At 45.5% G+C, this 122185-nt stretch overlaps 5 protein-coding genes and 1 long non-coding RNA gene across 10 annotated transcripts; all 6 read right to left on the minus strand.

The window, feature by feature from the left end:
• Positions 1-24925: 24925 nt before the first annotated feature.
• LOC125347555 (proline-rich protein 23A-like) lies at positions 24926-26427 on the minus strand. Its single transcript, XM_048340573.1, has 3 exons — positions 26361-26427; positions 25797-25885; positions 24926-25753 (listed from the first exon to the last, which is right to left on the minus strand). Exons 1-3 carry the CDS (start codon positions 26425-26427, stop codon positions 24926-24928), a joined length of 984 nt encoding a protein of 327 aa, XP_048196530.1.
• Positions 26428-27949: 1522 nt separating this feature from the next.
• On the minus strand, positions 27950-28720 carry LOC125347556 (proline-rich protein 23A-like). Its single transcript, XM_048340574.1, has one exon. The coding sequence runs from the start codon at positions 28718-28720 to the stop codon at positions 27950-27952; it is 771 nt and encodes a 256-aa protein (XP_048196531.1).
• A 6231-nt stretch (positions 28721-34951) lies between these two features.
• Positions 34952-38674, minus strand: LOC125347835. The gene is made up of 3 exons (XR_007210269.1): positions 38190-38674; positions 37872-37987; positions 34952-35074 (listed from the first exon to the last, which is right to left on the minus strand). It is a non-coding gene; the product is annotated as an uncharacterized LOC125347835 (long non-coding RNA).
• Positions 38675-46056: 7382 nt separating this feature from the next.
• On the minus strand, positions 46057-62949 carry LOC125348118 (putative methyltransferase-like protein 21E). Of its 2 annotated transcripts, XM_048341108.1 has the most exons (5): positions 62733-62949; positions 61778-61856; positions 53528-53694; positions 52777-52894; positions 46057-46826 (listed from the first exon to the last, which is right to left on the minus strand). In XM_048341108.1, the coding sequence occupies exons 2-5, from the start codon at positions 61797-61799 to the stop codon at positions 46423-46425; spliced, it is 711 nt and encodes a 236-aa protein (XP_048197065.1). In that variant the 5' UTR covers positions 61800-61856; positions 62733-62949; the 3' UTR covers positions 46057-46422. The 2 variants fall into 2 exon arrangements, with proteins under 2 accessions (XP_048197065.1, XP_048197064.1); XM_048341107.1 differs by lacking the exon at positions 62733-62949 and having other exon boundaries at positions 61778-62207.
• A 3255-nt stretch (positions 62950-66204) lies between these two features.
• Ercc5 (ERCC excision repair 5, endonuclease) lies at positions 66205-93713 on the minus strand. The gene is made up of 16 exons (XM_048341110.1): positions 93689-93713; positions 93550-93644; positions 88868-89043; positions 86290-86405; positions 85822-85908; positions 84304-84364; positions 83154-83297; positions 80243-80450; positions 78893-79927; positions 76920-77158; positions 76488-76607; positions 76145-76358; positions 74618-74762; positions 70710-70910; positions 70011-70095; positions 66205-67692 (listed from the first exon to the last, which is right to left on the minus strand). Exons 2-16 carry the CDS (start codon positions 93635-93637, stop codon positions 67084-67086), a joined length of 3528 nt encoding a protein of 1175 aa, XP_048197067.1. The 5' UTR covers positions 93638-93644; positions 93689-93713; the 3' UTR covers positions 66205-67083.
• Positions 93714-96952: 3239 nt separating this feature from the next.
• On the minus strand, positions 96953-120733 carry Bivm (basic, immunoglobulin-like variable motif containing). 4 transcript variants are annotated; one of them, XM_048341112.1, is made up of 11 exons: positions 120717-120733; positions 120234-120380; positions 115586-116183; positions 114429-114555; positions 113344-113439; positions 112475-112579; positions 111894-111988; positions 104419-104551; positions 102917-103003; positions 101161-101257; positions 96953-98610 (listed from the first exon to the last, which is right to left on the minus strand). In XM_048341112.1, exons 3-11 carry the CDS (start codon positions 116061-116063, stop codon positions 98317-98319), a joined length of 1512 nt encoding a protein of 503 aa, XP_048197069.1. In that variant the 5' UTR covers positions 116064-116183; positions 120234-120380; positions 120717-120733; the 3' UTR covers positions 96953-98316. The 4 variants fall into 4 exon arrangements, with proteins under 4 accessions (XP_048197069.1, XP_048197070.1, XP_048197068.1 ...); XM_048341113.1 differs by lacking the exons at positions 120234-120380; positions 120717-120733 and having other exon boundaries at positions 102917-103000; positions 115586-116410; XM_048341111.1 differs by lacking the exons at positions 120234-120380; positions 120717-120733 and having other exon boundaries at positions 115586-116408.
• Between the last annotated feature and the right edge of the window lie 1452 nt (positions 120734-122185).

Raw genomic sequence — 122185 nt, forward strand, 5'->3', positions numbered from 1 at the left:
CAGAAAATGACCACACTCCAAGAAAAGGTGAAGCTTCAGGGAAGATTACTCCAGGAACTAATGGACAAAGACAAGAGATATAATCTGCGTATAATTGGAATAGAAGAAGGAGCCGAATATCAGAGCAGAGGGCTTAATCATGTTCTCAATAAAGTTATTGCAGAAAACTTCCCCAATCTCACAGGGGACCCCATCCAGGTAACCGAAGCCTATAGGACACCTGGCAGGCCAGACCCCAGGAAAACCACCCCAAGGCACATAATATTCAAGACTACAGACCTCAAGATTAAAGAGCAAATTCTGAATTCAGCCAAAGCGAAGAAGGAAACTTTTTTCAATGGGAAGAGGATTCGAATAACATCCGACTTATCCACACAAACTTACCAAGCTCGAAGTGAGTGGAAGAACACCATCCAAGTACTTCAGAATAACAATTTACAACCTCGGATCAAATATCCAGCGAAACTGGAGTTCACATTCGAAGGGAGAACCAGATCTTTCCACACCAAAGAGGAGCTAAAGGAGTATGTGAATAAAAAACCAGCCCTACAGCGAATATTAAGAGGGGAAGCCCACCCAACAGAGATCGTAAAAGACACACAGACAGATTCAGAAAGAAACTTCAATAGCCAAAGTCCAGCAGAAACACAAGCTCACTAAAGACAAGAAGAAAAAAAAAAAAAAAACAACAGGAAAAAACAGCCCAACAAGAAAATGGAAGGAGAAAAAACACCCTTATCCTTGATCTCTTTAAATATAAATGGCTTAAACTCCCCGATCAAGAGGAGCAGACTGGCAGAATGGATCCGCAAGCAAAAAGTTGACATCTGTTGTCTACAAGAGACCCACCTTACAGCAAGGGACAAAAACAGGCTTCGAATGAAAGGATGGAGCAAGATCTACCAAGCAAATGCACCCACCAAAACGGCAGGTGTAGCCATCCTGATCTCAGACAAGCTGGATTTCTCTTTAAAGTCCACTCAAAAAGACAAAGAAGGACACTACATATTGATACAAGGAAAAATCCAGAATCAAGACATCACGGTGATAAATGTATACTCACCGAACAAAAGAGGCCCGACATATGTCAAGCAAATTCTCACAGAATTACAGAGCAAGATAGATGCAAACACAATCATAGTGGGTGACTTTAATACTCCTCTCTCTCCAAGAGACAGATCCAACACCCAGAGGATTAGTAAGGGAGCTGAGGACCTAAATAACACCATTGCCCAAATGGATCTAACAGACCTATATAGAACCTTCCACCCTACAGAGACCCAATACACCTTCTTTTCAGCAGCCCATGGATCATATTCCAAAATAGACCACGTCATAGCCCACACAAAGAACCTCAGCAAATACAAAAGAATTGACATCATCCCATGTATTATATCTGATCACAGTGGATTAAAGGTAACCCTCAACAACAAAGGATACCACAGAGCCTATACACACTCTTGGAGGCTAAACCCCACGCTGCTATCCAACACTTGGGCCACAGATCAAATTAAAGATGAAATCAACGAATTCATAAGCCACAATGACAAAGAAAACACATCACAAAGAAACCTATGGGACACAGCTAAGGCAGTACTGAGGGGCAAGATCATTGCACTCAGTACCCACATTAAAAGAATGGAAGCAGAGCAGGTGAATACCCTCACGATGAAACTAAAACAACTGGAGAAACAAGAAATGACAGAATCTAAAATGACTAGGAGGGGAGAGATTACAAAGATTAAAGAAGAGATAAATCTGATTGAAAATAGAAAGACCATTCAACAAATAAATAAGACTAAAAGCTGGTTCTTTGAGAAAATAAACAAAATTGACAGACCCCTTGCAAGACTCACAAAAAAAAGAAGAGAAGAGACTCATATTCGTAAAATCAGGGACTCCACAGGAAAAATTACAACAAATACACACGATATTCAAACAATCATAAGGAGCTATTTCCAAAACCTCTACTCAACAAAAAACAATAATTTTACAGAAATGGATCAATTCTTAGAGAAGTACAAACTGCCCAAACTGAACCAAGAAGAAATAAATCAACTAAATAAACCAATAACTTACGGTGAGATACAGGAGGTAATCAAGAACCTCCCTACTAAGAAAAGCCCAGGCCCAGATGGATTCACCAATGAATTCTACAAAACCTTTAGTGAGGAGCTAATTCCAATACTCCTCAAACTCTTCCGCGAAATAGAAACGGAGGGAAAAATCCCGAACTCATTCTACGAAGCTAATATCATACTCATCCCCAAACCAGGCAAAGATCCAACAAAAAAAGAGAACTACAGACCAATATCACTAATGAACACAGATGCAAAGCTCCTCAATAAAATATTAGCTAACAGGATCCAGAAAGTGATCAAGAATATCATACATCATGACCAAGTAGGCTTCATCCCTCAGTCACAAGGATGGTTCAACATCCGTAAATCAATCAATGTAATTCACCACATAAACAGAACTAAAATCAAGAATCACATTGTTATCTCAGTCGATGCCCAAAAAGCCTTTGACAAAATACAACATCCATACCTATTAAAAGCTTTGGAGAGAACAGGAATAGATGGAACATTCCTCAAAACAATAAAAGCCATATACAACAGACCAACTGCTAATATCATATTAAATGGAGAGAAACTTAAATCATTCCCCCTAAACACAGGAACAAGACAAGGATGCCCACTCTCCCCACTTCTGTTCAACATAGTACTGGAATCCCTAGCCATAGCAATAAGGCAAGAGGAGGACATCAAAGGGATCCACATCGGCAAGGAAGAAATCAAGTTATCCCTATTCGCAGACGACATGATCTTATATCTCAAGGACCCAAAAAACTCAGTACCCAAACTCCTACATCTAATAAACCAATTTGGCAAAGTAGCAGGATACAAAATCAACCCACAAAAGTCAGCAGCTTTTCTGTACACCAGCAATAGACAAACAGAAAAGGAAATTATGGAAACGATTCCATTTACAGTAGCCAAAAAAAGAATAAAGTACCTAGGGATCAACTTAACCAAGGACGTGACGGACCTATTCAATGAAAACTACAAAAATCTAATAAGGGAAATCAAAGAAGACACAAGGAGATGGAAAGACCTCCCATGCTCATGGGTAGGCAGAATCAATATAGTGAAAATGGCCATACTGCCCAAATTGTTATACAAATTCAATGCAATACCTATCAAAATCCCAGCCACATTCTTCACTGAAATAGAGAAACCAATCCATAAATTCATATGGAACAGCAAAAAACCTAGAATAGCCAAAGCAATTCTAGGCAAAAAACATAGTGCAGGAGGTATCACCATACCAGACTTCAAGCTCTACTACAAGGCCATCATAACAAAAACAGCATGGTATTGGTATAAAAACAGATCGGAAGACCAGTGGATTAGAATTGAAGACCCAGAAATAAAACCGCACTCTTACAGCCAACTGATATTCGACAAAGGAGCTAAAGACATACAATGGAATAAACATAGCCTCTTCAACTACTGGTGCTGGGAGAACTGGGCAGCCATATGCAGAAAACTCAAAGTAGACCCAAGCCTATCACCATGCACCAAGATCAACTCAAAATGGATCAAGGACCTCAACATCAGACCTGAATCCTTGAAACTACTGAAGGACAGAGTAGGAAAGACACTAGAACTTATAGGCACAGGAAGGAACTTCCTGAATAGAGTCCCAGGCGCACAACAAATAGGGGAAAGACTCAACAAATGGGACTACTACAAATTAAAAAGTTTCTGCACAGCTAAGGTCATAGCCACCAAAATAGAAAGACAGCCAACGATATGGGAAAGGATATTTACCAGCACAGCAACAGACAAAGGCCTGATATCTGTCATCTACAGAGAACTCAAAAAACTAAGCCCCTCCAAGCCCAATAAACCTATTAGGAAATGGGCAAAAGAGCTAAAGAGAGACTTCACAAGAGAAGATATAAAAATGGCAAAGAAACACATGAGGAAATGCTCAACATCCCTGCTAGTAAAGGAAATGCAAATAAAAACAACCCTGAGATACCACCTCACCCCAGTTAGAATGGCCTATACTCTGAACTCAGGAAACAACAAATGCTGGAGGGGCTGTGGGGAAAGAGGAACCCTTCTCCATTGTTGGTGGGAGTGCAAATTAGTACAGCCACTTTGGAGATCAGTATGGAGGTTTCTCAAAAAGCTCAATATAGACCTACCCTATGACCCAGCCATACCACTCCTAGGCATCTATCCTAAACAGCAAAACCCAAGATATCAAAAGGACATTTGTACTTCCATGTTTATCGCAGCACAATTCACAATAGCCAAAATTTGGAAACAACCCAGATGCCCCTCCACAGATGAATGGATCCAAAAAATATGGTACTTATACACAATGGAATACTACATAGCGATTAGGAATGGTGAAATATTGTTATTTGCAGGGAAATGGTCAGAACTCGAACAAATAATGTTGAGTGAGACAAGCCTAGAACACAGAAAACAAAGGGGCATGATCTCCCTGATATATGACTGTTAACAAAGGGAGATGGAGAGACAGTAGAGACCAAGTCTGTGAACACTGTATATGTGCTTGATACATTGTATACTGCATATGGGTCTACCTGACCTAGACAAGGGATGGGAAAACAGGTTGTAAGATATCACAAGAAATGTACACAATGCCCTACTATGTAACTGCACCCTCTTTGCACAGCACCTTGTAAAAAAAAAAAAAATTTATGTTCAATTGATAATAAAAAAAAAATTTAAAAAAAAAAAAAAAAAAAAAATAATAGCAAAGTTTAAAACCAACTATCCATGGCAACCTCATTTTTTATTATATTTTTATCCCACTTTTCAAGTTACTTTTAAGATGTCGCCTCATCAAAATTCACTAGAGCCAGGCACTGGTGACTCATGCCTGTAATCCCAGCTACCCAGGAGGCTGAGAACTGAAGAACACAGTTCAAAGTCAGCTCACCCGCACAAAAGTCTGTAAACTCTTACCTTCAATTAACCACCAAAAAGCCAGAAGTAGAGCCATGGCTCAAATGGTAGAGCGCCAGCCTTGTACACAAAAGCTCAGGGACAGAGCCCAGGCCCTGAGTTCAAGCCTAAGGACCAACAAAAAATTTTTTGTCTTTTCTTTTTGTGTGTGTGTGGGGGGGGGGGGGTAAACTGGGGATCGAACCCAGGATGTTGCCACTGAGCTACATCCCAGCCCCCCCAAAAAAAATTAAAAATTAAAGAGCAAAAATAAAAAAGAATCTCACTAGAATCCACAAGTAAACACTTAAAATAACCAAGAAAGACAAAAAATATATATAATGCTGCTCAAATAGCACTTAGCAAGTGGAAAAGATTAAAATTCAAATCTTTTCAGCCAAGAAAACTTTTTTGACAGGCCAGATCCAAACGTTCCTACAAAAAAAAAGTTTTCAGTCGATTATTTATTTATTCCCTTCATTTTCTTTCAAACTACAGCTCACACTGCCAGTGCACATCTGAAAGGACAAATTCACTTTATTTCAATCACTTCTAAAACCATCCTAAGAGACAACACAAATGCACATCACATACAAAAAAAAAAAAGTCTGGAGACTTTTCTAAGTCAATACCCAACTCTCCCCCATTTTCTGAGCACCATTTGTTGCTGTTTGACCTAAAACGTCTTGGATATAAATGAACAATTCCATGTGCTGGTTCTACTTAGACAACATTTTCCAGACCAGTAGTTTATTTGACCCCAAATATTTATTTCCTTTCCTTTTCTTGCAACTATTAAGAAATTTCACTTCCCAATGTAATAAAACAAAAATCTGCAACATATTAAATGTGCATGAATTAATCGCCTCAGATGTACTTCAGTGCACTGACTGCAAGAATTCTTTAAAACTCGAAAAACTGTGTTACAATATCCACTTGGCTAATAAACCGATTTTGTGACATTTTCTTATCCTCAGTTTGCATGTGAAGTTAATACATCTATTTTGTCAAATATAAAAACCAGGCTGACTAAAGACTATTGTATAATTTTTTATGATTATAGGAATACACTGTTCTTCTACTTTGCCAAAACTATTACAGGTTATTGCAGAAGTCATAACAAGAAACAAATTGTTACAGTAACTTTTAACTCTTTAGTATCTTCGTCCCCAATGGAAATATCAATATAGTGTGTCCATCAGGACATGACGGTGTGTGTAGTCGGCATAATACTTATGAATATGCTCTCAATGTAATGCTCTGGATATTTGTTTTGATTTTGACTTTTAGATTTTTTGTCTGATGTCCATAAAAACATGTCTCTTTTTAAAAAAAAAAAAAAAAAAGAAATCCAGAACAGTTTTATGCCCTTCTAGTGCTCCATCCGTATTTTGAAAGTTGTAGTGCAGAACAGGTTCTCGCAGTAAGGAAAGCTGTTTTAACAGATGCGCTGACCCGGGAGAATGAGCAGGTCAAGTTCGATGGCAGAGGCCCAGTGCGTGAAGGGTGGTCAACTTCTGTTAACGTCTACGGGGGGGTTTTCACTAGGGGAAGCAAAGGGACTTGGCTGCACAATTGCCACCCAGAATTGTCAGGCACCGAGGGCCTAGTGAGCCAAATCCTAGATTCCGTCCAAGGAAACGAAAATCAATCTGAAAGCTGCCCCAAGCAGAGAGTGGTCAAGTGAGAGGTGGATTCGGGGGGTTGGAGGCGTGGCTCAATGGGCAGAGCCCTAACCTAGGAGCAAAAGCCAGGAGGTACCAATCTGAGTCCTAGCCTCAGACTAAAAGACAGTGAGAGAGACAGAGGTATAAAGACAAGGAACTTGTGCTTGGGCCTGCTGGAAGGAAGCAATGTGAGAAGACAGGACAACTGTCCTACTGGAGAAGTGACTAGGCCAGTGTTTTGTGAACACAGAGGAGACCAGCACCCCACGATTGGGGAATAAGTAGAAATCTCGATGCTCGAAGAAATGAGACAATGCATCCGAATCTGCCTGTGCACAGATTGTCGGGGGCAAAGGGAGTGCGTTGGAAGAATGCACATTCCTGCTCTTGGCTTTTGATTTGTTTTTTTCTCCTTGAAGAGCTGAATGATTCTGGGGAGCCCCTGCAGGCCTGGCTTGGATGCTCAGCCGGGGCACACAGGAGTGTGGGGGGAAAGGGAGACCCGTGCCTGTGGTGAATGGCAGCAGACGCTATAACCCGTGGCCTCTGGGGCTGACTGCTGGTGTTCACATCCTGCTGTGCCCTTTCCGAAGCCTGTGGCCTTCGGCACGTGGCACACTCATCTGTGAAACAGGAGGAGCCACCCTGTCTCCCTAGACCCATCGTGAGGATTTAGAGGAGTTCATTATTGAGAAGGTGTTCCGCACTCACCTGGCAGAATAAGCATTTTCTGAAGTCTTTGGTAAAGGAAATATTTGTGGAGACAATTCAACATGGGAGCTTTACAAGAACACCTGCTCTGGATTCCCGGCTTGAGGGAGGGATGTGTTTAACGAAAAAGGTGCACCAAGGATCACTGAGCGCTCCGGCTATAGATCTTAATCCAATCACTGGCTCCAAGAAAGCAGCCAGCCTGGATTCCAGCCCCATGGAAGAGCTCACAGGGCTCGCCCTGAAGGTGCTACATGTCTGGCTTCCGGACAGAAATGAGTCTGCTTGTTTGCTTAAGTTGGAAGTTACAAACAAAACCAGCAGATGAATGGGGCCAGCGGGGCTCCCTGATCATCTCTTGTCTGTCAGAAAAGCAATCTTTTCTCTTGATCGATTCTTCACAAAGAAATACAAGGTTATGAAGAGTCTTTTTTTTAATTCCCATGGCCCAGATATCTTTGGGGAAACTGCATCAGAACTGCTGTGTTATGCAGACAGACTGCATATAAAATAAATTGATGTGTAAATATAAATATGTACACATATGGATAAATAAAAAATGAACTATTCTACTCTTATAATTGCAGCAACAATCACCTAAATAGATCGCTAAAATGTTTACAGTGATACACTCAGTTATACTACTCTCCAATTTAAACAATAGTGACACCAGAGTCATCTAAACTCATTTATACAACTAGAAAGACCAAGTCATGTCAGGCAACATACTGGCTAAATTCTTGGACATTTTTACTACAAACTACTGACTTCCACCCAACTAAGAAATAAATTCTATCAGTTTACAGTGGAATAAATATGTGGATATATGTATGTAATGCAAAATGCTGGCTTATAATTTCAGCAATCCTAATCAATAATACATCAGGATTCAAGTTGATTAAAAATTATTTACTGCAGTTAATAACTTTAGGGGGAAAAATCTCCTTCAAATGTTTACAGTCTACATACAAAATGTACATTTCTGTAAAACACAAATGAGTTTCAATATCTCCACGGCACCATCATTCCTAACTAAATACAACTTTGCCTACAGGAGTTAAGAAAATCTATGTAAACTGTAATTTGTGCTAGATGGAAATTGTGAGCCTGTTACCTTCATAGGTGACTTCTGGGGAAAAAAAAAAAAAGAATGCATCCTAAAAATGTTTCACTTAATGAAATAATAAATTTCCCTATGAACAAAAAGAAGCGAATGAAGTCAGGAAAAGGAGCCGGGGGGAATACTTTCTAAAGAGAGTAACAAAAGGTTTCTGATGTCACAAATTATATGACCTTTCAAACACAACTCAGCTCCCTCATGGGAAGTTCTAAAAGGTTTGGTTTAAATTTTTTAGAAGTTAGTTCGTTTCATGTAAGCATCACTACCTATGCCAAATGATCCATTAAGGGGCATTCCATTATAGTTTAAAGAGTTCTGAGTTAAACACACACAGTGCCACGGCCTGAGATGCTAGGAAAACACACAGCTCAATTTCCGTGTGATGTCACTCTGCGAGATGCTATCACTCACAGAACATTTGCTGAATTAAAGCGAGCATTGATACAATGCCCTGGAACTTTCCAGAGTACTTGCACGTGCCTTTACCCACTCGACCAAAGTCCATTTGCCCTCACACTGTAGAAAGCGAATCCATTCCCATCGTTCACCTGTGACCCATGAGGGCCACATCGGCAGAGAGAGGGTGCTACACCGCCCAGCTCCGCACACCCACTGCCGGACAGACGCACACAAGCTCATGTCAGAGTTCACGTTGCATCTTTGAACTTTCTTCAGGACGTTTGACCATCACATCGATCCATGTTTCTTGGAGCATAGCCCCCAATAACATTATTATTATTATCATCATCATCTTTAAATAGTTGTGATTTCAGTTCAGCATCTCAGTCTGTGAGTACAATGCATCCTCGTTAACCCCCGCGCCTCCCAATCCCACCTAACCCCTCCATTTTCCTAGTTCCCTTGAATATTATGGCTGCATTCACCTCTCCTCTTTCTACTGGTCTACACTCGCCCCCTAGCCTCCCTACGATGACCACGACACACGTCACCTGGTATTCATGGTGGTACACTGTAAATTAGTCAACCAAAGGGGTCTTACCCCATTGGAACCCTCCCCTTCCTCCACCATGCTTTCATGAGTATGGCTGTGTCCATATGCATATGTGTGTGTTTACACACACAGTTATGACTTAAGCCTAACTTCCACATGAGAGAAAATGCGCATCCTTTGTCTCTCTGAAACTGACTTACTTCATGTTGTAACATGATGGGGGTTTTTTTCCAGATCCATCCATTTCCCTGCAAATGACATAACAGTCTTCCTCACGAATGAGTACATTTCCATTTCTCACACGCACACACACACACATGCACACACGTATGTATATGTATGTAACTTGAGTAACCTCTGCCTTGAGTCTTTCCCTGCTGAGCAGTCCTGGAATTCTAACCCCAGACGCTGCCCGCGTGTATCTTCCCTGGTGCTCTTGTGCGTGTTAACTAGCCAGCTTCTGTCTACACTCAGGAGCCCCCCCAAACCCCTCCACGCCCCGGATCGCAGAGGTTGGATCTGCGGGTCACTGAGAATGTCCTCCAGCCCCCAGGGCGCGCCAGGAGCTTAGTCCAGCCCCACGGAGGGGGGTCACCCACCCTTGGTGTCTCCTGGGGAGGGGGGTCACGCACCCTGCACCCTTCGTGTCTCCTGGGGAGCGGGAGGTAGGCACCCCCTCCCCCCCCCCGACAGAAAGGCCGGCTAGGCTGGGGTCTGTCCATCCGTCAGACAGCCCGTCGGAAGTCCTGAAGCGCACGTGGCGTGGTGAAAGCCACACGCCAGGCCAGGCCCACGCTTTGGGCGGGCTCTCCTCGCAGCCAGCGGGGAAAGCTGAGAAGTGGGGAGAGCCAGCGTTCCCCCAAAACACCCCTCCCCTGCCCGGACCCAGGGAGGAAATCCCAGCAGGATTCAAACAGAAAACTTTGTTCCCCAACCCTCAGCACCCTCACTTCCTGTCCGTCCACTGCAAGTCTACCGGGGCGCTGGGCCCCTCCAGGTCCTTGGCTCACGGAGGAAGTCGGGCCAGATAAGGACGCGCCTTTCCCTTGAATGGAGCTGCAGTCTCCCCAGCTGATAAGACCTTGAGGCCCAATAAACCTTTATCCGGTACTGCTCCAACTCGGAACACCTGAATTACCTTGGATAAGAAGCTCCCAACTCCTTATCAAAGCCACCTTTCACGCTGTGTGCTCTTCAGGCTCCCTCCTGCCTTACAGAATGTCTCTCCCACCTGCCTGTCAAGGATGGGGTCGGAGAGGTGCCACTGCCAGGCCCCAGCCTTGGAGCTGCACCCCACGGCCCTTCCACCCGGCCCAGCTCGGCTCTTGCCTGCTTCCATTGCTCACGTAGCCTGACCCCCTTTCCTAGCACCGACACTGTCCCCTAAGAAAGTTGGGGAGCGATCAGAGCCAAGTGGGGTGTGCAACACATTACCAGCAGCGGGAGAAATGAGCCACCAAGGCAAAGCGGATCCTGGTTTCTGTTCCCACATCACAGGAAAAGACCTACTGGCTTCCCTGTGGCAAAGGAAAGCGATTTACTGATCATGCCCCGGGGCATCTTGTGGTAGTCAGACAAAGGTCAGCAGAGTAATCTTAAAATGGTTCGGTATTAGGTGCGAAGGCCTACATTCATAGTCATTATTTACCAGGCAAATAAAGAGGCAGGATGCCAAAGAGATTTCTCCTTCACTGTCTTCATCAAAGTAATTGAAATTGGGTCACTAAAGAGAAGCTCCCAAGGCTGGCTCCTAAAGACTCATGACCAAATTCAGGTCACCGTTTCCTTCCTACGATACCAATGTGGAATCTTTGTATCCGCATCTGATTTATGAAATATTCGCATTTGAAATGAAAACGGGAGAAGGTGGAGACTGGGGAAAGTGCTAATGCATTGTAATTGCTAACAGCCTGGATCCACAGGATCATCATTCTATTCAGCTACCTATAGGAAATGCGGCCACACACAAAGAAAACTTCCAGAAGTGGAGCCGACCTAATGTTGTACAAATACCAGTGCCTTGCGAAAGATCTGGGTCTCTTCTATTATGAAACATTCATTAAGCACATTTTATATATCAAAGCCTTACTAAAGTTCAAAAGAATTGTTTGGTTTTTAATTTTATTTTATTGAGAGAAACAATTCAATTTCTCAGATGAGTGTGAGAATCACAGAAGGCTCTGGAAACACACAAGAACGGTCCCCGATTAAATGATGTCAGGGGGCCAGGAAAGAAAAACTTCTGGAAGGAAGCACCTGCGGGGCGGAAGCCGGGTAGTAATCGGGGGGCCCGAGCATGGGCTGGGCACCTGCCGCCGGTGCAAAGCGCGCCTCCAAGATGGAAGTGAGGTGTTGGGGAGGCTCGGCTCACCTCCTGCCTGAGGGGGAGAAGATTCAAAGGAGCAAGTGCTGTCAGGGAAGCAGAGGCGGCAAGGCTGCATCACGAGGGAACACGAGCCATCCTGAGGATCTTGGCTTTTACCCGGAAAGCCAGAGGAAACCATGAAGGTTTAAGAGAGAATGGATGATGATTTTGTAGCACACACAGGCACACATACACACACGCATGCACACACGCACGCACACGCACACCGCACAGAGCATCCTGGTGTCAGAGCCAAGGAAAGCCAGAGTGCCTGCAGAAAACTTTTAGGAAACAGCCTACAAAGGCCCCCACAGCAGCACGCACCCCACCTTTCTTTCCAGTCCCCTATGACGCTTTTCCTTGTTCTCCTGCTCCAGCCCTACAGGCTGCTGCTGTCAGAACCTGTGTCGTGGCTGCTCCCTCTGCTGGGAAGTTCTTCTGGCTATCTCGTGCTGGCTAACTGGCCCACGGTTCCTCCTGCCTGCCGTGGCCTTCCTCACGCCATCTCTCCCTCCAGAGTCCCATGTCTGAGGCCCAGCGCCCTCGCCCAGGGCCCCCACGACCTGCACGGCATGCAACGGTTCACACAGGACACTTGGGAAACGTTCTCATGATGGCTGTTCTTCTGACACTAGAATGCGAAGTCGGTGGGGGGGGGGGGGGGTTCTGCGGTTTCCTTCCTTGGCTCCGGTGCTGAGAAGCATGGTGCACCCCGCACAGACGTTCCATACCCATCTGGAGAGGCAATAGGAGTGACTAGAGATGGACGATGGTGGCACAGTTTCCTTGGCACTAATACCCAGGCCTTATGCAGAAAGCAAATTTAAATCCACGGAGCGAGGTGCCAGGAGGCCAGAGTGGACCACGGTGGGTATTCCAGACAGGGTACCATCAATCCGAACCTGTCCTTCCGGCCAGGACTGCTGTGAAAATCACAACAGCAATTCGTGAGCTCGGGGGCGGGGGGGGGCTTAAGAAAGGTAGCTCTTATTTGTAGCTGATTTGTGGTTGGAGGTCGGCGTTAAGGAGCAAGCATCTTCCCCTAGGACCCACTGGAAACATGAGCTTTTCCCCACACCACAGCCCTAATCCGTGCATGGCCAACAGTGCACAGTAAACACGGCCGCTTCAGCCCAAGTCCCTCAGTACTGCGGATGGACCAGCTCTGGTGGGACAAGCCCAGGGAGCCCCCGTTCAGCCTCCTCTATGAAGCGAACTCGGAACTCAGAACTTCCCACCTGTGCAAACTCATCCTGGCTCCTTTAGTGCTCAGCACTGCTATCCACCAGACTTCAGCTATTCTTTGGCTTTAGCGATTCTTCCCTGTCTCCCCTAGGTGCATCGTTAGTGAATAGCAAATCACATCCCCTGAGCTCTTCTCTGTGCATCCATGACACTGTTTTTGGTGTCGTTTCTCTTCATCTCTTGCAAACACAATGGCAGAATCCTCCTAAATGTCTTTCCTTTATACTGGGTGCCGTTTTTCTAAAAGTAAATTAATTCAGGATTTTATTGTTATTGTTAAATCCACTATAGTCTTGCCCCAATCTTTACTTTGTCTACTAATTGCTAAGAGAGTTGTGCTAGAAGCTTACCACAGTAGTACGGGATTTGTCAGTTTGACTTTGTAACTAAGTCAGTTGTTTAAAGATAAGCTGTGTTAGTAAATGATTACAAAATTAGGATTATTGTATTGTTACATTTTCCTCGAGAATAATTCTTTTTTATCATAATATAGTAATCATTTTGATATTTATGTGTAGCTAGATATAGTTACAATAGCCTAACTAGATAGATAAATATAGATAAATAGATACCTCAATATAGTTATATATATATAGTTATATAGTTAGATATACATAGTTAGCTATATAGTTAGTATTTTTCTTTGGTTTGTACTTAGCTGGTATACCTTTCAATCATTTCATACACATGTCATTGTAAACTACATGTAGCTAGCTTGGTATTTATTTTACCCTTTTGACTATTAGTAATTTTTAATCTATTCTGAGAATTTATGGATAACAAGTAAATTTTTTTTTACATTATTTGTTTCTTTATTGTCAAAGTGATGTACAGAGGGGTTATAGTTTCATATGTAAGGCAATGTGTACATTTCTTATCCAACTTGTTACCTCCTCCCTCATTTTCCCCCGCCTTCCACCTTTCCCATTTTCCTTCCCCCCAACAAGAACAAATTTAATGCAATCATATTTACTGTACATACTTCTACCATCTTAGCTTATGTGTTCTTTCATTCTTTCTTCACATCTTTTTCCCCTGTCTCCCTTCTTTTGTTTTCATCAAATCCTATCCACTCTTTTCCTTGTCTCTACCTTTTTGGAAGCTATAAGTCCTATTTTGATTGTTATCATCAAAAAGACATGGTAAGATATAAAGGAATAATATTTGTAAATTGCTATGGGTAAATAAATGGTTCACAAAAATCCTATACCCTGTGAATTCTATTTCAGGAGGCAAGATAACAGAAAGATATTTAGAGATAAACAACGATTAAGTTTATTTACCACCAACAAAAAGGATTAAAAGCATCAGTGAAGAAGACACTTCAGAAAGTCCTGTTCCTGTTTTGACAAGCTGATCCCATTTGGGGTTGCGCAAAAGTTAGGCAATAGCTGAGGATGAAGTTCAATGGAGTGGTGCAGGCTTAGCAAGAGCAAGGCCCTGCAGATGATAGATCGATAGATAGATAGATAGATAGATAGATAGATAGATAGATAGATAGATAGATAGATATAGAAGAGAGGGAGATAGAAGAGAAGGAGGAGAAAGAAAGCTAGGAAAGGGAGAGGAAGAGAAAGAAGGAAGGGAAGGAAATTGTGGCCATTTTTTGATCAGGAAATGAGTGAGCCTGTGGGGAGTCCCTGTGTTGAACATTCGATTTCTTCCTCTTCATCTCCAGTGGTGGTGAGTTGAGAGCTGAAGGGCCAGGTCTGACCTTGGCAAAGCTGTTCCTGAGAGCACCCAGATGTGGAACAACTCCCGGACCGGCCTTGAGTGAGCATGCGTTGCCCAGGAAACACAGGGGCTGCATGCTGGGGACTCACGTCATCCTAGCTACTTGGGAAGCTGAGGTCTGAGGATCGAGATTTGAAGCCAGCCTGGGCAGGAAAGTCCCTGAGAGTCTTATTTCCAATGAGCCACCAAAAAGCCAGAGCGGAGCTGTGACTCAAGTGGTAGAGCCCATCCTTGAGCACAACAACAGCTCACCAGCTCAGAGACAGCACCCAGGCTCTGGGGGGAGAGGTGGGAGGGGTGCCAAGGGGGCGAGGGAAGGCGGGAGGGAGGCAAGCTAACTGGAGTACAGGAGGTGAAACCGGTTAGAGCCCTGGATGCCACTGCCCGGGGAGGAAATCTGACGTTTGCTTCACTTGTGCTCTGAGGTCGTTGCAGAGGTGAGCAAGGTAATGTGGCCATATGGAAAATGGTATGTAGGCTCCCCAAAAATAAAGTAAGATAGGATCCAGGATCCTAAGGCATTTGTGATACAGTGATACAATGATGGAACTGGAGATTCACATGTGAAGTGGTCTAGGCCACACACAGAAAGACAAACTATACTGCATATGAAATACACAGAAAGACTAAATATGCTGCATATGAAATCTAACAGGGTTGATCTCACAGACACTGAGAACAGAACAGAACAGATCAAAATAGAATAGAACCGAATAGAATAGGAGAACGAGGTGTAAAACAGTTCACGCACAGGCTTGGAGTAACTGTTCTGGTTCGTTACTACACACTGGGGTGGCTACGGGAAACAACAATCGCTGTATTATTTTTCAAAGCTAGAGGAAAGGATTTTGTCTATCTCACCATGGAGCAATGGTGGATGTTGGCTACGTTTAACCTGAGTCACACATTACACAGTATTGCCATGTACCAAAACATCCCATAGAACCTCCATTCATTTGTTGTGCTATGACATCCATACCAGTTCAGAATAAATTAGCACTTAATAATAAATTGGATGAGACACATGTCTTGTCTGAGGGGAATAAGATTTAAGAAGCAGGAGGACACAGAGAGGGAATGGTGGGTGACTAGCATCATAATACTCCATTCTTGCCCATAAAAATGGGACTAAGAAATATGAAAGGGATGGGTGGGGGTGGGGACAGCTCGGGGTGACATTGATGAAGGTCATTGTGTACGTCATCGGCATGTCAAACAGAAACCCCTTCTCTACAGTTACTTAAAGAAAAACAATTAAACTAAAAACATGTCAGATGGGTTGATGAATGCTAGATAGGTCTTTGGGAAACTGCTGTGTTGCTGGGCCACCACCTCTGGCTACAGCCACTGTCACAGCAGAAGTGCTGGTCTTAGGGCCCCATCTGGTGGCTATCAGAGGAACTGTCTATTCTTCTACAGGGAAAACTAACCTGCATTGTTTCCAAAGGTCATTCTCTAATCCAGTTCTTCCAAAGGATGCCTCAAAAAGCATCCGTTATGTCATTTGCTTGTTTCCTCTTTGTTTGCAAAACTATGAACGCAATCAACCTTATAAGCAAAAGTCTACCTAATTCTAACGGACGGGGTTATTCCCTGTGAGTGAACTTTACTGTTGGTCACAACAGGTTTCATGGAAAAAATAGTATGACGTTATCCTTCCCTTTGAAACTATGTTGAAACACTTCTAGAACATAACAAGGGTAAAACTAAAGGTAATTTATGATGTTACTTTCCTGGAAATTTCGGAGGTCCAGTTCCTATGTGTATTTTTAGCTCATTATATGGTCCTAAATGCGTGACCATCGCACTTGGAATAGCTGGGGAGGGCTGCAAGAGGTTTAGGATTTTTTTTTTCCTTAGTAGTCATCAACCAAACCATGAGGCTTTGCTTTAAGTGGAAAGCAACTGGCACTTGACAATGGTTAGAAGCTACTCTGCCTACTTTGGATATGTGTACAGAAAATGAACTGCCTTTCCTGAGATGATGGTCAAAGAAGACGACGCTCAGCCTTTGCTTTGCTAATGCCGATCAGCTGTTTCTATTCCCTGTAAAAATCTGTCTCCAAGGCCCCCAAGTCTCCCCTTGCAATAAGGGAGCTGGTGTACAACAGCCAGGGGACGTGCTCTCTGCTGGTCTTTTCCCATCTATCAAATCAAAAGGTCTAAAAATCAGTGCTCACCCACTCAACTTCGTTCAGGTAACTTGGGCGCATTGCAGCAGGCCTGTGAAAAAATGTGTTTGGGCATAAAGATGTCCACTGCTCTGCTAGGCAGGACGGCAGCAGTGAATTCCTATCCCATGTGCAATTAAGGTGCCTCTTACTTGGGGTGTACTTTTGAACACGTTCGCTTCAAAGTGAGATCCAGAGATGCATTGGCAAATTCCTCTTGTTAGGAAAATTAAAGTGGGGTGTTTTTTTTTCCAGTAGCTCCCGTGGACTCTAACGAGACAGGCCTGTGCTCTTAGTGAGGATGAACTATTTTCCAGCCCGGTTGTGTGGCTGTCGTCTCCCAACCTGCCTCCGCTCCAGGGCAGTACACAACAGGAAATGAGTTAGGGGTCTCAGCCCTCTTCTTAGCAGAGTCTTCTCACAGAATCTCTCACTACCATTGGTACCAATTAGCACTAATTGGAAGCCTGGACGCCCATAGAACTGCAGGGTCAGTGGCAGAACGAACAGGCAGAATGAATTAGCCTTTTGCCTCTGGAAGTGAACTTATTGGTTCTGTGTGAGGCTGCTCTGTTCGTGCTGTTCCAGAGGGGCTGCCGAGGTAGATTAAGGAGGAATTTATTCTCTGAGGCTGTCAAACAAGACGGAGGAAGGTCAGTTCACTGAGTGGGCAACCCAAAGTAGCTGAGTTATGAGCACAGAGCAGCCGTAAATAGGCCTCACGTTTCACCCCCACATTACCTCACCCTTCCTATCTCCGTCTCCCACTTTCAGTGTCTCCCTGTAATATTATAAATCCAATCAAAGCCAGCTTGCTGTCAGCATTTTTATCTCCCTTGCCTTGGAGCACACACCGTTCATCCTCATCTGCTCTGCAAACCCAGTCACCCGTGGCTTCAAAGAGAAGTGCCATTTGTCTTCTGTTTCTCCCTAAGTTCTTCCCACTTGCGTCACACGAGACAAGGGAGTTAGCGTGAAAACACATGGAATAAGGCATGGGCAAACTTCTGCCTTTGCAGAATTATTAATTCGGTGAAGTGCCCTTGTGTTTGTAATTCTCACATCTTTGCCATAGCTACCTTAAGTCAATGGATGGAAAAAAAATCCTGAGGGAATTATCAGGGAACAATTCATAATCTTTTTCTGCTACAAGTAGCCACCCGGCGGCCTGGCATAGCTTGCAGACAACAGACGGCGGAGGAATGCTGGCACCCAGCCACCTCTAAGACTCACATCGTTCAGATGCCAGCACTTTCCTGAAGGATGAGTAGAGAGGAATCAGAAAGGAGTGGGCATTTGATTAGCAAACTCTCAACAAATGCTAGATCATTTCAGGAATATCAAGTAGGGCCCTTCTGTCTTCCTGTGAAGAGCAGGAAGTTTAAAACTGAACAAAAGCCATTCTCTTTCCACCTTGCATCATGTAGGAACTAGCTTTTGTCTGGGTATTTAAGCATCCCTTTGGGAGAAGAGAACCTAGAAATGGTTGGTCTACAAATAATTGGGCTCTGCAAGGCTGCTTTGACCTACACATCAGCCACAAGGGACCTAATTGGACCATTTATAGCTAGATCAATATGTCAGTTGGCCCTGCCCTTACCTCATCCAAGTTTTTGTTGGCATTGAAAGATTAGCCCCGAAACAAGACTTCCAGAAAAGCAGAGTGGCTGCAGGTAGTGGAGGGAGACAAATCTGTTTCCTTTTGTCTCCAAGGCAAGTGGAAAAAGAATCAAGCCTGCCATCCTTTGAGTCCCAATTGCTAGTCAAACACCTAAAAAACAAAAAAAAAATGACTGAACCACTGCTTGTTACATAAAAGAATAGGTAGGTGCCCGATGGATACACAAAGGCTAAGAAAACAGTAAATCATAGAGAACTGATGGAATCTGCGCAATTCTGCCAAAAGGATGCTCCGTGCTAAAGCCCAAATTGAAGGGTCTGGAGCAAAACGGAAAATGCATATGATTAGCAAGAGAAGTGACATTCATTTATTCAGCTGACAGGCATTTATTGACATGCTTGGCACACAGACCCTATACTAGGCTTGAGCACAAAGACAAGAAACATTGACTCTGACCCAACAAGAGTTTGTGATAGCCAGACACCAGTGACTCCAGCCTGCAATACTAATCACTCACAAAGCTGAGAGCAGAAGGATCATGGTTCAAGATCAGCCACAGTAGAAAAGCTCAGGAGACCTTATCTCAAAAATAGCCAGCCAAAAGTAGGGCTGGAGAGGAGGCTTGAGTGAGATGCCACTAAAGTATGAGGTCATGAGTTCGCACATCACTACTACCAAAAACAACAGTTTGGGTTCCGTCAAAGCTTCGAGATCAGAACAAAGCCAGCACTAAGAAAGGCCTGCTCCAGGTTACCTGGTGAGGCTGAGCAGAGAGACTCCGTCTGAGCTGGATACCAACAGAGCACTAAAGGAAAGAGGCCTTGAGAGCAGACAGAACAAGCAAGATGCAGTCATGGAGGAGCACAGAGGTGAAGAGACAACAACTGAGCAGCAGAGCCAAAGAGAAAAATATGAGGGAACACGGCTCAAGGAGAGAGAGAAAAAAATGATGGGGCTGAGAAGGACTGAGTAAGACAGGATGACGAACAGGTAAAGTGAGACTTAAACTAAGATATTACTGTGCAAGGTAATATAGGCTGTGGAATGGGATGAGGGAAGGGCAGGAAACCATTTTCAGAACTATTTCTGGGGGCTGCCATTTCTGAAGGGAGCACCGAATGCTATTACTACTGAAACTGTTTGTGTCCACCTTCCTACTACGAGATGGAAAGTATTTCCCAGAGGAACTCTCCATACAAAGGAAAACAGGTGTTCATTTACTAAAGAACTTATAGATAATTATCTCAAAACACTAGAGAAAAGATATTTACTGAGGAATATCTTGGTAGTCTATGTAAACGCTTCACCAGTTAATCTAGAAATAAAAGCCCTAGAGATATTAAAAAAAAAAAACTAAAATGAGATCTTTATTGGACAGAAACTTATCCAATGGAAAAATGGACTACATAAATATATGAGTCTTGCACGCCCGCAGCACGGAGGTGAAGCTCAGCCAGCTGTGCTATGCATACTGCACAGGAATGAGCTATCTATATATGCCCAGCTCTGGCTGAGGCTCCGCCCACAGGCGGGGCTACATTCACTCCCAGCCTCTAGGAATGCCTTACAGCTGGGCAGGGTGGGGCCAGCTGTGGGGGATGTGAGAGGTTAGGAGGCTAACCCTTGCTCTGCCAGGCATGCATACATCCACCTAGGTGACAGAGAGATAGATAGAAAGATAGATAGCCTGGTGCCAAAGATGCCCCCCAATCACAGCCCAATCAGGAGTTCAAATCACAGGACACCGACAAAGAAGAGATAGTCCTTAGGAATACCTCTACCCATAGAAGCAAACCCAGAAGTGTAGACACTGACAAAATTCCAAACAGTTCCGTGTAGTCCATGCCTACAACAAATGTCCCTCTGTCTTAAGACAACTGTAAACTGTCTCTTTCACACGCACTTATGTACATTTGTCTGTGTTGTGATCATCTGTTTTCATACTCTGCTCTAATACATCAGCACTCTAGGGTAGGTCTTGAGTTCAATACCCAGCGTTGGCCCAGGACCATGGGAACACAGGAAAAATGGATATTATCTGGCAATATCCAGTAGAGCGGCAGAATTCGCCTAAGATCATACACTACAAAGGAAATGAGGGTGTGGAAGGGGATGAGGGTGGAGTAGGGACCTATTTCCGATGAGGGCATGGGATGGGATTAGGGAAAGCCAGGAGACGATTTCCTGTGCTGCCATCTCTGCAGGGAGGCCCCAAGGTCATTCCTACTGAAACTGTGTGTTTGTGTCCTCCTTCCTACTACCAGATTGAATATATTTCTCAGGGAAAATCCCCAATACAAAGGAAAACAAGGTCCACTGGGTTCAAATGGTGTTTGTTTATTAATGAACTTATAAGAAAACATCTCAAAATCCCGAGGGAAATCGTCTTTATAGAGGAAATTTTAGGTTGTCTATGGTAAAGCAATATCTAATCTACACGGAAAACACAGAGATATTTAATGAAACTAAAATGGCATATTTCCTGGACAAAAACTTGTCCCATGGCAAAAGGGCTACATCAATTTAGGAGTCTTGGTTCACAAGTACAGTTCAGAGTTGGGTGAGAAAGTCTTATGCCTGTACCCGCTCGGTACTCAGGATCCTGGAATAGGACGAGGATGGTTTCAGGAGGAGTGGTAAAGTCAGGAGTCTCTTGTCTCCAAGTAATCCCTGAAAGGCCAGAGATGGAGCTGTGTTCCAAGTGGAAGAGAAGTAGCCTTGAACAAAGAGGTCAGGGAAACCAGCCGGACCTTGAGTTCAATCTTCAAGACTGGCACACACAGAAACATACAAGGAGTCAATCCTGACTTCTCTTGACAATCCTTGTCCACCAATGTGCACCATCGTGCACCAATGTGCACCGAGCAAAGAGTCAGGAGTGTGGGTCATGTGATGGAGATGTCAACCGAAGATCCACTAGTGACTTCAGGCAAAAGTTCACCATGTGTGGAGGCAGCTCATCCATCCTTCTTTTTCTGTTTCCTCTTCCACCGGGCACTTCGGGCTTTTAGAATTTACATGGTGCTGAGGATGCAAACCGGGGCTTCAGGCATGCCAGGCAACCACTCTACCACTAAGCCCTATTCACAACCCACCTTTTTTGTGTTGGTGGGTTTCTGATTGATTTCTGTTCACTTTCTTGCCAGTCCTGTGGTTTGGAATCTGGGCCTCAGCACTGTCCCAGGCTTCTTTCTGCACAGGGCTAGAACCCTACCACTTGAGTCCCAGGGCCACTACTGGCTCTTTCTGATTATGGGGTGCTAAGGAATAGAACCCAGGGCTTCACCCATAGATAGGCAAGCAAACAACCGCTAAGCCCCATTCCCAGCAGTTTTTTTTGTTTGTTTGTTTTTTCTTTTGTTTTGTTTTTTTTTTTTTTTTTTTTTGCAGAAGTGGGGCTTGGGCTCTGGGCCTGAGCACTGCCCCTGGCTGCTGTTGTGCTAAAGGCTAGCACTCTACCGCTTGAGCCTCAGGGCCACTTGTCCTTTTGCCTGATAATGCGGGGCTGTGGAATGGAAGTCAGGGCTTCTCGCGTGCCTGGCAAGCACTCCATCGCTAGGCCGCCAGGCCCCATGGTCAGGCCGGCTCAGGCGTCTGGGAACAGGCGTCTGCGGCTGCGGCACGGGAGGTCCCTAGGGCGCCGGGGGCTCAGCTGCGGACTGCAGGTGGGACTAGGAAAGCGAGGCAGAGGCTGCAGCGGGGAGTCCGGGACTGAGCCCGACAGCCGGAAATCCTCCATGATCTCGATGGCCTCGGCGTGGCCACCATTATGTCACCATTTCTCTTTCGCACACACTTATGTATTTTTGTCTGTGTTGTGATCATCTGTTTTCATAGCCTGTTCAAATAGGTCTGTGCTCTAGGGAAGGTCTTGAGTTCAGTGCCCAGCATTGGCTCAGGACCTCAGGAACACCTCGGGAAAAATGGATATTATCTGGCAATATCCAGTAGAGCGACAGAATTCACCTAAGATCATACTCTGCTAAGGAAATTAGGGTATGGTAGGGGATGAGGGTGGGGTTGGGGCCTATTTCCAATTAGGGTGTGGGACGGGATTAAGGAAGGGCAGGAAACTATTTCTGGTGCCGCCATATCAGCAGGGAGGCCCCAAGGCCATTCCTACTGAAACTGTGTGTTTGTGTCCTCCTTCCTACCACCAGACTGAATGTATTTCCCAGGGAAAATCCCCAATACAAAGGGAAACAAGGTCCACTCGGTCCAAATGGTGTTCGTTTATTAATGAACTTATAGGAAACCATCTCAAAATCACGAGGGAAAAGATCTTTACTGAGACGCAGCACTGGTGTGGAGTTCAGTTGGCTGTGCTCTGCCTACTGCACTGGGCTGAGCTCTCTATATATGCCCAGGCTCTGGCTGAGGCCACGCCCACAGGCGGGGCTACATGCAACCTTGACCTCTAGGAATGCCTTTCAGCTTGCCTGGTTGGGGCCAGCATTGCGTTGGGGTCCTGAGAGTTTGGGAGGCTGACCCTTGCTCTGCCATGCATGTACACATCCAAAGGGAGTGTGTAGCCTAGGTGACAGATAGATGGATAGATAGATAGATAGATAGATAGATAGATAGATAGATAGATAGATAGATAGACAGCCTTTGGCCAATCCCAGGACACAAAGAACAGGTAGTCCATAGGAATACCTCTTCCCATAGAAGCAAAACCCAGAAGTGTAGATACTGACAACATTCCAGAGTTCCGTGTAGTCCATGCCTACAGCAAATGTCCCTGTGTCTTAACACACCCGTAAACCTAGAAATTCTGTCTGTCACTGTCTCTCTTTCCAACCACTTATCTATTTTTGTCTGTGTTGTGATCCTCTGTTTTCAAAGCCTGCTCGAATAGGTCTGTGCCCTAGGGAAGGTCTTGAGTTCAATGACCAGCATTGGCTCGGGACCTCAGGAACACCTCGGGAAAAATGGATATTATCTGGCAATATCCAGTAGAGTGGCAGAATTCACCTAAGATCATACTCTGCTGAGGAAATTACGGTGTGGAAGGGGATGAGGGTGGGGTAGGGACCTATTTCCCATTAGGGTGTGGTATGGGATTAGGGAAGGGCAGGAGACTATTTCCGGTGCTGCCATCTCTGCAGGGAGGCCTCAAGGCCATTCCTACTGAAACTGTGTGTTTGTGTCCTCCTTCCTACCACCAGACTGAATGTATTTACCAGGGAAAATCCCCAATACAAAGGGAAACAAGGTCCACTCGGTCCAAATGGTGTTCGTTTATTAAGGAACTTATAGGAAACCATTTCAAAATCGTGAGGGAAAAGATCTTTATTGAGAAAATTCTAGGTGGTCTACGGTAGTGCTTCAATATGTAATATAGACATAAAACACAGAGAGATATTTAACCAAACTAAGATGGCATATTTACTGGACAAAAACTGTGCCATGGCAAATGGGCTACATCAGTTTAGGAGTCTTGGTTCACAAGTACAGTTCAGAGTTGGGTGGGCAAGTCTTATGCCTGTACCCCTCGGTACTCAGGATCCTGGGACAGGACTATGCTGGTTTCAGGAAGAGTGGTAATGTTAGGAGACACTTGTTTCCAAGGAGGGAATCCCTGAAAGTCCTGAGATGGAGCTGTGGTCCAATTGGAAGAGAAGTATCCTTGATCAAATAGGTCAGGCAAACGAGCCAGACCTTGAGTTCAGTCTTCAAGACTGGCACACACAGAAACACACAAGGAGTCAATCCTGACTTCTCTTGACAATCCTTGTCCACCAATGTGCACCGAGCAAAGAGTCAGGAGTGTGGGTCATGTGATGGAGATGTCCACTGAAGATCCACTAGTGACTTCAGGCAAAAGTTCACCATGTGTGGAGGCAGCTCATCCATCCTTCTTTTTCTGTTTCCTCTTCCACCGGGCACTTCGGGCTTTTAGAAATTACATGGTGCTGAGGATGCAAACCGGGGCTTCAGGCATGCCAGGCAACCAGTCTACCACTAAGCCCTATTCACACCCCACCTTTTTTGCTTTGGTGGGTTTTTTATTAGTTTCTGTTCACTTTTCTGGCCAGTGCTCTGGTTTGGACTCTGGGCCTGAGCGCTGTTCCCGGCGTCTTTCTGCACAGGGCTAGCACCCTACCACTTGAGCCCCAGGGCCACTACGGCCGGGCTCTTTCTGATTATGGGGGTCCTAAGGCATAGAACATAGGCCTTCATGCATGCAAGCACTCCGCCCCTATTAACAGGAGTCTTTTTTTTTTTTTTTTTTTTTTTTTGCAGAGGTGGGGCTTGGAATCTGGGCCTGGGCACTGTCCTGGACTGCAGTTGTGCTCAAGGCTAGCACTCCCCCGCTAGGCCGCCAGGCCCCGTGGTCAGCCCCGCTCAGTCATCTGGGAACAGGCGTCTGCGGCTGCGGCACGGGAGGTCCCTAGGGCGCCGGGGGCTCAGCTGCGGACTGCAGGTGGGACTAGGAAAGCGAGGCAGAGGCTGCAGCGGGGAGTCCGGGACGGAGCCCGACAGCCGGAAATCCTCCATGATCTCGATGGCCTCGGCGTGGCCACCGTCCGCAGGGGCGCTGAGCTCGACGGGCCCCCGCTGGGGTCTGGACCACGAGATCTCCATGAAGTCGGGGTGGGAGTCGGGGGCGCCGCGGGCGTCCTCCGGGACGGGGAGCTCGGGGCCCGCCTCGCAGCACACCTCCTCCCAGATGCTGATGTCCTCCCACATGGCGTCCCTCCGCACCTTGAGCAGCAGGCCGCGGGCTCGGTCGCCCCGCTGCGCCGCGTGCGGATCCAGGCGGACCACGAGGTCGTCGGGGACCAGGAAGAGCGTCTGGTGCGGGAGGTTCACCGTGAGCAGGGCGGCGGGCCTGGGCTCCAGCAGCACATCCGCGTGGCTCAGGGGCAGCTTGAGGGCGCAGCCGGGGGCCAGGCTCACCAGGCACGTGAAGCCGCTCTGGGCTTCGGCTTCCGCGGGCCCCTCGCCTGGGCTCCGGGGCCCCTCGGGCGCAGCTTCCGGGCTGGCGACAGGTCCGGGCTGGTCCAGTCGCAGGCGCTTGGGACTGCTGGGTCCGCCCTGGGCTTCTGCGCAAAGACCCGAGCAGGGGCTGGGGCTGCGAGGACGGATGCCCATCTTGCTCCCGCTGGCCATCGGGGTGACTTTCCGACCTGGCTGGGGTCCCGAGGACGCAGGGGGCCGGAGGCTGAGGTCCTGCGGATCCGGGTCGTCGGTGGCAGAGGTCAGTTCCACCTACCTGGCTGGTCAGGGAGTTCCCGAGGACGCGGGAGGCTGGATCGGTCTGGACTGCTGAGGCGGGGAGGCCAGGGGAGGCGGGCAGGCGGGCTGGGTGTGCAGGGGTCTTGACCAGATGAGCGGCTCGCTTGCAGCACTGGCGTGGAGCTCAGCTGGCTGTGCTCTGCCGGCTGCACAGGCCTGAGCTCTCTATATATGCCCAGCCTCTGGCTGAGGCTCCGCCCACAGGTGGGGGGCTACATGCCCCCTGGGTCTCTGGGAATGCCTTTCAGCTGGCCTGGGTGGGGCAAGAGAGCCCTGCCTTGGGGGACCTGAGAGTTTGGGAGGCTGACCCTTGCTCTGTCATGCATGCACATATCCAAAGGGATTGTGTGGCCTAGGCCATAGATATATAGATAGATTTGATAGTTAGATAGATAGATAGATACATAGATACATAGATACATAGATACATAGATACATAGATACATAGATAGACTTGTGCCAAAGCTGCCCCAAATCAACACACAGGCCAGGATTTCAAATCCCCGCACATGGAAAAAGAACAGATAGTCCATAGGAATACCTCTTAGCATAGAAGTAAACCCAGAAGTGTAGACACTGACAAAATTCCAGAGTTCCGTGTAGTCCATGATTACAGCAAAGGTCCCTGTGTCTTAACCCACCCGTAAACCTTGAAATACTCTCGGTCACTGTCTGTCTTTCACGCACACTTATTTATTTTTGTCAGTGTTGTGATCATCTGTTTTCATAGCCTGCTCTAATAGGTCTGCGCTCTAGGGAAGGTCGTGAGTTCAATTCCCACCATTGACCTGGGCTCTCAAGAACACAGGAAAAATGGATATTATCTGGCAATATCCAGTAGAGTGGCAGAATTCACCTAAGATCATACTCTGCTAAGGAAATTAGGGTGTGGTACGGGATGAGGGTGGTGTTGGGGCCTATTTCCAATTAGGGTGTGGGATGGGATTCGGGAAGAGCAGGAGACTATTTCTGGTGCTGCCATTTCTGCAGGGAGGCCCCAAGGCCATTCCTACTGAAACTGTGTTGGTGTCCTCCTTCCTACCACAAGACTGAAGGTATTTCCCAGGAAAAATCCCCAATACAAAAGGAAACAAGGTCCACTAGGTCAAATCGTGTTAGTTTATTAATGAACTTATACAAAACCATCTCAATATCATGAGGGAAAAGATCTTTATTGAGAAAATTCTAGGTTGTCTACGGTAATGCTTCAATATGTAATATAGACATAAAACACAGAGAAATATTTAACGAAACTAAGATGGCATATTTAGTGGACAAAATCTTGTGCCATGGCAAATGGGCTACATCAGTTTAGGAGTCTTGGTTCACAAGTACAGTTCAGAGTTGGGTGGGCAAGTCTTATGCCTGTACCGCCTCCGTACTCAGGATCCTGGGACAGGAATATGCTGGTTTCAGGAAGAGTTGTAATGTCAGGAGACTCTTGTTTCCAAGGAATCCCTGAAAGGCCAGAGATGGAGCTGTGGTCCAAGTGGAAGAGAAGTATCCTTGAGCAAATAGGTCCGGGAAACGAGCCAGACCTTGAGTTCAGTCTTCAAGACTGGCACACACAGAAACACACAAGGAGTCAATCCTGACTTCTTTTGACGATCCTTGTCCACCAATGTGCACCATCGTGCACCAATGTGCACCGAGCAAAGAGTCAGGAGTGTGGGTCATGTGATGGAGATGTCCACCGAAGATCCACTAGTGACTTCAGGCAAAAGTTCACCATGTGTGGAGGCAGCTCATCCATCCTTCTTTCTGTTTCCTCTTCCAACTGGCACCTCGGGCTTTCAGAGTTTACATGGTGCTGAGGATGCAAACCCGGGGCTTCATGCATGCCTGGCAACTACTCTACCACTAAGCCCTATTCACAACCCACCTTTTTTGCTCTGGTGGGTTTCTGATTGGTTTCTGTTCACTTTCTTGGCCAGTCCTGTGGTTTGGACTCTGGGCCTGAGCACTGTCCCTGGCTGCGCTTGTGGTCAAGGCTAGCACTCTACCGCTTGAGCCTCAAGGCCACTTGTGGCTTTGCCTGATTATGCGGGGCTATGGAATGACAGTCAGGGCTTCTCGCGTGCCTGGCAAGCACTCCATCGCTAGGCCGCCAGGCCCCATGGTCAGGCCGGCTCAGGCGTCTGGGAACAGGCGTCTGCGGCTGCGGCACGGGAGGTCCCTAGGGCGCCGGGGGCTCAGCTGCGGACTGCAGGTGGGACTAGGAAAGCGAGGCAGAGGCTGCAGCGGGGAGTCCGGGACTGAGCCCGACAGCCGGAAATCCTCCATGATCTCGATGGCCTCGGCGTGGCCACCGTCCGCAGGGGCGCTGAGCTCGACGGGCCCCCGCTGGGGTCTGGACCACGAGATCTCCATGAAGTCGGGGTGGGAGTCGGGGGCGCCGCGGGCGTCCTCCGGGACGGGGAGCTCGGGGCCCGCCTCGCAGCACACCTCCTCCCGGATGCTGATGTCCTCCCACACGGCGTCCCTCCGCACCTTGAGCAGCAGGCCGCGGGCTCGGTCGCCCCGCTGCGCCGCGTGCGGATCCAGGCGGACCACGAGGTCGTCGGGGACCAGGAAGAGCGTCTGGTGCGGGAGGTTCACCGTGAGCAGGGCGGCGGGCCTGGGCTCCAGCCGCACATCCGCGTGGCTCAGGGGCAGCTTGAGGGCGCAGCCGGGGGCCAGGCTCACCAGGCACGTGAAGCCGCTCTGGGCTTCGGCTTCCGCGGGCCCCTCGCCTGGGCTCCGGGGCCCCTCGGGCTCCGCTTCCGGGCTGGCGACAGGTCCGGGCTGGTCCAGTCGCGGGCGCTTGGGACTGCTGGGTCCCCCGCCCTGGGCTTCTGCGCAAAGACCAGAGCAGGGGCTGGGGCTGCGAGGACGGATGCCCATCTTGCTCCCGCTGGCCATCGGGGTGACTTTCCGACCTGGCTGGGGTCCCGAGGACGCAGGGGGCTGGAGGCTGAGGTCCTGGGGATCCGGGTCGTCGGTGGCAGAGGTCAGTTCCACCTACTTGGCTGATCAGGGAGTTCCCGAGGACGCGGGAGGCTGGATCGGCCTGGACTGCTGAGGCGGGGAGGCCAGGGGAGGCGGGCAGGCGGGCTGGGTGTGCAGGGGTCTTGACCAGATGAGCGGCTCGCTTGCAGCACTGGCGTGGAGCTCAGCTGGCTGTGCTCTGCCGGCTGCACAGGCCTGAGCTCTCTATATATGCCCAGGCTCTGGCGAGGAAACGCCCACAGGAGGGGCTACATGCACCCAGGGTCTCTAGGAATGCCTTTCAGCTGGGCTGGGTGGGGCCAGCCCTGCCTTGGGGGACCTGAGAGTTTGGGAGGCTGACCCTTGCTCTGCCCTACATGCACACATCCAAAGGATGTGTATGGTCTAGGAGATAGATAGATAGATAGATAGATAGATAGATAGATAGATAGATAGATAGATAGATAGATAGATAGATAGATAGATAGATAGATGGATGGATGGATGGATGGATGGATGGATGGATGGATGGATGGATGGATGGATGGATGGATGGATGGACAGATAGACAGTCTTGTGCCAATCCCAGGACGCCGACAAGGAAGCAATAGTCCATAGGAATACCTTTTCGCAAAGAAGCAAAACCAGAAGTGTAGACACTGACAAAATTCCCAACAGTTCCGCGTAGTACATGCCTACAGCAAATGTCCCTCTGTCTTAACACACCTGTAAACCTTGAAATTCTGTCACTGTTTCTCTTTTGCACACACTTATGTATTTTTGTCTGTGTTGTGATCATCTGTTTTCATAGCCTGTTCAAATAGGTCTGTGCTCTAGGGAAGGTCTTGAGTTCAGTGCCCAGCATTGACCCAGGACCTCGAGAACACAGGAAAAATGGATATTATCTGGCAATATCCAGTAGAGTGACAGAATTCACCTACGATCATACTTTGCTAAGGAAATTAGGGTGTGGAAGGGGATGAGGGTGGGGTAGGGACCTATTTCTGATGAGGGTGTGGGATGGGATTAGGGAAGGCCAGGAGACTATTTCCAGTGCTGCCTTCTCTGCAGCAAGGTCCCAAGGCCATTCCTACTGAAACTGTATGTTTGTGTCCTCCTTCCTACCCCCAGGCTGATTGTATTTCCCAGGGAAACTCCCCAATACAAAGGAAAACAAGGTCCACTTGGTTCAAATAGTGTTCATTTATTAATGAACTTATAGAAAACCATCTCACAATCACGAGGGAAAAGATCTTTATTGAGGAAATTCTAGGTTGTCTACGGTAATGCTTCAATATCTAATCTAGACGGAAAACACAGAGAGATATTTAACAAAACTAAAAAGGCATATTTACTGGACAAAATCTTGTGCTATGGCAAACGGGCTACATCAATTTCGGAGTCTTGGTTCACAAGTACAGTTCAGAGTTGGGTGGGCAAGTCTTATTCCTATAACCCCTCGTTACTCAGGATCCTGGGCTAGGACTATGGTGGTTTCAGGAGGAGTGGTAAAGTCAGGAGTCTCTTGTCTCCAAGGAATCCCTCAAAGGCCAGAGATGGAGCCGTGTTCCAAGTGGGAAAGAAGTAGCTTTGAGCAGAGAGCCAGAACTTCAGTTCAATCTTCAAGACTGGCACACACAAACACAAGGAGTCGATCCTGACTTCTTTTGATGATCCTTGTGCACCAATGTGCACAAATGCCAGGGATGTGAATCTAGTCTTACAGTTTTTCTTGTCCCTGCTGTCTTCCAACTTTGATCCTCAGGTCTCAACCTCCTGAGTAGCTACGATTACAGGAGCCTCATCACCTCAGCTACACAAGCATGTTTTTTCCTCTATTACCAAATAGCAATAAGAGGTGTCTAGAGCCCGAGGAAATGGGAAGTGGGGGAAAGGGGGTCTAAGCCAAAAGCCCTGATCTCCCATTTCTAGCACCCTCCCCACACACACTCCCAAACTAAACCCAAATCAAATAAAGAGGGATTGGCCCAATTTCATGTCTCGAGTTCAGGGAAAAAGAAGTTGATGGGGACCTCAAGTCCTCCTTCGGGACCAAGCTCATAAAAGCTGTAGAAACCTCTGGGTCACCTGGACCTGGGCCATCTTCCAGGCCCAGATATGGGGAGGGGGACCGTGCACTCTGACCTCGTTTTTTATTTTGAATGTCTCAGTGGATATCTTACAGTGCAAGCATTCCAATGGCATGGTGAGGGGCAGTTCAAGTTTATAGCCCAACCCTAAGTCACCCTGCTTCCAGAAGCTTCCCCGGCCCCCACCCCACTCCACTCCTGTTTATTATTAATAAGCAGCACACCACCCAGGAGAAGAACTTCAGTAAAAAGTAGAGCAACTGAGTCAAACCCCACCCACATTTCTCTCCCCTTGCTTATTCCCTTTCTGCTCCTCTGTATCATATGTAATCACTTTTTCTATAGTTTGGTCAAAATAAAATTTTACATAAGTGAAAATATAAAATAAGATTCCGAACACACTTAGAAGCATTTGCATGTGTCTTCAGTGGATAAACAGAACTTTCTTTCTAACCCAGTAACAAATATGGAAACCTTGAAAGTGAGATAGCCCCAAAGAGCAGGAGAATTCATCTTTCAATTGCTGTTAAAGGAAAGAAAAACAAGAGAGATTACCCAATTCAGAGTCAGTCTCTCTCCTAACGAAGAACAAACTTCCACCTGTGTGGAGGCATTAGCCAGCATGGAGAAGTATTTTTATGGAGGATACTTTTTTTTTCAGGCTATTGGCCATTTTTATTTGACACTATTTAGAATTGTGAAAAACAAATAAATGTAAGGTTTACTATGTGTCTGTTCCCATTTTGATAGAGGACTTGAGACAATTTAGAACAAGATGCTATAGTAAGGTAATCTAGCAAGAAGTCTCAATTCCTCTCTGAAAAGTTAAAGTTGAAAAATGTCTCTCTTTACATTTCAAGGATGAAAGACTTTCCCCAGACACACCTTGGGGTGCAGCTGGGATTGAAGCTGTACTTTGGGATGACGGTCCCATGCGTAGAACATTAGGCACTGACGTGGGGAGCACAGCCCATGGCCCTTGGAGCTATCAGCGGCCTCCCCAGCCCCAAGTTCATGAGCAGAATCAGGCCCCACACATGGTGAACTGACACATGGTGAACTGACACACGGTGAACCCACACACGATGATCCCACAGAGGGCAAACCCAAACTATCTCCCAGTAGAAACGCTCCCAGTTGCCTTGACGAAGACTCCTCCACCGTTTTCCTCAACATTTAGCAAGTCTCTGAAGCACTTAAATAAACCAGAAAACAGAGCCCTAAGAACCTAATATAATATCATTCTGCTAACCTGGGAAAGCAGAGCAGAGCAATTTACTTTTTAGTCTTTATAAAAGAAAAAAAATGAGAAGGATAACATTTTTTGCACCAGTGTTGGAGTTCATTCACATTTCAATCGTGAAATATAAACAAAGCTAGGATATTCAGGTCAAATAAAAAAGTGGACATAAATATGGCAGCACTGAAGGTGAGGATGGCTGCCATCTGTAATGTGCTGTTTGGAGGCGATTAGTCTGTTTTGAAAGAAAGCTCCCTGGGCTGAGGTTTAGCTTGTCATATAGGATTTGAATAGCAAACACAGGCACTGCAGGAGAAAGAAATAGAGAGAAAAAGAGAGAGAAGAGGAGGGAAGCAAGGAAGGGAGGGAGAAGGGAAGGCAAGAGGGAGAGAGAGAAGGAGGGAGGGAAGGAGGAAGGGAGATCCAAAGTGAGTTAATTACTATGCCCTAACTTGAGCTTCCTGAAGAAAATATGTGTGGTTTTAAGAAAACATTGAATATGCCTTGTGAATTCCCTAAATGAATCTACCTACAGTGAACGTAAATTATCAATGCAACATATAAAGCTTCTGTCCCTTTTGACCCTGGGCTGGGAGCCAGGCTTAAGCAGTTACTCAGAACTTGCCAGCCCCTGTGGATGACAAGTGAAGAGCCAGGGTGGGATTAACTTCCACAGTAACCAAAAGAGAAATACTGGACTCTGAACTCACAAAGCAAATAGCTCTTGAGCACCAAGGGCAGGGACTTCCACAGGAAATCTCACACATTCTACCTTGGGATGACTTAGAGAGGTGTGCCATCATGATTTAATACTACCTTTCCCATGGACAAACTAATGGCAGGGTCCTGGAGTGGGGGATAAAATCGCTCCTCGGTTCCTCCGGCATCTGTGATGTAGCTGTATCCCAACCCATGCTTGCCTACTAAGCATCTCCAAAGAAAGCTTCCTGACCCAGTCAGACTCCTCACCTCCGGAGCGCAGCTCCCACAGATTAAAAGGCACTATTGAATCCTTGGAATACGTCCAACGCGGGTCATCAAGATTGTAAAAGAGGGCTGGGAATATGGCCTAGTGGCAAGAGTGCTTGCCTCGTATACATGAAGCCAGGCGTTCGATTCCTCAGCACCACATATACAGAAAATGGCCAGAGGGGCTGGGGATATAGCCTAGTGGCAAGAGTGCCTGCCTCGGATACACGAGGCCCTAGGTTCGATTCCCCAGCACCACATATACAGAAAACGGCCAGAAGCGGCGCTGTGGCTCAAGTGGCAGAGTGCTAGCCTTGAGCAAAAAGAAGCCAGGGACAGTGCTCAGACCCTGAGTCCAAGGCCCAGGACTGGCCAAAAAAAAAAAAAAAGATTCTAAAAGAAATGCTAAATGGCAAATGACTGAAAAAGAATTGGAGATGTTTCACCCCTAAGGAAGAGGAGCAGACTATCTTATCCTCTTCAACGTTCTAGAAAGTTTGTTCTGTACGGGAAAGGCTTTCTGTGGTGTAGCAGGAAATATGTTCTGGTTTGAATACACTGCTTTGGTAGAGGCAGGAGATCCTTTCCTCAAGGAATCCCTCTTATTCACTGTGTCAAAATCCTTGTGGATGAAATAAAGATTGGACTCCTGGTCCCGAAGACAGCTTTAAATAGCACTTTCCTAATACCTAATATATTTGAGTAACTCAAGCATACTTTTAAAAATGTGCAGAGGATGCTGAATCATTTCTGGAGCCAAGAGTTTCTCCGAAAGCAATGTCATAAACCCCAAGTCTCAGGCTGACTGCCAGGAGACTGGGTCACAACTAAAACCCCAAAAGCATGAACTTCAATGTGAAACTTCGGGTTCAAATTCTTCTTTTAGCATTTGCAGCCTTTTGTGACCTAATCAAGCCACTTAACCTCACTCGGCTCTAATTTCCTCATCAGTAAAATTGGGGATTTTACCTCCTATGTATGTGTCCCACAAGATTGTTGTGCAGATTAAGTGAGATCACGAACACAATTGCTCAGCAAAGTCACTCGTGGGAAGAAATGCCTGAACATATAAGGCCTTAGACAACTCATTGTGCCCTGGGACACCTGCACCTGAGAATCGAAGGTGACTTGTCCTGCACAGCTTAAGTGTTTTCCTTGTATACCCTGCACACACACACACACACACACACACACACACACACACACACACACACACTATTGGGTGGGGACAGTTTTATGTGCATCTTCCCTAAATATGTCTGAACGCGCACTCACACACACCCTTGTCTTACATATTTTATCTAGAGATAATTGTAGATTGTAGTTGTAAGAAAAAATACAAAGTGAGCCAGGCACTGGTAGCTCACACCTCTAATCCTAGCTACCCGGGAGGCTGAGATCTCAGGATCAAGGTTCCAAGCCAGACCAGGCAGGAAAATCTGTGAGACTCTTATTTCCAATGAACCACCAGGAAACTGAGGTGGCACTGTGGCTCAATGTGGTAGAGAACTAGCCCTGAGGGGGGAAAAAAAAAGTCAAGAAGAGCACCCAGGAGTTCTCAAGTTCAAGCCCCATAAGGGACAAAAAAAAAATACAAAGTGATCTCTCACAGCCTTTACTTTTTCTGTAACTATGTTTTCATGATGCGAGGTCTTTTGCCCTCCATCCAATTTATTGATGCTGACAACAAGAATAAAAGTCACTGCAGTGACTTGGCCGTGAAGGCTTGGGGAGCAAGTGCTCCCCTGAAGTCACTCAGTTTCTCCCTGAAGCTTGGCACACTTTTGCCCCTGTGGAGTCTTCCGTTCTAACTAGCACCTGGTCGACCAGTGAGCTATACACAGCCACCCAGGGAAGCTGAATGATGGTGGTATAGCACAGCACCTGGGGCAAAAAGAGACAGTTTGTGTTTAACATAGTAATGTTCCAATTTCTATTGATTATATCAATTAACATTCCGGTGATGGGGTGAGGCAAATATTTTCTTTCCTGAAAAAAAAAAAAAAAAAACAATTACTGTGAATCAACTAAGCTCCAGGGAAATTGTATCTTAAGAAGGAGCTGAGTTTCATTTCAATACAGTCGGAATCTTTCATGTGGAAAATTCTCTCTTTAGCAATTACATGCAAAGAGAAAACTTGGAATTCATAAGTGATTCCAAAAGTCACCAACCATACACAATGAAGTTAGAGCTAACGGGGGAAAGTCTGGACGTGATTCATTCCTACACAGAACTAGTATTTCCCTGAAAATGGTCACTCAAGAGAATCATTTGGGAGTGTGTGTGTGTGTGTGTGTGTGTGTGTGTGTGTACACACACATATACATACATATGTATACATATTATACATCAAAACGCACCCATTTCAACTCATCCCGGTTATTGTTTAACAGGTTAATATGTGCCCAAGGAAATAGCATTTCTAGAAAGCTCTGGGAAGTTTTTCACTGACAACACAGACTGCGAACCCACAGCTCTGGCTAGCATTTTTCAGTGTGATACCTGCATGATTGTCAGGTTAGGAAAGGTGAGCTCCGCTCTTCCGTCCACCTCCACAACTTCCTCACTTCCTAATGTCAAAGTTCTATTCTACTGACCAGGTGCCACTGGCTGACACCTGCAGAGGCTGGGCTGCAGAGGATCACTATCAGAGGCCAGCCCAGGAAGAAAAGTTCACCAGACCCCTTCTGAGTGCACACCTGTCATTCCAAGCTACCATGATGATGATGAACTCAAGTTTTCAAATTACTTTGTGGAGATTATCCGTTGACATAATCAAGACACCATTTCATAGAAGACTACCACACTTATGGTCGAAAAGGAGGACGGTCTTGGTGACAACCATCTTCTAGCTCACTCAGCAGGTGGTGAAGGTCGGTAGACATAGGATGGCTTGCTAGGTACCCGCCTGCAGTCATGAAATCAAGAAGGCCTCTAGGTTGAGGCTCTCCCTCTCCCACCCCAGCCCTGACAAGTAGCTTTCCGCACCACAGATGCTGCGCCTCGTGCTGCCACTCCCCATGCCCACCGGACCCTTCCCTGTGCAGACAATATATAGGTTGACAATCAAGTATCTGCCCCTGGGAGCAGTGACACTTCTTTTTTGTTAAAAGCCTGTCTAACGGTGGAGCTATTATACACTGTAACAATCAAATTCAACATCAGCCCTGTCTGTTTTTGAGTAGCTTACAAGTGTTACATAGTCAGTCCCCAAGCTAGAATTTCAAGAAATAACAACCCCTCTCCGGTCTCCGCTGTAAAATAATTTCTGCAAGATTAGTCTCGTCTACTGTTTACTTCAAAGACTGCATGGAGTGCTGGACACGGAAGGTACACGCTCGTGAAAGAACATGCACTGAAAGGAAAAAATTGGCCTGTATCATGGAATGAGGGATAATGTGATCTTCAATGACTTTGAGAAGGGAGAATCTAGAGGTCTATGGGGGCCACCAGGAAAGTGTTCATTCCTGAAAGAAACGTGCATCCTTTAGCCGTGGGATATTTTCAGTGGGTGGCTCATTCTAAAGCTGTAGCTCATCAGAGAGAGGGGATTAGATGAGAGTCAATAGAATTCAGGACTCATTGGCTCCATTTTGTGAGAAGATTTCCCAGGCTGGAGTTATGCACTGAAGGTTGCAGTGTGACGAGGGAGAAGGGAAGACCTCAGCGTGTAGCACCAATCTGTAGCCCCAGTGTCACCTGGGAATTGGACAGCAATGCTCATCTACAGGCCCAGACCGCATACGACGACATAGAAATTCTGAACTGGAGGCACAACAACTCGGGTTTTTTGTTTGTTTTATGCTTGATTTTTTAAATGTTCATTAGCATAAATTGATTTCACAAAGGCGTTCCTCTGTGATATTTACACCTTGCACATAATATTCTTTGATTAAATCTATGTTGCTGGGTATTTTTTTTTTTAACTACCATCCCTTTCACAGGAACTCCAGGTGGTTCTGAGGTTTAACTCTTTCAAGGTTGGGGACCACTGGATCTAAATTTTAATTTTAAGAAATTTAAATATAACTAGATATTTTCTCTCAGGGTATAAAGATGAGGAGCTTCTCCCCATCCCAGCAGAGTCTCTAATTTGCCACGTCAGTCCATTTTGTTGTCACTTTCTTCCTCCCTCCCTCCATCCCTCTATCTCCCTCTCCCTCTCTTCGCACTTTATCTCTTTCTCTAACACCACACACACACACACACACACACACACACACACACACACACAGTTAAACACCTGTATAATGTTCAAAGCACTGAAAACCAGTCTTTGTTTTTCCTTGTCTTGAGGTAATTCATTTCTCATCACACGGAGGTGAACAATAGAACTTAAAACAATTAAGAAACAGAGCACCACTTATTTGTCACCTTATGCCGTGGTGTATTTGTTCTTTACTGACTTGGGTGTGTTTGCATATAATCTGTCACAATTCCATTCGCTGATTTCAATCCCTTCCTCCACCTGTACTTGTTTATTCAGAGGGAAAGGTTCCTTAGGCAGGTGACTGGGGCCTCCCTGTGGCAAAGCTCTGTCATTTCCAACACCGGTTTCATTCTGGGAGTTTGGGTATGCAAATCCTTATATTTTCACCTAATTGATATTGTAAAATAAAACCAAAGCAAGAATCGTATCAAGATCGATTGCATTCGCCTGCAAGCTGATTTCCCCAGATGTTGGCATTGACCTCTTTATTAATCAAACTCCAAATGCTGGACTTGCCCCACAGAGTCTGAGAGCAGCAGGCTGCTGGCCAGCTTGGAAATCAACCACGATTTTACACAACAGAAGGACGATTAGCCTGTCCTTCCATCCTGGCCTGGCGGGAGTGACTGCCCAGGGTAGCCACTTCCTATCAGATGCCTAAGCACACCATCTCTTCCAACTCTAGAACCTTCTCTGGCTTTCCACCCAGAAGCAATTGGCACCACCCTATACTGGACCTCATACAACCACCTTCTCTGACATCATGGAAGCCTCCAGCAACCTTTTCCTGCCTCCACTCCTACTTGCCACCTGTCTGAGTGCTTCCACCAGGCAGGGAGGCCTGCTCAGCAATATTCACCTCCTGGAAGCCCAGAGCCTGTCACTGGATCAACCTGACGCTGGTGGGCGCCAGGGGCCATTTCTATTTAGGCAAGCATGTTGCTGCCAAAGGCTCCAGTCTCCTGCAGAGAGCCCCTCCGCCCTCCTCTTTGACCTTCTGAGCCAATGTCTGCCCTAGCCCAGCCTTGAGAAGCTGCCAGAAGGTGTTTTCCAGAAACTGGTGGCCTCAACTCACCCCTGGGTTTGACTCTGCTGAGGCTGTTCGAATCACTGCCTAGTAACCGACCTACAAACAGCAGCATGGTCCGCAGGCCTGGTCACAAACATATCAGATGATATGCTAAAGGGCAGCCCCACCCTCTTGGCTTCCTCTGAAGAAAGGTCGTCCCAGGACACCTCCTTCCCCGCCTTTCCTCCTGAGCCGTCTTTCGCCAGGACCAGCTAAGGCTTCACCTCTGTTTCGCGGAGGGCCTTCTTTGTTTCCCTCACTGGCTGCTTTAAGATCATCCTAAATCTTTAAACTAACGAGTTCAATATGCGTCCAATATCCCATGCAAATAAGAACATGTCTTTAAGCTGGGCAGGGCGGCTCACACCTGTTATCCTAGCTACTCAGAAAGCTCAGTCCTGCAGGCTCCAAGTTGAAGTCAGCCAGGGCAGGGAAATTAGTGAAACTCTTGTCTCCAATTAACCACCGAAAAGCTGGAGGTGGAATCATGATTCAAGTGGTAGAGTACTTGCCATGACCAAAAGGAACACACACACACACACACTTCAGAGACAGAGGCCAGGCCCTGAGTTCAAGCCCCCAACATCAGTATTTGTGCCTTTGCAAGGTTTTCACATATTTCAGAAGTCATGCCCTTCAAGAGATGACAGGGCATCTATCCTTCCAGGTAAATCTACGTGGGATAATTTGAGCTCAGAAGGCAAGCAAACTCATTCATCTGCAGTTCCCAATGAAGTGGAATAAGATTCGAGCTTAGGATTTTTCCTGGAACTCAAGGACAATATCCACAGACTGCAGAGGTCAGCGCTGCCAGCTCAGTGACCACACACGTGTGACCTTGGAGAAGCCACGACCTCCCTCCAGCCTCAGTATCCTCACAAGTCAATTGGGCTCATGCCCACAGGGCCCTGGGGACAGCCAGTCAGGGGCTGCCCGGGAAATCCCTACCGCAGACACGAAAGCAGCACGGGTTCCATTACAGGCAGTTGTTATTCAGCAAGAGATAGCAGAAGCTACAATTTTCCCAGTGAGCATCTCGACTAGTTCACACTCCACCGCCTCTAAAGCAGTCACACATGCCATTCCTTCTCTCCCGGATCGTCTCCTCTCTCCTCTCTGTCCTCCTCCTCTCCCTCCTTTGCACAGCTGACTATGGGCACTGTCCACAGCTTCCACTGCCCAACTTTCGCACCCCAGGCGTCGGCCCCTCCATCCCTGCCCGTTTGCACTGAATGGGTGGCCTCTCAGAGGAAGGGCCCTGGCTCCCTGGTTCCCAGCTGGATCTGCAGCCGCAGTTTGTTCCAAGAAAGAGTGACAGCCTTGTGAAGAAACGCCCACACCTAAGGAAAGGGGAAAGTAGCTGCGTTTGTTCGTTCTGGTTGCATTCTTGAAGCGATCCCCTTGAAGGCCTTGAGCTGTTTCTTAAAAATAATAATAAATAAATCTGTTCCCATAGGCACTCAAGTACTTCATCCTCACCCTCTAAAATGCTCTGAAGATATTCTTCAATTCCTCTCTCCAATACATGGTCCTAAGATGTGTTTAGCACTCTTCACATCCTTCTAATTCTTCCCCTGACTGGCTATTAGTCGCAGAGATCCTAAGAAAAGAGAATATCCTTGGTACAAGAGTGTTAATAATTTACTAGTTGCAGAATGTACTTTTACCCTGAACACCAGGTGGGTAGAAACATTACTCATGTTTTTTAATCTAAAATTTTCTTACATTTTTATGGCCTGTCCTTTGGGCTTATTTATGACGCTTTATGACAAAGAGACAACCTTTGCCATTATGATTTACACTCTACCAACAAAGGCACAGAAAGAGATAAGAAACCCAAATTAAATCATAGCACTAGATAAGAGAATCTAAATTAAATCATCTCTCTCTCTCTCACACACACGCACACACACACCGAGTGAAAATAAAGGGCTTGCTCATAATTTAAATGAAAGCAAAGAAGAGAATGAATATTAATAGAATGTGGATTTTAAAAAATAAAGAAAAATTCAAAACCCAAACTACAAAGTCTAATATTTAGCAGTTATCTGATTTTCAAAGACTTGTGTCATGCATCTGTGACACCATGAAATAATAGATATTAAGTTATTTCCAGACTTTTCTGCTTGTGCATTTGTTTGAAAAGCCAAACAATAAATTTTTGATAGGTAAAGTATTATTGGTTAGCAGAAGATACCCAGTATTCTTCTTTTGTTTCCTGTTAATGGTACTCATCACAAATATGCTCTAGACATCCATCTTCATTCTTAATGAACCTTTAAAATTCCTTGATGGTGTTGATTGCAAAACGCGCCTAACTCAAAGGAAGGCAATTGCCTTAAAACAAAGAGGCTGAGAGAAATAAGAAAAACCCCTGCCTTTGAACTTGAAAACCAAAAGCACTGTTTATAATAGAGGCCAAGGTTTACTTCAACAGAATAAGCAGCCAACCTTATATGCCCAGAAATCTACACCACAGCTAGACACCATAGAGTAAATGCCAATGCACAGGCCTCCCTAATATTGAAGGTAACATAACTTCAGAACTAATTGATGCCAATCTAAGATGCCCTGTTCCATTAATACCACCACATAATTATGCAGAGAGCAAATACTGACGTTGGACTTGCAGGTGTTATGCTAGACTTGATTTCAACACAAACTGAAATGACAAAACATGGGCATGGATGTCCCTTGGGAGTCACTTCCAGGCTCCATTCAGAAGACATAAAGAACTGGGCTCACCAGCACAACAATGTTCATCGCAGCACCATTTGTCATAGCTAGAATTTGGAACCAACCCAGCTGCCCCTCAGTAGACGAATGGATCAGGAAAATGTGGTAAATATACACAATGGAGTTTTATGCCTCTATGAGAAAGAATGACATTGCCCCATTTGTAAGGAAATGGGAGGACTTGGAAAAAATTTTACTAAGTGAAGTGAGCCAGACCCAAAGAAACATGGACTCTATGGTCTCCCTCATAGGGAATAATTAGGTTTAGGCTAGTCACAGCAGAGGATCACAAGAGCCCAATAGCTATACCCTATGAACACAAAAGATGATGCTAAGTGAAATGAACTCCATGTTATGGAAACGACTGTTATATCACTGTTGTAATTGCTTTCAACATGCCATGTGAAATCGTAGCTTCTATTATTAATGATCCTCTTGTATGCCCTTCCTGTGGTTGTACCTTCACTATCTCTGTATCTTATCTGAGTACATTGGAAACTGTGTATACAGGTATTAGAAGTAGGAAACTGTAAGGGAATACCAAAATCAAGAGACACAGGGTAAAAAAGACAAACAATTACAAAAGCAATACTTGCAAAACTGTTTAGTGTAAATCTACTGAACAACTCATGGAGGAAAAGGGAAAAGGGAGGGGGGAAGGGGCAATGAGGGACGAGGTAACAAACAGTACACGAAATGTATCCAATGCCTAACGTATGAAACTGTAACCACTCTGTATATCAGTTTGACAATAAAAAAAAAAAAAGAACTGGGCTCACATGCACCCAACAAGAAATGTGTATCGTCTTTAAATTTGCTATTTCTGGAGCCTTCCACACTTTTTTGCAAGTGCATTTTTGCAAAATACCGATTTTATTTCTGATTAGTACTTTACAATTTGGGTTAAACATGTACATATCTGACCATTTTTATTTCTTCCATATATACATATATTTTTTTTCCATGGAAGCCAAATTAAAATGAAGAAGTACTTTACAGTAATTTTTGCTCCATCTTACCAACAAGGTTACTTGACTGCTTTACTGATGTTAATCCTTTTATATCTAGAACCCAAGATTCCTGGCTCACTTTCAAGTTAGAATATGCAAATCTTATGCCAAAATCTTCTTCAGATAGACATGTTTCATTTCCAAAGAATATTGGCAATTCATCTACTTATATTCAAATGGTGCTGCTTAAAATCATGTAGCTGTGGTTGTTAAAGGTGAGACATTCTCAGAGAACACTAACTTTCTGGAATTTGAGTCTTTAAAGAAAAACGGAACATCCCATTTTATTGTTTCCTAGTAGATTTCTTTCCACAATGATGAGTTTACATTATTGGCTCTAATTTGGTTGCACTATTGATCGTTAGGAGGCTACCCAATACCCCGTATTCCTCATCCAAAATATAGAAAATGGATATGAAACCGAAAAATGTAGGGTTTTTTTTCTAGTAACGTTGGTATAAGAAACATATATTGTCAAATTCTAAAACAGGGATTTCAGTGCCGTACTTCATTTCCTAAAGTCAGTTGATACAGACTGGGAGACCTAAATTTCCTGATAACCTGCATGCCATTTTAAGCTACAGTGAATCACTCACTGGTTGATTTGCTTTCTAAGGAGCAATAACCACTCTGTGCTAACCTCTATTAAAACCTTCACCATCAGTCTGTGCTTTCTGTGGGAAGCCCAGCTAGTTACTGCAAGAATTGGACCAAGGTTCTTAATAAGGTAGTCTAACTTGTCAACACCAGATACAAAGGGGTAAAAGTTCACCGTATGATTCCCTGGGATTGAAGTTAGCAAATCCATCCCTACCCATAAAAAGAAGAAATTGTAAAATAGAAAAGGCCTACTCAAATTACATATTTTTGAAACTGCATTATTGAAAATTAAACCTAGAAGAGTATGGAGAAGCTTCAGTGAAAAGATGAAAGAGTAGACAAGCACACAGAATGAAGTGAGGCCGGAGAGGCCTGGTGTAGGGGGAAGGGGGGGGGTGTGAAAATTCACAAGTGGATGCTATAAACAGAATTAAACAATGGCTATGGGACTTTATGCTTGACAATGTGACAGGGGAGAGAGAGAAACACTAAAGAACCATATGGTCTGTTTGATTCCAGCACTGTCTTTGAAAGGACATGTTATCTAGTCTACCTAAAAATAACTTCACCATGGCGCCCAAACTGCTGTTCTAGCAAGGGGTCCATTTTATTTACTTGTTACCCCCATGGTCCTTACTGCTGTACCCATAAAATGCAGGCCACTAGGTGCCTCTAAGGCAAACTTCTGGAAACTTGGAACTCAGCTGACGGATTCTAACGCTACTGCGGTATTAAATGCCTAGTTTTCAGAGCCAAAAGATTCTGGTGGAAGTAGAGAAGGGAAAGAACCTCAAAAGGCAATTATCATCTATACATGTGTCTCAAATCCCATGAGTGTCAAAGTGCGCTCTTCGCCTTCCGCTGTTGTCCTCTGCCTGGGTGGCTGCCACACACACACACACACACACACACACACACACACACACACACACACACCCCCCACTCCGTACGTGCCAGTCAGTCTCAGGACATCATCCCTAGTGGTCCTTACAGTATGGTTGTTTCCATCCCCCACTTGACACCCCGGAGGACTGTTCTCCAGTGGGGGAGAAGCCGAAGTTCTTTCAGGAGCCTGCGCGGTGGTCGTCGTGGGCATCGCAGTGTGCCGCCCAAGCCTCCTTCCGGGTGACGCATCCCCCGTGCTGGCCGCGAGGGCCAGCCGGCACCCAGCCCGCAGCTGTCGCCCTCCGCAGGAAGGGCCTGGGCTGGACGGTCACCTCATCCAAGGCCATAGGGCTTCCCGGGACAGCCTATCCCAAGCCCCGACCACGGGGGGTCACTAAGGTCCAGCTGCTGCCCGCAGCGAGGGCGCGCGCGCGTGTACACACACACACACACACACACACACACACACACACACACACCCCACACAAGCTCCCACGAGGGCAGGAGACGGAGGCTGGGCCAGGGTTGCAGCTAGATCTCAGCCTCTGGCCTATTTTCCTTATACTCCTTGGCACAGGTCTCCATCCCGGTGGCACTGCCCAGCAAATGACCACGCATGTCCTATCCCATCCCAGAGCCTGTTTCCAGGGAGCCCATGGCACCACACAGGCCCCCATGAGCTGCTCCCCTGCAGCTGGCCAACTAAAGATCTCGCCCCTCTCCCTGCTCAGCCCATCAAGCGCACGGCCTGCGAGGTGTCCTCGCCCCGCCTGCCTCTACCTGGGGGGCCCTGCAGGACGCCTTGCTTGCCTGGAGCACAACACACACACACACACACACACACACACACACACACACACACACACCTCCTGCCTTGCCCTTCCCTCCTTCTCTCCTGCCCTACCCTCCTTCTGTTCCCTCCCCTCTGCTCCGATGCCACCTCTGGTGGGAGGAGCCTACCCTGGGGACACCCAGGTAGGAAGTAAGAGGACACTTGTAAGGAGGAACAATTCTGGGTCTTGCAAACGCAGTTGATTTCTCTTGCTGAGCGTAGCTGTGCGGGGCCCGTGGGCCTCGCTCCCGGCCTGCGGGGCAGGGATAATCACACCACTGCCCTTCTCACAAGAGCTGGAGGGATTCAGTAACGGCGGAGGTAACCAGCTGTGGAAAGTACGAAGCTCCGTGGAAGTCTAAGGAAGAAGTCACTCGCCCTAAAACGTGCACTGCAGTGTATCTCCACCCCGGCTGACAGGCCAGGGTCCCCCGAAAAAAACCGCAGCTGCGCTCCATGCTGAGTGACAAATCCCCACCGGCACAGTGACGGCCTTGCTGGGGACACCACAGAGGAAGCGTGACCCAACCCAGTCCTGATTCTGCCTCCCTTTGCATTGTCCTCCATTACTTCAGACTTTCTGCTGCTCTCTGAGGTCTATATGTTCATCAGATGAGCTTTAAACTTTAAGCCAGCCATGTGTCTGCTTATTTGAGATTAAAAGCCTAAATGGCTCAATATATCTTCAACCCAAAGTTTTTAATGTTTATTTCTGATTCTGTGAAACAAATGTGCTTTATCTGCCTTAAAAATAGAACAAGAAGGCTGGGAATATGGCCCAGTGATAAGAGTACTTGCCTCGCATACATGAAGCCCTGGGTTCGATTCCTCAGCACCACATACATAGAAAAGGCCAGAAGGGGCGCTATGGCTCAAGTGGCAGAGTGCTAGCCTTGAGGGGGAAAAAAGCCAAGGACAGTGCTCAGGCCCTGAGTTCAAGGCACATGACTGGCAAAAATAAAAATAAAAAATAAAACAAGAAGGGCTGTGATGTAACTCAGTGGCAAAGTGCTTGCCTAGCAAGTGCAGTGCCCTGGGTTCAATCCTTAGTACTAACGAAGAAAAGAGAACGAAAGAGAGAAGATAAAGAGAAAGAGAGGAGGAAGAGAGATGAGAGAAAGAGTGAAAGAAAAAGAAAGAATGAGAGAAAGGAGGAGGAGTAGGAAAGGAAGGAAGGAGGGAGGGAGGGAGGGAGGGAGGAAGGAAGGAAGGAAGGAAGGAAGGAAGGAAGGAAGGAAGGAAGGAAGGAAGGAAGGAAGGAAGGAAGTCCTTCAGAAGCTCCAATACTCTTATGCTGTCTCCACGTGTTTCATGTGGTAGAAGGAAATGCCGTGCCCACAATCTCATATCCCACCCTTAGCTGATTGGTGAATCAACTACGCTTCTGCCTCTAGAGGCCTCCCCAATCAAACAGAGGTGACACCACGGATGAGCGGGCACCAGTGGAAAACCACAAAGGTCTAACGGTAATCATTCCACTAGGTATCAGTCTTTTCAGATTTATTTGTGGGTCCCACCACAGCCAATGTATTTATTTCTAAAGAGAGAATGAGATACGCTAAGGTATAAAAGAATTAACAACAATATCCATTTAAGAGATAGCATCAACAAGTTATAATTTTGCAATTATAAACTAAAAGTATTTATTTCAAGTAATAACACACAGTGCTACAGGAGGGTGAGGAGAGCAATGGCCATGTTGTGGGACTTACAGCAAGCTCCCGTTCCCGCCAGCAGCCCTGAGTGCCAATGGAGAGAGATACTGAGCACGTCCCACAATCCAGCAGGCACACCTATTCTATATGGGGAAATCTTTGTCTAGGGTAAGTCAAATTTAAGAAGCAATAGTATATTGGCATAGCGGGTAGAGTGTGTGTGTTTGGATATGTAAGTATTTACTGTTAGGAAAGTCAAGGGTCCATCAGATTAGTCAGTTTTCGTTCAAATACCAGTCTATTAGAAACTGCCCTCGTGTTCCCATGTCTTTGAGGATATTAAGCACTCCTTCGATTTTTCTTCATAGCTTTGTACAATTTAATATTCAGACTAGGGAAACTGGAAATCTCCTCCAAATCAAACAGCTCCTTAAATTTATCAACAAATTTGTTTTCTCTCTCCAACCTGAACTTCATGGCCCAGAGGACAATGGTGGTCTCTCTGCACAGATGGTCAAAGGTCACCAGGAGTTCCTCCAGGAAAGGGTGAGCGTAGACAACGTCGGCAGCCAGAACATAGTCAAAATGATTAGAAGACCGGGGAAAGTTCTCGTGCAAAGCTACACCCCAGGAGAGTTCTTTCACCTGAGGCAGATGCTTGCATTTCATTTTGGTGTTTCGAGAAATATTATAGTGCAGGTTCCCGAGTAATTCAGGCAAGTCTGTGGCGGTCACACGAGCCCCTGGAAAGCAAAGGTTGGGAGAAAAGTAACTCTCCTGGAACTAGGTTAAACAATTATGTTCCAGAGGCACTCTGCATGTTACACAAAAGAAAGGAGGACAGCCTGGACCTTCAGAAAAAGTCATCTCTTTCATAACGGATGCTAAGACAGAAAGAAAGAAGGAAAGGAAGGAAGGCGAGAAGGGAGAGAGGGAGGGAAGGAGGGAGAGAGGGAGGAAAAGAAGAATGGAGGAAGGGATACGGAGAGGTGGAAGGAAAGAATAGAAAGAAAGGGAGAAGATAAAGAATGAGAGAGCAAGAAAAGGAGGGAGGGAGGAGAGAGGAAGGGCGGGAGGAAAAGGAAAGGAGGTTTGGAAGTAAAATTGTCCTAAATAATTATTGCAAAGTGAGAAAAGGAGAATTGTGGCTACCAAAATGTTTAATTGCCATTCCAGCTTCTTTGTAGGTTTTTTGTAACAGTTTCCAGCAGGCCCACAGAGAAGCACAGGTGATTCCTACAAGTTTGTCAAGATTTAATACTGGCCCTTAATAAGTTCCAGGTAAGAGCATGCTTAAAAACTACTTCTGTGTGGACCACCTTGTTGCTTCTAATTGGAGTAAAGTGGCCTCTTGTAAGACTCACTGATCTGAAATCTGCGGTTCGAAGCCAGCCTGGGCAGAGAAAGGTCCCTGTGAGAGACTTGTCTCTAAGCAGCCAGCAGAGTGCTGGGAACAGAGTTGTGTGGAGCTCAAAGTGGTAGGGTGCTAGTCTTGAGCTGGAGAGCTGGGGGACAGCACTCAGGCCCTAAGTCCAAGTCCAGTAGAAAGTCACTCCTGGGACAAAAGTGATGGAGCATCCAGAGGCAGTAAGCCACTGCTTTGATGGCAGAGATGGTGTCAGATCCTAGAGTCACTCCTGTTTGGCCTTTCAAAAGTTAATCAAAGCTGGGAAGTCCTAGAAGCATAGTTCATAAGCATGCCTTTCCAATGCCCATGTCTGTCTACGGGGCAGGAACTTGCCAGTCATCTGTGATAGTGGTTAGTAAGGGTACGTTTGTCAAATGAGAGGATAGTTTAAAATCTCAACCCCCTGCATCTACTCAAAGCTCTGACCGGCAGTGAGAATTTTAAGCTGATACATCTGTTCAGGAAAGAAAGCTTGTAGACCTGAGATTGTGTCCTTATTGAGATCTGTTAAAAGCCTGCAAAGGTAATTTTTTTAGGTCATCAGAGATCAGTTCCCCAGCCAGTCAGGAAAAAGCTTTTACAAACTAGAATGTTAAAAGGCGCAAATTTGTAAACCTGAAGTCACCCATCTGGGCTTCATATTTTTAATATGGGCAAGCATTGGCTGTTGGATGTACGTAAAGTGACTGTGCTAAAATCCCTGTGCCTAAGTCAGCCAGACAAGTCAGAGTTCCTGAGAACAGCAGGCTTTTGCCGGCTGTGGATACCTGGGTTTGCTGAGGTGGTCAAGCTTCTATATGAACAGAGGTATTGACTCTAGTAGACCCAGGGCCACGAGCTTTGCCTCCTGTGCCCCAGTATTCCCAAGAAGGCTTGGAGTGGATAAAGAAAATTCCCATGGCCCACAAAACCCCGAACAGAGAAGGAAACAAGGACTGGTGGAAAACTTGTGAAGGGAAACTTATCTTGCCACAAGGGCTGGGTAAGGGGATCCTTAAGAGAATCCACCGAGCTTCTCACATGGGAACCCGAAAAATGCAGGACTTGCTCCAACACTCCAAAGTGAAAATTAGACAAGGAGACCAACTTATTGAAGATATTGTTAAAAATTGCAAGGTCTGTCAGCTCACCAATGCCCCCAATCAACAAGTTATTAAAGGAACTCGCCTCCTTGGGGATAGGATAGGCCAGGCGTGTATTGGGAAGTAGATTTCACAGAAATTAAACCTGGAAAATTTGGATACAAATATTTGCTAGTTTTTGTAGACACCTTTTCAGGATGGGTTGAAGCCTATCCAACAAAGCATGAGACCGCGAATGTAGTAGCTAAGAAGATCCTGGAAGAAATCCTACCCAGGTATGGCTTCCCATCCACCACTGGGTCGGACAATGGACCGGCCTTCGTCTCAAAAGTAAGTCAGGGAATAGCCGCTGCACTGGGGACGGATTGGAAATTGCATTGTGCTTATAGACCCCAGAGTTCAGGACAGGTAGAGAGAATGAATCAGACTCTAAAAGAGACCCTAACTAAATTGGCCTTAGAGACTGGCGCAGACTGGGTGTCACTCCTTCCTTTTGCTCTGCTTAGAGGAAGAAATTCTCCCTATCAGCCTGGCTTTACTCCTTTTGAAATAATGTACGGGTACCCCCCGCCCATTATCCCTAGCCTTCAGATTGAATTGCTTGCTGATTTGGATGATGCTGAATTTTTGTGTAAACTTGATTATTTGCAGCTCGTGCACAAGAATATGTGGCCCCAACTTAAGGCATTATATGATTCTGCTTCTGTCCCTACCCCCCATTTATTCAGACCAGGGGATTGGGTGTTCGTCCAGAGGCATAACCCCAAATCCTTAGAACCACGGTGGAAGGGACCCTACGTAGTACTACTGACTACTCCCACTGCCCTCAAGGTAGATGGCATCGCCACTTGGGTCCATTGCTCCCACACCAGGCCAGCTGACCCCTTTGCCCTGGACGATGACTACCGTGGTGGAACATGGGAGGTCTCTAAGCACCCGACTCAGCCGCTTCGCCTTCGCCTCAAGAAAAGAAAGTTAGACTGAATATTGTTATAATTTTCTTTTTGCCTTCTTTCCTTGCTACCCTGGCTAATGTTGACGTTAACCCTCACCAGCCTTTCCAATTACTTTGGCAGCTCACTCCAAAGTAGGGTGACCCCCTTATTTTAGCAACTAAGGAAGCCCCCTTAAGAACCTGGTGGCCAGACTTATTTATGTGATCTGGCCACAAGCAACTGGGATGTGCCAGATCACTTGGACCCGAACCTGAATAAGCGACTTCCCGAGTGTGATGAGAGGAGTCCTGTCCAGTGTGATGTGTGCAGTCCCTTGGTAAAGTAGACTAAGGTTATAGGCTCCTGGCTAGGTAAGGTCAACGCCCCTGAGTCAGCCTGAAGAAGTTACAGAAGATGGATGATCTTCACCCATCAGCCCCCCTTTAAAACCGAGGGTCCAGAGTTGTTTTTGGGAAGATGAGGCAGGATAAACTAGAGGCATGCAAAACAGAGGTACAGAGACTGTACTTGTGAGAAATGGTGACAGGCCCTTTGGTTACTACTTTGGGCCCTATTGGCCCATGCCTTATCCCTATATCCTCCCCTAGACATGCAAGCCATTGAAATGGACAGAATGGAGCCATGATTGGCTCCCAAGGTACCAAAGAAAAAAAGGGGAAATGAAGTGCCAGACTTTGAAGTCAGGCCCCACTTTACCACCCAAACCCCACTTTACCACGTGAACCTGAGATAAGTAGGCCTTGTGAGCAGACCCAGGGCAAGCTTATTAGGGCCCAGCTGGTCAAGAACTCTAACCGTTGGGAATGCTTAACTCTCACCACCCCTAGAATGCCTCGAGCCCTGAGCCAATCAGATTTGTACCTGTGTCCTAATCTTGCTTGCTTGAACACCTGATGGCTGTAACTTTTGTTTTTTGCCTTTATAAGCCCTGTGCAATCGCAGCTCAGGGTTCCCTCCTAACCTCCGCTGTGTCGGTGGGTAGGACAAGGCCCAAGTTGCAGCTCGCTTGAATAAAGCCTTGCCTTGCTTTTGCATTTCAGAAAAAAAAAAAAAGAGGAAAGGAGGGAGGAAAAGAGGGAGGGAGGGAGGGAGGGAGGGAGGGAGGGAAAGAGGGAGGGAGGGAAGAGGGGACCACTCTTCATGGTACTTTTGCACACCACTATACTTTCTGTTCTCCTGGCCTTTTGTCTCATTTTTCTTGTTATTGGTGGTGGTGGTGGTGGTAGTGATATTTTCTATTTATGTACTTACTATAAGGAGAAAAATAACTGAGAGAGAACTTCTAAATATTTAGTTACCTCATTAGGATAATCCAAAGTCACTTTCCTATAAATTTTTGAGCCTCAGTCATATGGGAACAAATGTTTATGGAGCACTGGGCATCCTCTAGTTGAACAGCAAGTGCTCACAGAATATTCTTCAATGAGCTACATGGTGACATCATGGCATCCATGTTTTTCCCAAACGTAACTTCATCATAAGTGTGCATTTTCCCATCTAGGTATATTTTTAAATTTTTGCCACACGTGTGTAGTGGTGATAAAGCCAAAGGTCATAACTGCAAGACAGAACACTTAGATGAAGAGGGTGCAAATCATAGGCACAGTGGTCATTTTCAGGCAGAAATTTGGCAGGAGAAAGTTCATAGAAATGTGGTCTGTGAAGTGAACTTCAAGCAGTAGCAATGCCTGGAAATAACCTGTAAATAAAGCTAATCAGCCAATCTCACAACACCCAACAAGCGCATGCCAGAACAAATCAGAACCCATCCTTCAGGTATATGTCAAATTTCTCTTAATATTTCTTGCCGTGATATTAAAGGGGAAAGTAAATAGTATGTCATTGTTAGAAGCCTATAAATGTGAACCATTAAATTCTAATGTAAAAGGAGCTATCATTTTCAACAAATCTTTTTTTTTAAATCCCACAATAAGGAGTACACCAAGATCAAACTAAGTATGAATTCTCCAACTATTAAATTTAAGGCCGTTGCATCTAGAGAGGTAAACATTACCACTTTTAGAATACTGGCCAAACAAAAATTTTCCACTATTTAATGTTTGTTTCAAGTTAGACAAATACACCAAAGGAATCAATTCTTCTGAAATGAATAAATGACTTCCCAAAACATAAATTCTGTTTCTGGACTAAAAGGCATATGTGTACTTTAAGGAGGACCTTAAGGGTCTTATTTTTCCAGTGTTTAGAAAGTTGTAAATTGCTAAATCTTGAATTCCTCTCAAGATTTCAGAGTGGCAGGTGTGTACTTCTGAAGATTAAAGAAATCAAGACAGATTTGGTTAGCACATATCAGAGAAGGCAGCTAAATGAAGAAAATGGAATAGATAATCACAACAAAGAAAGATTGGACTGAAATAGGCTCCAAGATTCATAGAGACCACAATACACTTAGCGAGAAAAGAGGATGGTAAAAGTACTAGGGATCGTAGAGAAAAAATGGAAAATGAGCTGAGAAAATACATCCAAGGACAAGCACTTAAGATTAGAAGCAGATGAGTGGTTTTCATGTAATTTCCTCCCTATGCTACCAGATTATTTTTTAATTAGGAATGTAGCACTACAGAGCTGGGAGCAGATGACTCACCCTAAATACTCAGGAGGCTAAGATATGAGGTTCACAGTTCAAAGCCAGCCCAAGCAGGAATGTCCATTAGACTCTTATCTCCAGTTAACTACCCAAAACAAAAACAAACAAACAAAAACCCACAAAAGTATAGTTGTGGCTCAAATGGTAGAGTAGTAGCCTTGAACACAAAAGCTCAAGGACAGCACCCAGGCCCTAAGTTCAAGCTCCAGGACCTGTATCAAAAAAGGAGGACCAAATCCAGAAGGAATCTACAGAACACTGAAATAGACCTAAAATCTAAAGTACATCGGAATCAGCAACTATTGACTGTCTAAGTCCAGTATTTCTATTTAACTATTGACTGTCTAAGTTCAATATTTCACACATATCTTCTAGCATTCTAGATGCTTAAATTCATCTTCCAATCAGTATATTTCAGATAAGATGTGTGACTCCATGGGGGGGAAAAAAACACCATTTGCATAGAAAATTCTGGAAAGAAATCAAGGAAGAGATGTTTAACACTGGTTAGCAGCTTCTTGACAAGCCCATTTATGTAACTAAGAAGTTGCAAATAAGCCCAGGCCAATAAAGTGACTAATGATACTTGATCATTACATTCTCTGACTACCCCCCACTGCATCTAAAACACCTACTTACCAAGTAAACTTGCCACGATGGAAACCAGTCCTGTTCCAGCTCCAATTTCAATCACATTCTTGTCAACCATATTATACTGCCTTGCATTCTTTTCCAGGAAATAGCACAAAACAAGAGCCTATGAAATGTTTAAAAAAGAGAGAGAGAGAGCTGTTTGACAGCAAGAAATAACAGAAAATTAAATCTTGATAGATAAATCAATAAATACACCATGATCATGATGCATATGTATGTACATGTTGAGTATGGGTGTTTTTGTAGGTGTTCATATACATTATCAGAGAAATGACCACCAGAAATGCATCTTCTCATAGGTTCAATATTTTGTATTTGGATAGAAAAAAATCCTTGGGGTTTGTGGAGAGGAAAGACATAAATAACTAAGAATATACCGTCCAGTGGCTTAAGCTTAATTACCATTAAAGAAAGCAACCTCTATAGTACTGGTCATTTCCAAGTCAAATCTGAGGGTGGTTGTTTTTTTTTGGGGGGGGGCATAGTTACTATATGCCCTTCGTGGGGCCACTGGTAAAGAAGTAAAGGCTTAACTCATTAAAAAAAAATAACCAAAGAGTAAGCATTTTTATTTATCCTACAAGCCTGATTAAATAGAAGTAACTGGTGGAACCCATTTCAAAATTTTAGTGTTACTGAGGTCACAGAGCTCTAGAAGGCAACTTCTCATTCCAAGTACAATACAACAATGAACTTTAAAACTGACTAGAAAACAATTGGAAAGTAGGAATTATACCGATGGCCAAACAACAGCACCGTAACAATCCGTGGCTTCTGTGATCCGAATCTCATGCCCCACGAAATGAAAGCCTTCCCAGGAAACAGTGGTCACCACAGCAGGAATAAACCATCTGGCCATGATCTCTCCGACCACTCGCTGCTCATCACGCTCTTCCCTCGCCTCTGGAAAGAACAAGCTAGTGATTGTGTTTGTAAGTCCTTAAAACGTGATGGAAAAAGCAACATCTCTTAGTCTAAGTTACTTATGAATATTTTACTGAGGGCAGATGAAATAAAACTCTTCAAAATGTCTCACAAATAAGCCTACTGGGATGTCAACATCAGATTTCTATTGAAGCTGATATTATCACTAGCCTTCTCAACCATACTAAATGAATAGGGGATAGGACAGAGGAGAAGTGGGGTGGGGTGGGGCAGTTTGTCTAGACACTTAGGGTCCAGACAGAACCAAGTATGCCCCAGATGGCTTCCAGCTGAGCTACATTCCACAGGAAAGGTCTTGCCTAAAACCCCATGCTCCCACTACCACAAATACTGACCCTCTACAGACAGATGGAGAAAACAGAGAGGTGGAAATCAGGAGATATTTTTCATCAAGATCCGTCCTTTCCAATAAATGTTACTATATTTCTTAAATGATTGCAAGCATTCGCATTCAGGATGAGCTCCGGGAACCAAGTAATATTGGAAATACATTTTTGTGAACTTTAACTTTCATTTCACTATATGCACTTAGCTTGCTGAGACTGCAGGAGTGGGGTGGCAAAGTTTGCTGTGGACATTCTGCAGGGAACAGTAGGGAACATTAATTGCTTCCTTGACCTTTAACTGAGTATGTCCTCTCTGGTCTCTTTGCCTACTCCCTGGAAATGTAGCACTGCTTTGACACGTCACCTAGCGTACCAGGGATTAATAGATGTTAGAGTACACCATATCCCAGGAGCATCTCCTAAAGTTCCAGTCTTCAGTATAAAAAACTTGTCAGCAAATATTTACTGGAACAATCTGATATCTCTGATGTGGCACAGTCCCCAAAGGACAGTTGCTACAGTGCTGCTGCTGCTGCCGCTACTAACAAGTAGATGAAAGCAAGTGATCTGACTCTGTCTACCAAAATAAAACTAGTCATTTCTTTGTGATAATGTCTACATCTTTGCATTCATGAGGAAAGGAGAATCGATTTGCATACTTTTTACACATGGACTATAATTTTTAGCTGGGTGTTGGTGGCTCACACCTGCAATTCTAGCTACTCAGGAGGCTGAGATGTGAGGATCATGGTTCAAATCCAGCCCAGTCAGGAAAAGCTGTCAGACTCTAATTAACCACAAAATGCAGGAAGTGGCGCTGTGCTCAAGGGGTAGAGTGCTAGCCTTGAGCACAAAAAACTCAGGGACTGCACCTAGGCTAAAAGTTCAGGCCAAAGGACTGGCAAACAACCACACAATAATAATGTATTTTTATATACATATGAGGTTGTTATAAATGAAAACTATATATACTTCCAAGATAAAGAATTTTCAAGGTGATTTTATGAAACAACCATAACTGCTATTAATTACTATATAATCTATTTACACTCTACATATACATGATTAAATATGGTAATTCAAATCTAATAATATACCTAGAATGATCCTGTATCATACAGAAAAGATTATCTGGTTGCATAAAGTTAATTAATATTTTATAATAGTGCTCTCTATGTATTTATGTATGTTATGCATGTATGTATCTATGTTTTTATGTGTATGTTACAGGCATTCCATAAGAGAGTTGCCATAATTTATAGTATGTAATCAAGTCCTACTGAATGTAGATGCTGAAAACAACTTGGCTCAGGGAGAAGGCAAGAGGGTAGAGTAGGAGTATCCTCTCTGACGACATTAATGAGAAGAATAACAATGGAAAGCTACCTTCTGAAGAGAAAGAGGAAGGGCATTGAACACCACGAAGGACGCATCAGGTCATTTGCCACGCATGGAGGAATAGAAAGACAACAGAGAGAAGTAGAACATCAGCTCACCGTGGGAACGGAGAGCAAAATACAACCTCAGATGGAGGAATAGAAAGACAACAGAGAGAAGTAGAACATCAGCTCACCGTGGGAACGGAGAGCAAAATACAACCTCAGATGGTCCTGGCAACAGACTGGCAATTTTACTAGTAGGGCTAAGTCCACGCTTCCTGCAGGCCTGAAACCTGAGAGTGTTGGTTCCTGCGTAGGGGCCTAGATTGAGAAGGAAGACATTCTGCTATTCCCCTTGTCTCGCTAAGCAAGCATCAGTGAGGTGTCGTCTTGAGAGGAGACGGAGCTACTCAGGGGACTTGAAAACAGCCAACAATCATGGGTCAGTGCCTTGGGATGCCTGTGTCTTCCAAGTACAACATACAGACAGCCGTACGTGTGGGTAAGGTCAGAGGTAGACCTTGAGCCATGAGAACAGTAGGGAACTGGGACGGGGAAAGCTACTCTGGCTGGTGGTGCCATGTTCCGTGGTAAGAAGTGAGCCTCAAGAGCTGGAGGATGACTGCAGAAACCAAGCACTGAGCCCGTGGCTCCACCTCTGGCACTGAGAGCAGAACTTGCACCCCGCAGAGCTCTGTAAACCACATGACTTCCGCCCAAACTTCTGCAGAGTAGGCAACTGTAGTCATTATTTAATTAAATCAAAAGACATGTTTAATAGTACTGGTGAGAGATATAATGCCATCCATAGCAAGGCTAATGACAAAAAAAAAAATCTCCTAATTGGAATATAATGGAAAGTGCGGCTGTGGTGGTAGAGTGGAGGGATCTATGTTCCAAACATAATTTAGAGAGAATATGTTCCCCAAAGTGCATGATTAGCTGTTTATTGATATGGGATTGAATGTTGAAATGATTAATGCACTAACAGTACTTGGCTTTTGAATAAGATCTGAAGAGGAATCCATCACACATATGATCCAATATATATTTCTGGAGAATTTTTCTGCATACATTCTCTCTTTTTCTAGCATTGAGGCCCAAGACAAATAAATAAAACTGGGTAATATGACACAAAATGTCCCTGGCTCCCTGAGCGAAAAGCAGAAAACTCCTGATATTTATACCTTTAAACAACTAACTGCTGCTTATTCTGATGTTCCAATACTGTTTTATCCATTTAATATTGGAAAATAAATATTGAAAGATCATAGTGAAACCATCATTGAGATATAGAATTACAATGATGTTACTATCTTGAGTTTATATATGTACTTTGATGCATTTTTCACATAAGAAAAGAACCCTAACACAATCTGTGTTACTAATCTTTGCTAAGATTGGTTTTAAAATCTACCAGGTACTCTGAAAAAAGAGAATGAAGTGAAAATTAGCAAGATTCTCTCACATTACAAAGATAATTTTCTTGGGGCTGGGGATATGGCCTAGTGGCAAGAGTGCCTACCTCAGATACACGAGGCCCTAGGTTCGATTCCCCAGCACCACATATACAGAAAACGGCCAGAAGCGGCGCTGTGGCTCAAGTGGCAGAGTGCTAGCCTTGAGCAGGAAGAAGCCAGGGACAGTGCTCAGGCCCTGAGTCCAAGGCCCAGGACTGGCAAAAAAAAAAAAAAAAGATAATTTTCTTGAGGAAAATTTAACAGTACATTGACCATAGTGATGGATTACAGCAAACCTTCACAAATAGAAGCTCTGTCTATATTTTTCTCTTTCATAACTTTAAGGTCAGTAAGAACAATAGTAAGTGAAAGGGTCAAAGCACAGAAATACACCAAATAGGAAGAAGAAAGAAAACATTGATTCTTTAATAGCTATGACAGCTGAATTCAAGCTTCCATTTGAACAATGTCATGAAACTTATCAAAGTAAAAACCACTCTACTAAGTGAAAGAGACTGTCATTCAACTGAACCTTTTCTTCAAAGTCAAATGTCATGTGCTTTTCAGAAATACACACGGATTTTTAAAAAAAAACAGATGTTAAAGGCAGTTTTTGTATATGAGGCAAGCACTCTTGCCACTAGGCCATATTCCCAGCCCTAAAGGCAGTTTTTGGATTAGTAAATGGTCACAGGATAACACTTGTGAGCAACTCAGCAATGTCAAGATCTTGGACCTTGTGTTGAAATGAATTCCTGAGAAGATTCCACGGATACTTTCTGTCTGTTGGTCTGCTTAGTTTCAGAAATGTACAGAGTCTGCAACCAACTAAGGAGACCCAACAATCTTATAGTTTATGTCTTTACAGATGAAAGAAAACTCATCTTTTTCTGGGACTGCTCAGGATGTAGGTAGAAAATTAAAAGTAGGTGAAATTAGTTGTACTCAAAGTTTAGTACTTGAGTCCACGGTTACCGATGGCAGTGAAGCTTGGTAAGTGCTGGAGAAGCAGCATGGGTCCCCTGAGTCGTGAGAAGTATCAAGGAGACACTTGCACTAGCGCGTGCTTTCACTGCGGAACGTCACCCTGAGGAAGGGGGCAGAATCAGACAGACGTAGAGCCATGATTTTTTTTTTTCTTCTGTAAGGTGAAGAAGAGCTGGTAGTGATATTGGAACAGGGTGGAAATGATGAGCGGTGACATTTAAGAAGTGCTCTGGCATCAGGAGCCAAAGACCTGAGATGTTAGAAGCTAGTTCAAAAGATGCGACGAAGGTCTAGAGAAAGGGTGACGATGAAGGAGGGCACCAAGCGTGGAGGAGCCACGCTGCCGCTGTGTGCTCCGGAAGGGTGGCCGGCCTGCCCGACGGACAGTCATGGGCATTCAAATCCAAGCCCGAGCTCTGAAGACATCGGAGGCAGACTGCGAGTTCTTTTTTAATATAACGTGGAAACTCGGGGTTGGGAATATGGCCTAGTGGTAGAGCACTCGCCTCGTATACATGAAGCCCTGGGTTCAATTCCCTAGCACCACATATACAGAAAATGGCCAGAAGCGGCGCTGTGGCTCAAGTGGCAGAGTTCTAGCCTTGAGCAAAAAGAAGCCAGGGACAGTGCTCAGACCCTGAGTCCAAGGCCCAGGACTGGCAAAAAAAAAAAAAAAAAAATGTGGAAACTCGGTTTTATTGAGTATACACACTTACTCAGATCAGTTATTAAATGCTTTAAATGTGTTGATGAATGATGCTCACATTATGTGCTACTAAAATATTGCTTCGGATGTCGTCTGATAGGTTGCTTAACCAGTGATAGAATTACTTAAACATTCTTATTATATTGTGAAGGCGATATTATTCATAAACCACAGTACCTATCTGCCCAACACTGTAGAGATTGATGGGAACCCTTCTGAGAGACAGCCGTGAGAGTATTACATCAGGTCCTACAGGAAGCCAACTGAGTGGTGACCAGAAATACCACAGCGTCACGAATGAGCAGCCAATAGACATACATTAATTACATCTAATGCCTTCATTCACTCATTTATTGAGCACCTGGCCATTCAGCTATGAAGTCAGACCAATGTGGAATTGCTATGACAGAGGCTTAATTGGATAACTGGAAGATAGAAAGTCCCACATCTCAGAGAGTTCACTAAAGTACTGCCTGAGCCTTTGTGATTATTGGCTTGCCAGCCAAATAAGGTAAGCAAGACATGTCAGCTATAAGAACGGTATGCACAAGAGCCTGCTGAGAAACTCTTGAGAATTAGAATAGAGAATAAGTGCGGGTAGTAGCCACACGACATAAAACACTTCAAGCCACACTAAGAAGTCTCGATGAAAGAGTGAGGCACTGAAGAATTCAAACAAAAGACAAGCATGGGAAGCTTTGAGTTTAAAAAACAAACAAACATGCAAACTGCAGTGTGGAAAAAATATCTAGAAAGTTCAAAGAACATTAGTTTGGAGAAGACAGACAAAGGCAGCTCAGAGCACACAAGAGAAGAAATAATGAAGACCAAAAAATCAAAGAAAACAGAAGGAGGTCTCTGGAGATTTGTTAAGCAAGTAACGCAGGATGTAAGGGAAAGGAGGAGGTGGAAAGGAGTGTAGGTTTCTGAGTAGCCAGGGCTAGGATAGATGGAGGAAAGGCCTTCTTGACTAATGCTTATCTGTGGCATGACATGCAGGTCACGGAGCTGTACTGCTGACTGCAATCTTTCTGCAAGAACAGCTGCACAACAGTGCCAACTGCGGTACCTCCAACTGCCGGCGAAAGCCACTACCCAACCCACAGGGGCCACTCCTCGGCGCTCAGCCTGTGTGCGGGCACTCCCAATCAGCCTGAGATGCGGTTAGACCCACGTTGCAGCTGGAGGTCCTGCCCTCCCCGTCTGTCCATCTCCCTCCCCTCCCTCATGTTATAATCTCAATGTCCCCACAAACATTTACACAAAGAAATTCTTTCCATGTCGATGCCCTTCTGGCGTTATTTCTAGAAGGACCTAAACTGGCACAAGGTGGCATGTACAATGTCAAATAGGCAGCTGGAGCGACAGACTTGGAACTGTTGTGCACAGTAGTACTGAACTGGGGGCAGTGGGGGCCTCAGAGTTACGATTTTATAACACTCTGCTACTTGGTGCTCCTAGGTAGAGAGGAGCTCTTAGCCATGGACAAGAAACACAGCTTATTTGGCATATGTGGATGAGGTTTTAGACCATTTTGATTATCGTGTAACATTAGAAATATGGAAGAATTCTTAGCACTCACCCTAGTCCTAGTTTGAATGTGTATATAAATGACATCTTACAATTCTCAGACCTTCACGACAGCGTTGAAATACAAGAACTGAACTCTGATCACTGCAGCCTTTCCAAGCACAAGATACTAAGTATAAAAGAGTGAACGCAGATCAAATCAACCTCCCTCCGTACTGGAGAGAACTAAGTGTTCCTCCTCTACTTGCCCGACCCTTGCCAAGAAAAAGCCACTTCCAAGGACGCACACTTAATCCCCTTCATACCAGGCTTTATTTGGCCAATAGATGGCGATGGGGTATGTGTGTTCATGTTGCAAAATATTTTAATCCTGGTCTGTCTCAGTCTTACCTTAAAGTTTAAATTCCTTTGTCATTTTCCAAATTGTCAACCAAAGTTGAAATCAAGAGTTGTTACTCATGGCTTTGATAGTGACATAATTTTATTCAAAAATCACCTAGAAATTGTGTCTTCGTTCAAATGATCTAAATGGCTGGATTCTCTACATGATTACAACTTAAATGTTTAGGTTTGCAAGAATCACTACAGTAGAACTGTTGGTGTGGAAGCCAACTCTGGGCAAGCGCCCAACTCGGTCTGCCAGAAGCCATGGTTACCTAGGTAGAAGCCACCTGGTAATGCCAAAACAAGACAAAAAAAAAAAAAAAGGAATATAATTCTTAGAAAACATCTACTGTCTGCACAGATGAGAAAGAAAAGCCAAGATAATTTTATTAAAACTACTAATGTGTGGCAATTCTAATCAATCTCAGGAATATGGACACTTGTATCTCAGTTAAGAAATTTCTTCTTATTTCACAATCAGACAGAGTCACATTTCATTTGTAAGATGGGTTGATCAAAACTACTAATGCTGGGCTGGGAATATGGCCTAGTGGTAGAGTGCTTGCCTCGCATACATGAAGCCCTGGGTTCGATTCCTCAGCACCACATATGTAGGAAAAGCCAGATGTGGTACTGTGGTTCAAGTGGTAGAGTGTCAGCATTGAGCAAAAAGAAGCCAGGGACAGTGCTCAGACCCTGAGTGCAAGCCCCAGGAGTGGCAAAAAATAAGCAAAAAAAAAAAAAAATACTAATGCTGGACGTAGAATTCAGACAAATTCTTTTTATATCTACAGGTCTAACTGCATTATGTATTTCCTTCTAATTAGTAGTCAGGAAGATGGAATGTAAGCATGTTACAGGTATTTTTTTATAGACTAAATTCATTCATCCAATAATTTGTAAAAATGTTTAGCTTTTAAATAACTGATTTAATCTCTCTTATCTGAAATGTCTTAAAAAATCACAATAATATGCTTAGTGTACAGCATTTTTTAAAAAGTTATTCCATTTTGACAGATCAGAGAAAAACTCTAAATACTTAGTGCATCTGTACGTTTAATTTATTGTCTGCCAAAATTTCCCTATCCTGTGAGTGTGCAGTAAATTATCTTAGTAGGTTGGAGATATTTTCAGGTGTGGAAGCACAAGACATAATACGCAATCCATAAAAGCCCTATCTCCCTTCAAGACTTCAAAGAACACTGCAAATGTAAGATTGGATAGTCTATTGTTTGCCTTCGGGTTATATGAAGAAACAAAGTCATTTACCTCCTTGGACTTCTGGATCCATCAAGTGATGACTTCACAGATGACTCAATGTAGGTGACTTCTTTGTCATTCTCAAATGCTAGACAAATAATTTATGAAAACATCAAATGGCAATGATTACTCGGTAATGCACATGATGTATATTTACAACTATACAATAGAATCTAGCTCCAAATATGGCTGAGAAAAATATATTAAAAGCATCACATGTTAACATAGTATGACTTTTAAAAGATCATACAACCCCATTCTAGTGCAAGTCAAAATTAGAGCAAAGACTTCAGAAACCCTAAAAGCTACTGGAGAAAGAGAAACGCTCATCAGCCAGAACCTCAGCTGTCATAAAGACAGGCATCATCACCACGTCAGCAAGATTACAAATTAACATTGAGAGAAAAGTTTTACCCTGAGTAGTGATATCACTAGTATTCGTGTATAAAGCAGTCCGGCAGTGGATACAAAGCTCCTGTCAACGCAACATTCACACATCTACAACCTCAAACAGCTCACCCCCCATGGTCTTTTGAGTTGCTTTTACCTTAAGGATTCCATACCATTCTAGCAAACATTCGAATGTGAAGAAGTTAAGCTGCTTTATGATTCTCAAATACAGAAGGCAATAGAATTAGCTTGCCTAAGTGAGCTCTAACTCAACCTTTGAGAAATAACAAGTTGATGTGTTTACCTCCCAATTTGGTGTCACACGACAAAGAACTACTGCACTAATTAAACCTGGCTTCCACAGATCCCGAAACACTTTTCCTGGCCACTGCATTTTTCTTTACAGCATGCTTTGGTAAGGGGTCAAAGTCCACTGATTTCCCTGACAGTTTACAGACAAGGCACCCAAGGTTAAATTAACTCGCCAAGGTCACACAGCTTAAGCCACGGCAGGACACACGTCTCGTTCGCAGTTTAATATCTGCTCCATGACAGAAGGCACTCTTTATTATACCTGTTTGCCTGAAGGTCGCTGTTATATTCCACGTTTAGCCTGGATGTAGTAGCTAAATGAGTCAGCTGAGGTTATGGACGGCTAAACAATACCATCCACAGCTCTTCTTTTGTTGCTGAGAACCGTGGGAGTGCCTGAAAGTCTCAGCCCGGAGGAGCACTTTATTACTGTACAGGCTGGCAGCGGGTCAGGCCTGGGGATTAGGCTCCTGACAGCTGCGGCAAGGCGGGAATGCAGGGATGGGCGGCTCGAGCTCAGAGGTGGATGGATGCAAGCCACTCCCTCGAGGGAGTGAAGCCTGTTGGGAGGAAGCAAACCAATGTTTCAACCTGCTCGCCAAGAGTTATTCTAAGATTGCATGGCTATGAAGTGGCCATGGAGACCACACACTTTTTATGTCCCCTGTCTGGGTGTGAACAGGGTGGAATCTGACAGCCACGCCAGCACCTATGCAACCCTGCTCTGCGCCGAGGAATCTAACTACGAATCCTAGCTACCTTGACTGAACCCACAAGCTGGGGCTGCTGTTCCTCTGGCCGCCAGCCGGTGGCCACGCAGACTCACTGCAGGGGTAACACCCTCGCCAGCCACTGGAAGCCTCCTCCTCAGTGTACAGTCACCTGAGGTAACAGAATCCCACAATGTGCATCCTCAGCAGTGAGTACAGTTTCTAAGAAACACTGGGTGCCAGTGGCTCATGCAGGAGGCTGCGATCTGAAGATGAAGATAGGAAAGCCTGTCCATTGACCTTCCAAAAGGCAGGACGTGGAGCTGTGGCCTAATGTGCTAGCCTTGAGGGGGGGGGGGGGAATATCTCAGGAACAGCACCCAGGCCATGAGTTCAAGCTCTAGGACCACACCAAAAACAAAATTACTTTTATACCATGATGTTTACAAAACAGAATCTGAGGTTATTAACACACTGGACAGAACTAGAGGTCAGGAAATCCAGTGTTTATTTGTCAATAATCACTTAGATTTTAGTCCATTTACCATGTCCCTTGACTTCCTCATCAGGAATAATATCAAAGATACAGGATATATGGAGGGAGGAATAGGTAGAAGCATCTCAGGAAGGCCAAATTCTAAATAATGTAAACTACAAGGTATAGACATTAATATGGGGCCAAAGATTGTGGAAGCCAAGTGTTTGGTGTGCTAAAACACCTTGTTAAAACTAGCAAGCCCTAGTAGCCCTACCTCGGTAACTGGATGGAGACTTAAACAGGTGAGAACACCAGCAGCCCTCCTGGGGTGGAGCTCACTGATAATGTTTCTTTCTGGGTGCAAGCTTAAGAGCAGCAGTCCTATTGGACTGGCCCTTGTCTCAACTTTGCTCTCCCCAGCAGCCTGTGGGTGGACTCACTTTACAGTCCAGGCAAGATTAAGCTCTCCAAAAGAGAAATCAGTGATTTGATTTTTATGTACAAGAAAAAAAAGGGGGGGGATGTAATATGGAGGTCAGATCTGGCCAGCTCCATCATTGGCTGTTGAGGGGTGTCAGATTGACTCCATCTCAGATCTTCATTAAGATCTCCCCTGCCCTATCCAGGGAAGTTCCCCCCTTCACTGTGATAAAATTGTGAATGCTCAAGGTTAAACCTGCACCCTGCCATGAGTAGGGGTATCCACTTACATCATGTGAGCCCCACCAAATCCATGCGCCAAGTCTAACATGATAGGTTGGTCCAAACAGTTGCTATGAAGCAGATTGTAACTCCATTGGCCACCTGCGTGTGACCTGGCATGCTCTGTAAGTGTTGTAACCTCATTGGCCACCTGCGTGTGGCAAGCTTGACCATGTGGTGTTTGCCTTTATAACCCAACCCCCAGTGTGGCCCAGCTCCAGGTCCAGGCTGCAGCCCTGGCTGGCCAGCCTGCTTTTTATGGTTGCTGTTCCAGCCCCCGACTCTGCCCGGTCAGTATACTTTTTACTTCCCCAATAAATCCATCTTTTCACTTGGAAAAAAAAAAAACTAGCAAGCCCAGGAAAAATGAGGGTCCCCAAAAGTGATGTTAGAAGTTTTGTCTTAAATCTTGTTCATCTGCAAGAGTAAGATGTGAAATACTTCTTGCCACTGAAAACGTATGGCCAATATTTATTGTGCATGCTTTCAGAGCTTTTGCACAAATGTATGCGTGTGCCTGTGTGTGAACATGTTTAACATTAAAACAGTCAGTATGATGTAAAAATGGGTGAGGTTAAGTTTAAACTCCAAAAAGTCATCACGTTTGGGCGTTATCAAATGTTTTAAAGGACTATTACATTGTTTTAAAGAGGAACTATAGTTAAAAAGAGATTTAATTTGTGGTTGAAAAAAAACTGGCGTCTTAATTCATAAGGCTGTTTGTACTGTAATCAAGTTATCTGGTTTAGCAAAAAGGCATTGAGAACTTGAAATCTGTTTTCCTCCACTGTTAAAATTTGGGACTAAATGTCAGAAATTTGGATATTAATGTTTGATTATCACTGTTAAAGAGCTGCTTGGATTTCTCAATCAGAGAGCAATAGAAAAGGGCAGGAAAAACCTAGGACAGGCCTGTGTGCCTATCTTTGGGAGTGAGGGTGACCTGGAAAAGATGGAGGTTAGCCAGTCTGAATGACGGGACAGGCCCTGGGGGGAGTCCACGCATGGTGGAAAAAGAGTAAGCTGGCACAAAGGCAGTTTATCAAGCCCTAAGGGGTAGGATGGGTATATGCCCATTCTGTAGGACAGGCCAATGGAAGCCTATCTTTGCCTTTTCCTTGCATATGGACACTGAAAACCTGATGGTAAAAATGATTGAGTTGTTATTTCTAAAACTGCTCCTTGGGAGGTACTAAAAATTGGAAAAGTTTTAAAAAAAAGGGTTGAAAAGTTTATCTGTATGATGTAACTTGATTTCTATGCTGCTTTGCAATTTGAATTTTTTTTTAGGAAACAAAGATACTAAGTGTGGATCCTGGTGTTTGTAATTCTGCTGCTTATAATTCCTGCATTAAGGAAAAATTGTCACTTGAGTTCAGAGGTGTTTTAAGTACTCAGACTGAAAGGGAAAAGAAAATGGCCCTGTTAACAGGAGCCAAAAGCAGCTTGAGCTAGAGCTGCTTGACCTTGGCAAAGGAAAGGAATGAGGAAGACCACTCAGTTTGGATGTTTTAGTTTAGGGGAAGTTCTAGAAAGAGAAAGATTTAAGCTTAATTAAGAAGTTAAATAAGTAAATACCAGTCAGACCCAGAACTAAGAATCATATTGCTTTGATTGCTTTGTTTACTGGAGTTTACTGGGATTGTAATCACTAACAATTCTCCTTCTGTACGTCTGCCTGCTTGCTTTGTCTAACTTGCCAGACCACCTGCACGTGGCACATGTGATTTTTGCCTTTAAAACCCCAGTCCTACAGAGGCCCAGCGCTGTTTGTCACCATCCTGGTGGTGGAGATCAGATGCTATGCACAGCTAAATAAAAGACTCCTAGCCCGACTGACTGAGTGCTGGTGACTATTGTCATGGGTTCGAGGCCCACCTGGGTATCTGGTATACAAGGTAATCTGTCTTCTGCTCTTAAAATATTGCTATCACCTATCTTCTGCAAGGAGTCATTGAAAATGTCTCGCAAACCACGATGGTGTAAGGGATGAGGGCAGTACACATTTCAATTACTCAGAATTGTTTAGACTTAATACCTGCAGCAGGCCTCTGCTTCTGTTAGAACTTGCACACGCACGCATGCACGCCCGCGCACTCCTGCTAGACAGCTATCAGAAAGCTGTCGGGGAATTGCAGGCACAACTGATGGGCGCTGAAGGCAGCGCCGGTGGTCGGTCGGTCGGTCGGGGAGCCAGGGACGCTCGCTGACGGCCACGTATGACCAATGCAGGCTTCAGGCAACCTTGCCCAAGTGGGGAGATCAAAGGGGTGTTTGGGGCTGGCAAGGGAGCCAGGCACTGGGGAGCCGGAAGGAGCTCACAGAGGGGCAAAGGGCAGAGGAGGGCTCCAAAGACTTTCCGACCGGTGCTCCTGATTGGCAACCTAGATGGGACCACCTCTCGCCAGTGCCCCTCTCTGCGCCCAAATCCGTTTGCGCCCACAGGTAGCAGGACCCCCGACACCCCGCTCCCGCACTCAGCGTTCCTGAGTACTGGTTAAAACCATGGCCAACACAGTCTCCGCCTAGGCTGGTCTTGAGAAGCGCCGAGGGGCGAGGGCGGGGTGGCGGGAGGGATGCGGTGGACACGGGCACGGCGGGCAAGCGCAGCGCCGTGGAGACGGGCATCTGGGCGTGTGTGTGCGCGCTGTCAATTCATTCCGCTGCATTTCAGTTCAGTACAAACGGTGGCTCCCCGGTGCAGGGGACGCGTGGCTCGGGCGCTAGGCCTTCCTTTTCCTTCCCCTTGCACTCGGGGGCTTCCCTCTCCGCCTCCTCCTCCTCCTCCCCGGGAACACGGGCGCGGCGGTCACCAGGGGGGCCCCGGGGTGGGCGCCCTCGTCCTCGCTGCTGGAGCTGCTGGGGCTGCGCGGGGTCCTCCCGGCTCTCGCCCGGGGTGTGCCCGGCGCAGACACCTCCGGGGCATCCTCTCCCGGAGACGATGGAGATGGAGAGGGAGCCCCAGAGGCGCGGGGCGATTCGGAGAGGTGGGTGTCCCCCAGAAACCCGCCGCCTGCGTCCCCCGGCCTCTCTCTCTTGGGGCGCGCCGCCCCGGCTCCGGCTGCGGCCTGGGCCGGGCCCCTCTTGCGGGGCTTCCCGGGGGCCGGGCCCGGCGCCTCCGACTCCGGCTCCGGCTCCGGCTCCGACTCCGGCTCCGGCTCCGGCTCCGGCTCCGACCCGAGCTCCTCCTCCGGGGCCGGGCCGGCCGCCCCCTCCCGCTCCTTCCGGAGCAGGCAGGTCACCGCGCGGTGCAGCCGCCGGCTTCTCATGAGCCTGGCTTCTTGCCTGTCCTGCTGAGCGAGCCTGAAGAAAGAGTCGATGCGGAGCTGGGTCTGCGAGTAACAGAAAAACAATCCGGGTGAGTGAGCAGCGCTTCGCTTTAAACCACACCTCCCCCCCCCCCCCCCCCCCCGCAATGCTGGACGTCAACCCATTATCTCCCCCCAAACCAGCTCTCTCCCCGTCACTCACTCCACTGACAGGAACTTCCAGCAATTTCTAACCACAGCCGAAGCAGTACTTACACCGAGGCTGGTCCAGACATGGGGGGGCGGGGGGTCCTGCCTGTCACCCCAGCTTCCTGGGAGGCAGATACCGAGAGGATCTCGGTGTAAGGCTAGCATGGGTTGAAAAGTCTGTAGGGCTCTCAAGTCAATAAATAAAGTGGGCTTGGTGGTGGTGGCACACCTGTGATCTAAGCTAAGCGGAATGTACTGCAATGGGAGGCTACACCCCCCCCCCCAGCAACACACAAGGCCCTGAGTTCAAGCCTCACTACCATCAAAGACAAAAAATAATAATAATAATAAAGACATGGGCTGGGAATATGGCCTAGTTGGCAAGAGTGCTTGCCGCATATACGTGGAGCCCTGGGTTCGATTCCTCAGCACCACATATATAGAAAATGGCCAGAAGTGGCGCTGTGGCTCAAGTGGTAGAGTGCTAGCCTTGAGCGGGAAGAAGCCAGGGACAGTGCTCAGGCCCTGAGTCCAAGGACCAGGACTGGCAAAAATAAATAAATAAATAGAATAGAATAAAATAAAAGACATTACTACCATCACCCGCACCTTCACGAGGCAAGTTCACTCCACCCGTGAGGAGCCTTAGAAAAAGTGGAGCTGTTTACTCATCAAATCCACTTTGGGGGAAAAGTCTTAAAATACATACAGGGAAAAGCTGTAAGCCTAAATGTTGATGGCAGCATTACTTATACATACCTGAATGAATGTTACAGGTGCAATAAGTAACCTGAACTGACTTAAGTCTTCATAATTAAATGTAAACTGCTCAGCTAACATGATGAAATGAACGAAATGCCCAGAAAAGACACTGTGCTTTTCAAAAGCTGAGTGGAATAGTAGCCCAACTACATCAAGTTGCATTTAGGTAGGGTAGGAAAGTCAACCCCAGTTAACCCCAGTGGTGGAGGAGGGAGACGACGGTTTGAGTTCACTGTCATCCCTGTATAGTTTTGGAGAACTACTCACAGAAAGTTCTACGGTGACAAAAAGGTGAGAAGTATTACAACAAAATTATCTGGGACTACGAAGCAACCATGAAACTGCTTCCATTCTCGGCAGCTGCCAGTGCTTCCAGAAGATAAGAGGCACCAGACCCAAGGGCCTGACGCGGGAAACTCGGAAATGTTCAGTCAGTTTCATAGTCTTTTGTTTGCAAGATGAAATGAACAGAATAGGAAATTGTTGGATTCTTTGAAAAGATGTGTTCTCCTTTCTGCTAAAGTGTTCATATGTTTTGAGGATTACTTCCCGGGTGGGAGGACGATTTGATGTGGGCAAGAACACAGAGGCAAGGCAGGACGGGGGAGCCTCGGGTGGGTGGAGCGCGAGGGCGGGCAAATCTCTCCTGGAAACCTCCACAGCGGGCTACCGTGACTCAGCTTCTGCTGTGGAAGGTCAAGTATAAAGTGCTAGTACTGGAAAAACTGTAATGACTGGAACTGGTTTGGACTGGATATTTTGTAGGCTCTTAAAAAGTGGGGGGGAAAAAAAACTCCAGAGAAATAACATATTTAATCGCAAACATCTTACTGTGAATTTAAATTAACAGCTGGTTTTTTCCAAAGTCAGAATGGCTTAAGAAAGGATACTGCAGTCCAGGTCTAACAGTGACATCTGTATTTTTTTCTTTTCTTTCTTTCTTTCTTTCTTTCTTTCTTTCTTTCTTTCTTTCTTTCTTTCTTTCTGTGTGTGTGTGTGTGTATGTGTGTGTGTGTGTTGGTACTGCATCTTGAACTCAGGGCCTCACACTTTTTTTTTGCTCGAGGCTAGTGCTCTACCACTCAAATCACACTTTCCACTCCCAGCTTTCTGCTGGTTAGCTGGATAGGAGTCTCGGGGACTTTTCTGACTGCACTACCTTCAAACTGAGATCCTCAGAACTTAGCCTCCGGATTCTATGAGCCAGCAGGGTCCAGCTCACTTTCTCTTCTGCTTCCCCTTGTTCTCTACCAAGACACACACTCACCTCTGAGCTGAACACCGCCCTTTGTTCTTGATCTAAAATCGCATTTCAAAATATATGCTAGATGCCCTAAAATGACAGCATTTACTGGCCCTCAGTAGCTGCCAATGCGGGCATTACCAAGTGCATTCTTCACCCTGGCCTCAGGAGAGAGCGGCCACGTTACCTGTTGTGCATTCAGCTGCTTTAAGACCGGAAACAGGGATTCGTCTGTTTTCGTCCTGTTCCAGCCAAAATACCGCTGACAAAACATGCAAGCAGTTAAGACTCATAAAGGTTTTGAAGAGATATGAGTACGTAACAAATAAAAATCACTTTTAATTATAGTCCCTTTATCCCCAAGATTTTTATATCTGTAAAGATTAAGGTAATAAAAGATAACACAAATTACTCAAATATGATCATATTGTCATATATTCTTGTCAGCCTCCTAAGACAGAAGATTCTGTTCAAGAATACCGAGGACCCTTGATTGTAATAAAAGGTTATTCCTGAGTAAAGGCATGTTGCAGATATCCTATGTATTAAAGCAAAGTAAAATGTAGATTATTTCTAGTGTAACTTTTTAAACATCTACTCAAATGATCATTTAAAGGCAAAGAATGGAAAACCAGTAAGTCATAAAAAGGACAACGTTAATCATCTCTTCTGTTCTTTCAGAATAAGTTGACACTGGAGTAGATGAGCCCAACTAAGAATGCGGTCACTACTCATTTCAAATAAAGATCCTCTTTAACACTACGGATAACGGAAAGGGAACTACAAAGAGATCTGAGATAAGCAGGGCACTAGTGGGAAATTCTTCTAAGTTCTACTCCACGGGTTTTCAACCAAACACAGATATGGCTCGAGGGGCAAAGGATATTCTCGGATTTTGTCAAGATCAGGTTTCCCCCACAGGAAGGAAGCCTTGGAGTCGTCTACCACGGGCCTCAGGTAAGCATCGGCGACAGCGGGGTTAGGAAAGCCGGGCGCCAGCTGCAACTTGCGTAACTTCTGCTTCACTTTGGTGTCATGAGGATTCGGTCTTATCTTCTTATTTTTTTGAGCCTCATGCCACCACTCTCTAGAAGGTAAAGGGAAGAATTATAAAACACTGAGACATCACATGCACTGGAGATAAAAAGATATAAACAAAAAGTTGGGAGGTGTAAATTTAAGTCCTAACTCCAACCCAAATTCTGTGATGGACAGACACTGATACTGCTAGTGTTATTAGCCAGAGGAGACTGATGGAAAGCATTCCTGACGCCAGCTCTGTGCTTGTCCCTGGCTGAACACTTTACATGTCCAATGATCACACAGGCAGAGTCCCACTATATAGAACTTGCTCGAGATGTCACTGTTTAATTGGTATAGGCAGTTCAACAATCTTCTCCAAGGCCTGCTTCATAATTACGGTACCACAATGTCACAAGTTCCCCGAGTTTCTTTCTCAGCGGCAAAAGGAGGTGACATATCTACATGACTCACCTCAAATCCAATACAACGATGGATCTAAGAATATATAATAAAACTTAACAATGCCAACAACATAAATTTTAAATGAAAAAAATGTAACTCAACATAGAGTATGATACCAACTGTACAGAGGAGAGTACATGAATGGAAAAAGAGAAAAAGAAAACAGGTATTTTAAATACTTAAAAAACAGTAAAAATCTATTATTTTCCTATGTGCCAGGAAACATTCTAAGCAAGGACACCAGCTGTTCATTTGTTTTTCTATATTTTGTCTCTTTTCCCAATCTAACAGTAATTAGTTATGGCATGCTAAAGAAAAGCCACAGGGGAGAACACTCCTCCGAGCAAGCAGTGGACGGGTCGGCACAAGAATGGTGTTAACTGAGGTACGCCACGCTCAGAGAGATAAATGCCTCATGCTTTCTCTCCTACGTGGAAGCCAGATCAAAACAGAACTGGGCATGAAAAGCAGCATTCTCCCCCCATCAGACCAAAGGAGGGTACCAGACGGGGAGGAGCCCAGAGGGGGTAACTTTCCTGAATATGTAAAATACTATTTATCAAAATGAATTCCAGGAAATGGGAACGTGCTATTCATGTCGCTGGTGGTGGTGGTGATGTGTATGTGTGTGTGTGCAATGTGAGCGTTTTCTTTTCCTTTTTCTGCTTCTTAGGGGGTTAGGGGAGGGAAGCGCAGAAAGGGAGGGAGGGAGAGTGAACAAATGCAGCTATGGAATCCAGTATCTGCTCCGTAGAAAATGCAACTGTGCAACTTGTAGGCAGGGATGGGAGGGGGAAACTGGAATAACACGAAGGAAAGGGTGACGTTTTCCAAAAGGAAACGTACTCAACACCTTAGAAAACGGTGACCCTTCGGTACAATAGCTTAATACTAACAACAATAAAATTATATTTTAATAAAAAGAAGTGTGGCCAGGCAGGCTGGGTGACTGCCCCAGGCCGCGTCCTGCCTCTGGGAAGGCTTGCTCTCCAAAGCCTCGACCATGCTCGGGGAAAGCCACGCCCACGGGCAGCTCCAATGGGTCCACGTGGCCTCGGCCCACTGCCGCCCCAGCTCCTTTCCCACCTGGCCGTGGGCACCGCCCTGCAGCCCAGCTGTGTGCCTCCTAAAGCACAGCCCTCTGACAGGGGACTGGACCTCTTGACAGCGAGCAGAAAGAACTCATGCCCCGAGTCCCAGTGACAGACTCATAAGCAAAAATCAATGACTGTGGCTGCTTGAAACCACGGAGCTTAAGGTGGCTTATAAAAGGAACATCACAACGACCACAGAAAGTCACACGATGAGGATGATCCTCGCCAGCCCATCCACAATGCAACCTAAGTAGCATCTGTATCTCAGCTGGCTGTTTCACGCTCTCCTAGAGGAACTAACGCACAGTGGTTGGCTCGGCCTGGGCTCCACCTCACTGGTGAGGGAGTGCCATCTAGTGTTGAAAAGAATGATTGCAGTCGGCCAAGGTACCAAAATGCAAATGAGAGCGTGTCATCTTTCCGAGTTGCTTTCACAACCATTTCCGTGAGAGTGAACTTCTCTCCCACTTGACTTGTGGATTTCCACCTTGAAATAGAAATCATGATGCCAGCCTGGAGAGCTGATCTGAAACACTATTCCTCCTGAGAGCAAGAGGGTGGGGAGCTGGACACGCAGGTGCTCGGCTGGGCTGAAGGGAGCTGTCACGAGTGGTGGGGACTGTGGGGAGGGGGCTCAAGGTGGCTCAAGTGGCAGAGTGCTAGCCTTGAGCAAAAAGAAGCCAGGGACAGTGCTCAGGCCCTGAGTCCAAGGCCCAGGACTGGAAAAAACAAAATAACAAAAACAACCCACTATAAAAGTGAGTCTGAAAACTATACAACAAGGTCTTATTCTTGTGAAGAAGGCAGTCTACACTTTTCACTTTTTACTTGTTCACGTATGATAATACATTTGATGTGAAATATGCATGGGAAAGTTTACAATGACATAAACCAAAGCGTCACCAGCGATCCTTTCTAATCCATACTTGATGATGTTCCTATGACATATTTATTCACTAGCCTAATAGCTACATAGTTTGAGCCCTTAAGCCACCTAACAACTTAATGCCTCATACGCATTCCCTTAACATTACAAAAAGTGTTAGGAGAAAACTGAAGAGAAAACATTAAATAAAACATATCGATATGTGTTCTAAGACTTGACAGAAATCAGCAGTCATTACAATTGTAACAACTTCAGTGACTGACTCTTTTTGTGCCAGTCCTGGGCCTTGCACTCAGGGCCTGAGCACTGTCCCTGGCTTCTTTTTGCTCAAGGCTAGCACTCTGCCACTTGAGCCACAGCACCACTTCCGGCCGTTTTCTATATATGTGGTGCTGGGGAATCGAACCCAGGGCTTCATGTATACGAGGCAAACACTCTTACCACTAGGCCATATCCCCAGCCCAGTGACTGACTCTTAACACCGGAACATATCTGCATTTTCAAACATTGGGGAGAACACTAAATTCAGTTAAACCAATGACCGCCAAGTATCACCTTGTAGCAAGCTCAAGGTTAAATGATGCCCTCCCAACCTTATGTGCACCTCCACTTAGAGCGGTGAGTTTTATGGATGTGAGTTATAGTTTAACTTTCAAAAGAGGCCATCAACTACCTTCACCGACACAACTCCTACCATGTCAGACTCTCCCACACGGAAAAGCCACAGCCCATACGCACAGCACGATTCCAGGCTCTGGGCGGAACCAGGGCGCACAGGACTGCAGCCTCATGGAAAGCTCGGTCCCCGTTTTCTCGTGTTCTTTTCTGGCTGATGTCTGTCAGGACACTGAACATACAGAAGCGACACCTCACTGACTTCTCCAACACCCCAAAAGCACATCAAGCCCCAGGGATGCTCAGACTCTGATTCACCCGTCTTTCACATCCCCAAGGGCCTGCGCTGTGTTTGACCATAACAGCTACTCATTAAAGATCGGGATGAACAAAACGGTGACACACACACACACACACACACACACACACACACCTAGGAACGTCGGGATGAACAAAACGGTGACACACACACACACACACACACACACACACACACACACACACACCCCTAGGAAACCGTTGCAGGACTGGCTTCGTAAGCCTTAAACTGGGAAGGAACAGAGACTAACTTACCAGAAGTCTAGAAATACTAACCAAGAGCTCCTACTGTTTTCTCAGGGATCTGTGGCAGTTTACAACCCAAGAAAGAACACTGTTGGTTAGCTGAGGGATTTATAAAAGTATGAATTAAGGAACAAAGGAGGAAGGACTCACGAGAACTTCAGGAGCGGGTCCAGGCCATGCCCTGGGAATTCGTTGAGAATCTCCATGGCTGTCACACAGCCCACAGTGGGAATTCCTTCCGTGTAATCACTGCCAAGCAAATAGGCCAAATTTATTAGCTTGCTCCGGTCCAATCCTACAAGAATGACAATTATTATTTCTCCATTTAATTTTAGAAAGACACATGATTTAGCATTTAGAAACAATCCACCATATAAACTCTAGGTGTACGTGCCAACATACATCAACACATACATATGCCAAAAAGCACTGACAAGTTTTTAAGTTTTATCCATTCATTTACCCAGCTTTAAACTTACCTTCCTGGCCCGGCTCTCACTGATCCACAGTCACAACTATCAACTGACAAAGTCCACATCCAAAACACAAACTCTGACTTCCTCCTCGGGATCCCTAACTTCTTGATGGCAACTCTGCTTAGGACGGCCAGGACCTGGCGTAGAGGCCCGGCTTCCTCTCCTCACATCCCATACCCGGCCCGGCCACACTCCTATCTTCTCGCTACTCTGCATTTTCCCTACTGCATGATGGATGTTATCTCTGCTGTCCACCCCTGATGTGATCACTCTGGCTCCGTGCCTCCCTAGGACTACATGCGCGCGCTTCTGCCACAGGAAATGCACTTGTTACTTCCGCTGACGTGCTCCTTGCTACAATACCAACTTACAGCAGCTGCTTCCTATTCCCATAACCACCCGCCCCCACCCAAGACTGCCCGCAAACAAAATCTTTTCCAACAACTCTCAGAGACAGCACCATGCACGGCAGTTACAGCTCATCTCTTTCTTGTTCTGTTTTCCCCACGACACTTACCACTAATTGTCAAATTATGATATACACAACACACACACACACACACACACACAAAATTATACGGGTCTCATCTGTTTCATTCTCTGCCTCCTTCCTGCTATGTGGAACAAGTCTTAATACAAGTCTCTCATCCTTTATTAGGTGGTTTACTGGCGAACTCAGAAGCAGGCCTAGCTCCACAGCCCTCCTCGCTCCCATTTCTGGCTCACTTTGGAGATCTTAGGAAAACAGTCAAGTATACCAATCAGCAGGTTAAACAGCAGGGGAGAACTAACATACTAAGATACTAACTTCTCCGGTCTAACATTTTTTTTAAAGTTCTACTCCTCTACACAAGCAAGAGATAATGTTCGTGAAAACTCACATGAACTACCATTCTTATTAATGTATCTAATTAGCTGATTGGTTTTATTTCATTTTTTTGCCCATCCTGGGGCTAGGACTCAAGAGCCTGAGGCACTGTCCTGGCTTCTTTCTGCTCCAGGCTAACTACCTCTTGAGCCACAGCACCACTCCTGCCTTTTTCTGTTTATGTGGAGCTGAGGAATCAAACCCAGGGCTTCAAGCATGCTAGGCAAGCACTCTACCACTAAGTCACATTCCCAGCCCCTTAAACAGCTATTTTGGAAAGACAAATGTTCACAGGAGAAATTTCAGAGCCGTAACCACACCCTGAAGTCTTACCTAATTGGTTGTGGAAGTCCACATACTGGTAGTATTCTACAAACTTGTCTTTATTGAAGAAGTTCCTATAGACATGCCGGGCTCCAAACAGCCAGATGTCACTGTCGTCAGTGATGGTCCCGGCGGTCTGGTCTGTGAGGTCCAGGATGGCGCATTGGGCCTCGGCCTCCATGGGGGCTTGGATGTAGGGGACGCCAAACAGGCGCAGAAGTTCCTGCAGGCAAGATGGCAGCGAGACACTCTTCAGGCGTGGGCCTCACGGGGAGCAGGCTTATAGGCCAGTCAGCTGTCCCCAAAGGGGCTTGGGGACCAGGCCCACCCACCCAGAGCTGCCCATCCCTACCTGGCTTTCCAGAAACATCTGCCCTGTGACGGTGGCAGCAATCCGCTCTTGCTGCTGCTTCTGAGCTTTCAGTGAATTCTGCTCTGCTAAAAGGTTGCTTTCCAGGGTTTCCAGTTCCTCCTACAAAATAATTTTTCATCTGTAGATAATTACGTTAGCAATTCAACCCAAGTTCATTTGTTACATAAAGCTTACAATAAGTCTAGCTGAAATTACCAATGAGTTTTTTTCTTTTTAGGAAGCATTCCATGCAGATTTCTGAGGAAGACTCTTAATACCTTACAAGCTCCCTCACTACATCGCATGGAAGGCAGGGCTGGTAGTCTATATTAAAAAGGAGTTAGCAGCCATAAGAAGACCCACTACAAACAGCTAGCAAGTATTCCCAAGGCTTCCTTGCCAATAAGTTAAGACACGACGGTACATTATTACCAAATTAATATCTTGCCATTCATTGGAGTCATCTGCATCTTCGCCAGCTTCACTGTGAGCCTCCAGGTCCTGGTTCTCGCTTCCAGAGTCGTCCTGTAGGAGGCGCTCGGTGTCACCAGGGACTTCCTCCCCAGTTCCTCCCCCTTCCTCTTCCTGTTCAGAAGGAGGGGTAGAAGCTTCAGGAAACTCAGCTTCAAGTTCACCATCACTAACAGCACTCTGCACTTCAATGAAACTCCCTGTACCAAAACAACGAGGTCACTTTACAACAAACATTACAAAAGCGTCTCAAAATCACCAAGGGCTTTCTGAAAAGTCTTGGTAAATGTTGCACACCAAACAGATTTGAATATAATAGAAAATGTACAATCTGTTACTACTAAACACATTTAATCACAACACCTATAACTTCAATACAAGCCTCTTCTAGGAAATAAAGTCTTTGAAAGAACCAAACGTTCAGAGTTACATAGAGGCTTCTTTATACAAAAACAGGTTCTAAGTTAACTTTTAATATCGTTTTTAACATTCCAAAGGGCCAGGCACCAGTGGATCATGCCTGTAATCCTAACCACTCAGGAGACTGAGATCTGAGGATTATGGTTCACAGTGAGCCCGGACAGGAGACTCTTATCTCCAATAAACTACTCAGAAACAGCCAGAAGTGGTGCTGTGGCTCAAGGGGTAGAATGCTAGCCTGGAGCAAAAACCAGCTCAAGGGCAGTGCCAGGCTGAGTCGAAGCCTCGGGACTGGCCAAAAATAAATAAATAAATTTAATAAATAAAATTCCAAAAGGTCAGTTATTAAAGGGTATAAACAATCAAGAAGGTTGTCAAAAACATGTTCTTAGGCTAAATCACTATCAACATAGTAAGAAATAAAAGTTGAGAGACTCCTGGGAATCACTCAGGAGGAACAGCTCTTCTTCTCCCACTTCCCTCCCTTGCCCTTCTTAAAATAAAAAATAAAAAAACCTCAGCTCCCTTTATACCTTTCAGAGGCGGAGGTATCCTGAGTGGAGCCAGAACATTTTGTCATCTGCTTTTTAAAGTTGGCAACCATTTTAAAATTAAAAGTTTAAAAATCTGGGCTGGGGATATAGCCTAGTGGCAAGAGCGCCTGCCTCGGATACACGAGGCCCTAGGTTCGGATTCCCCAGCACCACATATACAGAAAACGGCCAGAAGCGGCGCTGTGGCTCAAGAGGCAGAGTGCTAGCCTTGAGCGGGAAGAAGCCAGGGACAGTGCTCAGGCCCTGAGTCCAAGGCCCAGGACTGGCCAAAAAAAAAAGTTTAAAAATCTAAAGAAAAACTCAGGCCCAGTGCTGGTGGCTCACGTCTATAATCCTAATTACTCAGGAGGCTGAGCTCTAAGGATCCAGTTCAAAGCCAGCCCGGGCAGCAAAAGTCAGAAGAGGGCTGGGAGTATGGCCTAGTGGCAAGAGTGCTTGCCTCCTACACATGAAGCTCTCAGTTTGATTCCCCAGCACCACATATATGGAAAACGGCCAGAGGGGGCGCTGCGGCTCAAGTGGCAGAGTGCTAGCCTTGAGCAAAAAGAAGCCAGGGACAGTGCTCAGGCCCTGAGTCCAAGGCACAGGACTGGCCAAAAAAAAAAGTCAGAAGAGGTGTTATGGCTCAAGTGGTAAAGTGCTAGTCTTGGACACAAAGAGGCTCACGTACAGCACCCAGGCCCTGAGTTCAAGCCCCAGGACCGGCAAAAAAAAAAAAGAAAGAAAGAAAGAAAGAAAAAGTCAGCTCTCTAACCAGGAATTCTGTGCCTTTAGAGACAATGATAAAAGCACAGCGAAGCAGGAGAGGTCAGGGTTGCTGTCCTGGTTGGGAGTCCAGTGGAAGGTCATTTCACCTTTCTTCCTGTTTTTTTCATTGGCAAAACGTGGACCCGGCTAGGCTCCAGGGTCTCCCCGATTGGGTTTCTACCACTCCATATCTGCGAAGGACCCAGCACCTACCATCGGACTCGCTGTCCGCCGAGTCCAGCACCCCTGCTTCCGAGGACGTCGGAACTGCTGTTACTTCTTGGCCGCTGGGCTCCTCCACGGTGGCCAGGGAACCTCTGTGTTCTTCAGCACTAGGTGGTCTGGCATTTTCTAAGGCACCTCCTGCCTCTGAAGGGGCACTGACGGTATCCCTCGCTTCCTGCAAGGCGACAGTACCAGTGACGTCAGAAGCAGGACTTCGTCCACCTTCCATTTCGTCATCACTTGAGAGAAAAGAGGGGCTGTCTTTACTCTCGGACGGGCCAAGATCTTTGTGTTGCTCAAACTCTTTGTTGTGCGGTTCAGGACTTGTGCTTAAGAGAGGTGGTGGCGAGAGGCCAAGTGCATCCCTGCGTGGGGACTCCGTGCCTTCCACAGGACGTGGACCTGTCGCGTCCTTAACCACCGACTCGCCGCTGGTCTGAGCGGCCTCATCCGCCACACGAGGAGGTGACGTTTGCCCTTTGGGGATATCAGAATCATTCCTTGGATGAAAGCTAGTGGTCAGCACAGGAGCCGTGCCCCTCTGCTCCTGTTCACTGTTGGTGCCGGTCTCCCGCTCCTCCGCCACATTCACGCCGGCTGCCAGGCACACAGGGGAAAGCAAAACTTCTCCACCCCTGGCTGCAGGTCCAGCCCCGCTCGACCTGTTTCTCGGCAGTTCTGTGGGCGCGTCTGCCCCAGCGCACGGCAGCACCTCGTCGTCGTCCTCCTCAAGAGCTCTCTGAATAGCAGAGAGGGTGCGAGGGGAGACGGAGCCCCCCTCGGCCGCCGCCGCAGCCGGCTCTCCACCCCCACCTCCACCCTCCAGCTCCTCTTCGGAGCTGCTCCCCAGCATGGCGGCCTGCAGGGCCAGCAACGTCCTCGGGGAAGGAGGGGCGCCAGCAGGTTCTTTGTCTGGCTTTGGAGTTTCACGGGGAGACGACTTCTCAAAAGCCATGCCGTGCATTTTGCTGGAAGACGGAAGAGACTCAGGATCCATGTCAACACCTTTCTTAGCTTGAATACCTTAAGAAACATTAAAGCGTTAATAGCCATACTTCGTTTTTAACAATGTGATAACTCTGCTTCTAGTAGGATGAATGAGAGAATTCTGATTCCTATAAACAAAGATGCAAATTTTAACCAGCAGCTAACAGTTAATTCATTAGTTAATTTTGAAGTACGCTGGCATTATAGTAGTTAGTTCACTCGTAGCTTTATACAAAGCTATTGCATAAGCTAGACTTCATGAGAATCCTTCACGGACGGCAGGATATTAAGTTCAGAGCGGCAACAAATCTTTTGGATTTTAACTGTCAAATAAATGGCAGAGCCCAATACCTTTTATCAAGATGTAGTGCGAGGTGTCTTCGGAGACTACTCTCCTGGACTCTACCTCCTCCAAGAATCCCCCTGCATCTTCGTATTGCCTCTGAATTTGTCCTGAGTGTTGTTGATTCATTTCTCTCTGGACATTTTCTATGTGCTGGTTTAGGTAGTTTTTTTTGAGCAAGCCTTTGAGTTGATACTGTGAAAAGTCATCTGACTCCTAAAGGCAAAATAAACAAATCACTTTACATTTACTGAAGATAATTATCATTATTTTCACGTCTTCCTTCAAAAGTGGACCAAGAGAGTTGCCTTTTTTCAGGAGTGGCAATTTCATAGTATAAAAGTAATCTTTAGGTCAGGTGCTAGTGGCTCACGCCTGTAATCCTGAGATCTGAGAATCGCAGTTCAAAGACAGCCCAGGCAGGAAAGGCCAGGCCATGAAACTCGTATCTCCAATTAGCCACCAGAAAACTGGAAGTGGCACTGTGGTTCAAAGTGGTAGCGAGCTAGCTTTGAGCAAAAGAGCTCAGGGACAGTGCCCAAGACAACAATAAAAATAGTTATCTTTAAAATAAAAAGAATAGGGGCTGGGAATACGGCCTAGTGGTAAAAGTGCTCGCGTCATATACAGGAAGCCCTGGATTCGATTCCTCAGCACCATATATATGGAAAAGGCCAGAAGTGGCGCTGTGGCTCAAGTGGTAGAGTGCTAGCCTTGAGCAAAAAGAAGCCAGGGACAGTGCTCAGGCCCTGAGTTCAAGCCCCAGGGCTGGCAAAAAAAAAACAATAAAATAAAAAAGAATAAGCAAAATAAATTAGAAATATTGCTTATTATTTAATCCTTTAATAAAAAAACATTTCTGAGCATGTAATAAATGATGGTGTTATGACATATGAATTTTGGCTAAACATAAGGATCTTCTGGAATGCAAACAAGTATGATAATTTTTTTTAAACCTAGTGTCATTGGCCTACAGAAAATACAACTAAAACCATGGCTGTCACTGTCACTAACAGTTATTATTTCTAAAGTATTTCCCATAATGGGTATTCTCCTAAGTATTTTCTATAAGCTACTTCCACTATTCTTGCAACCATCCTGTGAGACATATTATCTCTACACTAAGGAAATTGAGATGTCAATTGCTTAAGTAATCTCTAGTCACGTAGCTCATAAATGGTAAATCTGGAATCAAGAGCAGACTTATTTATATTTATAATCTATTACTATTATGACCATTAGTATTCCCTGTTTATCACCTACTGCCGTCAGTGTCAAACCTGCAATGTGCACAGGCAATACATAGGTCCCCCCAAGGACTCAGAACCACCCATTCTATCAGAAGTCTAAGCAGGGAGCTCTAACTCCGCACTGCTCGAAACACTACCCAACCTAGAGACACCGTGGTTACAGTGGGGGCCTCCTGTGGACCTGGGGGAGCCCCAGAGAATGAGGAGAACTCCTCCCCGCCACCAGCACAACCCTGGGCATTCTCAGGACAGCGGATAGCCCAGGCAAACCCAAGCTGGGGCTACGAGAAAAAGTGACAGTGGCAGATGCAACCTTGATCTCAACCCCGCTGAAGAAAACCTACATCAGAGAATCAGCCCTTCACAACGATGCCTAATGTGCACAAAGGCCCCGTTCACCTCCCTGTGGAAGGTGACTAAGCGGGGGGCCCCGGAGGTGGGTTGGGATTCACCCGTGTGCAGTGCTGCTCCAGGGTGAGGCCCGCACAGCCTTGGAACCCACCGCCAGCCTCCCCTCACACTTAATATATTCACATGCGACAGGGAAAAATGGCATTGCAGGAAAAAAAACACACGCTATTGTTTCTCTCTATTCCTCTCTATTCTTTGCATTGACTTAAGAAGTACTCAAAAGTCTACAGGAAATTTTAAAAATAAAGCATGAAAACAACTCATTAGGGACAAAATAGACTTAGAAATGCCGGTGGCAACATCAGAGATGGAAGTAGAACTGGTTCAGAGAATAATTAAGGGCAGCATGAATTAGGCCAGGAGACACACCTAGCAGCCAAAGCACACACTACTCTGCTCCAGATTCCTCCGCCACCACTCCGCCATTGCTGCTCCCAGGTGAAGCAACCCTATTCCCACTGGCCAGAAAGGAGAGGAAACACGGAAATCCAACATCTCCCTGGCCAGAGCAGAGGAAAATATAGTTGGAATTTCAAGCCAGGACCTACTTTTCTACTGTATTAAATTTGACATTAGCACTAGTTTAGCATTTTAATGATTTATCATTTATCACTATCATTACTTACTTATCCTTTATCATTATTTTATAGATAATATGTATTCGGGTTTAAAATAACTGCTAGAAACCAACTGAAGAGCCGAATCACTAAGCACACAGTGGGCTCTTAGCATGGGAAAGTGGCTGAGTTTCCAGCTGGCACGTTTTTGGGGTTAAGAACCATGAAGTGAGCTGGGCGCTGGTGGCTCACACCTATAATCCTATCTACTCAGGAGGCTGAGATCTGAAGAGCACAGTTCAAAGCCAGCCTGGGCATGATAAGTCCATGAGACTCTTATCTCAACCACCAAAAAGCTGGAAGCAGAGCTGTGGCTCAAGTGGTACAATGCTAGCATGGAGCAAAAAAGCTCAGGGACAGCATCCAGGCCCTGAGTTTAAGCTCCAAGACCAGCACAGAAACAAAACAAGAACTGTGAAGCAACATTATAGTGTTGGGAACACAAGTGAACAAAAGGGCTACGAAAGTCAAGAGTTATGAGTTAAAATTCACAATTACATGATACTTTTGAACTAAGATGCACATATGTTGCTCACTGAACTGACATAGTTTATAAGTACTGGTTTTTAATTTTCTTCTAAGTTTACCAAAGTTCTTAATTCCAAGCATTCACGTACTATCGTATATTATTGAAATTTTACCTCTGGCATTGCCTCAAATAATGTTCTTCTCCGCTTGGTAAATTCTTTCATATCAGTCAAGATTTCGTGCTTTACTTCCGGGGGCAGGCTGCTGAAGTCCTCAGATTCAATGTCTATTGCATTGGGATTACGGAAGAACTCCTCCTGCAGAGGGCGAAAGCAAACGACCTTTGCATTCTCCACAGAGAGTTCTTCTCACTGCTAGAGGCTATGTCATAAACAGCTGCACCCAATGCAGGGACTGAGCACAGCCGCACAGAACCTGAGATAAGGGCTGGTGTGTGAAGAAAACAGATTCACTCATGAAGGCATCCGGTCATGCACTCATCATCTCAAAACTGCACTATCTACCGGACATCGGGCCCCTTCACAGGCTCTACGCTGATGATCATGTTAAATACAGTCCCTGTCCTTAGGACCGAAGGGACACATAGGGGAAAGAATATATATATATATATGTATATATATTCAAGTTATATTTATGTGTGTATATATATATATATGCAAACAAGGCAATAATCAGAAAATCAAGCAGGTTAATTTAACTGTTAAGAGAAGGAATAGGAAAACAGGGAAAGAATTGTCTGATAAGTAGAAATATCCCTACTAGAAAGAGGACCTGTGGTCAGGGCACCTGAGAGACATCAAAGAACCTGACTGGAGACAGCATCCTAGACTAAGGGACGGCAGGTACAAAGGCCATGGGGTAAGAATGGCTAAACAATATTCACAATTCCCTTAATAAGAATGATATTTCATGCACTACTCCCTCGGCCTTATCCCTCCTTCCAACTTTTCTTCTTTTCTTTTTGATGGTCCTGGAGCTTGAACTCATGGCCTGGGCACTGTCTCTGAGCTTTTCTGCTCAAGGCCAGCACTCTACCACTTGAGCCAAGCTCCTCCTCCACTTTTCTGGTGGTTAATTGGGAAATGAGAGTCTCACGGACTTTCCTTCCTGGGCTGGCTTTGAACAGTAATCCTCAGATCTCAGCCTCCTGAGTAGCTAGGATGACAGGCTTGAGTCACCGGTGGTACTCAGTATCTGTCTACGTTTTATGTGGAACTTCCCTAAGTTCCTACTGCCTCCTTAATATCATTCATTTTCATATCATTCATTTCAAACAGAAGAATTCCAAAATTATCTAGTTACCTGTAGCACTTGTTTCTGATCCATTCTTTCTTGCCATTGCTTTTCATCTTCCTCTTCTGAACTGCAAATCAAGCACATATTACAACACCTGTAGCAGATCTTAGCGCCTACTTAAGGAAGGATTTCTCAGGCTCAAGCTGCTGTTAACCCTAGAAACAACGAGATTGAGTAAGGCAGGAACACTTTGTTTTCCAGGGTCTGTCGGTGGGGAGTTAACAATGACAGCACAACCCCAAGACATCTACCACAGGGAGGACAGGGTAGCTAAAGGTTCAGCATAGAGAGACTCGTGAAAGCTTTCTGGAATCTCTTCCGGTTACATTGGAGGCAGCCGTAAGTCCAGGGTGTAACTCTAGGAGCTACAGGAGGTTCATGGAGGACATGTTCCAGACAGAAGAACTAAGTTCTGTAATCATGTGGAAACCTATCTGGGTAGATGGTGTGAAGAGACAAGAGATGAATTTGGAGAAATGTGATTCAGAGGTTCAAAGTTCTAAAGAAATTATAAGTGAAGCCAGCTTGGTGATGCATGGCCTGGGAAAATGAAAGTGACAATATCAGAATTATGGACTCTATAATCAAAGCAGAGATTTGGCTTAGAGGAGATGGAGATGTTACTGCATAGGGATAAGATCGAAGTCTAGGAAGAGTAATATTTGAGCGCTAACCCAGTACCTGATCATAGATGATGGTGGTAGCCAACAGAGACAAGAGAACTGGGCTGATACAAAACTTTTGTCTCCAAGGAGCCCCCAAAACAAAATGGGGGTCAAAGACAAACTGTCGGGATGTTTGGTCTTCCACCTGCACTTCAAACACACATGACTGACTAGCTGACTAGCCAGCCAGCGGAAGAGGACTAGGGAGGAATGGGAGGGAGAGCCGCAGACAGGAAGAGGTGCTACACTGGTGGGAAGCGCAGAATCCATAGAAGTAGCAAGGAGGACACGTGCGTGCTATTTCAGCCTGGAGGTGGAGAAGGAGCCCTCTACAAAGAACCACAGACTGCATGTGTGAGCACAGGGGAGAAAAACTACAACTTGTAAAACCCCAAAGCCAGCAGAAGCTTTACAGTGGGAAAAAGAACACTGAAACCAGGCACTGGTGGCTCAAGCTTGTAATCCTAGCTCCTCAGGCTGCAATCTAAGGATTGAGATTCTAAGCCTGCTTGGGCAGAAAAGTCCCCCATGAGATGCTTATTAAACCACTCAAAAACTAGAAGTGCAGCTATGGCAAAAAGAGCTCCAGAACAGAACCCAGGCCCCGAATTCAAGCCCCACAACTGATAAGGAAGAAAGAAGGCGGCGGGGGAGGGAGGGAAGGAAAGGAAGGAGGGACACCAAAATCACAAATCATAAATAAACAAGAGATAAGACACAAAATAAAGTTTCATTGGTAAAAACTACTCCGAAGGTACACAGAATGGGGATTTTTAACATGCTAGCTTCATCATGCAGACATCTGTCTGACTCTATCAGTGATGAAAATAATATTCTTATTAAGCGGTTAAATCTTTACCTGTGTTTATCTTCCTCTTGTAAAGGTGGCAAAACATAGATGTCATCTTCTCTTTTCACTTGTGTTAGACTGGGGAGCGCTTCGTTTCTGAAAAGCACACGTGACTTTAAACAAAGATGATCTGAGAGAGCACGTGAGTCTACCACCCCTTCCCATTGGCTGCACAGCACGGCTGAAGGGCAGCAACCCTCCCCATGGCCCTTGCCTAGGGAAAAGGGGAACATGCTTGGCTCCTCAGAGCCTTGGATACAACATCAAGTTCAGTCATGAGGAGGAAGAGCTTCAGAGGCCAGGAGCTGTGACTCATTCCTGTAATCCCAGCTCCGTGGTGGGAGGCATAGGTAGCAGGATTGTGGTTCCAGGGCAGCCTGGATAGCGAGGGCAAGACCCTATCTGATAAAAATAACAATAGTAAAAGTGAAATGGTTTTTAAATCAACTTCTCAAATCACTGTAGCTCTCCTCTTGCCTTTTGCTTCTGAAGGCAGTTTTGAGGGCCTGTCTTTTCAAAAATGTCCTCAAGAGCTTCTCAGTGGTTTTCCTGGAGTTGCCGGATGCCAGGTCTTTCCTGTGCCTTCTCTTCGCCTGTGAAGAGGGGGAGGGAGATGTCACTTCAGAGGGGGTTACAGTGCTTCTGGGATGTTCCTGAGAACCGCGTGCTCTGCACGCTGGCGCTTGCTCCTACTGGCTGTCAATAAAAACAGCAGGAGTGGGAGAGTACTCAGTCCCTTATACAGCAGGAGTGGGAGAGTACTCAGTCCCTTACACAGCAGGTGTGGAAGAGTACTCAGTCCCTTACACAGCAGGAGTGGGAGAGAACTCAGTCCCTTAAACAGCAGGTATGGAAGAGTACTCAGTCCCTTACACAGCAGGTGTGGGAGAGTACTCATTTACTTTGTTTCCTTTAAATGTCTTTGCCAGGGGCTGGGGATATAGCTTAGTGGCAAGAGCGCTTGCCTCGTATACATGAAGCCCTGGGTTCGATTCCCCAGCACCACATATACAGAAAACGGCCAGAAGTGGCTCTATGACTCAAGTGGCAGAGTGCTAGCCTTGAGCAAAAAGAAGCCAGGGACAGTGCTCAGGCCCTGAGTCCAAGGCCCAGGACTGGCAAAGAAAAAAAAAAAAAAAAGAAGTAAATGTCTTTGCCACTCTCCCCCCAAGAATCCCCAAACTAAGTGGTAATCAAGCAAATGCATCCCAAAATGATTATTCTTTAAACAAAACTTTATAGAAGCAACTTCTGATGATATTAATAAAAATGCATTACTTATATGTAACTCTCTAAACTCTCAAGTCAATGTTACAATCAGAAGAAATTCTAATATAGAAATGGCTTGCAAGAGACAGGTGTCGGTGGCTCGTGCCTGCAGTCCTAGCTACTCAGGAGGCTGAGATCCAACGATTGAAGTTGGAAGCCAGCCCAGGCAGGAAAGTCCTTGAGATTCTCATCGCCAATTAAGCACCAAAAATCAAGGAGCAGAGGTGTAGCTCAAGTGGCATAGTGCTAGCCTTGCGCACAAAAAGCTCGGGGGCAGTACTCAGGCGTAGAGTTCAAGCCCCAGGACCAGCACCAAAAGATAAAAATTTAAAAATCTCATTAGGAATATCCAACTAGGTGCAAGCACCTGTCTATCAAGTGTGAGGCCCTGAATTCAAACCTCAGAATTTCCAACAAGAGGGGCTGGGGATATGGCCTAGTGGCAAGAGTGCTTGCCTCGTATACATGAGGCCCTGGGTTCGATTCCCCAGCACCACATATACAGAAAATGGCCAGAAGTGGCACTGTGGCTCAAGTGGTAGAGTGCTATAGCCTTGAGCAAGAAGAAGCCAGGGACAGTACTCAGGCCCTGAGTCTAAGCCCCAGGACTGGCAAAAAAAAAAAAAAAAAAAAAGAATTTCCAACAAGAGGAAAAAGGAAAAATGCCTAACTCAGAACAAGGGGAGCAGTGTGTGCAACAGTCTGTGAAAGGGTCTATCTTTAACAGTTTGCATGAAACACAGAAATAATCAAGACATTGTTTCTAACCCTTCCAAAAGGTATGGAGATCAGAAGGAACTGAAATTATTCAAGGACAGATACTTTTACAAAGGCAACACATGTCTCTGGGCATCAGAAATCCTAACCTTCACCTTACACCTCCACTTCTCGAGGATTATACAGTGCAGATCTGCCTTTGTAACAGAAAAAGGGCACAGTCTATGTTTCTTCAACAGAGTAGGGTACCCATCAAATCAAAAATAAGACAAATTTCTAAATGGGTGCTACCACTAGGACTGCTTACACATTTAAAACAAATCAACAACAACAACAAAAACAACTTTCAGAATAATGAGGAAGCCTAATCACATGCTTTTATCTTCTGTCGTTTCCTTCGTGGCTAACCCACCACCACTAGGTACCACATAGCACTGTTTATTCCTAGAACCCAAATGGCATCTGAAAGAGAGCCCGTCCTCTCTGAGAACACTCTCGCACACAGAGGTTTTCCGTAATGTCCTCAGAAGCGATGGCTTAGCTGGAATAACTGAACACTTTAGCCAGGGGTGGGGAGTGTATGCCCTGTGGCTATACAAGACCAGGAAATCATTTCATACAGGACAGACACACAACGCCCATCAGCTGCCCAGGCTGTCTTCCTGTACTGTACTTTTGGGGGCACCAAGCATGATGGTGTAAATGGCCTTAGCATAAACAGAGACTTTTAAAACTCTCCATTGTAAGAATTCGAGTAGTCTCGGGGCTGGGATGTAGCTCAGTGGCAAAGCCCTTGCCTAGCAAGTGCAATGTCCTGGGTTCCATCCCCATTACCCAAAAGAAAAGATAAATATGTGTGCATATGTGTGTGTGTATGCAAAATTCTAGTTGTTCCAGTTAAAATCTAATTTCATCACAGCAGTAATGTGCTCTTATAGATAAGCCTTTAAAAAAGGCTTTGCTAAAGATGAACTTTTAAACAGCAGTTACATTTAAATTGGCCACGTGTCAAAACCAAACCCTGGCTTCCCCCACTTCTAAACAGGAAGCTCCATCGGGTATCACTTACCAAAGTCTGTTTTTTCAGCAGTGGCGCGTCCCCATCAAATACAAAAACAGGACGGATCCGGAAAAACAAGAGCTTGCAGAGCCGATGAAACAAAGTGAGGAGATGAGCGTTTTCTACCGAGTTCCCGTGGCGATCTCGGACTCCTTTGAGAGCCTGGTTCAACCAGATGCTGATATCTGAGGGGGCAGTTAAGGAATACCTCACACTCTCAGCCGCCAGGCCGCTGGGCACTGCACGCTGAGCGCACAGGGCCAGTGAAACAGGGAACGTCTGGCCCCGACGGAGGCTACCAAACTCCAGCTAACTGTCAACTCTTGTTACAGCTTCCTAGTCCCAATTTTAACATCATAGACGGCACACTCTTCAAAAGCCTAATGGCGGGGCTGGGAATATGGCCTAGTGGCAAGAGTGCTTGCCTCCAACACATGAAGCTCTCTGTTCGATTCCCCAGCACCATATATATGGAAAACGGCCAGAAGGGGCGCTGTGGCTCAGGTGGTAGAGTGCTAGCCTTGAGCAAAAAAGAAGCCAGGGACAGTGCTCAGGCCCTGAGTCCAAGGCCCAGGACTGGCCAAAAAAAAAAAAAAAAAAAAAAAGTCTAATGGCAAAGAATGGCTTTAAAAAAAAAAAAAAAAAAAGCTATCCAAAGAATTTTAGTAATCTGTCACAAATCTCCTGAAGAACAGTTTAACAATTCATTGCAAATCCCCTAAGATTTGTGTTCTATTTTACCTGAGAATCCAGTTCCCAGACACTTGGTTATCCTCAAGAAATCACCATGAACTTAGAAGAATACTTGTAGATAACAACTAAAATATTTTTTAAAAGTCAAGCTTTGCCACAGGGTTTTTTTGTTTTGGTTTTTCTTTGGGGAAGGGCTTTTGTTTGTTTGTTTGTTTGCTAGTCTTTAGGCTTGAACTGGGAGTCTGGGTACCAACTAAATTATGAGCCAGATGCTAGAAGCTCATGCCTGTAATCCTTGCAACACAGGAGCCTGAGATCTGAAGATTGCAGTTTGAAGCCAGCCCAGGCAGGAAAGTTCATGAGATTCTTATCTCCAATTAACCACCAAAAAGCCAGAATTAGAGCTGAAGCTCAAGTGATAAGAGTGATAGGTTTGTTCATGAGAGCTCAGAAACAGCGCCCAGGCCAAGTTCAATCCCAGGAGCAATACATACACCACACATGCGCACACACACACACACGCACACACACACACCTACCTACATTATGGTTCCTTTGTTTCCTAAAATATTGGAGTTATTAAAAGAATAAATCTGCAGGAATACCTCTAGTGATAGGATAGCTACCAAATACTACTAAAGGAAAAATAACAGTTTCCAAAACTATGTATCACATAATACAATAATACAAAAAAAGGGGGGGGGGGTTAGACATCAAAATATTAAGTTTTCTCTGCTAAAACTAGAGGTAAACTAAATTTTCTTCTTGGCCTTTTTTTCAGTTTCTAAACTTTCCATAAAAATACTCTTTTTTCCCTAATGTATTTTGCGTTTGTCTACAGGAAAGAGCAACCTAGCACTCTGCTGGATCTCTTCTAGCTCTCCCTCCTCTGGACCATCTACCAAGGCAACCTAACCCCTCTCACCACACCCATCCCTGTGCACACTGGGAGAGCTCTCCCAGATGCGACGGCCAGGGAAAACGTGTCTGGGGACATGGCTCAAGTGATACAGTACTAGCCTAGCATGATGAGGTGGTATGCAGTGCTGGAGAGGAAGGAAAAAAGGAAGAGAGGGGAGAAGGGGGGAGGGGAAGAGAAGAAGGGAGGGAGGGAGGGAGGGAGGGAGGGAGGGAGGGAAAAGTTAGATGAGATGACAGATCTGGGGCTTTTAGTCTGAAAGGCCTATCTGAAAAAGTAACAGACATGCATGAATAGGAAAGTTCTGGGGATAAGACGGAGGTGCAGTTGCCAGTGCTCTGGGACAAACGCCACTTCCTCTTATAGCCTGAATGGCAGAGATGGATACACACAAAGCACCATCTACAGCCAATGGACAGTTTCCAATGGACTGTGATCGAAGATTGATCTGAGGCACATTGAAGAAAAATACTATAAAGAAAGCGCCGAGCTGGTGGCTCATGCCTGTAATCCCAGCTACTCTGAAAGCTAAAATCTGAGGATTGTCATTCCAAACCAACTACACCCTCAAAAAAGCTGGAACTGGAGCTCTGGCTCAAGTGGGAGAGCACTAGTCTGAACAAAAGCTCAGGGACAGTGCCTAGGCCATGAGTTCAAGCCCCAGAACTGGCCCCAAAGAAAACTAGATGGCTGGAAACTATTAACACCTGCCCCTGTGAGAGCAGGGGTCAGTGTAAGATCCATCCTACACACTTAGGTTAGCTCAATGCACTGGATAGATTATTCTATTTGCTACGAGGCTAAAGATGCATCTATATAGCCATCCCTTGAAACCTTCTGGGAAAAATGATTTTTGATCACTTTGATCAAAAACTGCTATCTACTGAAACAGGATGTGAAGCTTTCAAAATATCCAGACCAGGGCTGGGAATATGGCCTAGTGGCAAGAGTGCTTGCCTTGTATACATGAAGCCCAGGGTTCGATTCCCCAGCACCACATAGATAGAAAATGGCCAAAAGTGGTGCTGTGGCTCAAGTGGCAGAGTGCTAGCCTTGAGCAAAAATAAGCCAGGGACAGTGCTCAGGCCCTGAGTCCAAGGCCCAGGACTGGCAAGACAAAAATAAATAATAAATAAACAAAATGTCCAGACCGCTAAAACCTCCTATGCAAAGCGGAGGCATGGCTCAAATGCTAGAGCACCAGATTTGAGCAAAAAAGCCAAATAAGTGCATGAGGTCCTGAGTTCAAGACCTAGTACACACACACACACACACACACACACACACACACACACACACACACAGTCCTGAGGTTAAAATACTAAACCAGGACTCATGCCTGTAGTCCTAGCTACTCAGGAGGCTGAGATACGAAGGTCATGGTTTAAAGCCAGCCCTGGCAGAAAAGTCAGTGAGACTCCAGTGAACCACCAAAAAGCAGCAAGTGGAACTATGGCTCAAGTGGTAGGGCACTAGCCTTGAGCAAAAAAGCTCAGGGACATAGCCTAGGCCCTGAATTCAAATCCCAGGACTAGCACAAAATAAATAAAAACCTAAAAGTAAAAATACTCAACCACGAAACTGATATGAATCTTTTATTTTTTTTTATTTAATCATAGATAGTGACAGTTCTCAGTTAAGGCTGAATTACAGCTTGAAATTCTTAAAGCATGATACATTAGGCAAATATTGACATATTTGACTTGTCTAATTTCAAAGTTTATAAAAGGAAAAACTGAATTTTTCCAAAAGCTAGAAAATATCTGCAGCAAAACCACAAATTACTTTTGAGTTAAGACCCAAAGAACCCATAGTATTTTTTAACAAAAATAAATGTCCTTAGTTTTTAATTAGCTGACTTAATCACTCCCCATTAGTATGCATAATATCCAGAGAAATCCTCCTAATACAATTAAGGGAATTTTACAAATGTTAATGTCCAAAAGAGAAAAATGGAAAGTTAGACTCTTCGTTACAGATTATTTGACAGAGCCTTTTAAGTTGCATAAATGAAGAAGAAACTCACTCAGCTACCTAGATCTTTATTCTATAGGTCCAGGAGTAAATTGTGGATACTCTGTTAACAAGCAAAACAGTAAAGTAAAATTTCAGATGTCCCCATTCCCATGAATAACAAGGAAAACTCAAACAGACAAGCCATCAAATATTACACGAGATTATCTCATCGCCCAATGTGCCTCTTTGAGCGGCTTACAGATAGTTTCTTTCTTTGATATTGTAAAAAAAAAAAAAAAAACCAGGATGCTGATCCTTGTATCATCTCAAGCGTTTTACAATTTCTTCATTTCTTATAAAGGCTAAAAGCATTGGGTGGGAAAAAAAAAAATCTCTTTTCTGGCTTTTTGTTGTCTTGCTGTTGCTGTTTTGAGGCAAGCACTCTTGCCACTAGGCCATATTCCCAGCCCGCTGTTGCTGTTTTGAGACCGGTCTCATTACATAACCAAAGATGGCCTCCAACTGATAACACTACCTCAACCTCAGGCCGCAAAAGGCTGAGGTTACAGGCATGCAGCACACACCCAGGTAAATATATATATATATTTTTTTTTTTCTTCAGTGCTGAAGATGGAAGCCAAGGCCTCAAGCTTGCTCGACAAGTTGTCTGCTACCGAGCTGCACGGGCAACCCCTCTGCTGAAGTTTTTGAAGGTTCCTGTCACTGCTACACACACACACACACACACACACACACCCTCTTTCAAGGGAAACATAATCAATTTGAAGGTATATTTGCCAACTTGATGACATCGTTCACTTTTTTTTTTTTACAAAACGGTGTCCACACGGAAGAATTCAGCCCTGAGCCAATGGTGGAACCTTCCTCCACACTCCCGAGTGGCTCAGAGAACTGAGATGACTTTCAACCTCCCCCTCCACACACCCCCATCCCGCTAGGCAACTGGTGTCAGGTACCACCGGAACAGACAATCGGAAGGGAAAAGTCACCTATTCTCCCCCGAAAGAGCCAGCAGCATTTGGACTCATCATGATCCCGGCCGGGTCCGGCCCGCCCCGCGCCCCGCGCGCCCCGCGCGCCCCGCTCCAAGCCGCAAGGATACCCACGGCCAGGACCTTGCCCTCCAGCGCCCCGGGGCTGACCGGCCGGCCCGCGCTCTCCAGCAGCCGCCACAGACCCTGGACGCCCATGGCGCCGCGGACGCCAGCCCCGCGCCGACGCCGACGCCGACGCCGACGCCGACGGGACGCACCGCCGACTCCCGCGAGGAAAAGCTACGCCTCGGGTCGGCCGGAAAGGCGGAAGGCGCGCTTCCGGCTCGGCGCACTTCCGGGAGGAAGGGAGGGAAGGGCGGGAGGCAGGACCGGAAGGCAGGGGGGCGGGGGCGGGGCGGGGCCTGTCTCCGGAAGTGGGCGGGGCCGGCACCCCCGTCACGTGCCGCTCGCTTCCGGGCTCCCGGAGCCTGCGGGAGCCGGCGAGGGGAGGTAATGGAAAGGCGTCGTCGGTACGTGCGCTGACCTCCGTGCGCCCGCGTTTCCGCCACCGGGATGGATGGACGGACGGACGGACGGACGGACGGACGTTCTTGGGGCGGTACCGGGGATTGAACTCGGCTCTCTGCCGCCGGGGTCACGCCGCGAGGCCCGTCGCTCTTCGTTGGTTTTGGAGGTAGCGTCCGGCCCGGGGCTGCGGTCCTCCCACCTGCCGGCGGCCGGAGCGGGGCGCGCGCGCGCCTCCACCTCGGTCTGGCTGGTCTGGCGAGTGGTGTCTCGCGCTCCCTCTCTCTCCCTCCCTCCCTCCCTCTCTCTCTTCCTCCCTCTCCTCTCTCCCTCTCTCTCCTCTCCTCTCTCCCCCCTCCTCTCTCCCTCTCTCTCCTCTCCTCTCTCCCCCCTCCTCTCTCCCTCTCTCTCCTCTCCTCTCTCTCCCTCCTCTCTCCTCTCTCTCCCTCCCTCCCTTCCTCCCTCTCCTCTCCCTCTCCCCCTCTCTTCCCTCCTGTCTCTCCTCTCTCCTCTCTCTCCCCCTCCCTCTCTCTTCCCTCTTTTCCCTCTCTCCTCTCCTCCGTCTCTCTCTCCCTCCCTCTCTTCCTCTTTCTCTCCCTCTCTCCTCTCCCTATCTGTCCTCTCTCCCTCTCTTCTCTCTCCTGTCTCTCCTCTCTCCCTCTTCTCTCCTCTCCTCTCTCCCCCATCTCCCTCTCTCTCCTCTCCCTCCCTCCCTCTCTTCCTCCCTCTCCTCTGTCCTCTTTCCCTCTCTCCTCTCTCCCTCTCCCCCCTCTCCACTCTCCCTCTCCCCCCTCTCCTCTCTCCCTCTCCCCCTTTCTCCTCTCCTCTCCCCACTCCCTCTCCTCTCCTGTCTCTCCTCTCCCCTGTCTCTCCTCTCCTCTCTTCCCCCTCCCTCTCTCTTTCCTCTCACCTCTCCCCCCTCTCTCTCCCTCTCTCCCAAGTAACTGTGATGATAAGCAAGAGCCACCACATTCCGACTGATTTTTCCTCAAGATAAAATGCTTTTGAAGGAACAGCAACTCAGGGGTGTCATTTCATTTACAAGCAAATATTCTTTGATGTTCTTTAAAAGATGCCATAACGACTCTGAACAGTAAATACACTTTTTTTTTATTGCTATACTGGCATTTTAACCTTGGACATCAGGCTTTCTACACAGGTGCTTTGACACTTAAGCCACATCCCCAGCCGTTTTTGTACCTTAGTTTTGGATCGTGATCTTCCTACACCTCCCATAACTCCCTTGTACTGAGCTGACAGGAATGCCACCACACCCAGCTTATTTGTTTAAAATGGAGTCGCGCTGTTGGCCAGCTGAACTCAAACCAGTCTTCCTCATCTCTGCTGCTCAGTGGGTATAGGTAGGAGCCGTCATACACAGCCCTAAAAAAAACACACCTTTTTAAACAGAACTTCTGTCTACAAGGCACTGTTTTAAACACCATGCATTTGTTTTCTTATTCTTTTCCTTTTCCCCATTTTGCCATTGATAAAGTAAGCACAGAAAAATTCATCTTGCCGGGCACCAGTGGCACACACCTGTAATCCTACCTACTCAGGAGGCTGAGATCTGAGGATGGAGGTTCAAAGCCAGTGGGGTCCATAAGACTCTTATCTCCAATTACCCACCAGAAACCCAGTAGTGGTGCTGTGGCTCAAGTGGTAGAGCACTACCAGCCTTAAGCTGAAGATGGCGCCCAGGCAGAGTTCAAGCACCCATGACCGCAAAAAATAATCTTAACTTATACCTAGAATAAAACAGCCAATGATGGCAAAGGTAGCATTTCAATCTTCATTGTACTTACAGACACTCCTAAGAAGTGTCAAACAAGAAATGAAAAATGCCAGGTGCTGGTGGCTCACACCTGTGATCCTAGCTACTCAGGAGGCTGGTGTGAGGACCACAGTTTGAAGCCAGCCTATGGGCAGGAAAGTCCATGAGTCTCTTTCTTACATTCCATGAACCCTCAAAAAAAGCCAGAAGTGGAACTGTGGCCCAAGAGCACTAGCCTTAAGCAAAAAAACTCAGGAACAGTGCCTAATCCCTGAGTTCAGGCCGTAAGAGTGGCACCCCTCTCCCCCCCAAAAAAGAGAGAAATGTTACACATTTTCAAAGGGAGGTCTGCAGAAACTCTTGCCTACAGTATTACTAAGGAAACAATCCCCCAAAGCAAAGCCTCACTGTGCTCTGCGTAACTGCCATCTTGTGAGCTAAAGTTTTAAGTGAGCACATCTATCAGGGTTGTTATCAAAAGCTATTGACTGCATTTTCCTTTCCCTCCCTCTCTTCACTACCTAGCCACCCTCCCCTGACCGCCCTCCACACACCTTAAGTACCATCTTCCTGGGATTCATTTCTGTTAGACTGTGAGTTTGTTGTTCGAAGGAGTTAGACCTAGGATTATAGAGGGAATGGATGGGGTTGATACTGATAATGCAGAATGAATTGCATTCATAAACTGTCATGTTGAATGTTAGCTCCTATGACGGTAAAACATAATTTTTCAAAAGTATGTATATTATTCTTCAATTTTTCCATAATAAAATTTCTTTAATTTTTTTTTTTTTTTTGGTCTCTCATGGGGCTTGAACTCTGGGCCTGGGCACTGTTCCTGAGCTTTTCAACTCAAGGCTAGTGCTCTACCACTCTGCGCCACAGTGCCACTTCCTTATTTATTTTATATTGTGTTTTCTCCTTTCCTCTCTGCTTTTCCTACTTCTTCTAAAATACTCCCACTAACATGTTTGACCTACAAAAATGGAAAGTTTATTGGATCCAAGCTAATAAAATAAGAAGTAGAATTGATGTTCCATTTCCTACTATAAAGCTTAAAGAAATCTACAATAACAGTCCTCACAATTTATAGTTTTAGTCATTATAAATGCAATATTCAAGCTAGTTTCTTATAATACTAAGAACAGGCAATATATCACCTACTTTAAACAAAATTATAAGGGCACTTCATAACTAAAACAAAGGTTCAGTAACAGCCACATACTTAAAAGTAGAAAACAAAACTTTATTTGATGAAAACTTTTTAAAAGTTCCAGTATGAAGTAACAAAAATCAACAACCTACAAATCTCTTTCAGTCCTTTGCATGTCAAGCAAAATATTCTCTTCAGAAAAAATGACCATTTTAGAATATATATCCCTTTCTGTAGGCTAGACGTGTGTGAGTGGATAAATGGATATAAAATTCAGAGGGGGAAAAAATGAAAATATTCTAAAAATAAAAATCTGAACCCTCTTCTTGAGGTGTATTGCGATATGGTAGCCAACATATTCAGCACCTTGTATTCTCCCAGAAACAGCCCTGGAAATGAAAGAACCAAAGATCCTGCAAGTTTGTGAGTCACAGGATGGAAGGAGGAGAAAAACCAACAAGCACTAGAGAGGAGCACAAAGGCATGAAACCCACACTTGTGAAGTTGTCAACACTTCACAGAGCTAATTACCTATATGGTTCAATAACTGCAACAGCTGCGAGTTTAGAACAAGAGAGTTGTCCTCAGAGTGGCCTGAGTGGTCCTATTGCTAACACACAACTCCACGGAAGGGACAGGCCAAAGGTCAGGAAATCTCACTGCAGATTGTCTTGTGTAGAGAAACCTCTGATGCCACTTGTCCCTAAAACAAAGTTTATTCTAAACTTACAGCAGAAAGCTTCCGAAACCTAAGGTTCCCATCAATATTTCACAGTCACATACCAAGTCAAGAATATCTGAATCCACAGAGCAAGTCACCCCGCGCATACCAACAGAAAAGATCTGTTTCTTCCATCTTTCTCTTTTTGCCTTGAGAATCATGAAACAATTATTTGGGAAACAAATGATGAGGCTAGCAATGATACTGCTGTATGTGACAGACTACTCACAACATGATTATGGATGAACTTTAACTGTGAGCAAATTTTATAAATTTACAGCCCTCATTTTTTTTTTAAGGGCACACAGACAGTGCTTTACCTCTTGATTTTAGGAATAACACTATCTGTAGTAATAGGCCTAAGGATCAAGTCATAAGAAATCACTTCATGCTAAAGTATTTCAAATCCTGATACAGTTATGTGAATTTGTGTTTGTATTTAGAAGCCATTGTGATTTTTATTGGATTCTATGAAAAGTTCTGTCCAGATTGTTAATCTACTCTTAGCTTTAAAAGGGTAATAAACTGTGCTTATCTGCTTATGCATCTGAATTCGCCATTCATCATATAGTCCTGTGCAAGCATACTGACTAGAGAACTACAAGGTTACGCTTTGTACCACAAGGTCTGTCCTACTCATAGGCTTAATGACATCTTCTACTGTCCTGATGCGTCCCGGACAGGACGGCCACGCAGCATCCCCGCTACCCGGCCTCCTGCTGTTAGTCATTCCCGTCATAATCGCTGTAGCCCTGGTAGCCACTGTTCCTTCTCTCGTGGATGCTAGACATTCTCTTCCAGGACGAGTCCTGGTGGAAGCTGGCACTGAAGGACCGGCCAAGACGCCCATGCTGTTTCCTGGAGATGTTGTCTTCGCTCTCAGATTTGGCAATTCCCTGGGCATGCGTTGGAGGCTGTGATTCCTGTCTAATGGTGCCGAATGGAAAGTTCCAAAGGCCAAACCTTTGCCAGCTCAGTCTCTGGAAAGCTATGATGCAATGCAAATTTCCCCCAACCTGAGGGGGGGGAAAAAGGAAGAGAAGTTGAAGAAAATAAAAGAAAAACTGAGCTGGACATTTGTGGGTATTGGGCACTCCCAGGTTTTCACTCTTTTCTCTGGCCCCCAAACTGTCCTTTTCTGTTCACTACCATCAGAGAACACTGTGTGGTTTGCATGTTTCCTGACAGCTGCCTTTACAAACCATAACAAAGCCCTTAAGGAGCCAAAATACCGCTCCCTACCCCACAGGCTCCTCCTCAACCCTACCTTGAACACACTAACACAGGCGCCCCGATCATTCTTCTTCCTCTCTCTCCTGTTCTTGCTACAGTCATATATCTATAAAACTGCCACAAACACACAACGTATTTCCTTTTATCTGAGAGATTCCCCTGCAGCCTAGGCGGTGCACATCACTCTGGCCAATGACTAAAATTAATTTGGATTCAGAAAAAGGCAGGCCAGCAGCAGTCCAGACTACTCATCTGAAAGGGAGAGACACCAACTGAAGGATAATAATCAAGTGGTATCAAAGGGGGGGGGGGGGCAAGAACAACACCTAGCTCATGTGAAGAGAGATTACTAGCCATGGGCTACTGCTATCATTCCAATACCAGGATCCATTCTCGATGGCTCTAGGCTATTCTACTTGCCTTTGAATTTTAAAAAAATAGTCCTAGACTGGAAAGTTGAAATGAAATGCCTTTGTACAACCACATAAGGATTTAACAAAACCAACAACAAACACAGTCCTGTGTTCTTAAAACAATGTTCAAATGGGCAAGGGAGCTAAGGAGAGACTTGTCAGAAGAAGAGGTAAGAATGGCAAAGAAAATCACTCGTTCCCATAACTTAAGAGTTCATTTCGCTTACCATCATCTTATGTGTTCATACGAAATGAACCCCAAGTTATGGGGAAAAAAGTGGTTTATCATTGTTGCTATTTTCACGATACCATGTGAAATTAGGCCCTTTCTCTTTTTGTCTTTCTTTCCCATGGTTTTACCCCTGATATCACTGTAATTGATTTTAGTACCCTGGATATTGCATATACATGTACTGGAACAAGGGAAGGGAAAGGGAATACCAGAATCGAGAGACAAAGGATAAAAAAGACAAACCAATGCAACAGCAATACTTATAAAACTATATGGTGTAAACCAACTGTACAACTCATGGGGGGAAGGAGGAAATACAAATCAAAAAAACTTGAGATTCCATTTCACCCCAGTTAGACTGTCCAACAGTGTGAATTCAGACAGCAAGCATTGGTGATGATGTAGAGAAACCCTACTACACTGCTGGTGGGAATGTAAAAGAGTACAACCACTCTGGACAGCAGTCTGAAGGTTCCTCAAGAAACTAAACATACACCTTCCCTATGCACACTGTACCACTACTGGGCATTTAGCCTGAACATCATGAGCCAGGATATGATAAAGACACCTGCAAGCCTGGCACCAGTGGCTCACGCCTGTAATCCTAGCTACTCAAGAGGCTGATATCTGAGTATCACAGTTCAAAGCCAGACCAGGCAGAAAAGTCCCTGTGAGGCTCTTATCTCCAATTAACCGCTCACAAACTGGAAGTGGTGCTATGGGCTCAAGTGGTAGATTGCTAGCCTTGTGCAAAAGGGCACAGGAACAGCACCCAGGTACTGAGTTCAAGCCCCACAACCGACACATAGATGCAAAAAGACACCTGCACATTCAAGTTCATTGCGGCACTATTCACAATAGCCAAGATATAGAAACATCCCTGATTCCCCACAGCTGAATGGATCCAAAAAAATGTGGTAACTCTACACAATGGAATTTTACACAGCCATGAGAAAGAACAAAATAATGCCATTCCCAAGGAAATGGGTGAACTACAACAAATTATGTTAAGTGAGGCATGCCAAGCTCAGAGAGACAAAGGGCACGTGTTATCTCTGAGAGGCGGAAATTAGATCTAAACTACACTGGGATATGATAAATTATACAGGATTCTAGATACTCACACACAGTGAGACCAAAACAGGCTACTCTTAGGTGCGAAAAACAAAGGCACAATGCTTAAGGTCCCTCTCATATAAAACTCCAAGATATGGAAACAGAACAACTTTTTTTTCTTTTTTAAGTGTTTTTAGTTTTTGATGATTCTGTCTTCTTTACACTGTGTAGGATGTATTCACGTGTACATCTTTGGAGGGAGGGCATAGAACTCGAGGGGAAAAGGGTGAAAAGTGCAGCCGTGGAGCTCACTGGCCATGGATGAATGTGAACTCTACAACTTGTGGTTGGAGATGGGAGGGAAGGACTGGGGGAGAATGAGGGAACAGATGAAAGGAAATGTACTCTCTACCTGACTCATGTCATTGTAACCCCTCTGTACGTCACCTCTATGACAACAGTAGAATAAAGGAATCATTAAAAATAATAGTGATAATAATTTCACTTTGCCACCTAAAATGGATTTTCGTCTAAGGTATATTTCTGTTATTTAGCCCCTCCAAAGTATGAAGTAGAATACAACATTCTGGTCTCTTGGGAAATGCTTTCAAAGGCAACAGTGGTATTCTTACCTTCTTTGTTTTTCGGAACTGAAGTCCTCTCTCTAAGTGCCGGATATCTAGGTATTCTGGATTTTGAGTGTTCAGATCAGTGACAATATCTGCCCATCTGTTCAGAAGAAAGGATGCAGCACAACTTTCTTTAAATCCAAAGTACCATTCTAATGAAACTTTTCACAATCACGGGCACTGGTGGCTCATGACTGTAATCCTAGCTGCTCAGGAAGCTGAGATCAAAGCCAGGCTGGGTAGGAAAGTCGTGAGACTCTTATCTCCAAATAACCACCAGAAAACCAAAAGTGGCACTGTGGCTCAAAGTCATAGAGCCCTAGCCTTGCTTGAGCAAAATCTGTGGGACAGGGCACAAGCCCAGAGTTCAAGCCCCCACAACCACCAGCAACAAAAACTTCACACAAGAGGAAATTGCTACAGTATGATCATAGAATGATTGGCAATTAACTTTCTTATCTTGGTGTTACTTCATCTACTAAATTTTTTATGATAGTTGTGTCTATCCAGGTATTTCTAAGTCTGTTTACAACTGGTTATTTTTTCCCATATAATAAATATAAATATATTAGGTGACATCCTATGAGTTAAAGCATGAATAGACCATGTATCAAGTCCGTTTATCTCTGTCTGTCTGTCTATCTCTATCTCTCTCCCTATTTTCTCTTTCTTTTTTAGGATCAGGTATCACTATGTGGCAGTAGGCTGGCCTTGAGTTCCACTAAGCCTCCCAAGTTGTTTCTCAACTTCATGTACTTGCTCCAGTCTCCCAATTATCTATGACTGTAGGTACAACCCTCAACATCTGGCTAACATTTAAAGCATTAAAAGGTAACATATTGCCATTAACATATAACATGATTGTACAGAAAACCTAAGACAAATACAAAAGTTACTATAACTAACAAATGAAATATGTAAACTTGTACACAGCTATATGAATATCAGTGGGAGAGTATTGTATACAACAAATAATTTGAAAATTATGTTTTCAAAAAAAGTTAACCATAATTGAAAAAAAGTAACAGAACATGGATGACTTTATACTCAAAAACATAAAAGAAGCAACGCAGACTGGCCTTCGGTAAAAGTGAGAGACCCTATCTAAAAAAGCAACTGAAGCAAAAAGGGCTGGGGACATGGCTCAAGTGGTAGAGCACCTGCCTGGCAAGCAACAGGCCTTGAGTTCAAACCCCAGTACTATGAAAAAGAAAAGAAGAGTGGAGAGGAAGGAGAAATAGGAGTGGAAATCTAAGACCTCTAAGAGAATGTAAATTTGTAATTAAGTGGAGATATGGCCCATGTCCACAGACTGGAAGAGCCCATAGTGTTATGATGTCACATCTCCCCACGAAAATATGAATTTTATAGCTTCCACCCTATTCAAATTCTGTTTCAGATTCAACCGGCTTTGTTTTTAGCAGAAATTAGCAGATTCCAAAATTCTAATGGAAAAACAAAAGTTCTTGATAGATTGGTGAGATGAAGAAAGAGATACAAAAGAATGCTTCATGCTTCTATTTATATGAAATTCAAGAACTACCAAAGTAAATCTGTGATGATGGGAATCAGAATGCAGGTGGTCTGTGGTTGCACAGGAATGAAGGAGGGTACTATGATAATAAAAATATGCTATATTGTGATTGGAATGACAATTACTCAAAACTCATCTAGTTACATAATTAAGATCTGTGAATCTCAGTATACATAAAGCTTATCCTGACTGTTTTTTTTATAAAGGAAAGCTACTATAACATACTTTTTACAGTGAATTGCCGGATGTTTCCTACTGGACTCGCCAATCAATATCCAATATTCCACTTCCTGCGGTGAGAGAGGACCCCTGCTAAATAGAAAAATTAATAAAGGTCACACACTGGACTACGAGGCTTCCACTACATATTAGTAAAATGTATATGAAGATGTAATCAATGACAGCATTTGTTAATGTAAAACAGACACTGGGTGAAATTAAAAATCTCAGGTGGTTCTTAGATCGGGCACTGATGAGGAACTTTATTTTTAAGGGTACAAAATGGAAATAAAATGATGGTGTACGCTTAGGGAAATTCTAGAAACAAAGTGAAGTTCTAGGAAGCTGTAAGGAGACCATTAAACATAGCAATGTACCTCACTTATAACAAATTTCACCTCCAGAGAGATGAACAAAGCATTTGCAAAAATGTAATTGTCTGGAACTTCCTGGTTTACCTGGCTTACTGCTGCTTATTGTCTTCTCCCTGCAGCCCCAAAGTTCTGAGTGAGACCTCAGCTCCTCCAACCTAATCCTATTCAAATGACCAAGCCTGCTACGAGGGACTTGGGGCCCTACACGAAGAGGATCACCTCTTCTCTCTTCACCTTCCTTGGTTAACAAGCCCCCTCCCTACCCCTACCCCAACCCCTCATCTAAATGTGAACAAACAGAACCTCAGAAGGTCAGGTGACTCTGCCTGCCAGGGTCTTTACTCCAATATACACAACGTCTGTTTTCATCAGTTCTTAACCTGAACACTTCTTCCTTTGCATTCAAGGACCCTGGCATTCGCTCAACCCATCATAAAGAAAACTTGGAAAGGAAGAAAAGTAATGGCCAAACTCAGCTACCTTCCCTTTTAGGACTCTTGCTTTCAAAAAAAAAAAAAAGATATCAATTTATGAAGATATAAACTTCATAAACTACAAACTCTGGATTGAGGAAATAAAATAAGAGACAGAAAGAGAGCGAGAGTGAGAGAGAGTGAGCAAGAGAGCAAGAGAGAGAGAGAGAGAGTGAGAACACCATGAAGATAATACGGTTCCTGATACAGAAATAAAGTGTGCTGCAGAGCTTTCTTGCAGTCAGGATAAAGGGGAATCCTGATACTCTCCATGTCTTTCATTGTAAGACGCTTTGTAATTATCTCTGTTGTGACCCTCTTTTTGGCACACTGTTCATGTGGGACTCTGGATAAGGACAAGATGGTACATAAGGTCTTTGTAATTGTTTTGCAGAAGACAAAAAAGTGTTTCTTCAAATAGCTTTCTCTTATGTCTAAGCTCCTAGCATCTAAAAGAGTATTTGTTAAAGTGCAATTAACTAAATGCTACTCTGCAAAGAATAAGCTCTAATGTTTAATGAATAGGCTAATGAGATATAAAGAAAGATTAGCAAGCTTCCCAATTCCTAGGAAACTCCAAATTCTTTTTAATTCCTTAAAACACTTTCTATAGCATACTTTTTCTAGTAAGAATACCCATATAAAATAGGTACGTCCTTACCCGAATGCTTTACTTGCTTTAACAGGAGTTGCTTCGAAGCCAATTGGACAAAAATAATGATTTTGGCAATGATAGATATAAGCGAGCGATTCATCTTTCAGTCCACGGGTTAACTTTGACAAGGCTCCTGAAGCTGCAGAAAAGAAAACAAAACAAAGGGACCACAAAGCAATATCAGTATTGTATATCATAGCTAAGTGAAAGATCAAGGGACAGAAAAAACATTACTTAAAACACATTGATGCAGCAGGGAAAAGCAAGGCGCTACTGATAGATGCAAAGATGTATTAACGAATTCACATTCCATTTGACCTTTGAGACAAAGTTGCATAAAGTCAAAGCCAAAACAAAAAATAAAAAAGAAGACTTGTCCTTGTTTATCAAAGCTTTCCAATACTACGTGAAGTTGTCTATGAAAGTTATTTACTGGATATGAGTCTTTGATTTATATGCATAGTAATGATCTCAGCTTTCCTGATTGTGTTATCTAACACTAAAAACTGCTGAATACACATGCACAAATATAAGTGCAGTTGTTTATAAATCTTTACAAGAGGTACAAAAAGTAAAAACTTTAAATCAGGTTAAAATATAGACTTCCTAATACATAGTGTATGTGTGTGCACATCCCCATTTAAATACCACTGACGTACAAGGCATAATTTTCAGCTCCAAATAATAAAAAACAAACTCAAGAACTGCCTGTTTCCCCCACATTAACATACACTTTAGCCTTCTGAAAAAGTTACACAAGTAAGGTAATTCTCTTTCACATCCCGAGTGAGGAAACATCTCTACTGAGGCAGGCTGGAGTAGCAAATGCTCTTCTGACCATTCTTCCTTTCTGTTTCCTATCATCATCATCAATAGTAATTTCAAAAGGATTACCGTAAAAATAAAACAAGTTTATACCAGCACTCAGTATTGAAAGCCATTAACTGAGGTTTCATTAACTTGCATTCCTGGAAGAAATTAAATTATTCATCAAGAAACTGCCCATTAAAACTACAAATCCTAAAAATAGCAGATGAAAGCTTGCATGTGGCACTGATTGACTTTCTGAAAACCACAATACACGAAGAACACTAAGAACCGCAGGTGAACTGCCACCGCAGAGCCAGGGGCCGCCCAGCCCCCTCACACAATTTGTTATCCATCTAGGCCTTTATATTTGTCTTCATGACCTACCACAAGCGCATCCTTCCCCAGCGAGGAGATCTTTCCTACTGAAATCTCTATTTCCGGCCAGGCACAGCGGTACCAGCCCATCCTAGCACATTTGGGAAGATGAGGCAGGAGAACGCTAAGGCTAGGTTTGGCTACGTAGTGAGCTTGAGTCAAGGCACTTCTCCAGACTCCATATTCCTTAGGGAAACAAGAGACAAACTCTCCCAAGGAAGAAGATGCGCATGTCGGGTTTGAGGGATAGTATCCGGAAGGGGTGGCATTCAAGATGGAACTCAACGAAGCGGGAAGATTTTAACAATCCAGACAGAGGAAGAGGGTATGAGAGGAAAAACAAAATCACAGAAGGGAGGGTGATAATCTGGGAATAGCAAGTCACTTGGTTTAGAGCACAGGGGACAACAGCGGAGAGCAGCCTACCGTAAGGTACCCCCACAATATCAGGGCAAAGTCAGAAACAGATCAGATCATCCTCTGAAATAAAAGACAGTAAGTAGAGCATTTAATACATGAGCCATCCAAGAAGGTGACTCTGTGTATTGGAAGACATATAAACGTGCGACAGAGGGAAGCTAAGTTGAGAAAGCAGTCCACTCCCTATCAGAATGTATCTATAACCACCCTGAACTTGAAATGGCAAAGCAACCACTGCCAGGTGCAGAGCCGTGAGCTCTACGGTGGAAAGGAGACCAAGACAGCGCAGAGCGGGGCTCGCCTCCCACCTCAGCGACAGGAGCGCTGAGCTGCGGAGGACAGGAGCCTGGCCCCTTTGGCACTGCGAGTCTCACTTTAATACATTCACAACAGACAGTCTTTTCGTGTTGCGCATTAACTTGCCCTGTAGATACTGGTCACCCATAGGAAAATCCTAGGGAACTCCAGAAGAGCTTCTAGAATGCATTTTTTACATCTTCTGAAGTTAAGAGATTCTGGAACTGGAATAAGTAGTGCAGTGACCTCTGTTGCTCTTCATTCGCACCTTTTAACAACAAATGTCCTACAGGAGAGCAGTGCGAGGCCAATCCGTTGGCTCTGAGTGACTCTACTGGGTTTGTGCAGAAAGCAAGCAGTAGGAAGCTTCCAGGGGTTGTAACACGAGCACAAGTTAAATCTATTTGGCAAGGTGTCCGATATGAACTGGAGGCAAACGACGAATGCAGGGAACAGGATACCAATGCCTGTCCACCCTGCCGGAGGTGCTGGGCAAAGCGGTCAGCCGTGGCCAAGGGAAGGGCCTGCGTGAGTTACACAGGGATAAGGCAGAGGTCGGTTTCCTGCCAAGCAAAACTGAACTTAATGCTCACTGGAAGAACAAAATTAAATACCTGAATGCAAGCATAATTTTCAAAGTATCTGATTTTAAGAAAAAAAAAGGGGGGGGGGGGGTCAAGCGTGGCTCATGCCTATAATCCTAGCTACTCAGGAAGCTGAGATCTGAGGATCACAGTTGGAAGCGAGCCCAGACAGGAAATTCCATGAGGCTTTTCTCTAGTGAACCACCAAAAGAGCCAGGAGTGGAACTGTGTGCTCAAGCGAGACTACGCACCAGCCTTGAGCCAAAGAAGCTCATAAACAACACACCCAGGTCCTGAGTTCAAGCCACAAGAGAAGCAGAAAAAGAAAAAAGCAACTTAAGACTCCTTGGCACAAATGCCGGTGGCTAACTGATTCGACACAACAAAATCATGTCAGTGTAAAGCAGGCATTGTCAACTTTTAACAGAAAGTTTCATTGTGATTAATCAACATCTCTGAAAAGAAATATTCTAACGTGCATTAAATGTTATCCTACTACCTAGGTTTTAATTTTACTCCAAGAAGAAGTTCTGTTTATCATGGGGCCTGCTGGAAATGAGTACGTTGGGCAGGCCAGAAAGCACCAGGGAATCTGAAAAAAAGTGTGTGGTCCCCAAGAAAGCAGAAAGCCTATTGCAGAACACACACCCAACAATCCTTAAGAATAAGTAAAACTGAGAGAGAAGACACCCTTCAAAGTATGCTTAAAGTAAGCAACACCAGTTGACCCACCACTGAATATCTCAGAGACAAGTGGAAAGAAACCATCTCTGCAACTCTCTTCTCAGTGAGGGAGAAAAGATGCTTCTCTGAACATCCCTTCTCCCCGATTCAACCAGGGCTCGTACGATAAGTACAGTTCCCGAGCATCCTATGTAAAAGCAAAGGCCTATTCAAAACAGCCTCTATGGGCTGGATACACACACACACACACACACACACACACACACACACACACGCACACACACGCACGCACAAACGCACACGCACACACACACACGCACACGATGGCATACACCAAATGCCAAACAACATATGTAAATGTTGGAGATGAGGGGAATCCAGGACTAGCGTAGCCAGGAAACACTGCAAGAAGGATCAGGAAAAGGAAAGAAAAGCAGGTCATTCACCCTTGACATACATACAGAAAACATAACAAGGAGATTCAAGTCCTCTAACAGGAAAGATGAAAATGATAGGAGGAAAATACAATCGAAAGTTAACTTATAAAGGTTTACAGAAACTATCTCTGTTCCTTTGCTAAAAAAAAAATAAGGAGGTTATTTCATTCCACAAATGAAAAGATTGGATGTATGTTGGAGAAAGTTTTAATGAAGATGTAACAACATAGGTAAATTCTACTTTATCTGGTGTTCATCTTCCCTTGATTTCCTTTTCTTTCACTGACTCATCTTTTCATCCATCCTGCCACTCCAACTCAATTCTGCCAAAGTTAACCAACAATAGCTGACAGCTCCTAGGATGACATCCTCTTATGGACTCAGGCAATAAGATAAGCAAGCGAAAGGAGTAATGAGCCCGAGCTTGAGCCTTCCAGGGCCCTTCTCATAGGGCAAGCTTGACACAGGCTACCTGGCAAGGAGTGACTTTTGTTATTATGTCTTACTGCGTGTTTCTAGTTACCCAGACCTATATTCTGCACACACTCTATTAAGTGATATAAAACATCCCTGTGAAGTAGTGAATAAATGATCTAGAGACATCGTAAGCTTTTTCCTGAGCACTTACAATGTAGAAGGCAATGCCTAGTCCTTAGGAACAGGTAACATCCAGAAATCTGAAAAACAAAGACTCCTTGAGACAACAGAAAGACATCAAATATGAGGACAAGAGGGCATGCAGCTGGTACCCCAAACACAGATGACATGTGCTGGAGGAGCAGAGGAAGAGGAGGAGGAGGAAGATTGGAGCCAGACGAGAAGATGAGCTAAAGACAAAGACTTCCAAAGGAAAAATGTCAAGTTGTTAGAGAAAAAAGTAAGACCTACTATGGAATTTCTAGTCCCAGTTTACTGAATTCCTCCTGTTTCATTCCTTCATATAGGATTCGTGAAATCATAATGAATACCTAAGTTAAAGATCTAGGCCACAAGATGGCTCAGGTCTTTCTGAAAGCAACACCCAGTATGCCAAGAATCACCTAGCAATGAAATGGGAGTTCTACGACAGGCATAAACACATATTGTGCTAACACAGGGAATGGATTTCTTCTGGCCAGGCAAGCAGAAAAGAAAGCCTTCCTTAAGTCCCGGAATAGATGATTGAGTAGGAAATCCTACATCCTGTATGCGCTCTGGCGGGCTGCTCCAAACGGGGGAGAAAGGTGCAGATGATTCGTGGAACCTGAGAAGAGGCTGAGTGTCGGGAGTCCAGGGCAGCCCCTCACAGGAGACTGGCTGAGGGGACACCACTCAAGCACCAGAATGAGGTGATTTGGGCTTCAGCCATTAGGGTTGGGGTTGGCCATCTCCAAACTACAAGGCAAATCCAGACACGAGTCTGAAGCCTGTGTTTGCATAAATAAAGTAGATACTACAGAATGAAAAACGTGACTGAATTATTCCTCTAAAACTCAATGGGCACTATAATAAGCAAACTAGACAAAGAGAAAATTAGTGACCCAGAATATGTATCCTTTCTTAGTTTTTCATTACCTGATCAACTAATGAGTATGGAGCGTTGACAGTTTACCTAGAAAAAGAAAACATATATACCAACACACCACTTTGAGCTCCTTTCCAGAGAGAGACATGCCCCATGGGAACTGCACAGAACTAGCATCCTTGAATTCTTACCCTGCTAACACAAGGGACAATATTAAATTGTCCCTCTGAATCATCACAGTGCCCAGCAGTGGGTTAAATACAGACAGACAAAAGGCTTCTGCGGGGAGCCAACAAGTAACTCATTCAAGTCACAGAATTAGTGTGTGCAGAAACCCACTGTCTGCTCGCCCAAGTTTGCCTAACTCATAACCAACTTATCACACCCAGTATGAGCTAACAGAAACAGATCTTACTGCAGGTACGACCTTTGACTTTGAAAACCATCTACCTCTGTGCACAGAGCTCCTCTTGGCCAATCCTTCCATCCTCTTCTCAGCGAGGCCTCAACCTTGTTTGGTGCCCAGCTGCAACAGGAGTCCTGCTAAGTCAGTGTACATCTCCCGCCCTTTGTCGCTAACCCTGTTTCTTATCACCTTCAACACTGATGTCTAAGTCCCCAGGACTGACTTAAACAAAAGCCTGTTAGGCCATCTTGGCAAGAACCTTCCTCCTATGGATATCTTCTCTCATTAATTTTATACCTACTGACCCACTGAACTCCCTGACTACAAATAACCCACCTGTGTTTGCTGTCAGTAGAGCTGATCCGGTCTGTCGTCCCTATCACAGCACTCTATGGTCATCGTCTTAAGTGAAGTCTTCCTTCCATTTCAAGAAGTGTTGCCAGACACCAATGGCTCCTATAACCCTAGCTACTCAGGAGGCTGAGATCTGAGGATCACTTTTCAAAGCGAGCCTGGACAGGAAAGTCTGTGATACTCTTATCTCCAATTAAGCACCAAAAAAGACAGAAATGGCGCTACGGCTCAAGTGGAAGAGTGCTAGCCTTGAGCAAAAAAGCTCAGGGTCAGCTGCATGCTGGTGGCTCACACCTGTAACCCTCGCTACTCAGGAGGCTGAGATCGAAGGATCACGGTCCAAGGGCAGCCTAGGCAGGAAAGCCTGTGAGTCTCTTAGCTCCAAGAAGCTACTAAGAAAACACTGTGGGGCACTGTGGCTCAAGTGGTAGAGGGCTAACCTTGAGCACAGAGAGGCTCAGTTACAGAGCCAAGGCCCTGAGTGAGTTCAAGCCCCAGGATCGGCACACACACACACACACACACACACACACACACACGCGCGCACACACACAGAAACTCTTAAGAGTTCTCTGATTTGCAATATACAAAGATTAATGTAACAATTAAAACTGGAAATCATTAGCCAGGTGCTGGTGGCTCATGCCTGTAAGCCTAGCTATTCAGAAAGCTGAGATCTAAGGGTGACAGTTTGAAGCCAACCTGGGCAGGAAAGTCATGAGCTCGTATCTCCAATTAACCACTAGAAAACTGAAGTGGTGCTGTGGCTCAACGTGATAGCGTGATAGCCCTGAGTAAATGAGCTCAGGCATAACACCCACCACGACCACCAACAACAACAAAGCAAGTTATTAATAGAAATAATTTAATTAGCACAACTAAAGTAATCCTCAAGATCTATCTTATATTAGTATTTCTACTATAACCAAGATGGTTTTACAATAGAATCTTGTCAATTTTATAGTACTTTGTCCCGTTATTTTGGGTTATCACAGGGTGATCTAGCTTGAAATAATCTCAAATCATCCCTTTACCCTTTTTGGTAGAACTGCAATTTCCAGGCTGCCTCCTAAACGAGTTTTCCTAGCACAGACACACAGACACAGAACATGGACCCACACAATACAAGCAACTTGGGAGCAGTGTTTACCACATGCCTGGAGGTTCGAAAAGTTCTACGTTCACATATCACAATTACATTTCAATAAACTTAGGAGTATCAAAAAATAAACTACATATTGAAAAAAATCCCTTGTCAAGGGCTGGGGATATGGCCTAGTGGCAAGAGCGCTTGCCTTGTGTACTTGAAGCCCTAGGTTCGATTCCCCAGTACCACATATACAGAAAATGGCCAGAAGTGGCGCTGTGACTCAAGTGGCAGAGTGCTAGCCTTGAGCAAAAAGAAGCCAGGGGACAGTGCTTAGGCCCTGAGTCCAAGGCCCAGGACTGGCAAAAAAAAAAAAAAAAAAAACCTTGTCAAGCGTTTTTCCTTGGATAATGAGAATATGAAAGCAACAAACTGTTACTACAGCCAATTATGGGAATGAACCCTGAAGTGTGTGTGTGTGTGTGTGTGTGTGTGTGTAAATATATAAATATTATACACCTACCTGTTTCTCCAGCTGTTTTGTTCTTCCCATGAGGCTTGTATAGAACGTAAGAACATCCTTTCACGTGGAAGTGGTCATTAATTTGTCTAAACCATCTGAAAATAACAAGAAGATTTGCTCACAGCAACCACGCCACTGGAGGAAGGCTATCATTCCAGCTGAACAGCAATTCAGCAGAGGCGGAGCCCAGCACGTCTGGCAGGGACCCAGCCTCAGACTCCAGGTTTACTATCCACACGGCCAACAGCATCATTCCTCAGCAGGACTTGAAAGAAGGTATTGCAGCTGCCTGCTGGTGGCTCACATTTGTAATCCTGGCTACTCAGGAGACGAAGACCTGAGGATCACAGTTCAAAGCCAGCCCAGGCAGAAAAGGCGATGAGACTCACATCTTCAATTAACCAGCAAACAAAACAAAACATAAATGGAAGCGTGGCTCCAGTGGTAGAGCAACAGACTTGAGTTTAAAAAAAAAAAAAATGTCATGGGAAGGCCTGAGTCCATGAGTTCAAGCCCCAGTACTGGCACAACAATAAAATAATAAACTAATAAGATACTGCCTGTAAGGAGCAAGTTCATACCTCATGAGTGTTGTATTTCCAGTGAATGGGCCAAACCGGATATCTTCAAATGGCGGCTGAAAGCCCAGAATATGTAAAGCTTCTTCTTGGGTTATGGGTGGAAGACTGTGGAAGAAGCATTGTCTGTGATTTTACAGTCCCAATCATTCGCAGACACAGTGTTAAGAAACCTCTGGCTTGCAAATAAATTTCAGTTAATCGTATTCATTTTTATTTTATTTTTAAAAATATAGGCACCGCGGGGCTGGGGATATGGCCTAGTGACAAGAGTGCCTGCCTCGGATACACAAGGCCCTAGGTTCGATTCCCCAGCACCACATATACAGAAAACGGCCAGAAGCGGCGCTGTGGCTCAAGTGGCAGAGTGCTAGCCTTGAGCGGGAAGAAGCCAGGGACAGTGCTCAGGCCCTGAGTCCAAGGCCCAGGACTGGCCAAAAAAAAAATATATATATATATATATATATATAGGCACCGGGTATCATTGGCTCACGCCTGTCATCCTAGCTACTCTGGAGACTAAGATCTGAGGATCACAGTTCGAAGCCAGCCAGGGTAGCAATGTCCCTCTTATCTCCAATGAATCATTCAAATACTGGGAGTTGTGCTGTGGCTCAAAGTGGTAGAGTGCTAGCCTTGAGCACAAAATGCTCAGGGACAACGCCCAAGCCCAGAGTTCAAGCCCCACGACCAACAGCAACAACAAAAAATACAGGCATATACTGAAACTAAAAGGCCTGTAACAAAACGTAGCATTTTAGTCTCTTGACTGTATGAAGAGGTTAGTCACACAATTTCCCATCATGCAATGAGGAACCCAGAACTGCTTTCAAATTTGGAGTGTGGGGATAGCAATGGGCTGCCATACTTACTTTCCTGCTCCCACTGTGCTGTACAAGAAATTCCAACACGAAATCAATGAGGAAATGCCACAAGAAGTCTTGTACTGTGGTCGGCTTATGCAGTACCTGAGAAAATGAAAGAATGAATATAAAAAAATGACGAAGAGAAATATACGTCTCCTGGTGACTCCGATATAAAGAAACTTTGATCACGTAAAGCGAGGTAAATATCTTTAATCACTTAAAAATCTTTTTTTATTTCTTAAACACAGAATCAATGTGTAGCAATAATACATCACCTGTTTTACTAGACCGCCAATTGTGACTAATAAAGTAGACATCATCCAAACAAATGGGGGAAAAAAGCAATGATATATGAAAGATGTCAGCTCTAAAATCTGCCTGATTATCCATTTGAGCTGCATGCATGAGTCTAGAAACTCCTTAAAACACCGGAAAAGTACGGACAAAATACTATGTGCTGTAATCCATGAAAAGGGCATGGCTTCCCATTGAATTGTACCTCTAGTTTATTTCAGCAGTATTTTTCTTTTCTTTCCTTCAGTTCATAGTCTTATTAATTAAGCTTGTGCCGAAGTATTTTATTTTAGGGATATTATCGTAAAAGGGACTGTTCTCTAGCCAGACAGGGGCCTCGGTCTATAATTTTAGTTACTTGGAAAAATAAAGATGAAGAAGATTGTGTTTCCCTGCCAGCCCAGGAAGAAGGTCAGCGAGGGCCCCGCCCACAGTGTACTGTGTGAGTAGTGAAGGCCTGGTGGCCTGGTCACACGGGGCGTGAGAGCAGCAGGGTCACAGCTTGAGGGCCACACACAACGCAGAAGAGAAAAAAAAAAAAAAAAGAAAAGTAAGACTTACCTAAAAAAAAAAAAAAAAAAAAATAGGAAGTGAAGAAAGGTGGAATACAAGCCAAGAAATCACATGGAACAACAAGCTCAAAGCCCAGAGCTTGGGCACCATTCAAATAAGGTGGAAATCCCGGATACAATCTATAGGCATGTACCATATCTGTACGGGTTAACCCATGAAAGAGAAGCAAAAAAAAAATGCCAGGATGTGTTTCCGTTGAAAAATGCAAAGTGACATCACATTACCATCGTCTGAGGTCTAGCACTTTCCGCTGCTTGATGTCGTCCAGAGGGGAGTGCTGAGGGCACTCTCTCGGGTGTCTTCCCTTTTTGTCTGAAGTTTTTTTCTTGGAAACTTGTTTCTTTGCATTGCCTAGAATACAAACATTTAAGGTAAGTACACACGGTCACGATAAAAATGACACACGCCCAAACTGAAAGGTAACTGCCACCAGTTCTAAACAGGACATTCGCAAACGTATTAGATACAGGGTGCCATGGCGAATCTTTCTCAGCCGGGCGCTGGTGGCTGACACCGGTGATAAATCGTAGTTACTCGGGAGGCTGAGATCTGAGGGGAACGGTTCAAAAGCAGCCTCAGCAGCAAAGTCCACAGGACTCTTACCTCCAATAAACTACTCGAAAAAGCTGGAAGTAGCACTGTGGCTCAAGTGGTAGAACACTAGACTTGAGCAAAAGAAGCACAGGGACAGTGCCCAGGCCCAGAGTTCAAGCCACAGAACCGATTTTCTTTAAAAAAAAAAAAAAAAAAGAGTTAAACTGTGTTAAGTGAAATGGGTCAGGCACAGAGGGACAAAGAATTCACATTTTCTTTCATATGTGGAAGCTAGAACTGATTTATAAAGGTACAAGTAATCCAGGCTCTGTTGGCTCACCCCCTATAATCCTTGCAACTCAGGAAGCTGATCTCAGGATCACAGTTCCAAGCCAGCCTGGGCAGGAAAGTCTGTGACTCTAATCTCTAACTAACTACCAGAAAATGGGAAGTGGAGCTGTGTTGTGGCTCAAAATGGTAGAGCATTAGGCTTGAATACAAAAGCTTAAAAGAATTCCCAGGCCCTGACTTCAAGCCCCACGAGTAACACAACAACAATAACAACAAATAATTTATTTTTTAAAAAGAAATGGAAAAATTAAAACTTGTCATAATTAATGGCATTCAAGATAATTCCATAATTACAAAAAAAATGGTAAGCATTCCTGAGACCCTCCCAGAATATGGGAGAAAACATTTCACAGCCCCGACTCTAACTCTGAAACAAGTTCTTTAAAAAAAAATATATATATATATACGTATAAATATAAATATTGTATTTATATAGTATTTATTTTATATTTATTTCCTCTGTTTTCACGTATGAACTTAATGGTTCCTTTCTTACCTGATTTGTGTTTCAAATTTGTAGTGACCCCATCAAATTCTGATTTATCAATTTCCCATGCGAGAGGTAGCTTGCCGAGGCTGTTGGATAACGTGTCCAAGTTGTTTTCCTCATTATAGATTATTTCAGATGCACTAGCCGGGATACCGATGTATTTTGATGCATTATTCCCAGTGGATAACGAGGTACTGTCAGGGAGGCAAGAGGAACGGGCTGGGTTTGGAGTTTTGTAGATTGAGGTGGCCTGGTTGAGGAAGGCGTAGTCTGAGCAGATGGCATAGATTTTTTCCCGAGTATGAGTCACGGGACAACTCCATGGGTAATGGCCATCTCCTTTGGGACCCAAGGGTGCTCCTGAGGCACTTGTACAGAAAGATTTTACAGCACCTTGTAGATTCTCTTCCAGAGACTTCCTCTCAGACTGGTGCTCACCATTTCCAGAATCATTGGCCCTTTCGGGTTCTGCAATGTTAGGCATTGAATGCAACTGTAAAAGTGTCTGTTGCTAGGAGGAAGCTGCAGCCCTCTCTTCTAGAAAAACAATGTGGGCCGCTGCTTACTGCAGTCTACAAAAGCTTGAGAAGTGAGGAACTGGATCCTAAGGAAAGAGGGAGGAGAAAAAACCTATCAGCAATCCACCAGACAATCAAATAGCATCGAACATTAGAGTATTGTGCTTTGGTCTTCGCTAGATATGTATTTATTTTAGGAGTATGCCTAGAGGTATGATCATAAACATTCTTATCTTAAGAAGCCCCCAAGTGTGATAATGTTTACCTTTTATTCCAGCTCCGGTAAGAACGGTAGGAGGAGGATGATCCACAGAGATACCCAGATAAAAAGTGAGACCCGACCTCAAGATAACAAGTGCAAGAAAAGGCTGAAAGGGTGGCTCCCTGGTAGAGAGTATGTCCCTAGTAAACATGAGGCCCTAAGGCCAGACGCCAGTAAATGCCGCCCCCCAAATAGCTCAAAGTAGTAGAATAACAACAAAACAAACAGCCCATGTAAAAAAAAAAAAATGGACAATGTGCAAGAATAGGGTCACTTCTCCAAAGATGAGATAGAAATGGCCGACGGGCACGGGAGAAGATGCTCAGACTCATGAGCAGCCACAAAAAATTAAAAGCAAAATCACAACGAGATACTCACTAGGGCGTTTACAGTATAGAAAGAGAGATAACAGTAAGTGCTGACTAGAATGTGGACAAGGCAGATCCTAATGCATTGCTAGCAGAAATGTAAAATGGTCTAGTCCGTTTCCAAAAAAAAGTTTTTCAAAAATTTAAACAGTTATCATATGGTTTCGAAATTTTATTCCTAAGAACATACCCACACAAAATAAAAACGTATGACCGCATCAAGAAAGTTGAAAACATACAACTACGTGTTAATGGCTACACTACTTGTTATAGAAAGAAAAATGAGAACAACCCAAATGCCTATCAACTGATGAACAGATAAATGTAGTATGTCCACACAGTAATATATTATTTGGCAATAAAAAGTGCTGATCCATGGTTGCACATAAATGAATTTTGAAAACATTATACTAACTGAAAGAAGCCCATCACAAAGTACCAGATGCTACATGATCCCATTCACACAAAAAGGGCAGAAGAGGCAAAGCTACAAGAGAACACAGACCAGGGTTTGCCTATGGCTCAGATCTGGGCATAATCAGCCTTCTTTTGAGAATAATGAAAATATTCAGAAATGAACATAAAAGCACAATTTTGGTCATATACTGAAAGCCAGTGAAGCAAACATGTTAATAAGTGGACCATATAGTGTACGAATTCAATCTCAAAAATTGCCTAACTATAATGTTGGAATTATTGTTTAAAAAAATATACTGTCAGCCAGCCCGGTACCAGTGGCTACGTCCTGTAATCCTGGCAACTCAAGAAGATTACATCTGAGGGTCGTGGTTCAAAGCCAGCCCAGGCAGGAAAGTCGGTGAGACTCTTTTCTCCAATTAACCACCAAAAGCCAAGAGTGAAGCTGTGGTTCCAGTGGGAACATGCTAGCTTTGAGTGAAAAAGCTCAGAGACCAAGCACAGGCCCTGAGTTCAAGCACCAGAACAAGTCAACAACAAAAAGTACGTAGACATACAAGCCACACAATACTGGATACGCTTGAGTGAACAACCAGTACAGAATTTTATTCTTTACAAATGACTTTTCACGCCACACACACACACACACACACACACACACACACACACACACAAAATCTAATTCAGATATCATTAATTCTTGTAAAGAAAAAAAAAAATCCGTAAGACTCTCATCTCCCATTAGCCACCCAATAGATGCAAGTGGAAGTGTGGCCCAAATGATAAGAGTGCTAGCCTTGAGCGTAAACATTCAGGGATAGCGCCTTAGCTCTGAGTTCAAACCCCAGTACAGAGAAAGACAGAGAGAGAGAGAGAGAGATTCAGCCACTATGGGAACAGTTTGACCATAGTTAATATCTCTGTTCCTGTACATAAATTACCAGGTTTTGAAAGACACAGCCTGAAAGACACAGCCTTTGACAAGGGCTCCTGAACTCCAGAGACACCGGTCAAGGTCCGGTAAGTCCTACTCGAGGATGGTATGTGCTACTTCATCTCCAGTTCCACTTACTCTACCGTAGCTTCCTTCCTCACATCGAATCAAACATCGCCCATGAGACCAGCTAACACATATGATATCCTGATCAAAAACACAGGCGGAACAGGTGCAGCGGCTCAAGCCTATCATCCTGGCTACTTGGGAGGTAAAGACAAAGGGGAGAAAAGGAAGTGGTCCAGCCATGGTGATTCCCCTGTGGCTGAGATAACAGGAGTGCAGCAGCAGGCCCAGCGTTGGTAGAGATGAGGTCTCCCGTTTAACTTCTTGCCCTGGCTGGCCTCAACTCCCATCCCGACATCCACCTCCCACACGGCTAACGTTAAAGGCTGGAGGCACCATTATTTTGTTTTGTTTTGTTTCCTAAACGATTACTACGCAAGAATGATCCTCTCCCCCGCCCCCCCCACACACACACAAAGTTGTGATCATCAACATGAAGACGTTACTTTATACTGTCATGGAAAAACCACGCACATCAAATTTCTCTTTGAAATTTAATGTAGTAGTTACAAATCTTATTAAAGTAAAACGCTGCAGGAAAAAAATTACCAAGTGACAAAAGATATTCTGCCAAAAATGAAAAGGATCCAAAACTCATGCCCCATACACTGCTAATGTCTTTTTCTTTCCCTGTCATGTCTGGCTTATGTCTTTTCCACCACAGCATTAACAAGCCAGGGCAGCATCTATTAGTGTCCTCAGTAGGGCCTGAACTCAGGGCTTGGACACTGCCCTTTACACTGTTTGTTCCACTTGAGCCACGGCTCTACTACAGGCTCTTTAGTGGTTAATTGGAGATTTAGAAAAAGTTTCACAGATTTCCCCAATTTTCTTAAGCAAAATGTACTGCTAAATAACCAAGCCATAACAACCCATACTATAACAATTGGTTATTACACTAAGTTGCCATTGTAACCGCAGGAACTACTGAAGTATACCAATGGTCACTGTCCTTCTTTTGCCCTGCAGCTATGTTTCATCACATCTGGAATCTCCTTTTGTCTCTGTTTATAACCCAGTGCCTGCGGCCAAGCCATCCCACCCCTGAACTGTCCCTTCCAACCTGATTTGTACAGAGACATATAAAATAAAGCTTGCTGCAGATACATGATCTTCCCTGCCTAAAATCCTCAGCTCTCCTAACAAAAGGCCAACGCCAGACCTGGCCCCAGGTGTGGTCAGCTCCTGCCACACACACATGCCCATCTCTGCTCCTTCCACACTGCTTTCTGGTTCTCTAAACACTGTCCTTTCCCACCTGACCTCCTGCACTACACAATTCTCACCCACGTATCAGATACGCTTGCTCACGGGCCACTTTCTGAAGGCGCTTCCTTTACTCTTCAAACTGGTCTCCATCACTCCATGTATACTTGGTGCCTCTCTTGCACAAGTCTTTATAGGGTGTGATTTTACACCTACATTTACGTGTGATTGTATCAGGAGGGCCTACCAAATGCACAAGGCAAACTCAACTATGTATATACATATGTATACATATATACATACATATATATATGCCAATCCTGGGGCTTGGACTCAGGGCCTGAGCACTGACTGTCCCTGGCTTCTTTTTGCTCAAGGCTAGCACTCTACCACTTGAGCCACAGCCCCACTTCTGGCTTTTTTCATATATATATATATATATATGCACCATATATATATGGTGCAGAGGAATCCAACCCAGGGCCTCATGTGTATGAGGCAAGCACTCTGCCACTAGGTTATATTCCCAGCCCTCAACAGTATTTTTGTGGTACCTAGTTGGGTCTCTGCAGCGCTTTTTTGCAACTATGTTCCAATATCTTTGGCTGACCGAGGTTCCTACATCCAGGTAAGTGAAGAGCTGCTATATTAGGACTTAACTAATAGAAATGACTGGAAGACTTAACCGATTTACGGAAACTATCTTCCCCTAAGCTACAAAAGCACGACTAAATGGGTTGCAAAGCAGACCCGTATTCAATAACAAGCTTCCAATGCACCCATGGAGCCAAGACCCTGGAACAGGCAGCTACAGGACACATACCATGCGAAAGGCCAATGTCCATCACCCCGGTCGCGTGCTCTTCAGATCCGGCCTCGTCTATCCTCCAGTCTCCAGTTTATTGGGAAAGGGGACGCCTTTTGCAATGTCCTTGGAGGAAAGCCTTCCACGCGTGACAGTCCCTGTGATCTGCAGAAAGCACCTGAGATGCAGAACAGGCGCCCCCAGACAGGGGGCCCACGCCACAGACCCGCGTCCAAGCCCCACCCCCCTCCTCCACTCCCCACCCCCAGTCCTCCGGACCAGATGGCCTCCTCCTCCTCCCCAAGGCCACCCCGCCCGGCCCGGCTCCGGCCCGGCTCCGGCCGCGACCCCCTTCCACGCAGCCAGGCTACGGGCCTACCCGAGGAGCCCGCGCTCCGGGGAGGGGAGGAGGGGAAGGGGGGGGCGCGCACAGCAGGGCCGCGCCTCCGGCCGAGATCCCGGGGGAGGGGGGGGCAGGGAAGGGGGGAGGGGGACCCCCACCTTCGTCCCGGCCAGCGGCGCGGCCCCGAAGTGAAGCGAGGTGAAGGCGGGCGGGCGGGCGGGCGGCCGGCGCGCGGGGCCCGGTGCGGTGCGCGGAGGAGCGGCGGCGGCGGCGCCGGCGGAGAGGAAGCGCAGCTGCGCCCCCCCTCTTCCTCCCCCTCCTCCTCCTCCCCCCCCCCTCTCCGTCCTCCTCCTCCCCGCCCACCGCGCTCCCGCGGCAGCGGAGACCCGGGCCCGCGCGCGCGCCCCGCCCCCCTCCCCTCCCCTCCCCCACCCCACCCGGGACAAGACGGGGTTCGCCGGCCCGGGATCCAGCCGGGATCCCCACCCCAAGACGCGGCTCGGGCAGCTCCTCCGCGCGCCGCTGACGCCGGGGGAGGGCGGCCCCGAGGGAGGGGGGAAACGGGGTCTCCAAGGGACGATCACGACAATGGCGAAAAGGAGCCAGGAAACCCCTGGCCGAGCCCCCCCCACCACCCCACCCCGAGCCTCCGGACCACGGGGGGCCAGGCCAAGCCCCCACCCCACCCCCCATCATCCATCCTCCCGGGCACTTCCAACCCGAGCTCGGTCCCCCGAGAGAACGCGTCCTCTCCTCCCCCAGACACTCTACCCTTTCCCTTCGGGGGGGGGGGGGTGGGGGGCGATCGGGCACCAAAACCACTGCCCTCCGACGCCGCCGAGCTCCGGGGACGCGAGGACTCCCCGCCTCCGGGCGCTGTGGCCTGGGGGCGAAGGGAGGGGGGGGGATCCCTGCTCCAGGCCGAGGGCGCCGGGCGCACACGACGGGCAGCCCCCCCCCCACCTCGGCTCCCGCCCACCGCCCGGGGCTGGGGAGGGAAGGGGAGGGGGGTGGATGAGGAGGAGAAGCAGGGGGAGCCGGGGTCCCCGACATCCCCCCCCCCAACCGGATCCCAGCTGGCGGCGCGGCGCCCCCCCCCCCCCGGAGACGCACTCGGGTGACCCCGGGGCCCGCCCGGCTGGCCGGCCAGCCTCTCCCTCCCCAACGGAGCGCTCGGGACTGCGGCGCCCCGTCCGGGGTCTCGGGAATCCCTTTGCGATTCCTGGGCTACTCTCCCTCCCCCCCCCAACCCCGGGCACGGGCGGAGCAGGGGGGGGGGCTCGGGGGGCCGCCCCGTAACCCCAGGGGAACCCTCAGTGGTGACTCTGGGACGGAAAGCGTCTCCGTTAGGGAGGCAGCACGTCGACGCGTGAGAAAATGGTGGGGGGGGGTTGAAAGTGGGGGGGTGGGGGAAGAGTGGCAGGACTTCCGCTGGTCGGGGCGCGGGAACTACATCTCCCAGGGAGCCGCCGGCGCGGGGACGCGTGTGCACCCGGCCACCCACTCACAGCCGGCCTTACTCGGCCCCGGGGCGACGCACGGCCCAATCCCCTCGGCCGGGCACCTCGGCTGGGCTCCCCCCCCCCACCTCCCCTCCGGGGCGGAATCGCCCTTCTTTCCCCCTACC

This window comes from Perognathus longimembris, chromosome 3, assembly GCF_023159225.1.
Source record: "Perognathus longimembris pacificus isolate PPM17 chromosome 3, ASM2315922v1, whole genome shotgun sequence".
Lineage (NCBI taxonomy): Eukaryota > Metazoa > Chordata > Mammalia > Rodentia > Heteromyidae > Perognathus > Perognathus longimembris.

Excerpts from the sequence above, each read along its gene's own strand:
- Ercc5 (XM_048341110.1), bottom strand. The coding sequence starts at position 93,637 with ATGGGCGTCCAGGGTCTGTGGCGGCTGCTGGAGAGCGCGGGCCGGCCG. Across the intron at positions 79,928-80,242 it reads GCACTACATCTTGATAAAAG|GTATTCAAGCTAAGAAAGGT; the intron begins GTATTGGGCTCT and ends ATGTTTCTTAAG. Across the intron at positions 74,763-76,144 it reads GGACTTCCACAACCAATTAG|GATTGGACCGGAGCAAGCTA; the intron begins GTAAGACTTCAG and ends TCATTCTTGTAG.
- LOC125348118 (XM_048341108.1), bottom strand. The coding sequence starts at position 61,799 with ATGGATCCAGAAGTCCAAGGAG. Across the intron at positions 52,895-53,527 it reads GTGCTGTTGTTTGGCCATCG|GCTCTTGTTTTGTGCTATTT; the intron begins GTATAATTCCTA and ends AACATTTCATAG. Across the intron at positions 46,827-52,776 it reads CATCGTGGCAAGTTTACTTG|GGGCTCGTGTGACCGCCACA; the intron begins GTAAGTAGGTGT and ends TTTGCTTTCCAG.
- Bivm (XM_048341112.1), bottom strand. The coding sequence starts at position 116,063 with ATGCCTAACATTGCAGAACCCGAAAGGGCCAATGATTCTGGAAATGGT. Across the intron at positions 114,556-115,585 it reads AAATTTGAAACACAAATCAG|GCAATGCAAAGAAACAAGTT; the intron begins GTAAGAAAGGAA and ends TTTGTATTCTAG. Across the intron at positions 111,989-112,474 it reads GGAAATACAACACTCATGAG|ATGGTTTAGACAAATTAATG; the intron begins GTATGAACTTGC and ends TGTTATTTTCAG.
- LOC125347556 (XM_048340574.1), bottom strand. The coding sequence starts at position 28,720 with ATGGCCAGCGGGAGCAAGATGGGCATCCGTCCTCGCAGCCCCAGCCCC.
- LOC125347555 (XM_048340573.1), bottom strand. The coding sequence starts at position 26,427 with ATGGACTACACGGAACTCTGGAATTTTGTCAGTGTCTACACTTCTGGG. Across the intron at positions 25,886-26,360 it reads GTTTACTTCTATGCTAAGAG|CCCGCCTGCCCGCCTCCCCT; the intron begins GTATTCCTATGG and ends CTGCACACCCAG. Across the intron at positions 25,754-25,796 it reads GGAACTCCCTGACCAGCCAG|GACCTCAGCCTCCGGCCCCC; the intron begins GTAGGTGGAACT and ends CCGGATCCGCAG.